This window comes from Schistocerca cancellata, chromosome 1 (assembly GCF_023864275.1).
Source record: "Schistocerca cancellata isolate TAMUIC-IGC-003103 chromosome 1, iqSchCanc2.1, whole genome shotgun sequence".
Lineage (NCBI taxonomy): Eukaryota > Metazoa > Arthropoda > Insecta > Orthoptera > Acrididae > Schistocerca > Schistocerca cancellata.
Window position 1 is genome coordinate 573,866,563 of NC_064626.1, and position 144,179 is coordinate 574,010,741.

Here is a 144,179-nt window from a genome sequence, read left to right on the forward strand (position 1 = left end):
AGACACAATATTTTGGCAGACCAGCACGAGCATTAACTCACCTGAAGATGGTGGCCAGCTGGTCTGCTGAAATATTGTGTCTGGACAACGACATGATCCGGCTGCAAACCTGTGAAAAATATCAGCAGTTACTACGCAGGAAAAGTCTACGAAATCACATTTGCATAGCTGCTTACAGCAATAGTGTGCAAACCATCAACCAGCATTGCTGGTTCCAAGATGCTCGTTCACAGTTGCCAGGCCATCACAAGCTTTTCTTTGTCTGTCACTTATGTTAGTGGACTTCCTATCTGCAGACCATATCACCACTAGAATGATTCTCCATTGACCTCTGCTACACTTATACTCTGTCCTTAATGCACCACCATCTCATTTATTAAAATGCATACAGATCAAATACTAATTTGTTAATATTGAAGCCAAATTAAATAAATGCTAAGTAGTGTAATTTGTCATACATGACGCCCCGCCACTACCAAATAGAAACCTCGCAAACTAACATTCGAGTCATTCCACCTTGTGCTACAATATGCTAGCATGTTTTCTCAGGTTAATGTTTTTCCCGACTCCCCCCCCCCCCCTCCCCCCAAATCATGTCTGTATCAGTGCCCATAACTGTAGTGTTTAATTGCACACTGATGCACATTCAAACATGTCTGCCACAGAAAACATATTGTGAAAAGGCTGCAATTCTCAGTGGCCTTATTTTATGTTCACATTACATTCAGATCTCATTTTCATTTGATAGTTACGGCATAATGAAAAAACCTGTTGAAAAGGTATGAAATGGAAGCCAAAGTATGAAGCACAACACCTACCATGCAAAACAAATTTTTACAACCTTCAAAAGTATCCTTGCAGTGTAACAGGTTTACTGAATATCTATCAACTTAGTGGCAGTAGTTGAGTCATGATGATCTGTCATTTCTTTTGGATCGTGGTACTACTTTTATTTACTTAGAGTTCTTACAGCATCCAGTTGTCATTTGCCACGTGTCTGCCCTTATGTTTGGCATTTTTACGTGCAATTACAGTACCAATGTTTCAATAACCACAGTACAGCTGAAATTTGAGGATCAGTAATTAATCGTGAGCACTCGTTCTACAGAAATGTGAGCACTTGAACACAATGTATTACTTTGCATTTACAACATTGTCAGTTTCCAATACAGATACTGGTTTAAGGTAACATTCTACAAACTTAATTTTGTGCAATCTCTACACAGTTACAGCAACCTACCTGACTACTCTTTTGAAGCCATCACCTCTCTCTAGAAGTTTTATCCCTATCCATCCCCCTCCTTACATGTCTAACCTTCAGCATCCTCATATAACACCACAAATCAAAAGCTCGGATTCTATTCTTGTAAGCATGTTCATCAGAAGTAGTTGCTCCAAGGTGGGGGAAGCTGACAACACCAGGAGAGCTTGTGATAACCCCATCCCCCTCCCTATCACATCCGAATGATGCCACTGGCAGAGGATGAAATGGCAGCCAGTCAGTACTGAATGTTGTCTCAGGGCCAGTCCACTTGGCTACTACTGTTTATCATTGCGTTTCACTTCCATGTAAGACTCAACTTCAAATTTATTCCTAATACCTAAATTTATATTCGACATTAACAAGTTTCTCTTTATCTGAAAGGCCTCTACCACTATTCCCAGTCTGCATTTTCTCTTTCTTTATGTTTGTTGTCATCAGCTGTACTGAGCCCATCACACTTTCCTGTTCACTTGTTAACGGTCTGCAGGAAATACCACTAGTAGTTATCCTCCTTGAGAGCCTGAATCCCAATAATTTTACCTTCATGGTCCTTTTGTGAGATATATGTGAGAGGAAGTTATATATTGGTTGAATCTTCAGTCAACATTATTATACTGGTGAAATCAAACAATGGAAAATCCTGGATGGAATGTAACAATATTATGGAAAGGAAAGTTGTCACTCTCCATATAGCGGAGATGCTGAGTTGCAGATAGGCCAACAAAAAGACTGTCACTAATACAGTTTTTTGTTGTGTCTATTTGCAACTCAGTATCTCCGTTATATGGTGAGTGGCAACTTTCCTTTTCATAATATTGTTATTATACTGGTGAGTGTTTTATGAATCTACAAATATGGATACATCTTTCTTCAACACATCTTCTAAGATAATCTTGTAGTCAAGTGCTGCCTCATGCTTTCATTCATCTCTGGAACAAAAACTGATCTTAGATAATACACGTATTTTTCAACCATAACTTAATACCAGAAATGTATTCGCAACAGCGAATATGATTAGACTCCAGCTGCACAATGTATTGGTGACGACAATTAGTACCACACCGAGACTCAAACCTGGACTTCGTGCTTTACGGAAGCGGTCATCTTAACAGCCTCAGCCAACTGAGCACGTCTCCAGGACAAACTCCTATATCACCGTGTTCTGTGTCTCGTACTCTTACAATTGCTATTCGTACAGGGAGAGAGGACAGTGCAGAGTACATTATAAAAACACAGGCACTGCAATATAGTATTTTATGCCATGACAATAAACGTGTCTTCCTGTGCAGGAATCACAGCAATTTTGCAAAGTAGATAACATAGACACAGGGGGACCTAGGGAAGTTTAGGTTGGCCATAAAGGTGTGCTCTTATGGTCGAGCCAGTGAAGATTATCGCTCGCGTAAAGTGAGAAACACATCACTGTCATCAATACATTGTGCAGCTGGAGTCTTATCATATTCACAATTGTGAATGCATTTCTTGTATTTCATGCAACAGCATCACATGTCTGAAGGATATTGCGGTCATTTTCGTATTTTGTGTCATTCATCATAATACTGTTTCCCTCCTACTTTTTACTTTTTGTCCTCTGTCCATTAGTGAAGTACTTTAAGTTACAAATTTACATCATAATACACTATTACAAATAATCTTTCAACTATTTCTAAACGTTATTTTATTACAGTAGCAAACAGTTTCATTTTTCCAGGTTCTTGTTACGGATTTTTCACAGTACTCTCACAAAAAAGTAAGCTTTGTTACTACACTATTTCAATGATACTAGTTCTGATTAAAAGGTCCACATACAAAAGTGTAAAAAATCAGCTGGTTCTGTGACAATGATTTCAAGATATAAGACTCATTTTTATAACCTATCGATACTCTCTAATGTACTGTTTGCATAGTTACTGGACATTCAGTTAATTTAGTCTCCTTCGACCTTGCCATAAAATGTCATCAGATTTTCTGTCATTTCCTCCTCTTTCAGTTATGGAAGAAGAGAATATGATCAGAGGTTACTAATGTTGCACTCTGTTTTTATAAAAGCATAAAACAACAGAGCCACCATATAGCCAAGTGCATTAATTCGGCGCTCCCGGGAGGCAAGCCTACCAAAGATCAAATCTGCCTCAAGGACAACAATGAGCGATGGTGAGCCAGCCAGATTGGAGGTGGTTTTTAGGATTTTCTCATATTCAACAAGTTGAATACCAATCTGATAACTACATCCCACCCATATACACCCTGCACAAACAGATCTACCACTTGCACATGATGTTTCCTTTGATGAAGTACACAAATTCAGTCCTGGGGGAACTGGTGGCATCACGAAGGGCATCTGTTCACAAACCATCACTGACACTTCTCAGAACCCATATAACTATGGCAACCCCATTAAAGCAAGAACTCAACATCCACTTCGCAATAAAGGCCTCTTCTAGACCACTCCTTGGATTATGATCTTGGACTACATACATTAATGTTGCTTCTGCATATTTTCTAATGTCATCAAGTTATATTACCTTCCATTCACTGACTACATGTCCCATCTACCTCCATTTCCTTTGTGATAACTGCATATTCCACTCCAGTTTGTTCCCCGATCCATTTGTTAGTTTCACTGCCCATCCTGCATCTAACCAATACCCATTGAGCAAACTTTAGTTCGTGAATAATTAGCATAAATCTATCATGTTTCTATTATTGTTTGCTCTAAAATCATCTTTTCTGTTCTTTCTTAAATAATTGCCCTTTTTGACTATGTGTAATCACTTTGAAGGATAGTGTCTGTTTCTTTATATAGTACATCTTCCTGTTCTTAAATAATAATAATAATAATTGTCATGTTTCTTTTTAACTCTGCATCTATATTTATTCTGTTCTTCCTAATCTATTTTCTTTTGTTATTCTGAAGTGGCTCAAGACTGCCACATCATGAACAACTGATAAAATATGGCCAAGTCTCATTGGTTCTTGCTAGGCCCATGCATCTCATAGTGTATAGACTTCTAAAAAATCAGACTGTGTCTACAACATAAATACAAGGGACTGGAAATATATTTACGTTTGGTCCTTGATGGGCTGGTACACTCTTCATTGTTTTTCTTAGCATGTTATGCAGTAGAAAAATTTTTGTTTGTAGCCCCCATGAAAGGGATGTCATATGCTATTTATTATTGAATATGCAAGTCCATAATATACAATTGAAAGGTTTTATTGAGTGACTGATTGGCTTTTTAAGCAATTTTTCTTGTGGTGGTGCCATTAAATTGTACTATACATCCTACTTTCAAGAAATTATTTGTTCAACTTCTTTGCCATCAATACTTATGGGTTCCATGTAGACAGGGTGGTTTCTGGAGCATATAAGCTACTTTGCTTGTGCTGACCAACAATTTATTCCTGTGCAGCCAAATCAGATACCTATCACCTGCATCATTAACACTGTACTACAGAAGCAGAGCTGGTTCAGATTCAAAGAGCAAATCTGTGTCACCTGCAAATAATGCAGGTACATTATTTGGAAAGTCATTGGCAAAAATTAGGAAAAAGGAAGGGCCCAGTATTGAGCCCTGTAAGACCCAACAGCTTATCAGAGCCTTGCCAGAATAATTTTTGTCAGATTCTGGACTTGTAACATCAATTGCTTACAGCTGGTAACATATGATTGAAACAAACAATTTGCTGTATCTCTAACTTCAGAATCAACAGTGAGTGATTAACGAGATTGGAAGCCATATCTAGATAAAAAAAAAAAAAAAAAAAAAAAAAAAAAAAAAAAAAAAAAAGAAGAAGAAGAAGAAGAAGAAGAAGAAGAAGAAGAAGAGAGAGAGAGGAGGAGGAGGAGGAGAAGAAGAAGAAGAAGAAGAAATTGACCGGTGGAACTTAAATTGTGACATTAACAGTTTTGTATGTACTAAATTCAAACAGGTGTTTAGTCAGTAATTACCTTTCATTGAGAAATTCTCTTACTCATTTGTGAAGAACTTTTTCAGTTCTTAACATATATCTGAAAGTATGGAAATGCAACATTGTTTACATCAAGAATGTTCCCCCTCTCGGTGTTCAGAAATATCACTGAGGCCTTAATTACTTCTGGGAAATACCCTCTTCTTATTGAACTAAAGGGGTGTGACCATATCATCAAAAATATTCTTCTATACCTTGAGCTTCACGAGTTAATTGATTATGTGGCTATGCAATTTTTAACTCTTATTTGGATATTGAAGTCATGAAAATTGACGTATAATGATGAGGATGATGATAATTGTTCTTAAAAATCTGTTACATATTGAATATTGAGCTGCCACGCAGAAGAATGCACCAGGTGGTTCATACCCTGATGAATGGAACAACAAAAAAATTGGCCAGACGGAATTGAGTATACAAATGATGTCGTGCTAGATCTGTTGAAACTGTCTTAAACTGCATTGTATATATTCTGGACTGATTTAATTCCTTTAGGTGTGTTACACAAGAATAGTAGATACTGAATTTTATGTTTATGTTAAACGAATTTCATTTAAGAACAGGTGTCAGAAGGCACATGTGTGTTTCCAAAGATATTAGTTTCAGCGATTCCCAGTTTTTCTTTGACCTCTTATGAGGATTAGAGGGACTGTGTGAACTTTTATTTCCACTGCAGTGCAGTACAGATTTATTTTTAATAAATGAATATTACATGAAGTGGAGAGAGAGAGAGAGAGAAAGATATATATATATATATATTTAGTCTGTGACTTTGGCATTATTACACATTCAGAATGGCTGAACTTTTATCATCATAGTGAGTAGTTAAAGTGCACAATTTGACTGAGAATTAGGCTACCAATAGAACTGTACTGATTCTGCTATAAAAATCAGATGTTCAAGCTAGGCCATTGTTATGGATGTTCACCACGACCACATTATCAGAACTGATGAAATTAAACCCAATCCTTCAAGCTTAAATAACCAGTGCTGCTACAGTGATTCCTGGCAGCAGATTATCAGCAACCTTTTCTTGGAACTTCACTCCCTGTTTTGCATTTTTTTTCCATTTTCATCAGATGGAGGTATTTAGGTGGGTCCCACTTGATTGTGATTGCTACGGAACAAAAGGGCTTTACTCGTATTACTCGAGTTTACATCTCCCCCCACCCCCAAAGAATGTCATGACTGCACAATCTATAATACCAAAATTTTTAACCATCTCCAGCATTCGTGTTCTTTACTTATTGATTAACAAAGATTTATTTCACAGTCTTAAAAATGTGATATGAAAAAATGTTACGTTTCTACCTGTGAATTTACTTAGAAAAAGGACGTACTGTGAATTTAAACAATGTTAGTCATTTAAAGACTTCACTTTGGTCCACTTGACTGTGTTCCCTAGTTTAGGCAGACAGCACTTTTCACAAAGCCACGTGCTTTCATACCTATTTCCAAGCTCAGGTTTGAAGTGCAGCCATGGTTGTCACCTAGCACAATCACTTTTCTATTAACAATGTGCCATTCTCAAATAATAACTATTCTAAAACAGTTTAACAATCTTGTGATGTAGCTTGTATATTATGCTGATAAGTTGGACAGGTATTCTCCGAGGATGGTTCATGCCTGTTTTGAAAATTAAAGCAATCTAAATGGATAATAAAAAATCTGCTTTATAATAACAGATTGCAATCTTCTCCCAGGACATTATGTCAATTTTTGAAAATATTGTTCTCTGCATTCTACAATGAAGACTCATTCTTTGATTCTTTTTCCCCATTTTTGCATTAAAATATCCATTGTCAACATACAGTGCTATCAGCTGTCGTCCTAATTTCTGCATCTCTTTGCGGAGCTCTTTTACCTCTTCATCAGCACACTGGTGCATGGATTTGAATTATTTCAGTGGGTTATCATCGATTTATTTTTGTTACAGGTAATAATATTGTTTTGTATTCTTGTAATCTACATGTGATATATACTGGATTATTAATGTATTTTGTATGTGGCTAACACTACATAAAACTGATTCATGGCAGTCTAGTGCTTTGCTGCAATCAGAATCAACCCCACATGAAACATTTAGTCTTGAACAATGGAATTTCACTAGCCGATGACAGACATTGTAACCTGCTATTTGTAACTTATTGCAACAATCTACATGAAAGGAGATTGACATTTGCATACAGGTAACCAAAAGGTGCAAAGTAAGTAAATGGTTAGATATTACCATGGATGTCAAACCTGAGCATGTGACTGTGGCAACAATGCAATAACACTTGTAGAGGCATTTTACAGATATGTTACATCAGGCCATAAAATATTTAGACTTATTAAAACAGTGTAATTAATTTATTTAATAAAACACATCTTTCTTTAAAAGATATTTGCTGTTAATTTGCAACAACTAATATTGATATGCGGGGCCAAAAGTGACCTTTCTCCCAGAATTTTTAAAATTGTGTTTCTTGTGATAGAGGAGTTTAATATGTTGCAACGTTACTCATGGATCTACAAAGTCTTTCACACCTGCAACAGAAGAAAAAACAGAATGAGTATTGGGAACCAGGTAGTTACTGCAATTTGATGCTGCCCATTTCCGTTTTACATGTGTTCTTACCTCCAGAGGCTTAAACAGGATTTGTCACAGATGTTAAAACTCGCACCTGTAAAACAGAATATATGTGAAATATTCAATATAATAGAATACATTTAACATGTTGAATCCACTTGCATGGGAGAGAAAACAAGTCAAATGGTATGAAAGGAAGGGAGTAAAGCAGGGATAAAGCTTATGCCTGATATAAACTTCTGCACTGAGCTCACGATAAATAAAACCAAAGAGAAACTTGGAAAAGTAATTAAAGTTCATGAATAAGTGTTTGCCAATGACACTAATTCTATAAAAGACAGTAAAGAAAACAAGTTGTAGATGATAGGTAGCCATATAACGGAGGGGGCTGAAAGAATAGTAGATATAAAATGCAGGATGGTTAAGCAATTCTCCAAAGGGCAAATTTATTGATGTTGAATGTAAGTTTAAGTGTTAGGAAGTCCTCTCTGAAAGTATTTGTAAGAAGTGTAGCATTCTACGGCAGTAAAACATGGACAATAAAATTATGGAGTAGAAGAAAATAAAAGTTTTAGAAATTTGGTACTATAGAAGAATGACAGGTAATATAGATAAATCTAACAACTAATGAAGAGGTACTTTATGAAACGATGGAGTTCCGAAATTTATAACACAACTGTGCTAAAGAAAGGACCCATTATGAGGCATCAAGATCATCAACAATGTAATTGAGGAAAGTTTGGCAGATAAAAATTAGGGAGACCAATATTTTATTACAGTAAACAGGCTTGACTGAAGTACACAGTTTCAAATGCCTGTAGATTGCAGTAGCTATGCAGAGATTAAGAGACTTGCAAAGGACAGACTAGTTTGAAGTACTGCCTGCCACTGAGAATGACACACAATGGGAACATGGCAACAAGTCTTGTGTGCATTGTGACTTGCTATAGAATAGAACAGCATGTGCTGTTTTAAAAATATTTTTCTGTATTCCAACTATGACTGACTTGGTGAGTTTGACAGAAGCAAATAAATTTAATCACCTAAACTCCTCAGTGTACTAGTACTTCTGGAATATTATTGGTCAAATTCTACATATATGTGTACATGCTATCAGTAACTTTTGAATAGTAAGTAATATTGCTACCGTGTATTACACATTTTATTTTATTAGGTTGAAACTGCACCAATGACAGAGTCTTTTTGTCAGTTTCTTGCTTATAATGGAGATGTGACACCTGCATGCATTTCTGACAATTTTCCACTTTGGCACCCGTGCTGTTTGTAAAAAATAAAATAAAATTGGTATTCATAAATAGCGAATACTGGAACAGAAGGGAGACAAACGTAGTAGCAAGGCAATACTTTCTGGACTGCCAGTAACCTAGACCATATCATCCCAACACATCATCAAAAGTAACTTTTGTCAAAATTACACATGTACTGATTACTAAATTGCCCTCCATTTTGCTCAGTTGTGGGTGTCCAGAATGAGTTCGAATATTTTGAGGCATCATAAAACTTCCAATTTTGAAGAAAGGCATTTATCTCCCAAGGCCTGCTGCAACATAGGATCTGACTCAATTGTTGATCTGCAGAGTTGTGAACAAAATTTGGTGACAGCAATTTCATGAAAATGCTACCTTCCAAACTTTTACAATGCACTATGAAAGGGGTCTAGTTTGTCACCAACCTTTTGCAAATGGGAGCTTAGAAACAATTGACCATGGGTGCATTTTGCAGCTGCAATCCTTCAACAATCCAATGTAAAGCAAGCACACTGTGGCCACCAGCAGTGCAGAGAGGTTTCATTAATTTCCATTCAGATCTTTTAAATGACTAGGTCATTCTGCAAATTAAAAGTCTCATGGTTCTATATTCAGAGGGATGATCAGTAATTTTGTCAAAAATTAATACCTTTTCACATTAATCTGTAAAGCATTTTCCTTTGCATCCTGTGCTGCAGTTCTCCTCTGCGAATCATAGTGTGAATGACCTTGAACACTGCTCTCTCTGGGTATTTCTGTAAATTGAGAACAAAAAAATGTGTAATGGAATTGGAACTGCTGAAGCGGAGACAGAAACACACCGTTTTAAATCATTTAGAAACAAATTTGTCTGATGCCTTTAACATACCTGCCTGAGAAAATCCTGAACAATTGTGTGTTCTGAAACTTGTGAACCAATTGCAAATCTCTTCTTCAGTTGCTTCTCAATTCGTCCCAACATCTCATAATCCTCTTCAGTGGTGAAACCTTCAGCACCTGCAAAAAACAACTCTCTTTCTGATGTTGGCATTCGGTCCACACAAATGTGAAATTGTATTCAGGTTATACAAACCTGCCAAACTTCCTGACATTGCTGCATCCAGTGTTGATACTTGAAAAAGCCTTAATGCTTCATCAACATGTGCTTCTGTTGCAAATGGCTGTAACTGCATTTTTGCTAGAGACTCAGAAATTCTTATAACTGCCTCAAGCTGCCTGCAACATTATATTATCAAAATTATTCTAATATCTGTGGGCTCAGTTCAAATCATTTTCAGACTGAGGATCATACAAGACAAACTGTACAGGGTCCCTTAAAATGTATGAGATAAATTTAACAAATTACATTTTTAAACCACATTTCAAGAACACACGTAGCTAAGCACAATATAAACTGTTTTGTAAATAATCACTTAGGAAAAGGCAGGCAGAGAGAGAGAGAGAGAGAGAAATACATAAATACACTTACATTCACATGTAAACCATTTGGCGAATTAATATTTACCAAGACACTGTCAACGTAGTGAACGATTTCCTGATGATCAAAAGTGAAGCAAGGTGTCTATATTAAATTACAGTACTGATTTATTTTACCTTACAGTAATAGGAATGGACAATCTCTTCTCCGTTTCAATCTCATGTTCACGAGTTCCACTTCGCATCAGTACGTAACGATTTCTTAATTTCTCACCAGCAGCTTCTGAAAGACGAGGTCCACAGTGCCTGCCAACAGAAAAGCAGGCAGATTTTACACAGAACTCTGCGGGTGTGGACAATATCTTTAGAAATTTGAGTTTTTCAGGACTTATGCCAAATGAAATTTTTCATTTGTCTTGATGTAACCAGCTAAAAGATAAACTATTTCGACCCAGGCACACACAACCGCCAACTCCAGCATCTCGGCCCTAGAGGCTCGAGATGATGGTTTGTTGTGTGTGTGTGTGTGTGTGTGTGTGTGTGTGTGTGTGTGTGTGTACTGATGAAGGCTGTGGCTACAAGCTATATATGAGGGCCTTTTAATCATGTCTGTCAGCAACTTTATGCATCTTTCTTACAGTAAGTAGCGATTATCTTTTCCTACATTGTTTATATTCCTACCTGGAGTTCCCATTGTTTGAAACTGTTTCGACCCAATTTTTCAATTTCATAGTTACACACAATTCTGTTTTTAAAACATAATGCAAATGGAGAATGGCAGTGCATTGAATATACACAACGAAGTAGCAATACAGTTTATTGTAGAACCAACGAACTAATCTCATGTGCTGCTTCATTCTGCAATATGTACATTTATAAATACAAAAGAGGGAGATTTTAAATTTTTTCTACTAAGACAATACTTAATAGCCAAAGTGCAACACCATTCAGATCCTCTGTGCCACGTTTGTCCATTGCTTTCTAAACGGTTTTGTTTTTACAAGTACACACAGAAAAGTTCAATGATTCTGTATCTGAGAAAAACGAATCTGTAACATAGTAAAGGGAAGACAAGCTGCCACTAGTGTAAAGGTCATCACAGATATGAGTCTCTGGTTTATATATTTCACAACTTGAAGGCCAGTTTTCTAGGCTCAGTTTTACAAACATTTCCTTAGACTGTATCATTAAAACACCATGAACATAGCCAGTTGTCTCCAATTTCTTATCACTTGCCAAAAGGATTGAAGCACTATCTTTGAGAACTGACATGCATTGGATACTCTGGTGTAAGCCATGATCTGCAACTCTCTGCACCCTGTAACCCCAACTGCAGCTTATATGTTGTCTTGAACATAATATGTATTCTTGAAACTTAGCACTGAGTGCACTTTGCAGCCGTTCTTCATCCATTTCCTTCATTTACCGAATGGATGCATATTTCACAATATGGTTGAACTTCCACTGGTGAAAACACTTTCCTATTCTGTACCTGCTTTCATCTGGTAGAAGGCACTGAAGCAAGAAATGTGTCACGCTTTACAATTTCAAATCTAGTTTCAGACAGCATTTTGTATTTCTACATAAAGTGTCTGTTTTCCAATAGCCATGGACCTTCCACTAACGTTCAATTTACAAACGAACAGACAGTCTGCTTATATTATTTGTATTTCAGTATTCCCTTAAAGTATAAAAACTGATTAATGCAACTGTTCTGAAATACGCTGAACAATTTCAACCAAACTTTTTACATATATGACTCAGTATCTGGGGGGGGGATTTGCATTAAATTTTGCTTGAAACGTTGACTGTGGCTTTTGGTAAATCTACGATGACTAAGACAAGAGTTTATAAATGGTTTAAATGTTTCAAAGAGAGTCAAGAAGGTGCTGAAGATGACGACCAACCTGGATGCCTTAGCACATCAATTACTGACGACTATGTGGAAGAAGTAAGGAAAATGGTTCTGGGAAATAACCAAATCATCATTCTCGGAGGGGTTGCTGATGATGTCAACATAACCTTCGGCTCACATCAAGCAATTTTTTCAGATGGTTTGGGCATGTAACGAGTAGCAGAAAAGCTTATTCTGAAATTGTCGAATTTCGACCAAAAACGATGTTGCACAGACATCGCTCATAAATTGGTGGAATGAAGTCAACACCAATCCAGAACTTCTGAAGAAGGTTATAACAGGTGATGAAACATGGGTACACCGGCATAATGTTGAAACCAAGGCCCAACTGTCCCAATGGCAACTGCCTAAAAAGTCAAGACTGAAAAAAATTTGACACTTTTAATCACATGTGAAGGTTGTTCTCAATGTTTTCTTCGATTACAATAGAATAGTGCATCATGAGTTCCCGCCTTACGGTCGTATGCTGAATAAGGAATACTACCTGCAAGTTATGTGCTACTTGCATGAAGCAATCTGAAGAAAAGACCAGAATTGGGGCAAAACCACTCATTGGAAATTGCATCACCAGGATAATGCTCCTCTCACACCTCAGTGCTTCTAGGTTAGGTTAACATCTTTCTATTCCCAAGGCTGGAGAGAGCCAGGTGTCATTTAGCCACTATTGATGAGATAGAAACAGAATCACTGAAGGAATTGTACACCATAAAAGAAGCGATTTCCCGAAGTGCTTCTGAGAATGGAAAGGGCACAGCTAAAAGTGTATTATATCTGAGGGTGATTGCCTTTTAGGGGACAAAGTCGGTGTTAATGAAGAAAGATTCTTTAAGAAAAACAAATATTCCCATATCTTTTTGATCACACCTCGTATAGTAAAGTTAGAGAAATCTTTGGAGAAGAGAAAAGCATTAGTGTGAATACCAAGACTCGTACTCTGTGCCAGTATTAAGCAAGTAAGTCGTAGCTGAGAGATGAGAGGAATAAACAGAAGGGCTACACAAGGGAAATGAACTTTTAAAACAGTTCAGTAGGAGCTGATTAAGTAAATGAAGCACGGATGGGATAAATGACACTGCAAGAAGAATAGGACAGAGAACTGACAGACCTAAATCAAAACATGACCCCTGGAGTAGATGACATTCCCTCGGAATTGAGTTTCTTGGGTGAGCCAAAAACTAAAAGTATTTCACTTTATGTGCAAGATACATGCCACAGGGGAGATATCCTCAGACTTCAAGAAGACAGTAAAAAAAGTATAATTGCTATTTGATTCTGATTTTCTTTAAAATGTATATTTAGTGTAGGCACAAATCATTTCAATTATTGTTCAAACCCGACTAAATTCCACTTTGTTGCTGCAATTGTAGTCTCAGATCAGCTGACTGCAAATATTTAAATAGTTTTGTTTAAAACCATGTGTACATAAGTCATGCCTAATTGAAAATTCTACTGTAATAAGTAATGAGAAAACATTTAGAGCTAACAGATTTGATAACTATGGCACCACCCTGAAAGACAAACTTCCATACATTATAGTAACATATTTTGATTTTACTTAAATTAGATTAACAGATAATTACTTCTGAAGTTCAAACATACCCAAATTTTCCATTTCAAATTTAGCCACTGTGCTTGTTATATTCCAACTTTAATCCCCATACTTTTACTGTTCTATGTGGGCCAAATGCACCCTACACTAAGAAATTGAACTATTAATTAAGAATTTGCTAATATCTGCACTATGGTTATAAATAAGTGTGTAGCATGTATGTTAAAGTATGCAGTAACCTATAATTATGCCCACAGTTCTCTGATAGTTTGGTATCAGATTTCAACCATGTAACACATGTTTGAGATAGTCCGTGTTGTAACACTGTATAGAAATAGAGTTCTATGTGTGAATCAACATGTTAACTTCGATCAAGTAGATGATTTTGTACAAACTTCTTTTAATGATTCTATTTGGGGCTATGAGATACTCTGAAAGAGTATTATAACTTTTACTACAGAGATACTTATTAATTTCTGTGCCTTTACCAAAAACTAGAGCAAGTGCACCATTTCTATACTACAATGCTGCAGTGTTAAAATAGGGCTGACTTCATGGTGAGAGTAGCATGTTAATGGAACATACACGTATAGTAAAGTTGTGGTACCTTCTTGCATGAAATGTTTGATGTTAAACTTGAACTGCTCTCTGTAATGTTCTTAGTGATAATAAATGTGGAAGAAATCCGCATTACTTGAAAACTTGTGTAGTGTATTTCATTAACCCAATCCATGGAATTCTATTTGCAGCTGTTCTACAAAGACTTCAATTCAAGGGGCTTAATGTACATTGGCGGTAAGCACTGTTGGAAGCTGACATGTGTGAACGTTACCAAACTACCAGTTTTACTGTCCATGGCTGCAAAATACCTTATTCTTCACAGCAGAATGGAAGCATAGGTAGAGGCCTACCTCAGGGAAAATCATCTGTGTTAGGGAGATACTGATCCTATAATTTATCTTAGGACATAGGTTGAAGAAACTTGTATCTATGTTTATAGCATTAATAGATTTAGGACTTCCGACAATACCAACTGACTAGACTCTTAAAAATTCTGAAGATAGCAGGGGCAAAATATAGGTGCAGATGTTTATTTGCAACTTATATACAAAACAAACTGCTGTTTTATTAGTATAAGAACATGTAAGAGACGCAGTAGTTGAGTTGACAAGTGATAGATAGGTTTGTATTCATTCCAAAATTTTATCAATCAGTACACTGAAAAAGCAGTAAAACTTTTTAAGTAATCTAATGACACTGCAATTCTCTCATAGACAGTAAAGCACTTGACAGCTGGGTCAGTTTAAATCTCAAGTGACACAGGCCTCAGTTTGGGGCACCAAGCTGATAAGCGCACCAGAGATATCGCAATGGTTAAGATTTTTATAGAAGACATATCACACTTATGGGGGGCACTTGGAGCACCAAATTCAGGAGTTATCAGGGGCACCCAAATGAACAATTGGTTTATATTGAGTATCACTATAAGTAGTGAAAACTGACACAGGTAAAAAGAGTACTAGGGAAAAGTGAAAAAGGAGCAGAGGGCCAAATAAAAAGTCATTTCTGTGAAAAAAACATTATTGGGCCAGCCCTGCTCGAAAGAGCAGATGAATGGATTGGACAGGGTCTTAATAATAAAAATATCAACAAAGTGAAACAAGAGTAATGGAATTAAATCTAACGAGATCAAGCGATGCTGTGTGAATTAGAGTAAGAAATGATGTACAAAAAGTGTAGATGAGCTATTCTATTTGGGCAGCAAAATAATTGACACTGACATAAATAGAAATGACACAAAATGCACATAAACAGGAATAAGATGTCCTAAATTTCTCAACAACATATTCGTGTCTGTAATGCCACTACAGAAAGCTAGTTATTTTCTAAGGATGACGTACATCACTCAATGACCACATTTATGCTGACATGAGGTTAACAACTGGCAACAGAGGGCAGCAAGCAGATTAGAGGATTTAGCAGCCGTAATTGTGGATAGGGAGGGAGGGAGTGGGAAACACTTAATTCAAGGCCACAATTTACATTTTTCTATGACACAATTTTATTAGTATAGTCTAAAGGTACGTGAAGTTTTTCCCCCAAATTTTAGGGTGGAGTACAACATGGTAATAATGGCAAATGCCAGATAGGTGACTCCATATTTTGCTGTTGAATAATCTGTACAGGTGCATGATCAGTTAGTGAATGGTGAAACTAAAGTATTTTTGCCCACAATGATTAGAAAAAAGTCTTTTTATTTAACTTATCTGTGAAGCCACTGCCATAATTTATGTCAGTAAGCAGATATTTCAGTTATCTTTGAAAAGGCGTTACTTTTGTAACTGGAAGAAATGTTACAGTACCACTGTTGTCAAAATTAAGTTTTGCCAACCAATAACATGGTTAAAAATAACATTCTGCACTACTTTGTGAATAGTGAACATCAATACTTACAGGCGACAGTAATTGATAAATTTCTTCATAAGTGCCAAAGGTATTTCTCCATCTGTGTTGTCCTCAGTCGTTTGACCTGCGTTCATGTGCACATTCATTATGTGCTTAGCAACAGTCTGCAAATAAAATGTGTTATAATCACTAATATTAGAGAAATATTCCTAAAAAATTGTTTTAGTCTGTAATAAAAATATATAGCTCTCTAACTACAGACCTGATCTCTTGCTTCATTGTGCTCATCTTTCACAATGAAGATCATATCAAATCTTGACAGAATAGTAGGCATGAAATCGATATTTTCTTCCCCTTTGGTTTCATCCCATCTCCCAAAAATGGAGTTCGCAGCTGCAAGTACCGAACACCTAGAATTTAATGTGGTGGTAATTCCAGCCTGAAACAATTCCATTAAACCTTTCAAATGAAATAAATTCTAATGTGTATGAAAATTACACATGTTCTCAGTTGTAATTACTCATCAGCACCTACCTTTGCAATAGAGATGGTTTGCTGTTCCATGGCCTCGTGAATTGCCACACGATCATCTTCTCTCATTTTGTCAAATTCGTCAATACAAACAACACCACCATCAGCGAGGACCATAGCACCTCCTTCCATGACAAAGTTTCTCTAGAAATTGTAAAGAAAATACAGATATACTGAATGGCAACAAGATCACTCCAACCTACAATTTAAGTTTTTCTACTCACCTATTCAATACGATTTATGTTTTAAGAACAGAAACAGGATAAATAGATTATAGACAAATTGTAGACAGCATTAGTTCATTGTTTAGTTGGGTTCAGAGACCACTGAATTGCATGAACATCCCGAGAGATTGAAAGGTATTTGATTTGGGGGGGGGGGGGGAGGAAGGGGGGTGACAGAGAACAAGCAGAAGTATCTACATGTACACTCTGCAATACACTTAATAGCCTGTGGTGAAGGGTGCTTCTTGCTCCACCGTTTCCACCCTTTCCTGTTCACAAATGATGCACAGAAGAAACAGTTGTCATTCAACCTCTAAATAAGCTATCATATGTTTGATTTTTACTGTTGTTGTAATGTTGTGAGATGTATGCATGAGAAAGTACACTAAAAACTCTGTATTGAAGAACCTGCTTATTAAGAAATTCCTGCCTGAAATGGATTTCCATCGGCCACGGTGAAATTGCCAGCGTTACTGGAATTTGGTTTTAAAGAACCTCACTTCAAGAAAAAGTCAGCTTTTAAGAAAGAAATGTTAAACAGTTTGTGGACTAATGTAGGTTATAGTTGTTGGTCAATAATTTCAAATACAGATTTTTGCATGTAGATCACGTATTATGACATCACAGAAAAGTCACTATTAGGTCCCATCAAACAAACTGACTGCATCGTGTTGTTTATCAAAGTGCTGAATTCTAGGGAAGGTGGAGCGGGGGTGGGTGGAGATTATAAAATTTGGTGCTATTTAGTTTGTATATGTACACTGAGAAATAAGTGGACATTTTTGAATCCTGAAATACATGGCCATCTGTATCAAGACAAAAATTGCTTCTGAAGGTGAGAAAGTTCTTTCACATAATCTATAACGAATAGTACAGGTATTTCATCAGCTTGCCTTCCCTCTGTTGCCCAATTACAGTTGATTTTCTACTGTGTAATCAATTATTTCAATAACTGCCATTTCAACACCTGTCTCAAGTGTCACATCCTATTTCTTTCTACCTGTACTCTGTGGTAGCTGGAACATGCCACTAAAAATCAAATGTGTTTGTGGTCTTAAAAGGGAATGGTCCAATAACGCATATCAAAACTTACGCTGAAATTTTTTACATAGGAAGAAGACAACAAACAAAATGCACTGTCAAAATTTTGACTGCTAAGAGGCACTTAAAGTATTTTAAAAAAGGCTGAAAACTGCCAAATTCATAGTGTGCCAGGCAGTGGTAGAAATGTACACCCTTACTGGCACTGTAGCAATTGCACATGCATAACTAGGCACACATACAGCCAAGGTCAGTGGTATATTTTTAAATAGGAAACATGACACAACCAGATTGTAATTTGTAAAGGATGTTTGAGGTACACATACAGCCAAGGTCAGTGGTACATTTTTAAATAGGAAACATGACACAACCAGATTGTAATTTGTAAAGGATGTTTCAGGTTATCGTTCATTGATAGTTTCTCTGACACTACAGTACGCAGTTACTATTATCTCGAATTAGCCATTCAAGTAACATCTATTTCAAATTATTGGTTGCTTTTTACAGTATTGGTAAGTACTGACATTACAGATAAAGTTGAATTAATATTGATTGTGCTTTCATAAGGAATGCCTGCTAATAGTACCTTTTTTCTTCTTCTAGTTTTACAGTAATGTGGAATCCAATTAACGTTCTCAATTAAGCAATGATGAAATATGAAGAATGTGGTTTACAGTCGAAATCACCTACTTCTCCTGCGGACGTACAAATGAGTCATTTCTCAGTTGATTTTCTCGACATTCATTCAAATGATATCGACATTTCGTGTGAAATTGTGGATACGTCAGAAGAAATAGGAAATAACTGTGATGATTCGAAGAATTGTGGTTTGGACGATATGAGTTCTGAAGAAGAATAACTATCAAGCTTTTTTTAAAAAAAAAAAAAAAAAAAATTACTGCCACAGCTTTCAGCAACAAAGAAAAGGCAGTAAAATATTTGTTAAACATTGGAGAGAAAACTTTTAAGTTACACAGTGTGCAAAGAAGTTTTAGTTTCATAAAATCGGAGCGTGAACTGAACTGTACAAATGGAAAATGAATTACACAAAGAAAGAAATGTGCGCCAAATGAAAAATCAAAACCATCTGATCGAAAAACTGTTCGGAAGATTTAGAACCGCTCGTGATGACATGAACACTGCTAATTTCCAGGCTTCGTTGACCTGGCTAAGCAGGTTCGAGAAATTGTACAGAATAGGACGTCACAAATTACCAAGTTTATGTCACGTAAACGTTTGAAGCAGCTGCCAGTGATAGATAATGCTATACAGAAATTCATAGTTGACATAAAGATGAAACTTGCTGTTATCTCCGCAACTACTCTTTATAACACTGATCAGTCCGGTTTCATGACAGAACTGTGTGCACACTGCACTTTATCATTTTGGGGTGATAAAAAGTCGAAGTCAGCTCCCCATCAGTGAATACAGTAACAAATCCATATATGAAAATGCCAGTGAAAAGTATGACTGGTTTACTGTTTCCAAAACTGTATATCTAAGAACCACAAGGCAAATTAGGACCAAAATTAACTTACAGAGTGTGTTCAAAAACCAACAGGGATGAGCATCAAAATCATATCAGTAATCAGTAGACCTGGATGCTAGGCGCTTTGTGAAACAAGGTTTTTTTCTCCTCAAGAATATAAATTTGCCCTCCCCCCCTTTTCCCTCATAGATCCGGTCCCCCTGCAACGCATGAATCTGGCAGCTTGGGCACGGCAGTAAAATTTTTCCCAGTTGCATCTAGCTGCTTGCTGTGACTGCTTACATAGCCAACAGCTACATTTCTGTAGTCAGAAATGGGAAAAAGTACTACTCATATGCCACTCAACTGCGCATGAGCCCGCTTGTAACTGCTAAAACAAATCTAATGTAAACAGTTGTGACGTCACGCTCATCAGAGGCAATTTGTTGTTATGAAGCCGGCACGCTCATCAGAGGCAATTTGTTGTTATGAAGCATCTTCTAAAGCCTTTGACACGTTTTGCTGTTGGCAAACGCTTGTACGAGCACCGTGTTTTGTTGTAGTATATAGCACATTTCCTTGCAATTTATGTTTTTTTTTTGTTTTTTTATTTTATTTTATTTTTTTCTCTCGTTCACGTTTTATTGTTGCAGTATTATTCTGCAGTAGAGGGGTACAGTAATATCCTTTGTTAGAGTATTGGTTCTTACCAGTCAAAATTACAAAAATTTAACTGAAAACTAAAACAACGAAAAATTCCTCGGAATTCTAAAAAATTCCCGGGTTTTTGCTGGATCTCCCGGTTGTCCTGGGTCGTGTACACCCTGCCAGCTTAAAGCCGACACTAATTTGCACTTGCTCTGTGCAGGCGCATGTAGCGTCAAACAAGTGACTGTCTCAGCCAGTAAAATAAGTGACTGTATCTCAGTCAGTAAAATAAGTGACTGTATCTCAGCCAGTAAAATAAAGAGACTGTATCTCAGCCAGTAAAATAAAGAGACTGTATCTCAGCCAGTAAAATAAAGAGACTGTATCTCAGCCAGTAAAATAAAGAGACTGTATCTCAGCCAGTAAAATAAAGAGACTGTATCTCAGCCAGTAAAATAAAGAGACTGTATCTCAGCCAGTAAAATAAAGAGACTGTATCTCAGCCAGTAAAATAAAGAGACTGTATCTCAGCCAGTAAAATAAAGAGACTGTATCTCAGCCAGTAAAATAAAGAGACTGTATCTCAGCCAGTAAAATAAAGAGACTGTATCTCAGCCAGTAAAATAAAGAGACTGTATCTCAGCCAGTAAAATAAAGAGACTGTATCTCAGCCAGTAAAATAAAGAGACTGTATCTCAGCCAGTAAAATAAAGAGACTGTATCTCAGCCAGTAAAATAAAGAGACTGTATCTCAGCCAGTAAAATAAAGAGACTGTATCTCAGCCAGTAAAATAAAGAGACTGTATCTCAGCCAGTAAAATAAAGAGACTGTATCTCAGCCAGTAAAATAAAGAGACTGTATCTCAGCCAGTAAAATAAAGAGACTGTATCTCAGCCAGTAAAATAAAGAGACTGTATCTCAGCCAGTAAAATAAAGAGACTGTATCTCAGCCAGTAAAATAAAGAGACTGTATCTCAGCCAGTAAAATAAAGAGACTGTATCTCAGCCAGTAAAATAAAGAGACTGTATCTCAGCCAGTAAAATAAAGAGACTGTATCTCAGCCAGTAAAATAAAGAGACTGTATCTCAGCCAGTAAAATAAAGAGACTGTATCTCAGCCAGTAAAATAAAGAGACTGTATCTCAGCCAGTAAAATAAAGAGACTGTATCTCAGCCAGTAAAATAAAGAGACTGTATCTCAGCCAGTAAAATAAAGAGACTGTATCTCAGCCAGTAAAATAAAGAGACTGTATCTCAGCCAGTAAAATAAAGAGACTGTATCTCAGCCAGTAAAATAAGAGACTGTATCTCAGCCAGTAAAATAAGAGACTGTATCTCAGCCAGTAAAATAAGAGACTGTATCTCAGCCAGTAAAATAAGAGACTGTATCTCAGGCAGTATTGCATCAATGAACATTACCCTTTATCAATGTTCACCGGAGAATGTGCAAATGTTCACATTAAATTTCATCAAAATCCATTATTGTCAAGCAGGAAATGTTCTGAAATTACGCAATTTGATATGGTATCTCCAGTGTTCAATGTTTAACTATCAGAACTGAAACAAAATATTTAACTGCACTTACTGAGGAAGGATCCCTGATTACAGATGCTGTGAGCCCAGCAGCAGAGGACCCTTTTCCTGATGTGTAAACAGCAATAGGAGAGACACGTTCCACAAACTTCAGCAACTGAGATTTAGCAGTACCAGGATCACCCAGCAATAGTATATTGATATCTCCACGCCGGGTCAAACCATCAGGCATCCGCTTTCTTGAACCTGTTGAGAAGAAAGGTAATTTTTTGATGAAACAATGTGAACAAGAATATGATACATCAGTTGAAACTATATTTTCAAAAAAACAAAGAGGAAGAGAAGTTACATAAATAGGCCAATTTGAGACACATGATTAATCCTTCACTGCTAACCACTAAACATTTACATCTGTATCTATCACGTGAAGCTTCTGTACACCCTTCACTAACTGGTTTGAAGCTTCTGCCTATAATTACTTCTTACTTTCCAAATTATTTTTGGAACTATCACATATGGGAAACAGGATCTGATGAAAAATTTCTTAGTAGTCACTGCCTATGACACGTTTCACACAAACAAAGAACCACAGTATAATCTGAAACGAATGTTTCCAACAATTTATACACTCCTGGAAATTGAAATAAGAACACCGTGAATTCATTGTCCCAGGAAGGGAAAACTTTGTTGACACATTCCTGGGGGCAGATACATCACACAATCACACTGACAGAACCACAGGCACATAGACACAGGCAACAGAGCATGCACAATGTCGGCACTAGTACAGTGTATATCCACCTTTCGCAGCAATGCAGGCTGCTATTCTCCCATGGAGACGATCGTAGAGATGCTGGATGTAGTCCTGTGGAACGGCTTGCCATGCCATTTCCACCTGGCGCCTCAGTTGGACCAGCGTTCGTGCTGGACGTGCAGACTGCGTGAGACGACGCTTCATCCAGTCCCAAACATGCTCAATGGGGGACAGATCCGGAGAACTTGCTGGCCAGGGTAGTCGACTTACACCTTATAGAGCACGTTGGGTGGCACGGGATACATGCGGACGTGCATTGTCCTGTTGGAACAGCAAGTTCCCTTGCCGGTCTAGGAATGGTAGAACGATGGGTTCGATGACGGTTTGGATGTACCGTGCACTATTCAGTGTCCCCTCGACGATCACCAGTGGTGTACGGCCAGTGTAGGAGATCGCTCCCCACACCATGATGCCGGGTGTTGGCCCTGTGTGCCTCGGTCGTATGCAGTCCTGATTGTGGCGCTCACCTGCACGGCGCCAAACACGCATACGACCATCATTGGCACCAAGGCAGAAGCGACTCTCATCGCTGAAGACGACACGTCTCCATTCGTCCCTCCATTCACGCCTGTCGCGACACCACTGGAGGCGGGCTGCACGATGTTGGGGCGTGAGCGGAAGACGGCCTAACGGTGTGCGGGACCGTAGCCCAGCTTCATGGAGACGGCTGCAAATGGCCCTCGCCGATACCCCAGGAGCAACAGTGTCCCTAATTTGCTGGGAAGTGGCGGTGCGGTCCCCTACGGCACTGCGTGGGATCCTACGGTCTTGGCGTGCATCCGTGCGTCGCTGCGGTCCGGTCCCAGGTCGACGGGCACGTGCACCTTCCGCCGACCACTGGCGACAACATCGATGTACTGTGGAGACCTCACGCCCCACGTGTTGAGCAATTCGGCGGTACCTCCACCCGGCCTCCCGCATGCCCACTATACGCCCTCGCTCAAAGTCCGTCAACTGCACATACGGTTCACGTCCACGCTGTCGCGGCATGCTACCAGTGTTAAAGACTGCGATGGAGCTCCGTATGCCACGGCAAACTGGCTGACACTGACGGCGGCGGTGCACAAATGCTGCGCAGCTAGCGCCATTCGACGGCCAACACCACGGTTCCTGGTGTGTCCGTTGTGCCGTGCGTGTGATCATTGCTTGTACAGCCCTCCCGCAGTGTCCGGAGCAAGTACGGTGGGTCTGACACACCGGTGTCAATGTGTTCTTTTTTCCATTTCCAGGAGTGTAATTATCTCCATCCATCAAAATATTATACACTAGAACTGTAACTTTCTTTAAAACCTTGCACAGAGTGCACAGATTTTGCTGTTATTTATGCTCATCAGCATACTTAAGTGCTGGCCAGCCAGACTGTACGCCACTGATCGAAAAACGTGTTAGTCAGAGAGAGCAATGTATGGAGAATACGGCGGGGGGGATAGGACTTCTCATTTCAACGTATTTTGAGGCGTTTTGCAACATGGAGTCGAGCACTGACCTGCTGCAAAATTACCTTCTACATCTACATCCATGCTCCGAAAGCCACCTGATGGTGTGTAGCGGAGGGTACCTTGAGTACCTCGATCTGTTCTCCCTTCTATTCCAGTCTCATATTGTTCGTGGAAAGAAGGATTATCGGTATGCCTCTGTGTGGGCTTTAATCTCTCTGATTTTATCCTCATGGTCTCTTCGCGAGACATACATACGGGGGAGCAATATACTGCTCAACTCCTCGGTGAAGGTATCTTCTCGAAACTTCAACAAAAGCCTGTACCAAGCTACTGAGCGTCTCTCCTACAGAGTCTTCCACTGGAGTTTATCTATCATTTCCCTAACGCTTTCGTGATTACTAAATGAACCTGTAGCGAAGCGCGCTGCTCTCCGTTGGATCTTCTCTATCTCTTCTATCAACCCCATCTGGCACGGATCCCACACTGCTGAGCAGTATTCAAGCAGTGGGCGAACAAGTGTACTGTAACCTACTTCCTTTGTTTTTGGATTGCATTTCCTTAGGACTCTTCCAATGAATCTCAGTCTGGCATCTGCTTTACCGACGATCAACTTTATATGATCATTCCATTTTAAATCACTCCTAATGCGTACTCCCAGATAATTTATGGAATTAACTGCTTCCAGTTGCTGACCTGCTATATTGTAGCTAAATAATATGGGATCTTTCTTTCTATGTATTCGCAGCACATTACACTTGTCTACATTGAGATTCAATTGCCATTCCCTGCACCATGCGTCAATTCGCTGCAGATCCTCCTGCATTTCAGTACAATTTTCCATTGTTACAACCTCTCGATATACCACAGCATCATCCGCAAAAAGCCTCAGTGAACTTCTGATGTCATCCACAAGGTCATTTATATATATTGTGAATAGCAACGGTACTACGACACTCACCTGAAATCACTCTTACTTCGAAAGACTTCTCTCCATTGAGAATGGCATGCTGCGTTCTGTTATCTAGGAACTCTTCAATCCAATCACACAATTGGTCTGATAGTCCATATGCTCTTACTTTGTTCATTAAACGGCTGTGGGAAACTGTATCAACGCCTTGCGGAAGTCAAGAAACATGGCATCTACCTGTGAACCCGTGTCTATGGCCCTCTGAGTCTCGTGGACGAATAGCGCGAGTTGGGTTTCACACGACCGTCTTTTTTGAAACCCATGCTGATTCGTACAGAGTAGATTTCTAGTCTCCAGAAAAATCATTATACTCTAACATAATACGTGTTCCAAAATTCTACAACTGATTGACGTTAGAGATATAGGTCTATAGTTCTGCACATCTGTTCGTCGTCCCTTCTTGAAAACGGGGATGACCTGTGCCCTTTTCCAATCCTTTGGAATGCTACGCTCTTCTAGAGACCTACGGTACACAGTTGCAAGAAGGGGGGGGGGGCCAAGTTCCTTCACGTACTCTGTGTAAAATCGAACTGGTATCCCATCAGGTCCAGCGACCTTTCCTCTTTTGAGCGATTTTAATTGTTTCTCTATACCTCTGTCGTCTATTTTGATATCTACCATTAGCGACAATCTAGAGAAGGAACTACAGTGCAGTCTTCCTCTGTGAAACAGCTTTGGAAAAAGACATTTAGTATTTCGGCCTTTAGTCTGTCATCCTCTTTTCAGTACCATTTTGGTCACAGAGTGTCTGGACATTTTGTTTTGATCCACCTACCGCTTTGACATACGACCAAAATTTCTTAGGATTTTCTGCCAAGTCAGTACATAGAACTTTACTTTCGAATTCATTTAACGCCTCTCGCATAGCTCTCTTCACACTACATTTCGCTTCGCGTAATTTTTGTTTGTCTGCAAGGCGTTTGCTATGTTTATGTTTGCTGTGTAAGTTCCCTTTGCTTCCGCAGCAGTTTTCTAACTCGGTTGTTGTACCACGGTGGCTCTTTCCCATCTCTTACAATCTTGCTTGGCACATACTCATCTAACGCATATTGTACGATGGTTTTGAACTTTGTCCACTGATCCTCAACACTATCTGTACTTAAAACAAAACTTTTGTGCTGAGCCGTCAGGTACTCTGAAATCTGCCTTTTGTCACTTTTGCTAAACAGAAAATTCTTCCTACCTTTTTTAATATTTCTATTCACAGCTGAATTCACCGATGCAGTAACCGCTTTATGATCGCCGATTCCCTGTTCTGCGTTAAGTGTTTCAAATAGTTCAGGTCTGTTTGTCACCGGAAGGTCTAATATGTTATCGCCACGAATCGGTTCTCTGTTTAACTGCTCAAGTTAGTTTTCAGATAAAGCACTAAAAAAAACTTCCACTGGATTCTTTGTCCCTGCCACCCATTATAAACATTTGAGTCTCCCAGTCTATGTCCGGGCAAATTAAAATCTCCACCCAGAACTATAACATGGTGGGGAAATCTGCTCGAAATATTTTCCAAATTATCCTTCAGGTGCTCAGCCACAACAGCTGCTGAGCCAGGAAGCCTATAGAGACATCCATTTACCATGTCTGGGCCTGCTTTAACCATGACCTTCACCCAAATTATTTCACATTTCGGATCTCCGTCAATTTCCTTCGATACTATTGCACTTCTTATCGCTATAAACACGCCTCCCTCTTCTCTGTCCAGCCTGTCTCTGCAGTATACATTCCAACCTGAGTTTAGAATTTCATTACTGTTTACATCTGGTTTCAGTCAACTTTCTGTCCCTAGTACTATGTGGACATTGTGACCGTTTATTAATGAGAGCAGTTCTGGGACCTTTCTACAGACGCTCCTACAGTTTACTATTAGCACATTAATATTGTTATTCCCTGTTGCATTTTGCCTACTCCTACCTTGCTGCGTCTCAGGAGGCTTCTCGTCGGGCCTAGGGAGGGAATTCTCTAACCTAAAAAACCCACATGTGCACTCCACACGTACTCTGCTACCCTTGTAGACTCCACACGTACTCTGCTACCCTTGTAGACTCCACACGTACTCTGCTACCCTTGTAGCCGCTTCCTGTGTGTAGTGCACGCCTGACCTATTCAACGGGACCATACATTTCTCCACCCGATAGCGGAGGTCGAGAAATTTGCACCCCAGATCTCCACAGAATCGTCAGAGCCTCTGGTTTAAGCCTTCTACTTGGCTCCAAACCAGAGGACCGCGATCGGTTCTGGGAACGATACTACAAATAGTTAGCTCAGATTCCACCCCGCGAGCGAGGCTTCCCGCCTTCACCAACTCCGCCAACAGCCTGTACGAACTGAGGATGACCTCTGAACCCACACGGCAGGAGTCATTGGTGCCGACATGAGCAACTATTTGCACATTTACGTGTGTATCACTGTATTGTGGCCGCTTATGTTTCAGTGCTGGGCTTGAACGCATCAATTGCTTTTGATAACGATGTCCTGTGAGTGTCTTCGTCTGTTTCAGTAGCTACAAAAACGTTCTGTCTTCCACCGCCATGCCGGTCTTTGACATCAAAATCACCATTCTTAAGGCGTTTAAAACATTCTCTGCACGTTCTTCCACTAATAGTTCCCTCACCAATGGTCTTACCCAGCATTTTAAGAGCCACAGCCACAGATTGCTTTATGTTAAAGCAGAAAATTAAAACTTCCCGCAAATGGTGAGAAATGGGTACGTAAGTTGACTTACTTAATCGAGAATAACCTTATGATGCAATCACAAATCGACTAATATTTTTATGGCATTATGTTTACAGATGCCTAAGCTTGTATTACACCTACGACCAACCACCCGATCCCCACTTGCCGCTACTGCCGTCTATTGCAAAATGACGGAAGCGAAGTTGTAAACCTAATATATAATTCACCAAAATGTAAAGATACTGAGGGCATAAAGAATGTATGACCAATCTGATATAAATGATGCACTTCTTTCCACAGTCTGGACATAATTTCTTGGAAATTTCATTCTCAAATTAAGATCCATTTTGAGACTAGGCAACTACTTTTGGTGAGGAAATGCTCTCTTTGCTTGTGCTAGTCTGCACCTTGTATTTTCCCTTTGTCATGTTATTTTGCTTCCATGTAGCAGAATTCCTTCACTTAGCCTACAAATGTGAAACCAGTTTTCATGGCAAGTTTGTTGCTAATCATATTTCTACTACTTCTCTATATTTTTGTGCTTCTTTGCTTCATTCTCAATATGTATTCTGCACTCAGTAGATTGTTCACTTCATTCAACAGGTCCTGCAGTCCATTCTTACTTTCACGATCACAATATCACCATCAAGTATTATTGTTGATACCCTTTCACTCTAAATTTTTATATCAAGACTGAACCTTTCTTTCATTTTCTTCACTGCTTCTTCAGTATAAGGAGAATGGCTGCATCCCTACCTTAAACCCTTTGTTGTTGTTGTTGTTGTTGTTGTTGTTGTTGTCTTCAGTCCTGAGACTGGTTTGATGCAGCTCTCCATGCTACTCTATACAGTAAAGTTGCATGCCCTTGGGAAAAATTACAGCTGTAGTTTCCCCTTGCTTTCAGCCGTTCGCAGTACCAACACAGCAAGGCCGTTTTGGTTAGTGTTACAAGGCCAGATCAGTCAATCATCCAGACTGTTGCTCCTGCAACTACTGAAAAGGCTGCTGCCCCTCTTCAGGAACCACACATTTGTCTGGCCTCTCAACAGATACCCTCCATTGTGGTTGCACCTACTGTACGGCTATCTGTATTGCTGAGGCACGCAAGCCTCCCCACCAACAGCAAGGTCGTGGTTCATGGGGGCGGGGGGGCGGGGGGGGGGGGGGGGGGGGGCGACACCCTTGTAATCCGAGTAAATTCTTTGTCTTCCATTTGTATTGTTGAATTTCAAATGTCTTGCCCATTTACAATGTTGAAAGCTTGTTGTGGGTTGACAAGGTGTCTTCACAAGTCGTGCACAATTGTCTTTGTTGGTGCTTTACTTTCCCTAAAGCCAAACTGATCATCACCACCATCATCATGTGTTCTGCCCTAGAGCAAGTCTTCACATGTAGCTCTCCAAGCACTTATCATTTGCGACCCTCTTTTTTTCTTATCATTGTTTTCTATCCTTACGCTATCCACCTTCCTCCTCCTCCTCCTCCTCCTCCTCCTCCTCCTCCATTCACCATTCCTTCCACAGCATCTATCAGTAAACAATCTCTTATCAAATGTTCAAGCCAATCCTATTTCCTCCCAATTACCTTTAAAATTTCTCTCTCTTCCTCCACTCTTCTTGACACCTCATTTATCACTTTGTCTTATCATTTTACCCCTTCCATCCTCCTCCAAATCACATCTCAAATGCTTACATTCTCCTTTCTTTCTTTTTCTTCAGTGTGCAAGCCTCAGATCCATATAATACCATGCTCCACGTAAAGCACTTTGCCAGTCTCTTCCTCAAGTCCCTGTTGTTGCACCCACATAGAAGCCACCTCTCCTCATATTAAATGCCTCCTTGGCAGTTTCTGTACATGTTTTCACCTCCTTATTGCATCTTATGCCTTCCATAATTATGCTTCCCAGATATTTGAAAGCAGTAATTGTTTTCTATATCTTTTTAGTTGTTCTTACGTTTATTGCACTTTTTTCACATTTTATTGAACAGAAAGAGCGGTCTTACCTCACTCCCCTCTCAACTGTGCTTTCCTCTATCATCTCATCCTCAATTTGCACTCTTATGTTCTGTTGTAGATATAAACTCTTAATGAGCCTTTTATCTCCATAGTCGACTGCATTCTTCCTTAGAAAGTCTATTAATTTACTCCACTGTTCTGTATCAAAGACTTACGTTCCCCAGAGCATAATGGAGCAGCCAACAGTACTGGAGCAGCCAACAGTACCAGTGTCAAGGAGCTGTTCTCCTGGAAGATGGCAGATTCACACCCTCCCATTGGCATGATGAAGAAGGTATCGTGATTCGTCAGATAATGCAACACACTGCCACTGCATCGAAATGTCCAAAGCCATTGATCACTTGCCCATTTCAGACCTAGTTGCCCAATGTCATGGTACTGACACTGGAACACGCATGCGTCATCAGTTGCGGAGGCCCATTGTCAGGAGTGTTGTACACTGTGTGTTCAGACGCACTTTTACTCTGCCCAACACTACAGTCTGATGTTAGATCCACCACACTTCACTGCCTGTTTTCTGTATGTCCAGCTTATGACGCCAGACATCTGCAATGAGGGGTGGCCACACTACCCCACGATGTCTGGACATGGTTTCGGTTTCGCCAAGTGTTGAAGAGGCTCTCCATAGCACTGCTCAAACACCCTACAAGTCGCCCAATTTCCGAAATAATTGTGCCAAGCCTCTAGGCCATCAAAATCTGTCCTCGGTCAAAATCTCATAAATCACACACCTTTTCCATTCTACACACAGACAGCACACTCACTGATACTAAATGCACTGTTCATGCATCTGACTAGCAGTTGTTCCTTGTCAGGTGACGTTGCTAGTACCTGATAGGGTTTATATCGATAGTAGGTTGAGAGTGATAATATTCTGGCTGATCAGTGTATAAACACTGGAAGAATGTTATATATCCATTCTGCTTTGTTTCACTGGTAGTCTATAAACATTTTGTCAGTCTACGACTTCAATAATTACTTCCTTCCTTCTGTCCTCCAAATCGACTCCTACTTCTCTTCTTCTATTGTGTTAGCAGCCAGGTCCTCCCTCTCAGAAAACATTGTCAATTCTCTTGCCACCTACCTGCTCCCCTTCTTTTTTGTTGGCTCTGCAGTCCTTGAAGAACCTTGGCCTCACGTATCACCTGCCTCCATCCTTCTCTGTCCATCACCTTCCTTCTCCAATTTCTTATTCTCATCGCCTTTAGATCTTCTTCCGCATCGACCAGCCACCTTTTCCTGGATCTACCTCATCACCTTCTCCTGTCAGGATTTCCATGAAAACTTTATTGACACTCCAAATTTCTGGCATTCTCTGTACATGTCCTGCCCATCTTATTCTTCCCTGCTTAATTTTAACAACAATATCCACCTGTCCAACAAGTGTTTGTAGTTCTATATTTGTCCTTACTCTCCAGCCATCTTCCTCTCTCACTTCTCAAAAAATCCTTCTCAGTATTTCTCTTTCCCATCTCAATAACCAGTTCTCCTCCTTTAATGTCAATACCCAGCCTTCTGATCCATATATTACTATATGGTCTTAATATGGTCCGTGTTTATTTTGATTTTTGTATTCCTACAAACATTATTGGAATTAAATACATTCTGCAAGGCAAAATAGCAACGATTTCCACTCGCTATCCTTTCTTGAATTTCTACTACTACTTTATTGTCCTCCGTTATAACAGAACCTAAATACTTAAACTTTTTCACTCTTTCATATTCTTTCCGATTCATTACTACTGAATTCTTTTGTCCATTTATATTGGGCTCCCCATCACCATATACTTTGTTTTGTTTATGTTTACTTTTAAACCTACTTCTCTTGCTGCTTCCTCTAACACATCGTACTTCTCCTTTAATGCCCTTACATTCCTTGCCATTAATGCTATGTCATGCTCATATGCTACCACTTGAACTTGTCGATTAAGTATTGTTCCTCTTGGGTTTATTGGCATTTGCCGCATCATCTTTTCAAAAAACTAAATTAAATAGCATTGTAAAGATCACATCTCCCTGTTGTAGCCCCCTCTGTACTTGGAATTCACCAGACAGTTCTTGCTCTATTCTTACTTTACACACTGTTGCTTTCATTGTCATTTCTCTTAAATTGACCAGTTTTAATAGGATTCTAAATTCTTTCATGATCTGTATACTTTTCTTTCTGTGTAGGCTGTCGTACACTTGCTTACAATCAATGTACAACTGACATAGTTGCTTGTCATACTCATAAAACTTCTCTACCACTTGTCTTAATAAAAATATCTGATCCATCGTGGACCTGTTCCTCCTAAATCCAGCCGGATAGTCCCCCATTTGACACTGTAATTCTGTCAGAGACAGCAAACGACTTGGAAGAGCAGTTGAACGGAATGGACAGTGTCTTGAAAGGAGGATATAAGATGAACAACAACAAAAGCAAAACGAGGATAATGGAATGTAGTCGAGTTAACTCGGGTGATGCTTAGGGAATTAGATTAGGGAATGAGGCACTTAAAAGTAGTGAAGGAGTTTTGCTATTTGGGGAGCAAAATAACTGATGATGGTCGAAGTAGAGAGGATATAAAATGTAGACTGGCAATGGCAAGGAAAGTGTTTCTGAAGAAGAGAAATTTGTTAACATCAAGTGTAGGTGTAAGTGTCAGGAAGTCGTTTCTGAAAGTATTTGTATGGAGTGTAGCCATGTATGGAAGTGAAACGTGGACGATAAATAGTTTAGACAAGAAGGGAATAGAAGCTTTCGAAATATGGTGCTACAGAAGAATGCTGAAGATTAGATGGGTAGATCACGCAACTAATGAGGAGGTATTGAATAGAATTGGGGAGAAGAGGAGTTTGTGGCACAACTTGACTAGAAGAAGGGATCGGTTGGTAGGACATGTTCTGAGGCATCAAGGGATCACCAATTTAATATCGGAGGGTAGCATGGAGGGTAAAAATCATAGAGGGAGACCAGGAGATGAATACACTAAGTAGACTCAGAAGGATGTAGGTTGCAGTAGGTACTGGGAGATGATGAAGCTTGCAGGGGATAGAGTAGCATGGAGAGCTGCATCAAACCAGCCTCAGGACTGAAGACCACAACAACAACAACAACAACAACAACAACAACAGTCCCCTAGTATCCCTTCAAGTCTGGAGGCTAAAATTTTACTAAATATCTTATATGTTACTTCCAAGAGAGAGATTCTATAATAATTGCTACATTCTGACTTGTCGCCTTTTTTATGTAACGGGCAGATAATTCCCATGTTCCAATCCTTAGGCATTACCTACTTTAACCATATTTCCTTTATCAATTCATGGACTGCCTCCTCCATTTTCTTTCCCCCATATTTTAATAATTTGGCCTCTATGACTCCTCCTCCTGCTGCTTTATTATTTTTCAGGCTCTTGATAGCATTCTTCACTTCCTCTAGCTCTAGCACTACTTCCTCTTCCCGATCCTCTACATCTAACTCTGATTCCAATTCCGAGTCCTGTTCCCTTTCATTCTCAATAACGGTTCCTTCTTCTTTATCCCCTTCTTTAGCATCAAGCAGTTCGGTAAAATACTTTTGCCACCTTTCTAGGGCTTTGCTTTTATCTACAATTAGATTTCCGTCCTTATCCTTATAGAAAACTGCTCGAGGTTGCAAACCTTTCTTCAAATATCTTTTTCTTTCATAGAACCTTCTGATCTCTTTATTGTCTCCCATTTCATCCACTTGCTCTATCCTTCTCCTTTCATGCTGCCTTTTCTTAACCCTATTAAGCTTATCCGCTCTTTTCCTGTTTTCTCTGTATTATTCTGCTGCTAACCTCGTGTTCCTTTGCAACATTCTCCGTCTCACTTCATTTCTCTCGTGTATTACCATTAAGCATTCCTCATCAAACCACTTAACCACCCTTTTGCGTTGTTCTCTCCCCAGTATCTTTTCTGCAGCTACGCTAATGGCATTTTTCAATGACTCCCATTTAGTTTCAACATTATCTTCATTCCCAGTGTTTCTCCCTGCTTCCAGTATCTCTTCTTGTTTCTACCTATATTCTACCTGTGTTTCTTTCGTTTGGGCCTTCATATATTATGTTTCATTCTTATCTTATTCCTTTGGTTTCTTACCAAATCTACCTTCTGCCTATATCTAATTCATACTAAGTAGTGGTCTGTGTCTCCATCTGCCCCTCTGCAGCTGCTAACTTCCATAATACAGGGCTATTACAAATGATTGAAGCGATTTCATAAATTCACTGTAGCTCCATTCATTGACATATGGTCGTGACACACTACAGATACGTAGAAAAACTCAAAGTATTGTTCGGCTGAAGCCGCACTTCAGGTTTCTGCAGTCAGAGCGCTCGAGAGCGCAGTGAGACAAAATGGCGACAGGAGCCGAGAAAGCGTATGTCTTGCTTGAAATGCACTCACATTAGTCAGTCATAACAGTGCAACGAAACTTCAGGACGAAGTTCAACAAAGATCCACCAACTGCTAACTCCATTCGGCGATGGTATGCACAGTTTAAAGCTTCTGGATGCCTCTGTAAGAGGAAATCAACGGGTCGGCCTGCAGTGAGTCAAGAAACGGTTGAACGCGTGCGGGCAAGTTTCACGCGTAGCCCGCGGAAGTTGACGAATAAAGCAAGCAGAGAACTAAACGTACCACAGCCGACGGTTTGGAAAATCTTACGGGAAAGGCTAAAGCAGAAGCCTTACTGTTTAGAATTGCTACAAGCCCTGACACCCAATGACAAAGTCAAACGCTTTGAATTTTCGGCGTGGTTGCAACAGCTCATGGAAGAGGATGCGTTCAGTGCGAAACTTGTTTTCAGTGATGAAGCAACATTTTTCTTAATGGTGAAGTGAACAGACACAATGTGCGAATCTGGGCGGTAGAGAATCCTCACGCATTCGTGCAGCAAATTCGCAATTCACCGAAAGTTAACGTGTTTTGTGCAATCTCACGGTTTAAAGTTTACGGCCCCTTTTTCTTCTGCGAAAAAAACGTTACAGGACACGTGTATCTGGACATGCTGGAAAATTGGCTCATGCCACAACTGGAGACTGACAGCGCCGACTTCATCTTTCAACAGGATGGTGCTCCACCGCACTTCCATCATGATGTTCGGCATTTCTTAAACAGGAGATTGGAAAACCGATGGATCGGTCGTGGTGGAGATCATGATCGGCAATTCATGTCATGGCCTCCACGCTCTCCCGACTTAACCCCATGCGATTTCTTTCTGTGGGGTTATGTGAAAGATTCAGTGTTTAAACCTCCTCTACCAAGAAACGTGCCAGAACTGCGAGCTCTCATCAGTGATGCTTTCGAACTCATTGATGGGGACATGGCTGCACCGAGTGTGGGAGGAACTTTATTATCGGCTTGATGTCTGCTGAATCACTAAAGGGGCACATATCGAACATTAGTGAATGCCTAAAAAAACTTTTTGATTTTTTGTATGTGTGTGCAAAGCATTGTGAAAATATCTCAAATAATAAAGTTATTGTAGAGCTGTGAAATCGCTTCAATCATTTGTAATAACCCTGTATTTGGTGCATGCCTTTTGTTTGAGTATGTGCTCTATTTGGTTTCTTGTGTTTCCATCTGGTGATACCCATGTACATTTCTTAATATCTTTCCTTGGGTGATAGGTGCTTTTTATCGTCATTTTCTTCCCACTGGCAAAGTCTATCAGTCTGAGCCCCATTACTGTCCTTGTGTTGGCCTTCCTTTCCTATTATGCTTCTACATACCCCTTCTTTCCTAATTTTTGCATTTAAGTCTCCAAGTATTATTTTCATATCGTGCCTTTGAATTTTACCTATTTCTTCTTCCAATTTGTGATAAAATATATCATTTGCATCTTCATCTGCCTCCTTCGTAAGAGCATAGGCATTCACTATTGTGACATTAAAAAATTTTGCCCTTATCCCGGAGAACACATTCTGCCACTTACTGCCATAAAACCAATTACATTAGCCTTCATAGACCTATGTAGAAGGAAACCAGTGCCATAAAGACCTGTATCTCCACCGCTATACATCATTAAATGTTTCACCGACACTATCATTTCTTGCCCTTTCCATCTAGTTTCTTGTGTTGCTGCTATTTTCACTTTATACTTATCTAGTTCATTCCCAATTTCTTGTAGCTTGCCAGGCCTCTTGAGTGTCCTCACATTCCTTCTCTTAAACCGTTTCTCTCTCACTGGGTCGTCAGCAGGCAATCCTTGCAATTCCGAGGCATGTGTATAGTATCCGCAACAGCACTTTTTTCCGGCGTGGGGTTGTTAGCCTCACGCCCAACCCCCGACTTGGAGGACCTGGATTTTTTTAGAGTTTACTCCCCTAGGATGGTTGGCTTCCCTACACCTAAAGAACCCCCCTTCCCTACGTTTTGGGACACACTTCGTCTGACTCCTCCATCGATACCAATCCGGCTTACCTGCTCCCCATTGTGTTCAATAGTAGAATCCCTTCTGCATTTACAATGATGACAACTTTGCTTTTCAATTCTTGGAAAGTTAATTTGATTTTTCAGGGTGCTGAATCCTGCCTTTCGATGATCATTTCCTTTTTTATTTTTTCATATTATACCTGCACAAATTTCCACTTCAGCTCCTTTGCATTTTCTAAGTGACTTACATTGCTGTGTTTCCTCCTTTCCTTGAACAGTTTCATATTTCCTTCTTTCACCATTCACCTGAAGTGTTTCTTCTGTCACAAGTAATTTCTTCACAATTACCTTTCTTATAAAGATAGGTCCACCCAGTATCTATGACTCGTGCTTTTAAAAACGTCTGTTCATTAACATAGTATGTAAAGCCTTCAAATGTGCACCACAATTGCTCAATAATTCACTATGCCACTTCCTTGTACCTTGGTTCTTTCTAAGGAGTTTTTTAAACTTCTATTATTGTTCAACACTAAATTACAATCAGCATCATCATATCTGCTCCTCATTATATCAACCAATCCAACAACATATTTCAGAATTTCTGTCTCACTATGATGTAATCCAGTTGGTATTTTCCTATGTGCCCTGGACTTTGTGAAGTATACCATCTCCTCCTCTGATTTTTTGAACCGTGTATTTGTTATTGACTGAAGTTTTTGTAGAACTCTAAGGTCTCTCCCCTCATTTCTACTGTCAGATCTGTATTCTCCTGTAACTGTGTCCTCTATTCCTTCAACCACTATACTGCTCCTCCCCCCCCCCCCCCCCCCCATTAATTATTGGTCATCTTCCTTTAAAATCTGAATTATCTACTCAGGTGCCTCATATAATAAGCATCTGTATACCTGAACTATAGTCTCTGGCACTGGTTTGCTGTTGATTATGATTAAAATAATCTTATCACTGAAATGTTCACAGTAAACTCACTCTTTGCTCTACTTTCCTATTCATAACCATTTTCTGCTGCTGTTGGTTATCACCATACATTTGCCTTAACAGAAATCTTTATCTTCTTGCCATTTTCCCTAACTGATTCCTACTACATCAAGATTGAGCCTTTGATTTACCTTTACAGATTTTCTAGCTTTCCTAATACATTCAGATTACTGATAATCCAGGTTCTGACTCTTACAGTGTTATCCTTTAATTCGTTTCTCCATATTTTGATCAAGGTCACCTCTCCACCAGCAGTTCCCATCCAGAGGTCACTATGGAGGTAATCTGGAATCTTTCATTAATGTAGAGATAATAATGACATTAATCAGGTGAGAACAAATCTACATGTTCTGAAAGATTAGGTGTGTCCAGTTAAAAAGTGGCCTGTCAACAGAAGGAATTGTGACTCAAGATACAATAGAGCCAAGAACATTTAATTTCACCAATAATGCCATGCAAGTCATTTAGGACAGTAAAATACTGTGAATTGGGATATACAAATACTTCATGTCATTCCTTTTGAGCAGAATGGAAATGTGACATTTCCTAAGCTTATAACAAAATCAGTCAGAAGACTGAACTGAACTGCGAGTCCAGAAAGAATAAACTTAAAAATTCAACAAAAAAGCGAACCTTTGTGTTTCTTTTTAAGGTAAAGACACTGATAAAATTTCAAGTTTAGCATGTGAATGATAGGCATTTACAAAGCTTAAAGAATTCTTATATATATTACACAAATAAAAATGCCAAAGGGAAAAACCATAAACGAGTAGTGATGATTGTCTGAGGTGGGCCAATATGCAGAAAAAAAATCAAAAGATAGTAAAACATGGTGGATATTTGCAGGGCATGATGTGTCACTTTGGTTATAGTTTCATAATGAACAACTGCCATGGCACATTACGCAAATCCAATTACAATGAAAATTGAGTTTTGGAGAAAAAGACCTAAGTTCATGAATAATTAGAAGGGGCTGATTATGATTACAGAAGACAAGAGGTGTGAGGCAACCCACCCCTCCCACACTGACACACATTTCCAATCTCTTACAAATGTTAACTTCTGGTTGGTTTAAAAGAGGTCATCAGTCCCTCGTTCCAATTAAAATAATTCCATAAGGGTGGAAGTAAAGTAATCGAGACATACAAAACCCAGCTGGAAGAAAAGAGAAAACCACAACAATGACAGAAGGGCAACAAACACTAAAAATGGACAAAATCAGACAACAAATCCACAGAGAGACACAAGAAACATGCAGAAGAGATCAAAACAAAAGAGCAAATTACCATGGCTGGCTGACCATGAGAATAAAAAGGAGAAGCCAGCCACTCTGCAACACATTAATACCTCCACCCTAAAAGCACTAGGGTGGAGGACACAGAGGGGCAAAGGACATGCACTAAAACTTACATCAAATGATAAAACCCACCCGCATGAATAAAATGTAAAACTAAAGCTGCTGTTGAGGCACTCTGTCGGCAAACATCGAAGGCAGGGTGCTGGGAAAGTTAAAAGTCTGCTGCAGAGCGGCTACAAGTGGGCAGTCCAGCAAGAGGTGGACGACCACCATTCGTGGGCCACAACGACACTGCGGTGGGTCCTCGCGATGGAGGAGGTAACCTTGCATTAGCCACATATGGCCAATGCAGAGCCAGCAGAGGACAACTAATTCCCTGCGAGAGAACCACATGGAAGACTTCCACACATTTGTAGTCTCCTTAATGACACGCAGTTTGTTGTGCGTACTGCTACGTCATTCCGTCTCCCAAATCCGAAAACCCTGCAGCGTAAGACAGTACGCAGGTCAGTTTCAGAGATGCCCCTCCAGAAGCAGTTTCTGCGTAGCCTGTCTGGCCAGCCTGTTGGCGAGTTCGTTGCCTGGTATTTCGATGTGTCCTGGGGTACACACAAACATCACTAAATTACAGGACAGTCATAGATGGACTCCTGAATGGACGCTACCTAAGGATGGCGAGGCTAGCACTGGTCGATAACTTGTAGGCTGCTCAAGGAGTCAGTACACGGGAGAAATGACTTGCCAGGGCATGAGCGGATGTTCTCAAGAGCAATGGATATGGCCGCCAGCTCTGCAGTGAAAACACTGCAGCCATCTGGCAAGGAGTGCTGTTCAATATTTCCTCCATGAACATAGGCAAAGCCTATGTGACCATCAGCCATTGACCTGTCAGTGTAAACCACTTCCTGGCACTTACATGCAAATCATGTAAGTGCTGCATATACTTTGCAATATTTCAGAAATACAATCCTGCAACTCCGTAACAAAATTTCGTGGAATTTTTGATGTAAGTACTATAACCACTCAACCTCACACATTTGTTTACTCTGTATTACATCATTTGAAGGTTAGTTACGTTCGCATAGGGCGCTTCTAACATTGCTTTCTACAGAAGGGCACCAACACACCAAGAATATTTTGCCGCAGTGGGAGAATAAAAATCGAAAACTGACGATTATGTAAAGTGCATCTTGTGAATAGCTGTCTGATGGTGAATTTGTCAATTTGAAACCTGTTATGGCACTATTTACTTGAATAAATAGCATTATTAATAGTGGCTGGTTGCTGTCTTCTTCTTTGTAAGATCAACCTACAGTAATTGTACACAGCCATGGTCTCACCATGTCAGTTTTAGTCAAAATAGCAACTAGAAGCTTCTTAATACAGGAAATTCAACTACTATGGAACTAAAAGCAAGCACAAATATGCAGTAAACATGAAAATAAATCTTGAAGTTTTACAACATTACATAGTTTTCACACTCACCTCCAAACAGTAAACAAGCTATTGCCTTCTTGATGTCCGCAAACCCAAAGATACTGGGAGCAACACTTCTGGCAATACGCTCATATATATTTGGACTCGCTGCTAAACGGCGGAAGGAGTCTTCTTCCTCTGCTGTCACTGGTTGTGGACTGCTAAAACCAGAACCAGCAGCATCAATCCTGATGCCTACAACACGCAAGTATGGTGTTCTAACACCAACAAGCGCACGTTCCCTTCCACGACTCTGTCAAAATAAACATGCCTACATTTGCACATCATTCATTATTCACTGTATCAGCAAAAATCAAAAATACTGTTGTCAATGAAGGATATTCAATAGATAGTTTTACTACTAATAAATATCTCTCTCTCTCTCTCTCTCTGTTGTGCGTGCACATGAGAGAGAGAGAATCTAAATTAAACTATAAACAAATGTCTGTTATGAGACAGTAACAAACTGATGTACCAACTTCATCAACACAAAGTTAACTTAATTAAGAGGAGAAAGGAAAGAACTTTACATGAACCAGGACAGTGAATATAGAATTAAGAACACACAGAGCAGATTTACATTACTTTACTCCTCATCCTACACATACTGCTCAACCATGTTTCATTAACTCCATCAATTATTAATAATGAGAAACAAGTATCAACTAAGTGGCTAGGACAACCTGAGAAATAAAAATCGATAATAATGGAAACTCCAGGTAGCAATATCAACAATGTAGGAAAAGGCAGATTGCTACTTATCGCAAAGAAGACGCACAAGTTGCAGACAGGCATAACTAAAAAACACGCAAGTAAAACTTTTGGCCACAGCCTTCATCAGTAAGAGAGACACTGAGGCTGTGACTGTTGGCAGTCTAGTCCCTCCACATTCCATCAGACAGCATTTGTGTCTCTCCTCACCCATACACCTTTATCCCTTTCCCTTCCCCACCCCCTCCAGATTGCTGCTTGCATCCCAAGTGATAGTTGCATTCTAGCTCGAGATGCTGGAGTTGGCAGTCATATGTGCATGAGGTGTGCTTACTTGTGTGTGTGTGTGTGTGTGTGTGTGTGTGTGTGTGTGTGTGTGTGTCTCCCTTTTATTGATAAAGGCTGTAGCCGAAAGCTTTACATAAGTCTCTTAATTGTGCCTGTCTGCAACTTGACGTGTCTTCTTTATAGTAAGTAGCAATCTGTCTTTCCCTACATTGTTAAAAATAGATAATATTGATTTTTGTCAGTCTTCCAGTCACTAAAGCACACATCGAACCTATTAAGACAATGGTGTGTTGTAGAACAAAAAGAAAGTGTCGTCATTAACTGCAAATTAAGAATTATAAAACTGATACAGTTCAGTACAAACAATGCAAGCTCAGAAGTCACCTTCAACATATAATTTCTTTCAGTACAACAATCCAAGAATATTTTCCCAAATACATGACCATTTGTCATAAGTAAAACCCTCACGCAATCGTCAGCAACATGCCACAGCGGAACAAAAATAAGTGATTTAAATGGCAGAGAAATGGCATGCACATAGGCCCGACAGCATCCTCTTGGGTGGCTGGACAGGTAAGTGTTACACAATGCTCAAGCAGAGCAGCCATATGAATTGGAAATGTGTAACAAAACGCCACACTACATTGCTGACAGGATGGAATATTGGCACAGAACTCTTTGAAGTTGCCAAAGTATTAAAACTGATCTTATACAACTACTTCATTTTTAATGAAAAAAACTTCAAGCAGAGTAAAGACCTAGCTATGGTCTGTAGCTTGATGCTAAAAACAAACATTCTTCTTGATTATTTTCAAAAAAGTTCCTTCCATAAAATAAAGTTCTGACTAGTATGAAGTAAAGCATCACACTTCACAGATGACTACTTTGATGCTCTGTATTCAGTATCCAACTTGATGGAGTTGAGTCATGGGCACTTACCACAGTATTGCACAAGAAATGTGAAGTATTTAAAAATGTGGCCACACTGAAGGATATTAAGGCTATCACAGGCAGCTAAAGTGATAAATGTGGCAGTGTTTCACTGTATGAACAAAGACTTAAAAATTCTCAAAACCATTACGAGAAGAAAACTCTACTTTGGGAATATAATACAAAACAAAAACCACTTATCATAACCAGTACTTGAAATATTATTGGGAACATGGTCCAGGACACAGAAGATTATCCTGACTGAAATACTCACGCTGGTGGTATGGACTGAGTGCAGAAATGCAGTCCAGAGAAGGCATGGAAAAAGAGCAGATCACGGTACTTATCGCCAGTGCTCTTGGAGGACCAAGTACTTCAAGAAAAATGTGGAAAATAAGCTTTTTATACAGCAATCAATTCTTGTCGACAAGACAGTTATTACTGGTGCTATGCAGATGACATGATTATTTTGTTCAATCGAATCAAAGAGGACACACATGCCCTTCATAGGAAATTCACTGAACAGCATAAAAACATGTAATTCACTACTAATATGAAAAAGTGTGTGAACTTTATCTGAAATGACAATATGATTCATTCATTTAATGTTTTCCAAAAACTGATCACATCTTATAGGATAATTTCAAATACCTTACATCATCTGGCTCATAAGAATACATCAACAAAAATAATCAATCACCGCAACACACTACATCCTGTTGCGGAGTATGCACTAAAACATTCCAGTTATGGCCTCAGTGCCTGTTTCATCACACATGCTATCTGGTTTCTTCTCCCTGACAGCAGCTTCTCAGAACTCCGCAGGTGGGAACCGGCGCTACAACACGTTCTTGGTTCTCGTCACCCACCTGCCCTTAATTTACATTAATGCCTTCAGTCTCAGCATCTCTCAGTAACTATTCCTTTCTTCACTCTGTTTTAGTTTTCTAACAATGGAAAATCCAGGATGGGATGTAACAAGTCATGTGATTTACAAGCTAAGCTGCAACCACTGTGCTGCATTTTATGTAGGCATCACAACCAACAAGCTGTCTGTCCAGATGAATGGCCACCAACAAACTGTGGCCAAGAAACAAGTGGTCCACCCTGTTGCTAAACACGCTGCCAAACATGATATCCCTCATCTCAATGACTGCTTCACAGCCTGTGGCATATGGATCCTTCCCACCATCACCCACTTTTCTGAATTGCGCAGGTGGGAACTTTCCCTGCAATACATCCTATGTTCCCATAACCCTCCTGGCCTCAATCTTCATTAGTCACTGTCCTCACCCATCCAGCCCCCTCCCTGTTCCCATTCCAGCACTTCACAGCCATCATTTAACCAACACACTCAGTCTTAATTTCTTTTTATTTTCCTCCTTTCCAGTACTTACCCCCCAACCCTCCCCACATTCTCTCCTGCCCTCCATCTAAACTGCAGCACTTCACTGTCTGCCACCCCGACCATACTATCCCTCGCCCTCCCCGCCGCAGCCTCCTCGTAACCACCACCCAGTTGCCACTCCCATCATGCACTGGTGCTGCTCACACTGTGGTTTCAGTTGTTTGAGACTGCAGACATTTGTGCAAGCTGTGTGTGTGTGTGTGTGTGTGTGTGTGTATTGCTGACAAAGGCCTTTATGGCTGAAAGCTATAATTGTGTGAATCTTTTTGTTGTGCCTATCGCGACTCAGCATATCCGCTATATGGTGAGTAGCAATATTGTTTTAATTTTCTACATCTTTCATTTTCTGACCTGTCTATTTTTCACCGTACCCTCCCACCTCTGTCACATACAATGCACTAACTTTTCACCATTATTAACTCGCGCACGATGTTTTAGCAGTAACATCTTCTTGCGTATTACCCTACCTTCGATCTTTAAGCTGTCAGGTTTGCAAATCTCGACCAATGCAGTCCTCAACAATCTATCTTTCCTTCTCATCCCATCCAGGAAGTCTCCCCTGACCAAGGATACCATGTGACTTTTCCGAAATCTACCCCTTTTCCTACACCTCACCAGTCCTTTTCCATCACCCCTCTTCCTTCCCCTCCCACCCTTCTGCATGAAAAAGGAGCCACTGGCTCCAAAAGCTTGCATACGCAATACCTATCATTTGTGTTTTCTCATGCCGCCGCTTTACACACAAGAATAGTTTTATCATGCCGTGGTCATTAGAATTATATGCTTACCATTCTCTCATAAGAACACTGAAATAGAACTGAATATGTTGAGACATATAGCCATAGAAAATTGATACAATCCTGAAATAGCTATTGAAATGCAGAGAGATAAGAGAAATAATGACTACAATATCTAGGAGAAAAATAGAATTACTAAATTTAAAGAAAAAACAAACTCTTACCATACAGGAAGCCAATATCTAACAAGATTAGTTATGTATTTCTTTAACACGTTCACTGCCATCGGCGCACCAGCGCGTCCGGCCGATACTAGTGCATATGCCGTCGACGCGCCTGCGCGGCGAGACACTCAGCTGTTTCTCAGCGCCACAGTTTAGTCGGGCACAGCCATTCGGTGTGGTTCATTGCGCAGGCACTCTAAGAACGTATTGTTTTCAATTTTTGCGGGTGCGGTTCGTGTGTTTTCCCTACAGTTTTTCTCTGTTGTGGGACTGAAAATGGAAGACAATCGTGACACGGCGGGCCCTTCAGAACCTAAGAAACGTAAAACACAGGACACAAGAAACGTACAAAAACTAACGGATGCGGAATTATTACGAATATTAGAAGAAAGCGATTCGGAAACGGAACTGGCCAGTGAGGAGGACGGCGTGGAATCCAGTGAAGAGTCTGACGGAGCCGAGTTTGTTTTAGATGAGACTGTAGAAATGGCTGTGAATCCTAGCGACAGGGAAATGGCAGAAGGAGTGGTAACAAGAGATAACGCAGCTGATACAACTGTTGCGTGGGAAAGAGAGCCAGTTGGAATGATAAATTGCCCATTTATAAAAAATGAGGGACTGCTTATTCAACCGACGGAAAACACTCCCTTAGATTATTTTCGTCTTTTGCTGACGGACGAATTTCTATTGACAGTTGTAGAAGAAACAAATCGAAACGCGATTGAATTATTCCTTTCTGCGGGAACCAAAGGACAATCACGAATAAACTGTTGGAAAGATGTGACTGTTGGCGAATTGTTAGTGTTCTTGGGAGTTTTCCTGCACATGGGAAATGTAAAGATGAGGAATTTGCAGGACTATTGGAAAAAGGACGCTTTATTCAACGTGAAAGGAATTGCCGATAGTATTTCACGAAATCGTTTTCTGCTAATACTACGTGCATTACACTTTTCTGAAAATCCAAAACAGGGCAAACCAACACCATCCGACAGGTTGTATAAAATACGTCCCGTTATCAATTTTTTCAATGAAAGGATGTGCCAAGTTTACTACCCTGGACGGGAACTGTCTCTGGACGAATCAATGATCCTTTGGCGTGGACGATTACTTTTCCGCCAATACATCAAAAACAAAAAGCACAAATATGGCATAAAGCTATATATTTTGACAACTCCCACTGGAATGGTCCTAAAATTCGCGGTATACACTGGCATGCTGGACGATTTAGGAGGAAGAGGCCATGCGCAAAAAATTGTTCTTCATTTACTAGATGAAAAGTTGAATGCTGGTCACCATGTGTACATGGACAATTACTATAACAGCTTCGCATTGGCAAAGCTGCTCCTGGATAAGAAGACCCACTGCACGGGAACTCTGAGGGCGAATAGGAAGGATACACCCAAGGAAATACAGGAAGCAAAACTACGAAAAGGTGAAGCCGTTGCCAGATTTGCGGAAGGAGTTATGATAGGTAAGTGGCGTGATAAGAGGGAGGTTTGCTACATTTCTAATGCATTTACAAATGAAATGGTTGAGGTTGAAACCAAAAGAAAGGAGAAGAAATCTAAGCCCTTGGCCATTGTAAACTACAATAAATTTATGGCGGGAGTTGATCGGCACGATCAGATGTTATCATATTACCTCTCGGAACGCAAAACCATACGCTGGTACAAGAAACTTTTTATCCACGTTGTGGAAATGATACTGACAAACGCACATGCCCTACACAATAAATATTGTGGCACAAAAATGCCCCTCCAAGAATTTAGACTCAGTATTATAAGAGCACTATTGCCACGAAAGCAGGTAGAACGGCCAGTCAGAAATCCCCAACATGTTGTGGTAAAACGAGAATCAAATGGAAAATCAAAAACACCGCGAAAAAAGTGCAGATCATGCGCCAGCCGTGGACAACGAACAGACACGATTTACGAGTGCCTAGATTGCCCAAATAAAGCGGGATATTGTTTGAATTGTTGTGTTATTCACCACCTCTAAAGGCAGATAGCACTTTCGTTGCTCATTTATTTTTCGACAGTTATGTGTCGGTACTATACGTAAACTTTGTATTTATTTTATTTGTTTGAGAGTGTAATGGATAAAGCTCTAGATTGTATTTTTCTTAGATTTGACATACATTTTATTTCAGAAGTTTCTTCGAGATCTTGTGTTTGTATTTGAATGTTTCTACTATATTTTTTGTCCAATAAATATGTCGTTTGTCAGTAGGATGTTTCGTTTCATTTATGAATATAAAATGAAATTGTAGTAACCTAAACTGTCACACTAACCAGGAACAATACACTAGACGCATTGGCGCGTCCACGGCCACCCGCTACAGAATATGGCCTGATATGCCACTGACGCCTTAGTGCGCCCCAAAACAACTTTGATTCACGAGAGTAAATTTGATTGTGTACTTATAAAATAAATACATGTTATATTACTTTTAGCAATATATTTTCAGATTCTATTAAGAAAAATATTGGTTACGTGGCAAAGCAAGGCCAATTACAGTGGCAGTGAACGTGTTAAACAGGAGTAAACTTTTTTTGGGACTGAAAATACAATATAATTGAATTCAATTCAATACAGGGCTTAAATCTGACCCCATACCCTACTATCACCTATCAGGCATATATAAAATACAGTGTAACAATTTAGGCAAATATTACATTGGACAAACTGATAGAAAACCATGTACGTGATACAAGGAACACTGTAACATCTACAAAGGCAATCAGCCAACAATTACTACACATTTAATAGATGAAAATCATGTATTGTATAAAACTGAAACTAGGTTATTTTACATAAGGCAGAAAAAGGTGGTCACGTGGAATCAATGTATAAGTATAATTTTTTTCATATTCTATTTTGAACTAACTAATCTAACTGAAAAACGAAAAATATATCAGAAATTTTTGGAATATCACATTACAAAGGTAACACAACTCATGAAGACCAGCTGACTGGAACTAAATCTACAGTATTTATAAATTAGAGGTGTTTCCTGCAACCTGTGATTTATGATTCTTTGCCATCATATTTTGTGTGTCCCTCAAATGGTTGTCTGTAACTGGCACTCCATGTATCTACCTCTGCAGGGCTAGACCTGAAAGAAGAGGTTTTTCCCCTCAAATTCCTCATTCGGGTCTGCCTTGCATTTGGAGACAAAGTTTTGGTCGTTGAGGTCTACGAGGAGGATATTAAATTTGCAGATACAGTTTTAGCAGTTTAAGTCATGTGCAGATTTAGTTTGAACAGTGTTGTGATGAGGGCAGATCACTACACACCATACAGAGGAGACAGACACAGCCCCCCCCCCCCCCCACACACACACATACAAAAATGACTACTATCTCCAGCCACCGTGGCTGGACTGTGGACTGCCACTATGTTTGATGGGAGCAGCCATCTGATGTGAATAAGGAGACATGGGCACGGAGGGGGGATATAGTACGGTAGAGGTGGGGGAAAGTGTAATGCTGCTTGCAGGTGCATGCAAGTACATGATAAGGACAGGTAGGATAGAGCTTCTAGGTGCAGTTTTTTTGGATGCGGGAGTGGGAAAGTAGAGAAGGGGAGAAAGACTTAGTGAATGCATTGGCAGAATACAAAGCTGTGTACTGCTGGAGTGGGAGCAGGGAAAGGTACAGGTAGGTGGAGGAAAGGGACTAGCAGAGGTTTGGAGGAGGAGGTGGATAGGTGGAGATGGTCACTTAGGATATACTGCAGGGACAGTTTCCACCTGTGCAACTCAGAAAACCTGATGTTGGTAGGAAGGATACCATGGTGCAGGCTGTAAAGCAGTCATTGAAATTAAGCACATTGAGTTGGGTAGCATGTTCTGCAACTGGGTGGTCCTGTAGTCTCTCAGCCACATGTCATGTGGACACAGCTTTTTAGTTGTCATGTAGAAAGCAACACAGTTGTTGCAGTTCAAATTTTCAGTGTAGGCTAAGACAAGGCTACTTGTGAAAGCAACCATGTAATCTATAAACTAAGCAGCAACCACTATGCCACTTTCTACGCGAACAAGGCAACTGACAAGCTGAATGACCACCGAAAAACTGGCAAAGAGATAGTTGGTCCACCCAGCTGCTGAACATCCTGCCCAACACAATGTGCTTCACTTCAATGACACCTCCACCAGGATTGTAACAAACTTCCCAAAGCGAAATTGCCTGACAATTCCCTGATCTCCAGACACAGTGATAGCACAGAATACACTGCCATTTGACTGGACATTACAGTATTTTTCTTCTGTACAATCTAGATTTTGGCTTTTTGCCATATCAGTACACTGTTCTTAGCCCAGTCCAAAGCAGTTAAACACAAGACTAGCACATGCCTTTAAGATGTAACTATCAGTATCTTACACCCTAAAGGCTCTAGTTGAAGCCACAAACGACGGCGATCGATTTTAAGCTTGTTCTGCGCGTCTATCTCACGCATTCTCCGACAGGCAATGAGCATTCAGAAATGTTCAGAGCACTCTGCTGTGAATGCCATAGCTAATGCAAGCATTAAACATGATCGTAGCAAGTTGTTTAGTGAATTTCTCTTCCATTTGTTGTGAGCTGTCATCACTGACTGTGGTGGTAAGTGATAAATTCTGCATAAGCAAGCGAGGAACACAATTTGCAGGATACACATTTTCTTCAAGCGGAAAGAACACACACGCACATACTGCAAATATCGCTTGGAATTGCCAACAACGCAATCCCCGTTTGTGCCTCGACATGTGCGAACCGCCATCATTCACAGATTGGGCTATAGTCTTGTATTCACAGGCTTTGGGGGGACTTCACCAGATATGACATATTAATTGTCTAAGACCACTGTACTTGATAATTGAGTATAAGCTGAAATCTAGATTGCATAGTACAAAAATACAGTAATATGCAGTCAAACAGAGGCGTGTTCTTTCAAGAAATATTGTATGACTGCTGCTCAACACCATCGTAAACTTTTTAGTTTAGCATTTTTCCCTGACAAATTTTGAGACCTGAGAATCAGCAAACAGGTAAGTGTTGAAAATAAATGCTATTTTTAGTTAAAGGATTTTTGTGTTTATTAAAGAGTTAACTTGAACTTTAAACTAACAGCGAGTTTTTGCTCCTTCTCCCAGACAGGATATGTGAACTTTCCAGGCGAGATAATGCATCAGATCGGACAAGACATTTAAGACAAATAAGGTGTCTAGCATACATAAAAGTTTTAACAATGGCACTGCTGGGGAACATAGAGTGACATTTTTCTGCCAAATAATACTGTGTTTTGTCAAAGGATAAAAACTCAAACATTTAAAATAAATAAATGAAAACCAGTCAAAACTGATTTGTTAGAGAAGCAATCTCTTCTTCAATTCCACTGTTCAGTGCCCCTCTCAGCAAGTATCAATGGCTTTTCTTATCTTCAGCTCATAAACTTGCTGGACAATAGACTACTTCTGTCTAGCTCTTAAAGGCCACGTCATCACCTTTTTTTCAGGGGTTTTTCCAATTCCCTGATATTTATCTGACTTTCACGAGACATTTGAAATTCCATGATTTCCAGTATTTGTTGCAACCCTGTTCAAAGACACTTTTTCTTCTGAGTTGCAAACATGGGAACTCTCCCTGCAGTATATACTACGTTCCTGTAACTTCCCCAAACCCAACCTTCGCTAATCCCTATACTACTCCTACCTATCCCCTACCTGCTTCTACTCCAGCACTTCACTGCTTTCTATACTGAGCAACACACCCACTGCTCTTTTTCCCCCTCTCCCCAAACGTTTCTACTGCACCTAGCAGCCCCACACTGTTACCATCACATTCCTGCACACTCCCTTGGACAGCTCTACACCTTCCCCAGAACCCCCTTCTACCCTTCCCCCTCCCAACCACGTGGCTCCTCCTTAGCCCCACCTTTCATACAAGACTGCTGCTCACGTTAGATGCAGTTGCAGTTCCGCAGTGGTCATATGTGTGTGAGCTGGTTGTACTCGAGTGACTTGTGTATTTGTTTTCTACTTTGGAAGGCAGCCTTTGGCTGAAAGCTTAAATGTACACGTCTTTTCATTGTGCCTGTCAGATTCCATGTCTCCTCTATAAGTAAGTAACAACCTATTCTTTTCATAATATTATTTCATCCTTGACTTTCCATTTGCAGATTTAATTTGGCAATTTTGGGAGGGTGGGTTGGGTAGTGGTGGCATCAACTTGAACGAATATGGAGAGAGTAGTGGTGACTGGTCAGCACATCATCAATCTCTTTACAATCAACAGTGTTCACCTTTTTTTTTTTTTTTTTTTTTTTTTTTTACAGAGTTTTTGAGTTTTATACCAATAAAACAGCTGTGAATTTTATCAAACAGAATATGATGAAAATAAAAGTTTTTCGAGGAACCTCACAAAAAAGGGGGGTCATCTTATATACGAGGGCAGTTCAATAAGTAATGCAACACATTTTTTTTCTCGGCCAATTTTGGTTGAAAAAAACCGGAAATTTCTTGTGGAATATTTTCAAACATTCCCGCTTCGTCTCGTATAGTTTCATTGACTTCCGACAGGTGGCAGCGCTGTACGGAGCTGTTAAAATGGCGTCTGTAACTGATGTGCGTTGCAAACAACGGGCAGTGATCGAGTTTCTTTTGGCGGAAAACCAGGGCATCTCAGATATTCATAGGCTCTTGCAGAATGTCTACGGTGATCTGGCAGTGGACAAAAGCACGGTGAGTCGTTGGGCAAAGCGTGTGTCATCATCGCCGCAAGGTCAAGCAAGACTTGTCTGATCTCCCGCGTGCGGGCCGGCCATGCACAGATGTGACTCCTGCAATGGCGGAGCGTGCGAACACACTCGTTCGAGATGATCGACGGATCACCATCAAACAACTCAGTGCTCAACTTGACATCTCTGTTGGTAGTGCTGTCACAATTGTTCACCAGTTGGGATATTCAAAGGTTTGTTCCCTCTGGGTCCCTCGTTGTCTAACCGAACACCATAAAGAGCAAAGGAGAACCATCTGTGCGGAATTGCTTGCTCGTCATGTGGCTGAGGGTGACAATTTCTTGTCAAAGATTGTTACAGGCGATGAAACATGGGTTCATCACTTCGAACCTGAAACAAAACGGCAATCAATGGAGTGGCGCCACACCCACTCCCCTACCAAGAAAAAGTTTAAAGCCATACCCTCAGCCGGTAAAGTCATGGTTACAGTCTTCTGGGACGCTGAAGAGGTTATTCTGTTCGATGTCCTTCCCCATGGTCAAACGATCAACTCTGAAGTGTATTGTGCTACTCTTCAGAAATTGAAGAAACGACTTCAGCGTGTTCGTAGGCACAAAAATCTGAACGAACTTCTTCTTCTTCATGACAACGCAAGACCTCACACAAATCTTCGCACCCGAGAGGAGCTCACAAAACTTCAGTGGACTGTTCTTCCTCATGCACCCTACAGTCCCGATCTCGCACCGTCGGAGTTCCATATGTTTGGCCCAATGAAGGACGCAATCCGTGGGAGGCACTACGCGGATGATGAAGAAGTTATTGATGCAGTACGACGTTGGCTCCGACATCGACCAGTGGAATGGTACCGTGCAGGCATACAGGCCCTCATTTCAAGGGGACATAAGGCCGTAGCATTGAATGTGTAGCTAAAAGATTGGGGAATAACCTGGTGTACTTCAATGCTGAATAAAACAACCCCTGTTTCAGAAAAAAAGTGTTGCATTACTTATTGAACTGCCCTCGTAGTTGGGTAAATATGGTACGTAACTCTTGCCGTTAGCAAAAATCTGTAAGTGTGACTTCTGTTTTTACTACAATTATCAAATATCCATTTCACCTGAAATTTCCCGTACCTGTGAAGTTTGTACAGCAGGTGATAAACAATGATCTTCAACTGAAAGTGGTCGCATAATAAAGAATGAATTTAACTTTGACGGGTGATACTGTATAGACACAGACACGGTTGCTTGTTTGTTTTATCTTGACCGGGTCAGTATCAGACTATAATTCACCACTGCAGTTACAAACTAAATTAACGAAGGCATAAAAAATTAGATGTATGGATGTACAGTTCAGAACTCTATACAGTGTGTTTCAAAAAGACTTTACAACTTTAAAAATTCATATAAATTTATTGAAAGAAGATATAGAGCTGGATTTAGTGTTATTTTGTAGGGAAACACATCTATTTTTTTTTTTTTTTTAGCTTAAACTAAAGATGTTGTATGTGGCTTCTTTTGGTTATCCTGCACACATCCTATCAGAAGTCAATTTCTTCCTAGACTCACTGTAGCATTGCAAGTTAAGCTTGCTCAGTGGCGGTGCAAATTCTTCCGGTAAGTTCAGGTAGTCAAGCCGGCACATGAGATGCAAACAAGATATCCTTGATGAATCCCCATTAAAAAAAAAATAGAGTGGTGTCAGGACTGGGGAACATGGAGGCCAATCAATTTGTGCATATATATATAAAGAAAGATGATGAGACTTACCAAACAAAAGCGCTGGCAGGTCGATAGACACACAAACAAACACAAACATACACACAAAATTCTAGCTTTCGCAACCAACGGTTGCCTCGTCAGGAAAGAGGGAAGGACAGGGAAAGACAAAAGGATATGGGTTTTAAGGGAGAGGGTAAGGAGTCATTCCAATCCCAGGAGCGGAAAGACTTACCTTAGGGGGAAAAAAGGACAGGTATACACACACACACACACATATCCATCCGCATATACACCATGGGTGTGTGTGTGTGTGTGTGTGTGTGTGTGTGTGTGTGTGTGTGTGTGTGTGTGTGTATATATATACCTGTCCTTTTTTCCCCCCCTAAGGTAAGTCTTTCCGCTCCTGGGATTGGAATGACTCCTTACCCTCTCCCTTAAAACCCATATCCTTTTGTCTTTCCCTGTCCTTACCTCTTTCCTGACGAGGCAACCGTTGGTTGCGAAAGCTAGAATTTTGTGTGTGTGTTTGTGTTTGTTTGTGTGTCTATCGACCTGCCAGCGCTTTTGTTTGGTAAGTCTCATCATCTTTCTTTTTACATATATTTTTCCCACGTGGAATGTTTCCCTTATCCTCATGTAATCAATTTAACACATCTGCTCAGAAGTTCTTGCGAGCAATTTTATCAGTGTCTTTTATTGCTTGTACGATCATCAATCCATATGGTTTCAAATTCAAACTTTCTCTCAACACACACTAAATAGTCTATGTGAGATCTACAGTTCATGAGATGCACTACGGGTCGATTTCGTAGGGCTGTTGACAAAGAGTTGTCTCTCTCACACAATGAGGACGTCGTACGTGCTAGGACGACCTAATGATTTCTCATGTCTTACCAAGTACGCTGTATCTACACAACATTTACGCCACTTATAAATTGTAGGCCTACTAGAAGGATCTTTAGCATACCTGGTAAGGACATTACGCTGAACTGTTGTCACCAACTTCAATTCTTCATACCAAAACACACCGCTAGCATGCTTGGGTCCAATGAAGGCAGCTATTTTTAACGCAACTGCCACTAGCAGTCCATACGGTGCAATTCGGCACTAGCGATCAATGCGAGACAAAACGTGATTTATTTTCCTACAAATTGACACCACAATCACCTCTGTAAGTACTATGAAATAATTTATATGAATTTTCAAAGTTGTAAAGCCCTTTTTCAATCACCACGTATTAAGTTATGTGATCTGTTGACTACACAGTAGTCTACATTCACTCAGATTTATTTCTCCTCTAACCAAAGCAAAAACCCACATGTCACGTCCGCAGCTCGTGGTCGTGTGGCAGCGTTCTCGCTTCCCATGCCTGGGTTCGATTCCCGACGGGGTCAGGGATTTTCTCTGCCTTGTGATGACTGGGTGTTGTGTGATGTCCTTAGGTTAGTTAGGTTTAAGTAGTTCTAAGTTCTAGGGGACTGATGACCATAGATGTTACGTCCCATAGTGCTCAGAGCCATTTGAACCACATGTCACACAAGAATGAACATATTGCTAGAAAAAAGCTGTTGCCAGTTTGCCAGCTAATTAATTACAATACTTATTGTCACTAATGAAGTGCGGTCAGATAACTACGCAGAGTATAGTTGAGCGGTCGTAAGACACTATCAGGATGGACAATGTTGTTAAACCTTCAGATGAGCTTGTTAACTTCAGTCATTTTCCACAAAGGATTTTCCATTTCCACACCAACAGCCATTAGCATATTTACCCCATTTATTTTTAAAATTGCTCCAAAAGGATACTAGAATACGAAGAAAACTACTTATTTCCCAGTTATCTTACTCAGCTAGCGTTACAGACTTACTACATACTTCACATTCATGAAACTACATTTACAAAAGCCAAACAATTTTCCTTCGTTGTGTAACATGGGATACTTTGGCATAACATGTACCACTCTTACTCTCTTAGGCCGATGACAGGTGCTTGTTTACGTAGTTGGTAAGGATAAAATGTCCCACTCTGGATGTTCTCTTTTACCTCTGTGCAGATAAAACATTACCTCTGTGCAGATAAAACATAAGTCACATAAGCTCTGGAAATCAACAAGGCATGACACCGAATAAGCCTCTCCACCCGATGTATCAGAGTGCTTGTTCTTTGGATGCCAAAGCTTGGTGGTGCCTTGGAGGTCGTGGAACAATGAGAGGTACTCAAGAATGTAAACCAGCAGAAACAATGAATCATCTTTTTCAGAACTGTCACTCATTTCGATCACTAACGTCATGGTAAGACAAGTGTGTCACCAGCTATGAGATCTGTTCATCCATTATTGTAACTGAAGCTGTGTATGAAAACCAGCGAGCACAAAATACAGAAGAATTACCGCTAAGCTGTTTACGTCATTTAGTAGAGCTCTCTTCCAACACAAGAGAGAGAAGACATCCAAGTAAACTGTCATGTGGCAAGTGCACAGCACAACCACACAGGTAATTAACTTCGAGAACGGTGACTAGAAATTACTTACTAAACTGATATACACATATGCTGGGTGACAGATCGTGCTTGAAGAATATGACAACATGAGATAACACCACGAAACACCTCACCAAGTACCATAAGTGCAAATGTTTGCTCCACTAACAATATTTCCTAACACAACAAGCAACCATAAAATTTAAATAAAATAAGTTACAAATAAATCACACAAATTTTCTTGGGTTTTTCAAATCGTGTCTCATGATGCAGATGGGCATTTACTTTGAAACATAAAACTACTCTCTGAATACTAAAATGAAATGCGTTTATGTTAGCAGTAAATTACAGTATGACCCCACTTTTACATTCCCGGAATTAACGTTTTCCCAATATTTACAACATTTTTCATGGCACCCATCAAATTTTCTGTGTTCACATTGTTAATTCACTCCTGATTTTGCGTTAACATATCGATAATTTTCCCGTGCTTTACACTTTATGAAACAATTTTTGTGAGAAAAAACAGATTTATTTAACAATAATACTGCTGGCATGGTTTTAGCCTTCAATAGTGTTTACAAATGTTATCCAATTAACTTTCTTGACACAATGGCAGTCCACTCAACAGATCTGAATGGTTAAAACTGGAACAACTAGGTTCATTCAAATAATGAACAATCACAAGTTTTGAAACTGTCCCTACTGCCATTGTACAACTTCATGATTGTCACGGCACCTTGAACGTATATTTCGCGTGGTTTGTTGTTTGCTCAAAAAAAATTTAACGTAAATATTTGCACTTAATAAGATAAATTCTCAAAACGCATTTTGCTAAGCTTTGAGTTTTTGTATTGCTAAAATGCTTCTGGTTTAAATAATGAAACACAGCACAAGTTACATACTTTGTTTAAATAATAAAACACAGCACCAGTTACATATTTTTTCACGCATAGAAAAACGCGTTTCGAGAATTTATCTTGTTGTCAAGTGCAAATATTTACATGAAGTATTTTTTTGTGAAATTTCCCTCACAAACTATGTGAATGATGGTTTGCATGTGTGCATGTACATGTTTGTTTCCTGCATAATGGAGGTGGTGACATACCTTATAACTCCAAAAACACTATCACAGAGTGAGGGAGACAGAACAGCACATATGCACACATCACACAAAATACATGAATATTTGCACTTGACGATGAGAATAAATTCTCAAAAGGCATTGTGCTAAGCATAAAAAAAAGTAACTGGTGCAGTGTTTCATTCTCAAATAATGAATAACAACTGCATGCTTCCCAAAAACACTGATGATAACAAATGAAATTAGATCAAACATTTCTACTTCCCACACAATTACAGTTTCAGTTCTGTTAGCAGCAAAGGATGGTGTACAAAATTCAGATACCCTATATTGCCTAATAAACAAGTCCCTAGTGGGTATTTTGATATCTATTATCTACATATACTACACATACACTACGAATATGGAAGGCGGGACCATAAATAACTTTTACCACATAAAAAGTTATTTCTCATATTTTACACCATTTCTGAAGTATCTTGAAAAGTGTAAAAGTGGTGTTTCACAGTACTTTTAAAATAATACCCAAAGATTATTTCTGTGTATGTTAGATATTATCACACTCAACTTCTTATCAGTAAGTTACACCTGAATTTTACATTCCAATTTCTTCCATAACTCAGCAAAGAAGCAAGGAATTTAGTACAGACAAAAAAAAACATCAACTTTACATAAAATAAGGGAAAGACAACCACTCACCTCTATACCAGACTGAAACGTGGTGCCCAAACACATGTAACAGACAATATTCACACTAACTTTCGAGGTCTCCTCTTCTATCAAAAGTAAACACACCTAGGCAGACACCAAAATGCAAACTCCTGCGGTCACAGGAGTGTGTGTTTGGGTGTCTGCGTCATTGAGTATATGAATGTGTGTGCTTTTGCTAGAAAAAGAATAAGAGCTAAAAAGCTAAAGTATCATTTACTTTTACACCTATCAATGTGCCACACATCAGTCTGCTGTAGGCAAGTGGCTGTTTTTCCCAAGAATTTACATTATTTTAAAACATCAACTTTCAAACTTAAACTTACACCATCTTTTGTATATGTACTTGCAACTGTGCACACACAAATGCAAATATTGCTGCTTTCTAATTTAGATAATTTCAATTTTTTTAATGTTAATGTATAGATTTTCAACGTGAAGAAAGCATGTGGAATTCAAAGCTGGATGTGTTCTTCCACAAATCAAATAATAAATGTGTGTCCTTTTTGTGACATGATAATTGATAGCCCATTGTGTGTATTTCCAAACAACAGTTCTGAAAGGCAAGCATTAATAAACTTATTAGTTAAACAATAACAAAAAGTTTTTCACGGCAGCCTCAAATCGCACTCAGTAGGTTTTATTGACCAACTTTGCTCTATAATATTGAAAAGCATCATCAGAAACTCTCAGATTTATAGTTTGAACTACAGAGGTTGGCTGATTACATTGCCAACAATGCAATCAGCCAACCACTGCACTTGAAACTGTAAATCCCAAAGATTCTGATGATGCTCTTGTAATATTAAAAAGCGAAACCAGTCAATAAAACCTACTGAGTAAGACTTGTGGCTGTCATGAAAAACTTATTTCAACTGTTGCTGTTTCCCGTGCATGCAATGCCTGCTCTCAATAAATAATAATGAACATCTCCTGTATTTTCAACAGCAGAGCTAAGAAAGACAGCAGATGCACTTTGTTATCTATGTTATACTGATACATTTAAAAAGCTTGTGGATGTTCCACTACCACAACAGTGATTTGTGCCCTATCAACAAAGCATTCGACAACATTATTTTGTTCAACAGCAATTTAATTTTCTTCTATAGTATCCTAATGATTATACTTAAAGTAATTTTACCTTGGGTTTTGAAACTTTTTTGATGGAGAAAATTCCCAGTACTACAACTCTATTGCCGGGCACAACTCGCTCACAGAGGTACCTGTATGTGAATTTAGGATAGATTCATTAGTTATAAATACTAACATTGTGTATATTCTATCATTTTAAATTCCCTACTCTGCAACATCAGGAAATTCACATTAAATTGTAAAAGCAAACACAACCTTCCTCTGCAAACAACTGTGAAGTGCATGGCAGGGGGTACTTGCCACTGTATCAAATGGAGTCATTAAATATGCATCCTGTTTTCTATTATTTCCTCCACCCTTCTGCCACTCAGCAAGGCTGTGTCACTAATGTGCAGAATATTATTTGGATAGCCATGTTTTGCTCTGTTCTCTTGTAATAAAATGAGAAGCAAAAACTGCAAAATAAAAATCTATTCACTCTGAGTTGCACATGAAGAAGGAGTGATGGAATGGTTGTTTTTGCAACATAAATTTGTAAATTCATGCTTTGTTTACATTCTCATGGTAAGTATGAACAAAAGGTAAATGGCTGAAAAAACACACCACAATAGAACCTACAATCTGAAGTACATGTTCACGTCTTGTGGTACTTGTCATTGTAAAACTTTTGAAAACTATAAGAGACATTGCATGCATAACTTTGTATATGAATGGTGTGTTTACGCATTGTATCAATCTGCTTCCTATCCCGCACCGAATAACAGACATTACCATGAAGTTCTTAAATCAAAATTCGAATAATTTCCAGGACTATTATGCTGGTCCTCACTTTGGCTTTCACTTCTACCACGATATCCACATGAAGTATATGTTAATGGCACTATGATTCCAAACTTATATGAAAATGAGTCATCACATTCACACTATGATTACTTCTAGTTAACTATTACGATGTTCAAAACAAGCTCAAAGTTGATGGCTAATCTGCTGTGTGTTTCATACTGAGGCAAGCAAAAGTTGATAGATTTAGGTTCCTAACTTAGTTAAACACGTGCCTGTCAAAAAATAAGAAACAATGTGTGGGATAAACAAAATTGACATTTTTTTCCAATTTTTCTTTACATACACGTGCAACTGTTTAGCTTATTCTTTTCCACAGCAAAAACTAATGTGCTACAGAATGCAAATATTCATCTCTGTAGTACACACTAACTCCAGAAATATAAACAAAGTTAATAAATGGAAGCAGGTATGTCTTAACTAATAATTCCTCCTCATGGTCAATCAGATGGCCCCTCGCTCAATTGTCATCAAGATGACAGAATAACAATGGCGATCATCATTTGACCAGGGCAATAATGATATTTGTTTATTGTGGTCAATGCTATCTTCATGAATTAACTCATCAGGATGAGAGAAAAGACTGCTATGCATTTGAACTAACATAGCTGCAATGCATACCTGTCACAGTAAAGTTCAAGGTGACGTGGCATCTCTCCTTGCGGAATATAATCAGGCAACTCTTGTAATTTCAGAACTTGAAAGTCTACACAGGTGCACTTGTCAGGGACAATGAAGAAAGGATCCAAAGGACACTTTGGACGACCTGCCTGCTCCCTGAAAAATAATTAGCAACGGATAAGACATATGGCTTAACCCCATAAATGTACAACTTCAGTAGTATTCAACATAAAAGCCTGTCAAGTATATTAACAAACCCACAATAGAACATAGCCATGAAACAATCCTAACAGTACATGTTTAGTCAACTATCACTCACATGAAACATCTGTGATAGCAACAGACAATTAGATATCACAACATAAAAAAACATAATTCAGGTAAATTCACACAGCACTACATGGCATTTATAGACTTTCTGCAGTGAATGAACAAAAAGTTAAAAACAACAGGAATTTAAAAAGTGTATGAATGAAAACAACGAGAAGAGCACTGAAAAGCTTAATATTAGGGTAAAAAATCATGTTGAACAAGCAAATGACATTCTAGAAAACCGCACATTAACAATTAACTTGGTCCCAATATCCCCAGTTCCACCAAGTAAAATTGCACCAAATTAATTGAAAAAGCTAATTTATCAAAAATTAGAAAGATACTCTCCAGAAGGGTTGAGATATATTCACAGAATATGGGCAATGACATATCAACATTCTTGGACCGAAACTGAATGGATGCAATGGAATTTTCTCGCCTCATCTTCCGGCCAATTACAACATATATCTTACATCAATGCACAATGCAAATAGGCAGTCTATGCCCACTGGTGTCGCTCAGATTTACTGGAACTATTCCACACAAAGAACTTTTGAAAGGAAAATTGTGGTATCTGTGCTTAAAAATACATGAAAAATGTCTACTTCACATATGTAAATTTCCATCCACATTGATCAGTAAGTTGGAATTGCATTCTATGCAGAGAATTCTAAAAATACTAGCCCATGGTACATAGGTAATTGGTTGGACAATAATGGCGAGAATGTAGAAAAACTGGCTAAACATACATGTGTATATCTACTGGCGATGTTCTGATATGCATCCAATGTCATCTTTTCTAGCAAATTTGCCTTTACATGTGACACAATGTCTCCAGTATCACACACAATACAAATGCTTCATGATTTGCAAAGGGCAACTAACAATAATAATGAATTATAGTGCCAGTAGTAAAATTATAAGACATCCGTAAGCTTTTACCCTACCTATGGTCAGAAGTTTCTAAGCAGTCACCATCAAGAGTTTTAGAAAGTTCAAATCTGGGGAGAAAATCACCAGGGACCTGACTGACCTGCCCCTCCTTCCCAAGACTATCAATCTTCCATCTTCCAAACCCCTGCCCTTTCCAACTACCATGAAGAACCAACACTTTTAATGTGTGTACATAACATCAAAATTTTCACCTCCTGAAATTAAGTACTGGCCAGTCGTTCTGGTTGTTTGCAATTTTATAGGTATATACAAACCAGCAAGTCAGCCAAACAACTACATATGTACAAACATATGAAACTTCAAGTCCTAAACATTATCACATAAATCAAAATGTCATTTGTGAAAATAAAATAGTTGCATAAACTCACGTATTGCACCGCCGAGGCAATGCATAACCCTCAAGACCTGGCTTAACAGCCAAATGAGTTGTAATACTCTTGCAGGAACGGCACTGTATAGCTATTTGTGTTGCTTTTGCACGAACACCAGACGCCGATACAACAATTCCTGGAATTTTCACCAGCCGTGACACTGTTTCAGACTACAGAAAACAGAAAACACAACATAAAAAGTTATTCACAGCATAAAATAAGATCAAAGTTTTCTTCTCAATCACAACAATCAAAAAGTGCTGGAAAAGGAAACTGTAGATTACAGCAAATAATAAGGTTGATGTGTGTACCGCGTATCGAGCATTTTTTATGGCAGAACCCATGGACTAGAATGTTTATTGTTGTTATTTTGGAAGTGATAGGTACATTCAAGAAAGATTATTGTAAGTATTAAATAACTCAATACTTTAGTTATTTACATATTTATTTGTTTGTAATGATAATGGGTACTATAAGTACTCATACACAGTTAGTGATAAATGTTCAGTGCGGTATTCAAACAACAACAGACATAAATATACAAAGAACAAAGTCCTACACTATAGTCCGTGAGACGTGATTGGTACTGACGGTTCACGCAGGCATACTGCAATGTTGCTGAATGTGGCTAACAGGACTTGCACCCAGTCAGTTACAACTTACATGCTTTCTCTAGCACAAGAAACAAAAGCACTGACAACATGCACGTCATATTTGTACACGTGAATTTAATCACAATTGCTACCTGTAATATATGATCTCAAAAAATTGAGAAGAACTACTTAGTAATTAATATACTGAAATATCAAAGTTATTTTTCACTTTATCCATGTTATATGGATGTTCTTTGAGGTCTGCGACTGTATTTATAATATTTTGTGGAATAATTTGAACATAACCTATCAGCTGATGTATAAGTAACTGTATAATGCACCTGATGATGACAGCATGCTGCCGGAATACATCGTACTAATAAAATAATAGTAAAAAGTGACTGCAGCAGTATAAATTATTCCACATAAAGTTATTTGTCAAACTATACAATTGAAATGAAAACCAATTTCGCAAATCATTGAATATTTACAGTTGTTTCTGTTGTTAAATATTAGCCATATTAATCAGATCTACAACACCTGACAGAATAATTTATCAGTATATTAACAGTTATAATCTGAAGATGGTGCTCACAATATGATAATAGATTGATGGCATGCTCCCTCCTAAAATTCTTGTGAGGTGTTGTTATGCTAATAGGAAAACACAATCCTCATTACTGTCAGAATATCATTCAAAATTGTCTTCTTCAGTACAACTCAAACTATCACTGCTCCCTCCCATATGTACGATTCAATTTTCTAAGCATTCTTCCACAATGCCTTCATTTTTGGCTGTCTCTCTGAGAATACTTGCAGTACTGTTTACAATTTTTGTCCAGGTCTCACTCACTTGACTGACTGCTGCTAAAAGATTTTCAACTCTAGACCATATTTTTTATTGTTTGCACTAATGCAATTTTTTATTTGCACCCATAACCTTTTAATGGCACTTAAGTGACAACAGTATGGAGGAAGCCCAACAATTTCATGCCTGTGCCTTTTAACAATTTCACCAATTACATACGTTGGAAATTATGGTTTCTTTTGTGCCACAATTTTGAGAAATTCTGCCTTCTTCAAACCTCTGAAACCCACCTTTCATCATTTTAGCCACTGAATACTATCGCCTTTTTTCATTGCCAAAGTTGGTGTCATCATGAACAATGGAATGATAAGAGAAACTCTCCATGATGAGCACTGATGGACTTGCCAGATTCATCATAAGCGGCATCTCAATCAGGTTCTGAAAACCACACTGTTCATCTCTCTGTCATAATCACCTGAATTTTTTTTAGAATGACACATTAATAGGCACTTCGGCACAAAATTGTCCACTATATCTGCATGTAAAACAATTATTTGGCTTTCTTTTCCAACAGGTACTGCCATGGTCCCCTCAGGTGTTTCATCACTCCAGCCTCTATGTAATGAATTCCCAACGGTTATCTATCCACAGTATATTTTTGAATCTCACATCATGATACTGCACAGAAATCTGCACCACACAACTAAATCTAGCCTTTCCATCAATATTTTACATCTGTTAAACACAGAATAGCTCAAGCTTATGTCTTTTGGCACTGTACATAATGAAAATTTGTTTCCTTTTGAAAGACAATCTTTCTGAAGTGACACGAGTAATTTAGACAGAGCAGGATGTTCCCTTCTCTTACAATAGTTATGTATATGACAACGAATAGTGTCATTCTCAAAATTGGCCAAAGCTGCCAGTTGCTTCTTTCTTGGACACTTCTTTCCTGGCGTGCTGAATCTTGTTGTACCACTCTCACTGCCATCTATAACGTAGTGTTCTTTCCCTATTTTTACAAAAGGACTTTTTTCTTATTTTCAATGCCACTGCAATCCTCTTAACAACTCGAGCAACAAGAAATAAGGGCTAACCTTTTTCCTTTTCTTTTTGAAAGTAGTCTCTTATTGAACACATGAATACGTGGGCCTAGCTGTGTAGCATGCTTTTCTTCCTCATTTCACGTCATATGTTGGACTGGCACTACTCGTTGCACTGGAAATCGTTTAAAATGAAACAGAAGCATATAAACACTTACAAAAATCAAACACACTACAAACTGAACTATTAACACAAAAGACAGCACCAGTTTCGTGTGAGACACTCACAGGTAATTTTCAGAATGCGCGTGTCAGGCTTGCAGAACATGTGGCTCCTGCTACCTGCTTGAGTACAGTCCGTCGTTGGCCTATTACCTGCGACAACAGAATGACGCTACTGAGCTGTAAGTACCAATAACTCGTCTCCCAGACTATAGCAACACGGGGGAAATCAAAATTTTTGGACTAGTACTTCTGAACCGTCAGCAAAAGCTTTTTAAAGAAGAGAGCAAGTAAAAGATACAAGGAAAGTTCACTGAAAAAGAACTTTAAATCCAATATTATCACTACTACCGGCATAGTTATCATTCAATCACTATCACTACTTTTTATGTCTATTTGTACTATTACTGTTACTGCTGCTGCTGCTATTGTCACCCTTTATGTACCAGCCTATTAAAGATTCGGTGAGCCCATCAAAAACTATGTTAACTAATTTGAACTGAAGTTGTGCAGAGCCAAGGATAGGATCAATTTTAAATGTTTCATGTCCTTCCTTTATGATTTGTTACACTTTCTTAGAATATTTCATATTTGTAAATCATGCACGTTCCTTGTCCATGTTAAGGCCCACCATCACAATGTGTTTCAAGAAATGCATACATATACCCACTGTTCAGCAACATTATCAAATGAATAAGACAATTTACATAAACCTTGTGCTTTGTGAACTTCAATTCATAAAATAATGGAAAGGTAACCACTCCCCTATAGCAGATCAATACACAGAAATATACAACAGAACATAGCACTGACACTAGCTATCTAACACCACCACCGTCACTACTACTACTACTACTACTACTACTACTACTAACACCACCACCACCACCACCACCACCACCACGACTACTACAGCGCGCGCGCGCACACACACACACGCACACACAGCCATTAAAAACACCCAAATGCACAGTATAACAAAAAGACATGTAGGGGTTGGGGGGGGGGAGGGAGGGAGGGAGAGGGAGAGGGAGAGGGAGAGAGAGAGAGAGAGAGAGAGAGAGAGAGAGGAGCTGAGGGGAAGATGGAATGAGGAGAATATGATGAGAGAAGGGAGAGACGTTGAAACATATGGGGAGGCAGAAGGGGGCAGTGGGGAGGGAGGTGGGAGAGAAGGGGGTCAAGAAGGGGCGGTGGGAGAGGGTCAGTGGGAGGGGGGAGGTGGAGATGGGGCCGTTGCGGTAGGGAAAGAGACGGGGGCGGCGGGAGGGGGGGAAAAAGAGACGGGGGCGGCGGGAGGGGGGGAAAAAGAGACGGGGGCGGCGGGAGGGGGGGGGGAAAGAGACGGGGGCGGCGGGAGGGGGGGGAAAAGAGACGGGGGCGGCGGGAGGGGGGGGAAAAGAGACGGGGGCGGCGGGAGGGGGGGGAAAAGAGACGGGGGCGGTGGGAGGGGAAAAGAGACGGGGGCGGTGGGAGGGGAAAAGAGACGGGGGCGGTGGGAGGGGAAAAGAGACGGGGGCGGTGGGAGGGGAAAAGAGACGGGGGCGGTGGGAGGGGAAAAGAGACGGGGGCGGTGGGAGGGGAAAAGAGACGGGGGCGGTGGGAGGGGAAAAGAGACGGGGGCGGTGGGAGGGGAAAAGAGACGGGGGCGGTGGGAGGGGAAAAGAGACGGGGGCGGTGGGAGGGGAAAAGAGACGGGGCGGTGGGAGGGGAAAAGAGACGGGGCGGTGGGAGGGGAAAAGAGACGGGGGCGGTGGGAGGGGAAAAGAGACGGGGGCGGTGGGAGGGGAAAAGAGACGGGGGCGGTGGGAGGGGAAAAGAGACGGGGGCGGTGGGAGGGGAAAAGAGTGGGGGGCGGTGGGAGGGGAAAAGAGTGGGGGGCGGTGGGAGGGGAAAAGAGTGGGGGGCGGTGGGAGGGGAAAAGAGAGGGGCGGTGGGAGGGGAAAAGAGAGGGGCGGTGGGAGGGGAAAAGAGAGGGGCGGTGGGAGGGGAAAAGAGAGGGGCGGTGGGAGGGGAAAAGAGAGGGGCGGTGGGAGGGGGAAAAGAGAGGGGCGGTGGGAGGGGGAAAAGAGTGGGGGCGGTGGGAGGGGGAAAAGAGTGGGGGCGGTGGGAGGGGGAAAAGAGTGGGGGCGGTGGGAGGGGGAAAAGAGTGGGGGCGGTGGGAGGGGGAAAAGAGTGGGGGCGGTGGGAGGGGGAAAAGAGTGGGGGCGGTGGGAGGGGGAAAAGAGTGGGGGCGGTGGGAGGGGGAAAAGAGTGGGGGCGGTGGGAGGGGGAAAAGAGTGGGGGCGGTGGGAGGGGGAAAAGAGTGGGGGCGGTGGGAGGGGGAAAAGAGTGGGGGCGGTGGGAGGGGGAAAAGAGTGGGGGCGGTGGGAGGGGGAAAAGAGTGGGGGCGGTGGGAGGGGGAAAAGAGTGGGGGCGGTGGGAGGGGGAAAAGAGTGGGGGCGGTGGGAGGGGGAAAAGAGTGGGGGCGGTGGGAGGGGGAAAAGAGTGGGGGCGGTGGGAGGGGGAAAAGAGTGGGGGCGGTGGGAGGGGGAAAAGAGTGGGGGCGGTGGGAGGGGGAAAAGAGTGGGGGCGGTGGGAGGGGGAAAAGAGTGGGGGCGGTGGGAGGGGGAAAAGAGTGGGGGCGGTGGGAGGGGGAAAAGAGTGGGGGCGGTGGGAGGGGAAAAGAGTGGGGGCAGTGGGAGGGGGAAAAGAGTGGGGGCGGTGGGAGGGGGAAAAGAGTGGGGGCGGTGGGAGGGGGAAAAGAGAGGGGCGGTGGGAGGGGGAAAAGAGAGGGGCGGTGCGAGGGGGAAAAGAGAGGGGGCGGTGAGAGGGGGAAAAGAGAGGGGGCGGTGAGAGGGGGAAAAGAGAGGGGCGGTGAGAGGGGGAAAAGAGAGGGGGCGGTGCGAGGGGGAAAAGAGAGGGGGCGGTGAGAGGGGGAAAAGAGAGGGGCGGTGGGAGGGGGAAAAGAGAGGGGGCGGTGAGAGGGGGAAAAGAGAGGGGCGGTGGGAGGGGGAAAAGAGAGGGGGCGGTGAGAGGGGGAAAAGAGAGGGGGCGGTGAGAGGGGGAAAAGAGAGGGGGTGGTGAGAGGGGGAAAAGAGAGGGGGCGGTGAGAGGGGGAAAAGAGAGGGGGCGGTGAGAGGGGGAAAAGAGAGGGGGCGGTGAGAGGGGGAAAAGAGAGGGGGCGGTGAGAGGGGGAAAAGAGAGGGGGCGGTGAGAGGGGGAAAAGAGAGGGGGCGGTGAGAGGGGGAAAAGAGAGGGGGCGGTGAGAGGGGGAAAAGAGAGGGGGCGGTGAGAGGGGGAAAAGAGAGGGGGCGGTGAGAGGGGGAAAAGAGAGGGGGCGGTGAGAGGGGGAAAAGAGAGGGGGCGGTGAGAGGGGGAAAAGAGAGGGGGCGGTGAGAGGGGGAAAAGAGAGGGGGCGGTGAGAGGGGGAAAAGAGAGGGGGCGGTGAGAGGGGGAAAAGAGTGGGGGCGGTGAGAGGGGGAAAAGAGTGGGGGCGGTGAGATGGGGAAAAGAGTGGGGGCGGTGAGATGGGGAAAAGAGTGGGGGTGGTGAGAGGGGGAAAAGAGTGGGGGTGGTGAGAGGGGGAAAAGAGTGGGGGTGGTGAGAGGGGGAAAAGAGTGGGGGTGGTGAGAGGGGGAAAAGAGTGGGGGTGGTGAGAGGGGGAAAAGAGTGGGGGTGGTGAGAGGGGGAAAAGAGTGGGGGTGGTGAGAGGGGGAAAAGAGTGGGGGTGGTGAGAGGGGGAAAAGAGTGGGGGTGGTGAGAGGGGGAAAAGAGTGGGGGTGGTGAGAGGGGGAAAAGAGTGGGGGTGGTGAGAGGGGGAAAAGAGTGGGGGTGGTGAGAGGGGGAAAAGAGTGGGGGTGGTGAGAGGGGGAAAAGAGTGGTGGTGGTGAGAGGGGGAAAAGAGTGGTGGTGGTGAGAGGGGGAAAAGAGTGGTGGTGGTGAGAGGGGGAAAAGAGTGGTGGTGGTGAGAGGGGGAAAAGAGTGGGGGTGGTGAGAGGGGGAAAAGAGTGGGGGTGGTGAGAGGGGGAAAAGAGTGGGGGTGGTGAGAGGGGGAAAAGAGTGGGGGTGGTGAGAGGGGGAAAAGAGTGGGGGTGGTGAGAGGGGGAAAAGAGTGGGGGTGGTGAGAGGGGGAAAAGAGTGGGGGTGGTGAGAGGGGGAAAAGAGTGGGGGTGGTGAGAGGGGGAAAAGAGTGGGGGTGGTGAGAGGGGGAAAAGAGTGGGGGTGGTGAGAGGGGGAAAAGAGTGGGGGTGGTGGGAGGGGGAGAAGGTCATCATGATGTGGACTGGGGAGAAGTGGTGTGGACAGAAGAGGGGAGATGGGAAAAGGCAAGGTGATTCAGTGGGGAAAGGTTAGCATAAGTTTAGGCAGGGGGATTGTGAGCGCACAGGATGTGTTGGAGAGACTATTTCCATCTGTGTAGTTCAGAAGTTCAATGAAAGGTGCTGGGAGGAAGTATCCAAATGGCTCACATAGTGAAGCACCTGTTGAACTCATTTGTGTTATGGTGTGTATCATGTTTGACAAATGGATGTCAAATTTGTTTTTTGCCACTGTTTGGTGGTGGCCCCTCATGCAGACGGTTGATTAGATGTCTTGCCCAATAGAATGGTGTACATGAATTGCAGTGTAGTTGATATGTAAAATGACTGCTTTCACACTTGGTCCTGCCTGTGACTGGACTGCAGTAGGTGGTGGCTATGGGTGTATGGGTTTTGCACCTGGGATGACAACAAGGATTCGACCTATTAGGTGCAGGTTTGGGAGTAGGATTGGAATACGGATGGCCAAAGGCAATGGAACTCTACTTTGGGAGATGAGGGTAGGATATCCCTCATCTTCTCAAGGCACAACAGGTAATCGAAGCCTTGGTGAACGATGTAGTTGAGATTTTAGTGCAGAAGCCTTTCACTGGACACCTCTAACTGACAAACCAGGGACTCCTAAGATACGACTTGGCAAGCAAATGGTAATGAGATGGGGAGCTATTAATATCAATGGGGGCTACTCTGGGAAGAAGGTAGAGCTGGCAGAGGCTGCAAGTAAGATGGGGCTGGACATTTTAGCTGTTAGTGACATTCGGGTAAGGGGTGAGAAAGAAGAGGAAGTGGGAGAATACAAGGTCTACCTGTCAGGAGTCAAAGCAGGAATAGCACAATGGGGTATAGGGCTTTACATCAGGAAAGAAATGGAACCCAGCGTAGTTGCAATAAGGTATGTAAACGAACGACTGATGTGGATAGATTTGACAGTGTCTAGCAAGAAAATTAGGATTGTGTCAGTATATTCGCATTGTGAAGGGACAGATCAAGATAAGATGGATAGTTTTTATGAGGCACTCAGTGATGTAGTTGTTAGAGTAAAGGACAAGGACAGGATTGGAAATCGAACAGAAGGGTATGAAAAGGTTATGGGTAAATTTGGAGAGGATATGGAGGCCAACAGGAACGGGAAACAACTCTTGGATTTCTGTGCCAGTATGGGCTTAGTAATCACACACTCCTTTTTTAAACATAAGAACATTCACCGGTATACTTGGGAAGGCAGGGGAACCAGATCTGTCATTGACTATATAATAACAGATCAGGAATTCAGGAAGGCTGTGAGGGACACACGTGTATTCAGGGGATTCTTTGATGACACTGATCATTATTTAATCTGCAGTGAAATTGGGATTGTGAGGCTGAAAGTGCAGGAGGTCAGGTCCATATGTAGGAGGATAAGAGTGGAGAAACTTCAGGATAAGGAAATCAGGCACAAGTACATAACAGCGATCTCAGAAAGGTACCAGTTAGTTGAATGTAGTCAATTACAGTCATTGGAATAGGAATGGACAAGGTACAGGGATGCAGTACTAGAAGTGGCTAAAGAATGTCTTGGAACAGTAGTGTCTAAAAGTAGGATGAAGCAAACAGCTTGGTGGAATGATACAGTCAAGGCAGCCTGTAAAAGGAAAAAGAAGGCGTATCAAAAATGGCTACATACCAGAACCCAGGTAGACAGAGAAAGTTATGTTGAAGAAAGTAACAAAGCCAAACAGATATTTGCAGCATCCAAGAAGAAATCTTGGGAAGACTTTGGAAACAGGTTGGAGACTATGGGTCAAGCTGCTGGAAAACCATTCTGGAGTGTAATTAGCAGTCTTCGAAAGGGAGGTAAGAAGGAAATGACAAGTATTTTGGACAGGTCAGGAAAACTGCTGGTGAATCCTGTGGATGCCTTGGGCAGATGGAGGGAATATTTTGAAGAGTTACTCAATGTAGGTGAAAATGCGATCAGTAATGTTTCAGATTTCGAGGTAGAATGGGATAGGAATGATGATGGAAATAGGATCACATTTGAGGAAGTGGAAAAAATGGTCAATAGATTGCAGTGCAATAAAGCGGCTGGGGTGGATGAAATTAAGTCGGAACTCATCAAATACAGTGGAATGTCAGGTCTTAAATGGCTACACAGGATAACTGAAATGGCCTGGGAGTCGGGACAGGTTCCATCAGACTGGACAAAAGCAGTAATCACACCAATCTTTAAACATGGAAACCGGAAAGATTGTAACAACTACAGAGGTATCTCTTTAATCAGCGTTGTGGGTAAAATCATCTCAGGTATTGTTGAAAGGAAAGTGCGAGTATTAGTTGAGGACCAATTTGATGAAAATCAGTGTGGGTTTAGGCCTCTTAGAGGTTGTCAGGACCAGATCTTTAGCTTACGGCAAATAATGGAGAAGTGTTATGAGTGGAACAGGGAATTGTATCTATGCTTTATAGATCTAGAAAAGGCATATGACCGGGTTCCTAGGAGGAAGTTATTGTCTGTTCTACAAGATTATGGAATAGGAGGCAAACTTTTGCAAGCAATTAAAGGTCTTTACATGGAGTTGACGGTAATTTGAGTTCATGGTTCAGAGTAGTTTCAGGGGTAAGACAAGGCTGCAACCTGTCTCCACTATTGTTCATATTATTTATGGATCATATGTTGAAAACAATAGACTGGCTGGGTGAGATTAAGATATGTGAACACAAAATAAGCAGTCTTGCATATGCGGATGACTTAGTTGTGATGGCAGATTGGATTGAAAGTTTGCAGAGTAATATTTCAGAGCCAGATCAGAAATGTAAGGACTATGGTATGAAGATTAGCATCTCCAAAACGAAAGTAATGTCAGTGGGAAAGAAATATACACGGATTGAGTGCCAAATAGGAGGAACAAAGTTAGAACAGGTGGACGGTTTCAAGTACTTAGGATGCATATTCTCACAGGATGGCAACACAGTGAAAGAACTGGAAGCGAGGTGTAGCAAAGCTAATGCAGTGAGCACTCAGCTACGATCTATTCTCTTCTGCAAGAAGGAAGTCAGTACCAAGACTAAGTTATCTGTGCACCGTTCAATCTTTCGACCAACTTTGTTGTATGGGAGCGAAAGCTGGGTGGATTCAGGTTACCTTATCAACAAGGTTGAGGTTATGGATATGAAAGTAGCTAGGATGATTGCAGGTACTAGTAGATGGGAACAATGGCAGGAGGGTGTCCACAATGAGGAAATCAAAGATAAACTGGGAATGAACTCTATAGATGTAGCAGTCAGGGTGAACAGGCTTAGATGGTGGGGTCATGTTACAAGCATGGGAGAAGCAAGGTTACCCAAGAGACTCATGGATTCAGCAGTAGAGGGTAGGAGGAGTCGGGGCAGACCAAGGAGAAGGTACCTGGATTCGGTTAAGAATGATTTTGAAGTAATAGGTTTAACATCAGAAGAGGCACCAATGTTAGCACTGAATAGGGGATCATGGAGGAACTGTATAAGGGGGGCTATGCTCCAGACTGAACACTGAAAGGCATAATCAGTCTTAAATGATGATGATGATGATGATGATGATGATGATGATGAGCTACAGATTCTCCAGCTTATAACAAAGTAAGTCTACTTTCCATTAAATTTCTTGTTGGCTTTTACCACTTGTTTAAAAGGAACAACTGCATCCAGTTAACACAAGACAGAGAAACTGATTCCGACCTGTACGCCATTTCATAAAGGAAGTGCATTACTTAGCAATATATAGAACACATGACAGTTCGACAGTGGATTGTTTGCCCATGCCACTGAGTCGATCAGAGTTAATTCAACTCAGCACAACATGGTTGAAAAACAAGCACTATGGAGCTCCACCAACCTTCGGTTCATGACGAGTTTACCTTTCTAAATAAATACCTAAGTCCATTTAACTCCGATAGTGAGACATGTCAAACTGAAAGTAATGCAGGATAGAATGTTCTTGTATTGGAGTCAGGATTGTTTGCTCAGTCAGTCAATTCACAGGTTTTCTAGAGTTTCGCTGTACCTACATAGCATTTTGGTTTAGAGTTTTCTTCTGACATGCTTCTGTTAAGAAGTGAATAGTATCTGTGTATAACAGTGTGGCAAGTGCGTATTAAGTCATTGAAAGTGTGTGTGTGTGATTTATGGAGCATTAGTGACAATGTGGGAAATGGATAGGTAAAAGTTAGATATAGTGGGAATTAGTGAAGTTCGGTGGCAGGAGGAACAAGACTTTTGGTCAGGTGAATACAGGGTTATAAATACAAAATCAAATAGGGGTAATGCAGGAGTAGGTTTAATAATGAATAAAAAAAATAGGAGTGCAGGTAACCTACTACAAACAGCATAGTGAACGCCTTATTGTGGCCAAGATAAGACACGAAGCCCGCGCCTACTACAGTAGTACAAGTTTATATGCCAACTAGCTCAGCAGATGAAGAAATTGAAGAAATGTATGATGAGATAAAAGAAATTATTCAGATAGTGAAGGAAGACGAAAATTTAATAGTCATGGGCGACTGGAATTCGATAGTAGGAAAAGGAAGAGAAGAAAATGTAGTAGGTGAATAAGAAATGAAAGAGGAAGCCGCCTCGTAGAATTCTGCACAGAGCGTAACTTAATCACAGCTAACACTTTGTTCAAGAATCATAAAAGAAGGTTGTATACATGGAAGAAGCCTGGAGATACTGAAAGGTTTCAGATAGATTACATAATGGTAAGACAGAGATTTAGGAACCAGGCTTTAAATTGTAAGACATTTCCAGGGGCAGATGTGGACTGAGACCACAATCTATTGGTTATGAACTGTAGATTAAAACTGAAGAAACTGCAAAAAGTTGGGAATTTCAGGAGATGGGACCTGGATAAACTGACTAAACCGTAAGTTGTACAGAGTTTAAGGGGAGCATAAGGGAACAATTGACAGGAATGGGGGAAAGAAATACAGTAGAAGAAGAATGGGTAACTTTGAGGGATGAGGTAGTGAAGGCAGCAGAGGATAAAGTAGGTAAAATGGCGAGGGCTACTAGAAATCCTTGGGTAACAGAAGAAATATTGAATTTAATTGATAAAAGGAGAAAATATAAAAATGCAGTAAATGAAGCAGGCAAAAAGGAATACAAACGTCTCAAAAATGAGATCGATAGGAAGTGCAAAATGGCTAAGCAGGGATGGCTAGAGGACAAATGTAAGGATGTAGAAGTAAGAGGGGTAAGATAGATACTGCCTACAGGAAAATTAAAGAGACCTTTGGAGAAAAGAGAACCACTTGTATGAATATCAAGAGCTCAGATGAAAACCCAGTTCTAAGCAAAGAAGGGAAAGCAGAAACGTGGAAGGAGTATATAGAGGGTCTATACAAGTGTGATGTACTTGAGGACAATATTTTGGAAATGGAGGAGAATGTAGATGAAGATGAAATGGGAGATATGATACTGCGTGAAGAGTTTGACAGAGCACTGAAAGACCTAAGTCGAAACAAAGCCCCGGGAGAAGACAACATTCCATTAGAACTACTGACAGCCTTGGGAGAGCCAGTCCTGACATACCTCTACCATCTGGTGAGCAAAATGTATAAGACAGGCGAAATACCCTCAGACTTCAAGAAGAATATAATTCCAATCCCACAGAACGCAGGTGTTGACAGATGTGAAATGTTGTGGATTGGCAAGAGAGCCAACCCGGTATGAGAGGAAGCCAAAAGGCACGCGTTTTAGCTCACACGGGCTGGCGTGAGGTCTGGAACAGGTAAAGGAAATTAGACGAGCAAAAAACGTACGTAGCTGCTGGAATACTTAACTTTAATCCATAAATGGTGAACATTGCTCTTGACGGTACATGTTTTACAGCATCAATAGTAACTGGTAATGGCGCCTTGCTAGGTCATAGCAAATGACATAGCTGAAGGCTATGCTAACTATCGTCTCGGCAAATGAGAGCGTATTTTGTCAGTGAACCATTGCTAGCAAAGTCGGTTGAACAACTGGGGCGAGTGCTAGGAAGTCTCTCTAGACCTGCCGTGTGGCGGCGCTCGGTCTGCAATCACTGATAGTGGCGACACGCGGGTCCGACGTATACTAACGGACCGCGGCCGATTTAAAGGCTACCACCTAGCAAGTGTGGTGTCTGGCGGTGACACCACATGAAAATTACTGAACTATCAGCTTAATAAGTCACGGCTGCAAAATATTAACGCGAATTCTTTACAAACAAATGGAAAAACTGGTAGAAGCCAACCTCGGGGAAGATCAGTTTGGATTCTGTAGAAATATTGGAACACTTGAGGCAATACTGACCTTACGACTTATCTTAGAAGCTAGATTAGAAAAACTTACACTTTGTAGACGTAGAGAAAGCTTTTGACAATGTTGACTGGAATACTCTCTTTCAAATTCTAAGGGTGGCAGGGGTAAACTGCAAGAGTTGAGGGGCATGAAAGGGAAGCAGTGGTTGGGAAGGGAGTGAGACAGGGTTGTAGAATCTCCCCGATGTTATTCAATCTGTATATTGAGCAAGCAGTAAAGGAAACAAAAGAAAAATTTGGATTAGGTATTAAAGTCCATGGAGAAGAAGGAAAAACTTTAAGGTTCGCCGATGACATTGTATTCTGTCAGAGACAGCAAAGGACCTGGAAGAGCAGTAGAATGGAATGGACAGTGTCTTGAAAGGAGGATATAAGATGAAATTCAACAAAAGCAAAACGAGGATAATGGAATGTAGCAGAGTTAACTCAGGTGATGCGGAGGGAATTAGATTACGAAATGAGACACTTAAAGTAGTAAAGGAGTTTTACTATTTGGGGAGCAAAATAACTCATGATGGTCGAAGTAGAGAGGATATAAAATGTAGACTGGCAATGGCAAGGAAAGCGTTTCTGAAGAAGAGAAACTTGTTAACATCGAGTATGGGTTTAAGGGTCAGGAAGTCGTTCCTTAAAGTATTTGTATGGAGTGTAGCCAGGTATGGAAGTGAAACATGGACGATAAATAGTTTGGACAAGAAGAGAATAGAAGCTTTCGAAATGTGGTGCTACAGAAGAATGCTGAAGATTAGATGGGTAGACCACATAACTAATGAGGAGGTACTGAATAGAATTGGGGAGAAGAGGAGCTTGTGGCACAACTTGACTAGAAGAAGGGGTCAGTTGGTAGGACATGTTCTGAGGCATCAAGGGATCATCAATTTAGTATTGGAGGGCAGCGTGGAGGGTAAAAATCATAGAGGGAGACCAAGAGATGAATACACCAAGCAGATTCAGAAGGATGTAGGCTGCAGTAGGTACTGGGAGATGAAGCAGCTTGCACAGGATAGAGTAGCATGGAGAGCTGCATCAAACCAGCCTCAGGACTGAAGACCACAACAACAACAGTGACAATGTTATGAAAAGCATAGATTGCTACTTACCATATAGTGTCAATGTTGCATCACAGACAGGCATACCGGAAAGGCCAAACAAATACGCTTTTGGCCAAACGGCCTTCTGAACACATGCACACATTCATGCAAACACAACTCGCACACACGGTAACTATCTCTAGTCTCAGCAGCCAGAGACACTGGTCATGTGTGTGAGTTGTGTTTGTGTGAATGAACGCATGTGTTGTCTACTTCAGAAGGAGGTCTTTTAACCGAAAGCTTAATTGTTTAGCAGTCTTTTTGATGTGCTTGTCTGTGACTCAACATATGCACTATATGGTTTGTAGCAATCTATCCTTTGCATAGTATCATAATATTGTCATTATTACATCCCAGATTTTCCATTGTTTGATATCGAGCATTGGTATCGCAGGGCCTGTAGTGATAACCAGAGGCAGTGTAGCATGAATACTCGATGTTTCATCTAACAATTCCTTGAGTGACAGTTATATTATTACAAAATTATTTTAAAACAGATTAAAGACTGGTAGGTACTGTGCATTTGTGTATGGATGCAGGGAGAATTAGCCACTGTCTGAAATCAGATGGAAGCTATGTTGGCCATGGGCTGACAGACTTCAGGCTGCTGCCCTTGGCTGTAGTGGTCTTAGGTGCCCAAGACAGATGCTTTCACATTTTTGGTGCCTTTAGCATTGTCTTGGATCCGTGATTTTGCAGGGCCTTCGGATACCAATTTGGTCACCTCACACTGACAGAAAATGGTGAACAAGGGCCAGGCGAAAAATCTCCAGGCTGAAGGCTGAACTGAGTACTGGCCGCACAGTTGTCACCTCAGACCTTAAATTCTTTTTAAGGTATTGCCCACTGCTGAAGGAACGTATGAGCAATCCCATAAGCTCTGGACAAGCACAGAGGGTGGATTTACTGGCCATTAGGAGTTCCAATGTTAGGCAGGTGACGGAACTCTTAAGGAAAATAGTGTGTAGTTTGTGTTACAAGGCCTGTATCCACTCTGCTTGCTGAGATGTGGAAGAGGCTCCACTGGTGGCAAATGAAGGCACTGGTTGCACCCAGCTGCATATAGTGGCCCATGTCATCATGAATGATGCCTGCCGCCTTGATTCAGAGATAATCCTTGGTTCCAACTGGCAGTGAACTACCTTGGTGAAGAGAGCTAGCCTCGTGTACAGAGATGTTGGCAACAGAGATAGTGTTTTACAGCATCATTCACAGAATCAATCACAATTCTCTGCTTTGAAGTCAAGTGGAAGGTATAAATGAAAGGTTTAGTTGATTCTGTAATGAGTGTGGGAGCGGATTTCTCAACCTTTGTTACTGAGTGGAATTGTTGGATCCTCCTTAATATGTCACATGCCGCTACACAGGAAGTGGCTACTAGGGTAACAGAGTACATATGATGTGCACATGTGTGGTTTTTAGGATAGGGAAATCTACTCAAAGGCCCAATAAGGTAAGTTCTGATTTCAGACCGGGAAGAATATCTGCCCCATTCATGAAAAAAGCAGCATTCAACATGGCAGATCACAGAAAGAAATGTTAATACATTATTAGTTAACTGCAGGCATATCCACTAAATGGTTCCACAACTAGTCTCACTTAACGGTAGTAACATCCAAACAGTACAAGAGACAGAAATCTGGCTGAAACAGGATGTTATTAGCACTGAAATTCTGAATTGCAATTGGAATACATATCACAAAGACAAGACTGAAAGCCACCCGTGGAAACATGTTTATAGCTATTAATAATATGATAATATTTAGTGAGTTTGGTACAGTACCCTAATGCACAATAGTATGGTTTCAGATAAGTATTAAAGATGGGGAAAACATGATGACTGGATGCTTTTGTGTAATTCAGGCCTTGGGAGTAATAGTAGCAGAACATTTGAGGTAAAACTTGGAGAAGGTTGCATATAGACTTCCAGGTCACATTATTGTACTAAGGGATACTTCACCTTGCTTGCTATCGAATGGGAGACAAAGTGATTACAGCGGATGGTAGGGACAGGGAATTATGTGAAATTATTCTAAACACCTTATCCAAAATGTATCATGAGCTGTTATCAGAGAACCAATTCACAAAAGGTCACACCTTACAACTTTTGGTTACAAACAGGCATGTGTGTTTTGAATCAATTAGTACGAAGCAGGGAACGTGTGTTCATACACCCATTACAGCATCACCGAACAAGGCTATAAATAGGAATGTAAAAAAGGTAAGACGATAGTTTTGCTTATTAAGTGCAGCAAGAATCAGTTTACCTGTGCTGTCAATATGAAACAGTCAACTCTGATGAAAAAGTTGAGTGTAAATCAGCAAGATTCAAGGGTATCATACAATGTGCCTTAAAAAGCTGTGCCAAGCAAATTGTGTGGAAAGGGAAAGACCATTGTGGTTCGAAAGCAGTGTTAGAAAGCTGCTCCAAGAGCAAAGATGCTTCAGTCCAGATTTAAAAGTAGCCAAAACCTCATGGACAAAGTGAACAAATAAAAAATTAGGATGAGGAGCACCATTCATAAAGTGTTCCATGAATTCAATAGTAAAATTATATCCACCAATCAGACAGAAAATCCTAAGAAGTTTTTGTCTTATTGTTAGTGGTGTAATGTTAGCCCTGTTTTAAGGTGACAACACCACATTTTTGGCTCATGTTAACGTCCGTTTTCAGACACTTGCCTCTGTTTTGTCATTGTCATCCAAGTTGAGTTTTATGAAATAAAGTATTTAAATAAAATCTGTACACAGACTTATTATCGAGCTTCATTTACTGTCCCTGATTACAAGTTGCATACTGTATTTTACGGACTGTAAGATGCGCTTTTTTCTTTGAAAAATTACCTCCAAAATTCAGGTGCATCTTAAATGTCTTATACTTGAAATCAATAAAAAAAAATCAAGTGTCCGATCTAAAATTCCTGACAGTCTTAAAAATGGACACATATTCAATGCTGCGGGGAGCCTATTTCTATCTGGCAGCACTGGATTCAACTGGCAGCAGTAGTGCACCAATGCTATGAACATTCAGGTGCATCTTAAATGTCTTATACTTGAAATCAATAAAAAAAAATCAAGTGTCCGATCTAAAATTCCTGACAGTCTTAAAAATGGACACATATTCAATGCTGCGGGGAGCCTATTTCTATCTGGCAGCACTGGATTCAACTGGCAGCAGTAGTGCACCAATGCTATGAACATTCAGGTGCATCTTAAATGTCTTATACTTGAAATCAATAAAAAAAAATCAAGTGTCCGATCTAAAATTCCTGACAGTCTTAAAAATGGACACATATTCAATGCTGCGGGGAGCCTATTTCTATCTGGCAGCACTGGATTCAACTGGCAGCAGTAGTGCACCAATGCTATGAACATTCAGGTGCATCTTAAATGTCTTATACTTGAAATCAATAAAAAAAAATCAAGTGTCCAATCTAAAATTCCTGACAGTCTTAAAAATGGACACATATTCAATGCTGCGGGGAGCCTATTTCTATCTGGCAGCACTGGATTCAACTGGCAGCAGTAGTGCACCAATGCTATGAACATTCAGGTGCATCTTAAATGTCTTATACTTGAAATCAATAAAAAAAAATCAAGTGTCCGATCTAAAATTCCTGACAGTCTTAAAAATGGACACATATTCAATGCTGCGGGGAGCCTATTTCTATCTGGCAGCACTGGATTCAACTGGCAGCAGTAGTGCACCAATGCTATGAACATTCAGGTGCATCTTAAATGTCTTATACTTGAAATCAATAAAAAAAAATCAAGTGTCCGATATAAAATTCCTGACAGTCTTAAAAATGGACACATATTCAATGCTGCGGGGAGCCTATTTCTATCTGGCAGCACTGGATTCAACTGGCAGCAGTAGTGCACCAATGCTATGAACACGAGTTGCAGTGATTCACAAGCTTACTAATACTATCTTCCTCCTACTCTGCCATCACAAACCCAGAACACTGTGAATCCCATGATGCGTCTTTGCAGTCTGTTGCCACTGAACTTTGAAGACTAAACGTGCAAATAGAGGACTGAATGTAAAATGGCCAAAACTAGAAGATTACAATTTTCAGGAATTTTATAGGGCAGTCTGGTTTTATATACTAAGAATTTCTTTTTAGTCTAGCTTTGCAATCTAATAATACAACTGGTAAAAATGTTTTAATTGGATTAAAATTAAGGTGCACATTGTAGTCCATAGCGTCTTACAGTCTGTAAAATACAGTACATCTGTTTTTCATATAGTGACAGAGTTCATTGATGGTATCGCGAGCAGCAGCAAATCTGACATTACTTCACAATTGCTTTTTCAGGAAGAGAGAAACAATCGATGCTTTTCGAGGAAGAGAGGAAACAATCAGTTCTGTCAGCTGGAGGTAGCTTTGGCCAGTGTAAGCAGGCTTTTACAAAATTACCTGTTACACTTGTGGGAAGAGGGCCATTTTGCAAAGATTGTAAAAATAAAGTGAAGGGAGAAATGAAATGCTGCAATTAATGTAAAAAAAGGAGTAATTTGAAGTCAGACTGAACATTATTGAAGTCCAAGAAGGCAAAAAGCTCGGGATGTAAATGCCTTTATGAATATGAGTCTATGAGTTGACCTAAAAGATTCTTGGATCATGAGTACAGGTGATCATGAGCATTTGTGCAATTAGAGAGAATTGTTTGAGAAACTGGATAGCATGCATTGCTCAATGAAAGCTTCTGTAGGTGATGATAACTTCTTGATGTGACTGAATGCGGCATGGTGGAACTGTGTGCATGGCAAGGTTTTATCTACACGTTAGTTACTTAGCAGAGTGCTTTTTGTGCCTGAACTCAAATTCAGTCTGTTTTTGACAGGAACTGTGTTGGACCTGTAAGAGGTTTCCACCCAGCATATGCATAAAATATAAGGAAGAGCAGATAGAAGAGGTTGACAGTCTTAATTTCCTGGGATTACAACTTGATAATAAATTCAGTTGGGAGGAGCACACCACAGAACTGCAGAAACGCCTTAACAAATCTGTATTTGCAATTCGAGTCTTAGCAGACATAGGTGACATAAAAATGAAAAAGCTTGCATACTTTGCCTACTTCAATTCCATAATGTCATATGGTATAATATTTTGTGGCAACTCCAAGTCAAACAAAAGTTTTCAGAGTCCAAAAGTGTGTAATACGTATTATTTGGTGGAGTAAATTCACGGACGTACTGTACAAACCTCTTCAAAGAACTGGGTACACTAACTACTGCCTCTCAGTATATTTACTCCTTAATGAAATTTGTGCTAAATAATATACCTCTTTTTCCAACAAACAGCTCAATTCATACATACAATACCAGGAACAAAAATGATCTGCACAAGGACTTAAAAGCACTTACTTTAGTTCAAAAAAGGGTCCACTGCTCAGGAACATTCATCTTCAATAATTTGCCAGCAAACACAAAAAAATTAGTTACAAATAAAGATCAGTTGAAAAGGAGCCTGAAAGACTTATTAGTGGCCAACTCCTCCTACTCAATTGACAATTTTTTTAGTAGAAACAAATGATGTATATATTCATACTATTAGTATTGTTATTTCAGCTTTAAAAAAATTGACATGTTCCACATCCACGAGGATCTCCTCAGCACGGATCTACGGAACACAAAACTAATCTAATCTAAGACATGCAGCATCTTGTGTTAAATGTTGAAACATGTCAGAATAAAAATATCTATTAAATCTGAGTACAGGAGGGTAATAAATAAATCAAAAATTGAGAAAGTCAGGAAATTGCTCAATGACATGAACTGGATAGATGTAAAATACTTCTGACTCAAATGGAAAATACAAAGCATACATTAATAAAGTTACTTCCTCTTTTGAAAATTGTTTTCACCTACATACAGGAGGGTAATAAATAAATCAAAAATTGAGAAAGTCAGGAAATTGCTCAATGACATGAACTGGATAGATGTAAAATACTTCTGACTCAAATGGAAAATACAAAGCATACATTAATAAAGTTACTTCCTCTTTTGAAAATTGTTTTCACCTACAGATACCTCAAATCACACAGAAGCCAAAAAGTAAACTGTGGATTACACAAGGAATAAAAATATCATGTGGGACAAAAAGGCAACTGTATCTACTATCTAGGAACAGCTCTGATGCTAGAATTGTAATGCGTTACAAAAAATACTGCAAAATATTGAAGCAAGTAATCCAGAAATCAAAGCAGTTTTATTATGAGAAAAAGATAATGGTATCCAGCAACAAAACAAAAACTGTATGGAACGTTGTGAAGACAGACAGGTGGGGCCAAAAAGGAAGAAGAACAGATAACTCTAAAAATAAATGAGACTTTGGTAACAAATGCATGTAGTGCTGCAAACCTCTTAAAACAGGTACTTCATTTCTGTTACTGACAGCTTGGGGTTATCAGGTTTGTAAACAGTGCAATGGCATATCTGAGACCAGTCTTTAAAGATAACTCCAGTAAAATGGAAATGACGTCTCCCAAAATAGCAGCATCCATCATAAAATCCTTAAAATCTAAGTATTCTAGTGGGTACGATAACATATGAACGAAGTTAATCAAAGAGTGCTCATGCAAATTGATTTCTATCTTAAGTTATTTGTGTAATCAATCTCGTATCAGCAGAACATTTCCACACTGGCTAAAATATGACCAATTTCATTTTTGACGGCTTTCTGTAGGTCTATATCACCAATATCAGAATTTTGTCGATTTTTGGAACATATTTTATGTTTGCATGAAGACATTTCTTGATACAGCAAATCCCTATATAGGAATGACGGATTCTGCAAACAACGATAGTGTTAAGCCCAGCTCACTACAATCATCTTCAAGACCCAGAAGGCAACAAACAAATACAGGTAACTAGGTCGATGTTGTGTTCCTTGACTTCCAGAAGCCGTTCGATACAGTTTCACACAACCGTTCGATACAGTTCCACACTATCACTTGATGAGCACAATATGATTATACAGAACATCACATTAGCTTCGTGACTGGATTGATGAGTTCCTAATAAACGGGACACAGCACGAGCTTCTTAACAGACATATTTTGAGAGACAAAAGGTAACGTCTTGTGTACCCCATAACATGCACCTTAATTTTTAAGCAACTTTATAAAGAAAAATTTTTACCGTTTTTATTATTAGATTGCAAGGCCAGAGTAAATAGAATTCTTAGTTTATAAAACTTAACTGACTTTTAAAATTCCTGAAAATCAATATCTAAACTTTCTTCTTCTTTTTCCTCTTTGTCATTATCTTTGTCCTTTTCATATACAAGATCGTCTTCACCGCCACCAAGAACTTTACTGAAGCCGCACTACTCTCACTCTATACCGCGACAGTTTTATCCACTGGTACACTTGTCTGATTGTCGTTTCAAAGCTCCCTTTGGTGTGAATTCATGCTGGGTTTCATCCATCATCAATTTGTTCCATTCCTCTCTCATAGACACTTTAAATGGTTTATTTATTGAGATGGCTAGAGGTTCCAATCTTAAGTGGTTTTTTATGTTGGTGGAGGGCAGAAATGCCATTCAGGTGCTCTGTGTCCATGTTCTGCATAAGCTATGACTTTCAATTTACACCCCCTTTCATACGAATACCCTCAATTACAAAACTAGCTACTAACAAAAATACTGTACTGTTACTGATAACACAAATCACTTTCAGTTCAAGTTCACTGGCACCATAGATTGCAAAGATGCTTCATAGGCTACACAGTGTTCTGGGTTTGTGAGGCTGGGCAGGAGGGAGACTTAACAAGGTTGTGAATCCCAGTAACTCACGTTGTCACATTGGTGCACTACTGCTGCTGCCAGTTGTATACAATGTCGCCAGATAGAAATAGGTTTCCCACGGCACTGAATATATGGCCATTTTCAAGACTGGCAGGAATTTTAAATCAAACACTGGACATTTTTATACTAATTTTAAGTATAAAATGCACCTGAATTTTTGAGGCAATTTTTCGAAGAAAAAAGTGTCTTAAAGTCCATAAAATACACTAAATCATCAACTGGATAATGTCTTAAGCTCCATGAGGTTTTCTGGAAATGATTATGTATTCACAGAAGTCTCAACACTATTAAGTTTCAGATAAATGCAGAACAACCTGCGGAGGATTGATGCTTTGTTTAGGGATTGGCAGCTGATCCTAAACATAAATAAGTGTAATATGTTGCACATAAATGGGCAGAAACACCCATTATTGCATATTATTTGATTGCAGAACAGTCAATGGAAGCAGTCACACTCATTAAATATCTGGAAGTGTGCATATAGTGTGATTGAAAATCAAACAACCACATAAAGGCCAGACAGTCTCATTGGAAGAATTGTAGTCGACCTACAAAGAAGGTAGCTCACAAAACCATTGTTCATATATGATGATAGATGTGGTTAGGCCAGAAGCCCCATGTGCGAGGAACCCAGCTGCCTAGTCGAAGTCTTTTCAGTTGACTCCACTTCGGTGGCTCGTGTATTGATGAGAATGAAACCCTTGTTCATGAAATCTTTCATATTGCTCAGCAGTATGAGATCCGTAATACATAGTATCGGCAGTGTGTTTCATTACAGGGTTAATATCCTAAGTGCAAAAGCATCATCAGAGATGTTCATCAAATTCAAGTAGCAGAGACTACAAGAGGCATTGTGCAGCATAGTGTAATTTACTGTTGAAAAATGTGCATATCCAGAAGATTCCACCAATATACTATTTCATTCTACGTATGTCTTGCATCACGACTATGAAGATAAAAAAGCTCATACAGAGGCTTACCAACAATTGTTCTCGTGGACCATTTACATGTGGCACAGGCAAATGGAGAAGTGACAGCAGTACACAGAATACCCTCTGCTACACACCAACAAGTAGCTTGCAGAGCATGTACACTGATGAGCCAGAACATTATAACCACCTGCTTAACAGCTTGTTTGTCTGTCTTTGGAACGAATTACATCACTGATTCTGCATATCAGGGATTCGACAGTCTGTTGATAGGTTTGTGGAGGTACGTGTCATTAGATGTCTATGCACAGGTCATGTAATTGGTGTAAATAACAGGCCACCGATTTGTGTACGTGGTGATGGTGTCCGATAGTGACCCAGATGAGTTCCATAGGATTTACATCAGGCAAATTTGGTCACCGAGACATCAAAATGAGTTCATTATAATGCTCCTCAAACCACTTTAGCATGATTCTGTGTCTGAGACATGGACAATTATACTGTTGAAAGATGACATCACTGTTGGGGAAGATATCAAGCATGAAGGTATGCAAGTCATTCCCAGCTGTCAGCATGTCTTCGATTACTACCACACCCATGCAAACACAAGAATGTCTCCCGTATCTTAATACTGCACCCACCAGCCTGCACCCGTGGTGAGCTGCATTTGCCTTAATGATGGCATTTGTGGAGACAGCCAATGACCAAGTGAGGCAAAATGTGATCCGCACGAAAAGCCAACAAGTTTTCATTGATCGACTGTCAAATGCCAATGGTTCTGTGCCTAGTGCAATCAAAACAATGTCATTGGCTCAACATGTGAGCATGTATGGGCGGCCTGATGCAGAGTTCCGTGTTAAACAATGAATGGTGTGCTCCAAAATACTTATGCGTGCACCACCGTTGGGCTCTTTCGGCAGAAACACCAGAGATTACCATCTAGCCTACTTTACAGAGCAGACAAGCCTCCAAACCCCACGTCTGAAGAGTCGTGAACATCCAACCATTGAGCACCTAGTGGTAGTTTCTATGTCCTCCTACTTCTTTCTGTAGATGCTCTCAATAGCAGCACACAAACATTCGACCAGCTTTGCCGTTTTTGAGATACTTGTTCACAAGCTCTGAGTAATAATAATCTGCCCTTAGTCAAACTCGGTTATCTCAATGGATTTTTCGATTTGCAGCCCTTACCTTTGCTAGGGTGATCCCCAGTCCACGTTTGCTCCACTTACACACTTTTGTTACTAGGTCGCATGCCCACAACGCCAGCATGCAGCAACCAACATCTTGTCGGGCATTGGTCATAATGTACTGTGTCAGCGTATGTAGCTGTAATAGCAAATAAGTTCTGGAATGAAAACTTCCTGGCAGATTAATCGCGGGCAAGTGCTCTACCAGGAAGTTTCATATCGGCACACACTCCGCTGCAGAGTGAAAATCTCATTCTGGAAATTCTGGAATCATTCATTCATTCCCTATAAATACGTCATGGACTTCAAGTTCCTTGTTATACCGCTACTGTTAACAACTCACAATTACCAACTTAGACATAAACTTTATTATTAACCAGAACAAAAAATGCACCTGCCATAGCAAAGGAGAATAAGTCCTGGGCAGAGTTAGAGATTTGAAAGAAGAGAATTACTTTTTGACTATCTGGCAGCTTCAAAGACATTTAATTAGAAACATTTTGACATATTCACACTTTTTGTTACTTGTTAGTATTAGTACCTATATGCAATGCATTGTGTCAAGAACAGTAACATGATGTTATCTCCCAAAGTACAAATCCATCCCCAGAACAACATTTTTAGCTATGAAACTTTCCTCATAGATTAAAACTGTATGCCGGACCAAGACTCGAACTCGGGACCTTTGCCTTTCGTGGATAAGTGCTCTACCATCTGAGCTAACCAAGCACGACTCACGTCCCGTCCTCACAGCTTCACTTTCGCCAGTACCTCATCTCCACCTTAGCTATTAATGCATGCTCTTCAGCCATTCAATATTATATATTGTTTACACAGCTGACAAATCAACTGGATTTTGGGCACAAGATCAGAGACTTTAGCTTATAAATTGCAAGATACAGGAGTGTCAACATCTTGCAAAGAGGTTACAGCAATGGGGACGTAGGCCGATCTCGTAGAAAAGATGAATATGTCAAAGATGTTTTGCACTTCCTTATGGATAATAAAGATGACTCCATACCTATGGGTGAAGTGTTCATCAAAACCTTGCTTAATCTGATAATGCATGAATAAAAACACATAATTGAAGGAAATAGTCATGAAATAACCTTTGACTCCCGTGTATTTTTATAGCATCCAGAATAGCACTAATACAGCCTTCAAATTACCTGTGACTACACGTCACATCTGTTACTAAAGACGTTTTGATTTAAATCTCTCTGAATGATGGTCATTATGTATTTAAAAGGACTGAACTACTGGGTCATCAATCCCTCCATTTCACAAGAGAAACACACAAAAAGATAGAAAGCTAAAAAAGTAGGGACTCTGCTGTTCCAACTATATAAGCAAGTCAAAGAGTTTAAAAAAAGGGTGTGACAGTAGTTGTAACATGAAAGGAAAAAACTGAGATAACCCATGCAGCATCGTGCACAAGAGGGTCTAAAGGCACAACAAGGTGGGGGGGAGTAAGGAATTCATATGAGGCTCAGTGTTCAGATGAAGATAGTCAGTTTTCAGAGCTGCAGTGGTCAACTAGTAGGTCATGGATGTTGGTGACCAACATGGGTAACACATGGATATGCCTTTCAAGCAGCTCAGGGAATTGCTACACCTTAGAAGTTCATTGTGACCAGGGATTTGACATACCACAGAGCCTGAGATATGGCAACCAACACAATGCAGACATTTGGCAGAGAGTGCTTCTAATGTCCCCTTGCATGTGCAAAAGCATAATCAACCCTGTCATTGACTTTTGACCCACCTGTGTACATGTATAGTGAATTAGAATAATCGTGGAGGATCGAACGATACAGGAGTCAGAAAAGTGTAGGATCAGTGTCATCCTTGTGGCCACAAAAGGGGTTGATACACATCACAGGACAGGGCACAGATCATGGGAGGTGTGAAGAGGGAGCCCCAGGAAAACAGACTAAAGGAGGCTGTAGGAGGTCCTTCAGAAAGTATTGAGTCTGATCCCTGTAATCTACCCAGTTTTGGGCAATGCACAAACAGTTGGTTATGGAACAGAATTGAGTGACATGGGTGAGTAGACATCTGACACATTGTGCCAGCATAATTAGCCAGAAACTGCTGTGGTCTAACCCGTTGCGGTGGGATCCCGGCTTCTGCCAGAAGAATGTCAACAGGGCTTGTACGGAAGGCCCTCTTTGCCACTCACGCGCCAGTGTGGTGAACAGGATCCAGCAAGGTCATTCTGGACAGTGGTGCCAACCCATAGGCAACACATCCATAGTCCAAGTGGGATAAAATCAGCTCTCAGATTTTACAATAATCTAAGAACTATGCAGTGTGCGACCCATGAGACATTAATAAAGAAAACTGTGTGCACTTAGCTGCTTCATGCAAGCTGCCTTGAGCTGGCAGACATGTGGTAGCTAAGTTAGCTCGTTGTCAAATAAAATATCTACAAACTGAAAAGTTTCAACGACTTCAAGTAACTGATCACCAAGATAAATTTCTGGGGGAAGGTTCACAGTCCACAATCGGAAAAAACGCACGACTCATGATTTTGCAGGAGAAAACAATCGTGATTCACGGCCTGGTCATGTACTCTCCAGACAGCCCCCCTGAAGTTGGCGCTAATCGGTGCAGTGACGCAGAGCCATGGTACAAAGATAATCCACACAAAGTGACGCAGAGACTGTGGAGCCCACTGTATTTCTGATGAAATTGATGGTGACAGCAAACAGTGTAAAGCTCAGAATCCATCCCTGAGGGGCTCCAATTTTCTGTATATGTTCGTTGCCGAGTCGAACCTATCCGGGCACAAAGAAGTCAGAGAGATATGACATTCTGGATAAAATTGCGTAAACTGCCCCAGAAACCCCACTCGTGGTGTAGACAGTATCTGATGTCACCAGGTGGTATTGTATGACTTCTGTATGCCAAAGAACACAGCAATCAGATGTTAGCAATGCATGAAAGTATTGCGCACAGGATACCAGACGAACCAGATGATATGTAGTGAACCAGAAAACCCGAAACCACTTTGGAGTCATGATATATGTCTTCAAGGCACCAACAAATATGGCGGTTGACCATACGTTCGAACAGCTTACACAGTCCATATGTCAGGGAGATTGGCCAGTAGATAATTAACGTATGTATTAGTTGTAGAATTTTGGAACACGTATTGTGTTAGAGTATAATGACTTTTCTGGAGACTAGAAATCTACTCTGTAGGAATCAGCATGGGTTTCGAAAAAGACGGTCATGTGAAACCCAGCTCGCGCTATTCGTCCACGAGACTCAGAGGGCCATAGACACGGGTTCACAGGTAGATGCCGTGTTTCTTGACTTCCGCAAGGCGTTCGATACAGTTCCCCACAGTCGTTTATTGAACAAAGTAAGAGCATATGGACTATCAGACCAATTGTGTGATTGGATTGAGGAGTTCCTAGATAACAGGACGCAGCATGTTATTCTCAATGGAGAGAAGTCTTCCGAAGTAAGAGTAATTTCAGGTGTGCCGCAGGGGAGTGTCATAGGACCGTTGCTATTCACAATATACATAAATGACCTGGTGGATGACATCGGAAGTTCACTGAGGCTTTTTGCAGATGATGCTGTGGTGTATCGAGAGGTTGTAACAATGGAAAATTGTACTGAAATGCAGGAGGATCTGCAGCGAATTGACGCATGGTGCAGGGAATGGCAACTGAATCTCAATGTAGACAAGTGTAATGTGCTGCGAATACACAGAAAGATAGATCCTTTATCATTTAGCTACAAAATAGCAGGTCAGCAACTGGAAGCAGTTAATACCATAAATTATCTGGGAGTATGCATTAGGAGTGATTTAAAATGGAATGATCATATAATGTTGATTGTCTGTAAAGCAGATGCCAGACTGAGATTCATTGGAAGAATCCTAAGGAAATGCAATCCGAAAACAAAGGAAGTAGGTTACAGTACACTTGTTCGCCCACTGCTTGAATACTGCTCAGCAGTGTGGGATCCGTACCAGATAGGGTTGATACAAGACAGAGAGAAGATCCAACGGAGAGCAGCGCGCTTCGTTACAGGATCATTTAGTAATCGCGAAAGCGTTACGGAGATGATAGATAAACTCCAGTGGAAGACTCTGCAGGAGAGACGCTCAGTAGCTCGGTACGGGCTTTTGTCAAAGTTTCGAGAACATACCTTCACCGAAGAGTCAAGCAGTATATTGCTCCCTCCTACGTATATCTCGCGAAGAGACCATGAGGATAAAATCAGAGAGATTAGAGCCCACACAGAGGCATACCGACAATCCTTCTTTCCACGAACAATACGAGACTGGAATAGAAGGGAGAACCGATAGAGGTACTGAAGGTACCCTCCGCCACACACCGTCAGGTGGCTTGCGGAGTATGGATGTAGATGTAGATATGTGGATCCTTTTCCAGTTTCAGGGCACGATTAATACCATCCCACCATTGAGCGGGAAATTCTCCTTCCCACCACATATCATTAAAAAGCCTGAGGATATATTTCATGCTGTCAGTACGAAGATTTTTCAGCATTTGGTTGTGGATTTTGTTGGAGCCAGGGGGCATATGTCGATACTCTGCGAAAGTGCTTGGTAACTTCCATTCACTAGAACGGATGTTATACAACAAAATTGTGTGCATGTAAGGAGTGATGTGAGATGTTTCTGGATCAGGCAATGAGGATGGTAATCACTGCAAATGGACACTTCGGTGAAGTGTGCTGTAAAACATTCGGCAAGTGTCATGGGATCACTGACAACTATGCCATGAACCATTATGGGTGGAGGATAGCCACAAATGCGACAGTTCAGTCCATACTTGGGATGATGGGGTGTAGGATCACAAAGACAATACATATTGCTTCCAAAACTCCTGCTTCCTTTTCTCCATTACAAAAGGCACTTTCGTCCAGAGTCTCTTGAAAGCTATTAGATTTATCTGTGCCACTGAAGTGCCCAAGCACTGAAGCTTTCCGAAGCAACCAATGTGGACCACATTCCAAATGTCCAAGTGGAGAGGGAGAGAATAACAGGAATAAGATACTTGGGCTGCAAACTGTGAAGTTCAGTATGTTCCATGGGACGCTCTGAAATGTGCTGCAGCACCAGTGTTGAGCAAGCAGATGTCCAGTTCTCTGAAAGGAGATGTTCTAGCACTCACTCAGCCTCTGCAAGACATAGTGTCGCCAGAGGTTTATGGGAATTGAAGTCCCCAGTAACTGGAAGGGGGGAGGTAGCTGTACCACTAGCAGCTCATGATAATGGAAAGATCCATCTGGGGTAGATAAACATTACAGATCATCATCTGAACCGAGAGGTAGACACTAACGGCCATGGTCGCTAGTTCAGCGGTACAAGATACCTGCTCAGTGAAAATATCAGAGCATACAAGGGTTCAAACACCACCGGATACTCTCTCAACATTAACACAACTGATACAGTACAGTTTGTAGTTTTTATGAGCAGGGAGATGTGTTGCGGTAAACTGAGTTTCTTGAAGTGCTATGCCAATTACAGCCAGTAAATGAATGAGTTCGGTCAGATGGCAGTAGTAGCCGTTACATTTCCACTGAAGGAGCACTGGATTCAGGTCTGAGAAAGTGACAAATAGAAAAGCTGGATGTGACTGCTTTGTGACCAGGTTACAGTGTGCCTGATTGTCTTATTGTCAAGGTGCACAGGTTCAACCTCTTCAGCAATGAAGCGAAACATCTGAAGCCTCAAGAAGTAGTTTATCTTTCTGTTCACCCTTCTTAGACTTCGATTTCTGTGAAGATTTCCCCATTTTATATTCCGGGAGTGAAGAGGACTGTCTTTTTCTTGGGCCTCTGGCTACACCGATGGTGTGAGAACCACAGGTGCTACAGGAGCAGGGGGTGTGAGAGCTGACATTCCCTCCCCCAACTGTGGTGCCCTGGAATACAACCAGGGCCAGGAGGTGTTGTGCAATATCTTGTTACCGCATGAGGTACAGACTGTGACAACAGTCTCATGATTTGAGACTGTATTAGTTGGATGAAGTCTTTCAAACTTTTTCTTTGCATCTCGATAAGACAGGTGGTCAAGTGTTTGATACTCTTGAATTTTCTTCTCCCTCTTAAACAATGAGTATTACAGTGAATGATGAGTGGGCAGTTCTGGACAGTTGACACAATGAGGGGCTGGTCACAAGGGCTACATTCAGAGAATGCCTGTCCCCATGCCCAACAGCTACCCAGACAGCACGAGGACATATGTCTGTACATCTGGCACCTAAAACATCTCATCAGAGGAGAAAAATAAGGGCTGACATTATACCTATAAACCATACCTCAACCTTCTCAGGCAAAATGTTGCCATCAAAGGCCAAGATAAAAGTTCCAGTGTCCAAGCCATTATCTTTTGGTCCCTTCTGGAAGAGGCGAACAAAATGTACCCAACTCTGCACCAAATTAATACGAAGCTCTACATCAGTTTGTAGTGTTAGACCCTGATGGAAGACAAAAATCTTGAATTCTACTGAGATTGTTAAGAAAAGAAATGGCGACAAGCCTATCTCCTATCTTTACAAAGGTCTAAAGTGCCCAGGATTGGTAGACATGCAACATGTTGATCAAAAAACATCCATTTCTCATCTTTTCTATTGCTGCAACCTCCCCAAACTGATCTACAATATATTCAACAAAAAACAGTGGCTTCATTGTAGTGAAAGATTCACTGTCAGTTTGAGTACGAACCAAAAACTCGACAAACTGTCCACTTCCATTACTCCTTACCAGGCACTTGTCTAAAAGTGCGGTCAAAGATGGAAATGATATAGGATTGTAAATCCCGGCATTAAAAGCACTATTCCTGATTGTTGAGAGAGACATGTTTGTTGGCTACCGTCACGTCTGATCCGTATAATTGTGGATCAACCACCCTGATATCACTCACTCCAACTGGAATCTCTCCCTGTGGGCGCCACCTCGTCAAGGCATTAAGACCACATCGCACACTACCCAATGCCCAAAGTCCCACATACACTGAAGTTGATAGACGCCTACTCCTCAATTGACATGGGGAGTTTACAACCCAGGCACCAGCTGTATGGTGATCCCTGCACTGTCAGGAGGCTGCCACCGAGAGGGTACACGATAACCCCACTGTGCTGGATTTTGTGTGCAAACGTAGATACACTCCATTGGTATAGTCAAAATACCAGGTAAAAATGTGACCAATTAAAGAAACTCCCATTGGTCTCCTCTTATGACAGGCAAGAAAGGACCACTGGTCTATTCCAGCCCCCGATACCGCATGAGGAAATGTCTTTGAAGCTGCCAGATAATTCGTAACGGTAGTTCCCTTCTTTTACAGTCCTAACTCTGCCCAGGACATACTCACCTTTTTTGTGCTATGACAGGGGCATCTTTCATTCTGGTTACCAACTGTTACTCTACCATAATTCTGACAAGATTGCCATAGCTTGGCAGCTAACGTAGATTTTTGTTTACTTGGGAATGACTGGTCCGGTATAGGTTTTATATTGTCTTTCGAACCATGATGCTTAAATCGTGGCAATGGATAAAACTTTCACAAAACTACACGATGAGCTTTAAGTATACGTATTTGTCTGCCTTCTTACAAAATTTGAATCACCCTATTTCGAAACATATAGTGGTGCATGTAAAAACAGTGTTTTTTGTATTTAAAATGTAAAAGATGGTAGATTTTTGAAAACAAGTTTTCAATTTTAAAATCCAAATAATACTAGATTTTTGAAAGCAAGTTTTCGATTTTATCAAAGTATGCAATTTTTATTTATTTCAATCACTTCTAACTGTTTCTGCATATTCAGTTCATGTAAGAATGAATTTTACGTGCTACATTTACCTAGAATTTGAGCTATTACATCTGAACAATAGATACAGATGCTTAGATAAAAAAATAAAAACGTTTCTGTTTATCCTACCTCAGTGCAAAGTTTACACCGATTCATATATGTTTTAATTATAGAAGTGGCATACTTCAGAAACCTTCCAGAAAAATGTTTTTCCACGTAAAATCCAAACAGCGCACACACAGATTTTGCCATTAGAGGAGCATTAATTTCAGACTAATTAACATCTTCTGCAAAGGAATTTGCACAATTGGCCTGGGCACCAGTTCTGGTCCGCTGCTCAAATCTTGCTTAATGTACTGTAACAAGGCTACAGCACTCCGGTGCTATGATAATTATTACTATCATTTTTTGTAGCAGTAGCAGTAGCAGTAGTAGCCACCAATATGTCTAAGTAATCTATGGAAAAAAAATTCATATTCAATAACCAACAGTCTACTAAGATCAGAAAATTTATTTCCTAGTACCTTCATGTCACGCATGCTAGCAGGATTTGCATCAGAGGACAGTAATATCTGAATATCTTGCACTGCTTCTTCTCCAAGGGGTCTTGGAGCCGTTACTTCATCTGCAATTTCTTTCGCCGCTTCCTCGAACTAAAAATCAAAATACATCTAGTACAGTTTTATGAAAGAAAGACTCTCAAAAATGAAAGGTAATCAACAGTGTACATACAATGGGAAGATGTTCTGTTGGCTGCTTGTACATTTTCTCCGCCAGGGTTTCATCGAAACTTGCTAGATCTTCCAAATTAACCTGGAGCCAGTACTGCCCCAAGTTGTATTGTCTTTTCAAGGTGTCTCTGTAGGAAACAAATTTTACTGTACAGCAGGATACAAACAATTATTTTTATTTTAGTAAAAACTTTTTAATTATTACTTGGTTTCTTCTCTTCAATCCGAATAAACCCAACAGTTTTTATGGGAGGCAGTGAAGAGAGAGGGGGGGAGAGAGGAGGGGAGGGGGAGAGAGGAGGGGAGGGGGAGAGAGGAGGGGAGGGGGAGAGAGGAGGGGAGGGGGAGAGAGGAGGGGAGGGGGAGAGAGGAGGGGAGGGGGAGAGAGGAGGGGAGGGGGAGAGAGGAGGGGAGGGGGAGAGAGGAGGGGAGGGGGAGAGAGGAGGGGAGGGGGAGAGAGGAGGGGAGGGGGAGAGAGGAGGGGAGGGGGAGAGAGGAGGGGAGGGGGAGAGAGGAGGGGAGGGGGAGAGAGGAGGGGAGGGGGAGAGAGGAGGGGAGGGGGAGAGAGGAGGGGAGGGGGAGAGAGGAGGGGAGGGGGAGAGAGGAGGGGAGGGGGAGAGAGGAGGGGAGGGGGAGAGAGGAGGGGAGGGGAGAGAGGAGGGGAGGGGAGAGAGGAGGGGAGGGGGAGAGAGGAGGGGAGGGGGAGAGAGGAGGGGAGGGGGAGAGAGGAGGGGAGGGGGAGAGAGGAGGGGAGGGGGAGAGAGGAGGGGAGGGGGAGAGAGGAGGGGGAGGGGTGTGCCATATTTAGCAAAACATACTTTGGTAGTTGGAGAGTCAGAAGTTATTCTTCTACATATTGATAGTCTTACAAGGGGTCTCTAACATAAAGTGACATCACCAATGGTAGCTGAACTCAAAAACAAGTTGTCCATAGCTGTTGCACAACAGCCTTCAATCCTTGTTGGAAATTTTACTGTGCCTAATAAACCAAACTTGAACAATTCTGCAATTTTGATTGTCCTTGATCACAACTAGACAAAAGTATCAACAATGATTTTCAGTCGAGTCTGCATGAATGTATTCAAACTATTTCAAACTGTTTTATGAAACTTCAGATATTTACTGCCAGTGGCAAGTGAACTGTCAGTGGGGTTAACTGTTATCTTCTGTGTTTCCTCTGGAACACTATTATTGTGAATCATTAAAACAGCTATTCAATATAATATTAACTACTTGAAAAGGCCGAGACTTAATTATTTGTGTACACAGCAAGTCTCCCTTTCCTCAAACTGGTTTTGCATTAGTCTCATATTAGCCTATGTTCATCAAGGCCACTGCAGACTACTACTGCAAAGTGTCCTTACAACAAATTATGACCAATGTTAATCTACTCACACTGAAGATAAATTACAAGCATTATGTCTACATTACTTTCTAATGATATAAATAAAATAGAAAGAAACATTCCACATGGGAAAAATATATTAAAAACAAAGATTCCATGACTTATCAAACGGAAAAGCGCTGGGAGATAGGCACAATAAAAAACACACAAAATTTCAAGCTTTCGCAACCAACGGTTGCTTCGTCAGGAAAGAGGGAAGGAGAGGGAAAGATGAAAGGATGTGGGTTTTAAGGGAGAGGGTAAGGAGTCATTCCAATCCCGGGAGCAGAAAGACTTACCTTAGGGAGAAAAAAGGACAGGTATACGAAGCAACCGTTGGTTGCGAAAGCTTGAAATTTTGTGTGTGTGTCTGTGCGTTTTTTATTGTGCCTATCTACCAGCGCTTTCCCATTTGGTAAGTCATGGAATCTTTGTTTTTAATATAACTTTCTAACGAGTATGTTTTAGTGCTTACGGGCACTCAACAGCAAGGTTATCAGAGGGTCCTCTTGCCAGAACAAAAAACCATGCATCATACGTCAGTGGCCTATGTGAAGGCAGGTGAGGAGGATCTCGTCCCTGTCAACGTGGTTGGAAGGAGGTATGCCATGACCAAGTTGTGGGCTTTACAACATGGAGCTTGTTGTCAGTTACTTCCAGCCACTCATCCTCCCACTGATGCAAGACAATGGAGCTCAACAGCAACATCATAGCACAGGGGGATGGCACCCTGAATGACCTGAGGACCCAGACACGCCTCCTTGGCAGCTAGATCCATCCTTTCATTTCCCACAATTCCCTGGTTCCCTGGTACTCAGCAGAAAGACATCTCCTTCCCCAGTCATTGCGCGCGCGCGCGCACACACACACACACACACACACACACACACACACACACACACACACACACACACACACACACACACACACTTATCCACAGAAAACTGGAAATCTGTCTGCGGCCCACTCCTCTAACCACTGCACTATTAGTTGCAACTGACGGAATAAGGATCACTGTACAGGACTCCTTACTGTAGACATGATACTGTTTATGACTATGACAAAGGGGGTAACACTTACAACACTGCCCTGAGGAACACCATTCTCCTGTCCAAATCAATCTGACAGCGAGGCACCAACGCGGGTCCTAAAAATCCAGTGAGACATGAATGACCCTTGCACACATAACGAATGCCATCCTAAAACACCAACACTTCACTGACTTTTGGAAGGCGGCCAAGGTCCTGATGTTCAGAAAGCCAGGGAAAGACAACTACCTCCCACAAATTTACTGACCCATCAGTCAGCTGTGGTCATTCAGCAAGTTTGTTGAGTAGGTAATATTAAAACGCATCACTAGGCACTACATCGCCAATGACACCCTAAGACCGGAGCAATTCGGCTTTAGGAATCACCACTAAACACTCCAACACGAACGAAGCCACAGGGGCCATGTTCCTGGACATTGAAAAAGTTTTCGCCATCTTTGGCACACCTGCCTCATACGCAAACTAAGCCATCCTTGCGCAAGATTGGAAACCGTCGAACGTTAATTGACGAATACAGACGGCACTCAGAACTGCCGAGTCAATGGCGTATTAAAGTAAACATCAAAAAGTGCGAAGCAGTTCTGTTTACACGCAGACCGAAACTACTGCGCAAACGTCAACACAGTAGACAGATAACACTACAAACACGCCCAATACATTTCCGAGAGAAAGTCAGATATCTCTGTGTCTAACCGGACTGGAAACTTACATCGAATAAGTTGCCAACAGAGCGCACGCAAGGCTCAAACTCTACCCAATGCTCAACAGGGAAAGCACAGGTTGTCAAGGTCCATATACATGACACTGATTAGACCTCTGATGACGTACGCAGCTCCTACACGCCTGTGCTGCCTGCATATCATACAGAACACAGTGCTACGAAATCATTAGCAACACTCCACGCTACATACACACACCATAGATCTTCACAATGAATACCACCTTGAAATCCTCAAGGAAGTATTAAAAAACACCTCACAACTATACAGGAACTCAAGACACTCAAACAATCCTTTCCTCCTTACTCTGGGAAACAACGATCACAACCTTAGGTGGAAGCGTAAGTGGCCAAAGACACTACTAGCTAGCAAGCTAACATACACCAATAAGCAACAAACATTGGCAAGCCCCTGCATATCAGCGATGTTGACTGGATATACCAGCTGCTATTAAAGCCGACCAACAGGCCACAGCAGGGAAACCGACAAGACCACTCACTGACGCACAAAAAAGTCACCAACATCACCCAACACTGTGCATCCAACATATGACCTATCGGACACAAAAAAAATGATGAATCTAACTGTTACAGGTATGGTGATGCTGACCGAGAGATCAACACCGGCACCCAGCGACAGCTACCGAGTAACATCGCCGCACAACGCCAAAGGTATCGACATGCATGATACCCACTACTAACAAAACCTACCCTTGCATGACCTGTCACAGGCAGCAAGACTTCCGCTACTGCTCTTACTACCCGACCTAACTATTGCAGAGTTTTTTTCCCTTGGCTCTTGCCTTGACACTATTTTCCTCTGCCCTTCAAACCACTACACTTCATTCGACTTTTGACCCAATCTACCTCCAGATGAGTGTGTATTAATGGTTAACCTTAACCAGACGTACGCAAACATCACAGTACCCACATCCTGCGACACCTCACTTTAGTGAGAACTAACCCTTATGCAGACTCTCCGGGGGGACACCACCTTGACTAAGCACTGTCCGTGCGGGTGGAGAGGCTTGCGTATCCGGGTGAAGCTGAGGGCAATGTCGTAGATGGAGGATCCACTGCCGGAAAGGCCTCAGTTGATGGATCCGATTAAGAGTATCCCATAACGTCCCATCTTCACTATCCACTCCTAGTCCTACACAACTCCCTGACCCAACCCAAGGTGTGACGCAATCCGTGCCAAGGGGGGTGTGGCACATGGGAAGATGTGTCAGAAACAGAGCCTCAGGGATACCGGGCGACCTCCTTGAGTAAGTAGCCTTACATCGTGTGGGGTATTCGTGGTGTGGACCTTGTAGATCCCCAAATGTTGTGGGACCAATATGGACATGACTAAAGAAAACAAAGAAACACAAACTGAAGAGCAAATTGAGACTTTCAATGGGGTCAGTACTGATGGAAGGCATTCCCACAACTGAATCAGGGTCTAGACCTGAGCCAGAAGTGGGAACTGTAATGGTGAAGCTAGACCAGATTAAGATCAAAGGCTTGTCTGGGGCCTAGAGGAGGAAACTACTCAGGGAACAGAGGAAAGAGGAAGGGACAGAATGGTTTCCTAAAGACAAGTGGAGGGAATTAAAGGGACTTGAACCTAAGACCCCAGGAAGAAACTGTCTCAGGTTGAAGGGGATATGCAGCAAGGACACCAACACTAGAGGTGAGTACCTTCTTGAATTTCTTTTAACAGACATCCTCTACTTCAAAGCCATGTAGCAAGCGGATAAGGGAGGAAAAAAGAGTCTCTCCTCCCTGGATAAGCGAGTCCAGAAAAAACCAAGGCAAGAAATAGGGAAACAGACCTACAGTACTGCAGTCTCGATTTTTACGATGGCAGTTATCCAGGAAGGCTGTCCACTGATGGCCATCACCTCGTAGCAGGAGGAACATGTGGCCCCCTTTGAAAAGATTGGGGAGGGGAGGGGCAGGGGTGGGGGGGGTCGCTGGCCCAGGACCCAACTTCAGGAGGGCCTATCTAGATCATGGTGCCCTCATTTTTGTCTGTGAGGGGATGCACACGGGGGAATCGTTCAAGGACAAAGTGCCCATAATATCCCAGTGGGGAGTTGTGAAGCTGCTGGTTAAGACAGCAGCAGAGCTTCTACAGAGCGCAAATATATCAATATGGGTACCAAAGATCCTTAAGGAAGTCTCTCCTACGACTCTGTTCGGGAAAATAGGGGCCCAGAACCCAAATGTCTCGACAGAAGATTGGAGAGTGATCAACCAGAAGGTTGCAGTGGAAGGACGAACCCTGGTAGTGGAGGTCGGAGAGAGTCCCTGAAGGTGATGCGGGAGCAGGAATTGAAATTGTTTTTAGGGTTCTTGCAGGTCACCATCTGGGTTCTTACAGACCTCAAAGACGGCAGCAAGAATGAGACTGGAGGTGCTGCAGATTAATCTGCAGCACAGTAAAGAGGCCTCTGCTGCCCTGAGTCGCTGCCTGGGCAGGCAGGAAGTGGACGTGGCCCTGATACAAGAACCTTATTTATATAGAGTGGGTGTATCAGGCCTCGGTGGCACTGGAGGTAAGCTGATTTATGCTAAAAATCTAAGAAACTCCAGACCATTCATCTATGTAAGAAATGGAATTTCTTTCATGCCAATGAAGGATTTCTGCTCTAGGGACTTAGTGACCATAAGATTTCTGCTCTAGGGACTTAGTGACCATTAAAATGTAGTAATGTGAGGAAGGTATCACGAGGGACATTGTTTTGACCTTAGCAGACCTTCCTTATGAAGAAAGCTCTCCTCCTCCCTTGGAGGTAAGGAGACTGCTAGGGACTTGCCATCGGCAAGGTGACCAACAGCTGGTGGGATGCGACGCCAATGCCCACAACCTAATGTGGGGCATCACCAACAGTAGAGGTGAGTATCTTCTTGAATTTCTTTTGTGGTGTTGGGGCCATCCTCATCGGACCAAATGTACATTAAATTCAAGGTTGAAATGGGAATCAGGCAGACCATGACCTTTAGGAATCCCAGGAAATAGACTGGGAGACATATAGGAGGGACCTTGATTTAGGCTTATCGGAAATTAAAACCTCGATAAGGAAGCCAGTCGAATTTTAGAAAGTGACCTCATATCAGGACAACTGCACAATCACCAAGAAGTGCACAAATAGGAGTGTACCTTGGTGGAACAACAACTTGGAAATGCAAAGAAAACAAGTTCAAAGACTGTTTAATATTGCGAGACATAAAGGACACTGGGCTAAATATCATGAGGCCCTTGCAATCAGACAAGCAAAGAAGGCATCCTGGAAGGCATTCTGTGAGGAAGTGGAGAGCACGGCTGCACAAGCTAGACTTCACATGAGTCTCACTAGAATACCAACCAATCCAGGAGGTATGTTGAGGGAGGAGGATGGGGAATATACAAAGACAGCACATGAGACACTGGAACTGCTCCTCAAAACTCACTTTCCTCAATATGCTGTGCCGGACAACACAGACCAGAATGTGATCAAAGAGAGACAACGGTTCTCAGGCACTCAAAGAGAGGACTGGGAATCGGCCAAGGAGTGTGTGAACTTTAATAAAATCCAATGGGTGGTGGGAACATTCCAACCGTTCAAGTCACCTGGCCCAGATGGAATTTTTCCAGCTCTCCTCCAACGGGCAGGAGAGAAGCTCATAATAGTCCTATGCAGGCTGTTCAGGGTTAGCCTAGCAGGAGGAATCATTCGCAATGCTTGGAGGGCAGTGAAGGTTGCTTTCATTCCAAAGTCATGGAGAAATGATCACACCATGGCTAAGGCTATGAGACCAATCAGTCTGTCCTCCTCCATTCTCAAAACATTGGAAAAACTGTTTAATGTATATGTTGGGGAGAGGAGGCTAAGTAGCACCCCTCTACATTCAAATGAACAAGCATATCAACCAGGTAAATCATGTGAGACAGCTCTCCACCAACTCGGGAAGGTGGGGAAAGCAATTCACTTCCAAGAAATAGACCTCTACATCTTCCTGGATATCGAGGGGGACTTCAGTAACACGACCTTCGATTCCATGGTAAGAGCAGCAGAGGTGCATGACCTGGGGACCACTATATGCAGGTGGACCAGGGCCATGCTTAGTGGAAGGAAGGTAGAGGCTACCATGATGAATGAAAATATGGTAATTAACACCACTAGAGGCTGCACACAACGAGGAGTTTTGTCCCCTCTATTGTGTATTGTGGAATCCAGTGGTGAACGAACTCATTGAGGAATTAAATTCCAGACAATGCTTCTGCCAAGGATACGCAGATGACCTTGCCATAGTTATACTTGGCAAATTTACTGACACAGTTAGAAATATGGCACAAGGGGGTTTGGACACTGTGCAAAATTGGTGCATTAAACAGGATCTGAGGGTTAATCCTAAGAAGACTGTTGTGGTGCTATTTACAAAGAGAGATATTCAACACTCACGTTGGAATCTAAAGCTCTTCGATGAAACTATCTGTGAAGGGGATAGTGAAATATCGAGGGGTAACCTTAAATGAGAAGTTAATGTGGACCCCTCACATTAAGAGTATCTGCTCCAAGGCAAAAGTACTCTAGTGAGTACTAGAAGGGCTTGTGGCAAAAACTGGGGCCTAAGCCCCAGGGGTATGCACTGGATGTACACCACAGTGGTCAGACCTAGGATTTCCTACTGGGCCGTAGTGTGGTGGAAGAAGGTATAACAACGGGTTGCAGCTAAGGAGCTTGCTAAGGTGCAGAGATTGGCCTGCTTAGCCATAACAGGCAGAATTAGCAGCACACCAACTGCTGGAATGGAAGCCATCCTGGACATGCCTCCACTACACCTTTGGGTTAAGGTGGAGGCAGCAGCTGGGGCACACAGACTTAAAACTGGCAAAAACTGGGTTTCATTCGGATATCCAGAATCTCACACTAAGATAGTGAGTGAGGTAAATACAGGAATGGCTGGGAAAATGCCTGCCGACTATATAGTAACTTCCAACTGCTTTGACAAGCCTTACAATATAATAACTGGAAGCAGGGAGCAATGGGAAAAAACAGTTCGACACCGTACGGGGGACATCATTTGGTCACTCATGGGTCGAAAATAGACCAAGGCATTGTGGCAGGGGTGTACGGGGTTCAGCCAAGACCAGAGGGCATAATCTCTCTAAGAAAACCGGCTTGCATATTCCAAGCTGAAATTATTGCAATCAGGGCATGTGTAGAGGAGAATATGTGTAGGTGCTACAAGGATCATAGCATCTACTACATCTATTCAGACAGCCAGGCAGCCCTGAAATCATTGGCAGCTCCTGCAACTAGATATAAGATTGTTAGAACCACGGAACTGGCTTCTGGCTTAGTAAACACATAGGATATTGGACCAAGGTCCATAAACAAAAACATGGTAAGGTAATGATACCCAAGACGCATCTTAAAAGTAGATCTGTAATCCTGGGATTGAACAGGAAAGTGATCAAACTCATGACTGGACTGATGACCGGCCATTGGAATTTCAAAAAACACCGACACACAATGGGTATAATGGAAGAGGACCCTAAATGCAGGATCTGTGATGAGGGTGAAGAAACTGCATCACACCTAATCTTCGAATGCATGGCACTGGAGAGTGAAGGATACAGAATCTTCGGGACAACTAGACCTGAAGAAATTTTGTCTAACAAAAAACTGGTAGAGGGATTCTTTGCACTATTTAAGGGCACTGGTTGGATTCACAGGGAGCGATACAGCACAATAAACTTAGTTTTGGTGCAGGCATTGGTAGGTTAGACCTAAGCTGTTACAGCTTCCCTGTTAAAATCAAATCAAACCCTTATGCAGAGATGGCAGTAGACCTTTTGCGTTGGCAATCATGCCGGTGTGGGCGTGGAGGGGCTCCACCTCTTTTTTAAAAAAAGGAGACCATATGAAGATGGGGAGGTGGCCATGAAAGCTCCATTAACGCAGATGTGTGAGAATGCAGTATCCCCAAGTGGTATCATATGCCTTACTGATATAAAAGAATATACCGATGCAGTGATGGTTGCATAGGAAAGCATGCTGAATAGCTGCCTGTAGCAGGGTCAGGTTGTCAACAGTGGACCAAACTCTCCGAAAGCCAGACAGAGCAGCTAAGGACTGGTTTGGTCAGTCAGACCACGTGATTAATCATTTGCTCCAGGGTCTTTCCTATGCAGCCCGTTAAGGCGATACTCCTGAAACTACTGGGAGACGAATGGTCCTGTCCTGGTTTCAGGAGAGTTATCAGAACCACCTCCCTCCACGAGTTCGGGAAGTTGCCTGTCTGCCATATAAGGTTAGAACATTTGAGGAGGATTTCTTTTGATGCTGCAGGACTGTTGAGGCTTAAAAAGGGATGGAGTTCAGAAAAGTTTCCCAGAACCCTGCATCAGGGGACACTTACCGGACGGGATGGCAGGGAAAGACTGAGTCAGCCCTGATACTGAGCCCTTTGCAGAACCATTCATGCAGTCTCTTTAAGTTAATGATTCCTAGAGCAGAATGGAAATATATTAACTTTGGGTCCTACCATGTGGCCACAAAGGAGCATTCCCCACGTAACTCAGTACCACCCATAACTGGAGCAACTGAATTACATTCTCTGCCATGGTTTCCACTACCTTTTGTTGCGCACTGAAATGACAAATGTTCTGCCCACTATCCTTCCCACACCTCCCACAGTGGCATTCTGCTGTCCAGCAAACCTACACAATATCCATCCTTATCAACCCCTGCTCCCAAATCCTTACCCCTTACCTAATGGTTCATACTCCTGTAATAGACCTAGATTCAAGACCTGTCCCATAAATCCTCCCACCACCACCACCTACTCCAGTCCGGTCATGAACATCACCTGTCCTACCAAAGGCAGGGCTACCTGCGAAACCAGTCATGTGATCTACAAGATAAGTTGCAACCAATGTGCTGTATTCTATGTGGGCATGACAACCAACAAGCTCTGTCCGCATGAATGGCCACCGACAAACTGTGTCCAAGAAACAAGTGGACCACCCTGTTGCTGAACACGACATCCTTCATTTCAATGACTGCTTCAGCTTTCCTGAATTGCTTAGATGGAAACTCTCACTGCAATACATCCTACATTCCTGTAACCCTCCTAGCCTCAACCGTTTTTAGTCACTATTCTTACCCGTCCAGACCCTTCCCTGCTCCCATTCCAGCACTACACAGCTGTCATTCCACAATCACACTCAGTCTTTTTATTTCTCCCCTTTTCCACTACTTCTGCCCCCCCCCCTCCCCCATGCCTTCCATCTAACCTCCAGCACTTTGCTGTCCACCAGCCCCAGCATACTATCCCTACCCCTCCCCATCTCCTCCTTACACCCACCCAGCTGCCACTCCCATCACACACTGGTGCTACTGCTTCCAGTGTAGTTTCAGTTGCCCGAGACTGCAGTCGTGTGTGTGCGTGTGTGTGTGTTTATCTTCTGTTGATTTAGTCCTTAATGGTCGAAAGCTTTATTTATTTGTGATAATCTTTTTGTTGTGCCTATCTGCGACTCAACATTTCCACTATATGGTAGGAAGCAACTTTCCTTTTCATAATGTGGTTCGGTTACATCTCGTGTATTATGCAGAAACACCTATCAGCAGTGACAGGACTAGACAGCAGCAGGATTGTGGCCTATCAAGAACATGTTTATCATTCTGTAACATTTCGATCATGTTGAATGGGATTCCATGAACATCATGTGAATACAAAATGGTCAGTTAAGGAGGACCACATTCGCTGCTGTGCAGCATCTTTACAACCCAATGCAACCAGCATCCGAGGAAAAATTATTTTGTTCCCTCAGTTATGCACTCTCATGCAGCCACATCATTTACCTTGAGTCAAACAATGACATTGTTCAAATACCCACACAGACAGCATGATCATGCATCGATTACTATATACTTAGTATAAGTAGTGTTGGGGCTTTCTTTTTTGTAGCGACTAGAAGAGGAGAGCCAATCCTCACGCACAAAAACAATAATACTGGGCGTAAGCTTGAAGTCACATCTTTTCCAACATGTACCAGCTCTGTGTACAGCGTCACAATAGACGTGTGAGGAGGCTCTGAGAGTGAACATTCCCAGTTTGCATTCGTCACTGTCATATAGAACAGCAACTTGTGTGGCAGTATGATGTGCCATCAGGTACTCAACACTATCATCTCTGGCTCAATAATCCGTAATTGGAAAGTGCCAATTACGTTTCTGAGATTTAAGGCTGGCACCCATGTTGTATCTTTAAAGTCTTTCAACAAGATAACATCTACATCTATGTTCTGCAAACCACCATGAGGTGCATAGCAGAGGGGTACGTCCCACTGTATCAGTTTATTACAGTTGCATTCACGTATGGAATGCAGGAAGAACGATTGATTGAATGTCTCATGCAATAATTATTCTAATCTTATCCTCAAGATCCCTATGTGAGTAATATATAGGGGGTTTTAGTATATGCATTGAGTAATCATTTAAAGCCAATTCTTGAAACTTTTAATAGACTTACTAGGGATAGTTTACATGTATCTTCACAAGTCTTCCAGTTCAGTTCGTTCAGTATCGCTGTGAAACTCCCCCATGGATTAAATAAACCTGTGACCATTCGTGCTGCCCTTCTCTGTATACCTTCAATATCCCGCTACTCCTATCTGGTACGCGTCCCATACAATTGAGCAATATTCTAGAACTGGTCGAACGACTGATTTGTAAGAAATCTCCTTAGTAAACTGATTGCACTTCCCAAATATTCTACCAACAAACCAAAGTCTACCACCTGCTTTACCCACAACTGAACCTAAGTGACCATTCCATTTCATTTAAGTGTTACACAAAAAGTATTCGTATGAGTTGGCAGATTCCAATAGTGACTGACGTTATAGTCATAGGACACTACATTTTTTTCATTTTGTGATGTGTACAATTTTACATTTCTAAACATTTAGAGGAAGCTGCCAATCTCTGCACCACATTGAAATCTTACCAAGACCTGACTGAATTATTATGCAGCTTCTTTCACACAGTACTTCGTTATAGATAACTGCATCATCTGCAAAAAGCCTGAGGTTACTAATAATATTGCCTGCAAGATCATTAATATAAAATATGAGCAGCAAGGGTTCCAACACACTTCTCTGAGGCACACCTGAAGTTACTGCTACATCTGATAATGACTTTCCACCCAAGATAACATTCTGTGTCCTTCCTAGCAAAAAGGCCTCAATCTAGACACAAATTTCACTTGATAGCCCACATAATCATACGTTTGACAATAAGTGTAGGCTTGGTATTGAGTCAAATGCTTTTTGGAAATCAAGAAATACAGCATCTACCAGATCCAAAGGTTTCAGTATATCGTGTGAGAAAAGTGCAACTTGGGTTTCACATGATTTATGTATTCAAAATCCATGCTGGCTGGCATTGAGGAGGTTGTTCTGTTCAAGATACCTCACATTATGTTTGATTTCAGAATATGGTCTAAGATTCTACAACAAATCAATATTTAGGATATTGAACATTAGTTTTGTGAATCACATCTACTACCCTTCTTGTAGACGGGTGTAACCTGAGCCTTTATCCACGAACTGTGCATGGTTTTTTGTTCAAGAGATCTATGATAGGTTATAGTTAGAAGAGGGGCAATGTCAGCCACAAATTCAGTATAGAATCTGACAGGGTTTCCACTGGGGCCTGGAGCTTAGTTCAGTTTTAATGATTTCAGCTATTTCTCAACACCACTGATACTATTACTTATTTCATTCATATTATCAGTGGTATGAGGATTAAAACTGGGCAATTCTCAGTTTTCCAATGGAAGGACTATTTCAAAGCAGAGTCAACCATTTCAGCTTTTGATTTGCTACCCTAAATTTCAGTTCCTGCCTCATTTTCTAAGGACTCTAATAGTCTTTCTATATGCCAGAATTTCTTTGGGTACTTTGAAAGATTACTTGACAGTGATCTGCTGCTAATAAGCCCAATTTGTCCAAGACGTCCTAACTTATCTCAATAGTGTGTTCAAGGTTTAACTGTGGATCAATTGGAAGCCTACTCCATTATTCTCCTGCTGTGCCTGGTATGGATGAATTACAGCATTTTACACAAGAATCAACAAACAACACAGTTTTGGGCAAGAATACTGCAATGTCACAGATATATCATTTCTGATGGATTTTATCAAATTTCCACTGACGATCTCATAAGAATAAAACATCTGCTGACATTCTATATGCCCTTGCTTTAATTTCCTGTGGCTACAGTAGTTCATTCCAATGTACTAATGAGGCCTCAATTAAAAAAAAACTACAGATTTGGGACCAAAGGCCAATTCCCTACTATACGAAGTTAACAAGTCCTAGACAAAGAGGGGGAGAGAGGGCAGTGATCTAAATTAGCATATTAGGAGAGACAGGTGAGCTGGTAATATTAATTTCATAGGTACAATCATGAAGCAGAACAGTATGAGATGTACAGTAAATCAAGTCTTAAATTAAAAAATATTGTGTTCGTACAGAAGAACGAAGCAAAATCTTACATGCCCAACAAATACTATTCATTGTGTGTGAGACAAGATAAGGATTTCAACAATGGCTTCACATATCTGACATTCCATTTCTCACCTAAGATTTTGTAATTACCATAGGGTTAAATTTATATACTGCTTTCCCCTTAACCCTCTTTAATTTTCATAGTAGCAAAACGTTAAAAATACATATGCACAAAAATCACGGCGCCTCGTGCACGAGACATGCACTTAAAAAGTGCAGCCTAGAGATTGGCAACCTCAATCACAAGCTCATTCACGCTGAACTTAGGAGAAGAAAACAAAGGGAAATGTGTAGCACGGCAGAACTCAAATTTTACCATATTCACAACATTCACAACTAATCAGTCAACTATTTATCGTATTCATAACACCTACGCATTTTCTGTTAGTTTATAGTACAACAGAAGTTCTTAATGAGACGTCTGTATTTTTATATACATGTTACGATCAAACCGCACAGTACCTGCCGTCTAATGGTTTTCGTTATACAGTCGTCTGTTAGCATAATTTCATAAACCAAATTCTCCTTAGACGCTTAAAATATCATAGTTTTTATGTGGTTTGGTAACTTCCTTTGTACATCTACGCCATTCACTCTACAATGAAGAACTATGGTTCTTGCATCAATGATAATAAAACCGCGAATTTCGAGGAACAAACTGCGAACACGTCTATATAACGAAGATCAAAACAAGATCTTTTATTGCACGCAAATGATCTAAATGATTCCTTCCACAACGTATACCATTCTGTCTTTGCTTTCAATGCCAATGGCAGTATATGAGTAAAACGTCAGCACAAAATTTATCTTATTTCATCAAACCGTATTTATAAAATTCATCATCAATTAAGAAAGCACACAAAACTGAAAACATTACCTGTATTTATAATTAAAATTTCCTTCATGGAACTGCTTCAAAAATTGTTTAAATTTCTTCTTAGTACTTTGCAGCGTGAGACGCGATTCACTAGCCTGATCATCACCGCCAAAATTATCCGAAAAAAATATACCGGGATCATCAAATCCTTCCATTTTCCAGTTCTCACACAACTCACACCGTTCTGATCACAACGCTCCCACTTCGGCAGCTTTGGCGGCAAAATTTTCCCGCCCAATCTACGCACAAAGGTACATATCTTTGGCAACCAGCATTTATTCCCGTACAAACGTAAAGATCTGTCTGCGCAAATGAATGCATAGAAAACGTCTGCGCAGAAAGATCGTTGCGTGCTACAGGAGATTTGTTGAGATATGACATGTGTTTAAACCTGGAAGTTGGGATTAGACGTTTGAGTGCGATTTCACAGATCTCTGGGTTCAAATCACATCAACCATTGTTCTTGGCTAAGCATTGCGCAGACAAGGTGGAGCGAATGGACAGGTGACTGCCGCACATCTGACTCTAAAACTAAGGCGTCTCTCGTGTGTGTGCGCACTGTGAATTTTAAAATGGCAGACACATGCCAGTGTTCTAGATAGTTCATTCCCGAATTTTCTTTATTAGAGTCATACATTTTTGTGGAAAATTAAAAGCAGCGAATACGGCGATATGGACAAGAAGGCAGCTGCTTACAATTCTTTAACAAAGAAAGTAAGAGCGCGTGACCCTACAGCGAACAAGGAAACAGTACATAATAAAAAAAAATATTCGTTACGGACTGTTTACGGAAAAAAGCAAAGCAGCGAAATCTATTCGATCTGGTGCCAGGGGATTCACTCAGTACTGTCCTATACCATAATCTAACATCAGTTGTGACAGGGTAGCAACAAAAAGTAGGCTTTATTTGTTCTAAACAACAGTAAACTCAAACTATTGCGTTACCAGTAAGCTAATAATAGAAGACTTTGGAACAAGATACATACTTGTTATTAAACTTCCACTTATTATTATACTTCGCTTACTTCCTAATATCATTTGCGGTTCATAACAAGAGCGATTTAGCGGTAACTGTAGGATTCACTACCACAAGTAAAAATTTCCAGATGTACAATGATCCCTGACTAGAGTTCTAGAATCGAATTTTCTATTCTAGTGCAAAAGTTGCTGGTAGACTTCAGGCAGGGAACCGAAAATCTCGACTTCTAAGAATATACTGTGTCTAAAACACATACAAAACTATAAAAATATGATCTATAACTTGCAGAACTGAATCAAAGTACTTTAATTGTCTTCATCGAATCATCCTTCAGAATACCGTAAATAGCTCGTATGTGTCAGGTATGATTTCAGTCAATGCTTGTTTTGAAATTTCAGTAGCAAATTCTAGGTCCTTGTAGCTCCTGTTGCCAGGAATCTTAACATCACCTCAATCATTCGTGTGAAGAAATTGCTCTTCTCACACAAGGTTCCTTTCGTATTATACTAGGAGTTATGGGCACCAAGAGATAATTATATGTTTCTAAATCCATCCTAAAATAATTAAGCCAGTCTACGAATTCACCCTGCAATTCCCGAAGTAAATTTATGTGCGAAAACTGCATTTGCTTAATCAACCACTATGTACATAATTATTAACTGTCTTTCTCTTTCTAACATTTTGTTTCCTATTTGTTTTTTTTTTCTTTTTTTAACACAAGTTGAGAATTATCTCCATTTTTAAATAAATGAAGTAAACTTGGATGTTACAGTATGAGAAGAGGTCGCTTGTCACTGAAATTTCTTTTCTACACCTACAGAAGGAGGGCGAGCACTAGATTCGAACATGCGTAATGTGAACATACCACATTTGCAGTGATCTGCATGCATAGTTATCTGCACACACAGATCTTTGAGCGACGACATGCCATACAAACTTCCAGCGAGAATGGGAAACTGCAAATCCATAGAAAATAGAAATCATTTGGGAGTAATAGGGTACTTAAAACAACAAACACAAATCACCATAATGGGTACAGAGACAGTTTGTAATTAATCATTGTGCAGGAATAGCTCACTGTTGGCTATGGTGCAGTAAATTAGCTCTTTATCCTCGTTCTGTGTTTGTGGGATATAAAAAAAAACTGTTTCAAAGACGAATAAATATCTATTTTGTCTTAAGAATAAATACTAATTTTTATGAAAGTCATTGTGTCACCAAGTTGTCACTGATAAAACATGTACCAGCAGGACATTTTTTTTTAAATTTATTTATACATTCCATACCATTGCGAGTTTCCAAAAATATGAACTACTAGATGTGAAAAACACCTAAATTAAACTATTAATGTGTAAACAAAAACACCTGTTTTGGAGTATACAAAGATTAATGTTGTGTACTGCTTTTGTTCTCGAATTTTATAAGTTACAATTGTGACTCAAAGGTAACACCAAATATACATGAAGAAGAATCTCAATTCTTCATAAGACTCACTGCAATGATTTTTCATTTGTTTGCACTTAATATTTAATGTACTTGATATTTTACCCACCGTATTATTTGTCTGAATTTTTGCAAGTAGAGTACAAATACTCGCTATCATGTCAAAATCCCTGTTTACTTGAACTGAGTGAGTTAGGCTTATCTTGGTGATTGTGGCACCTAATACGAAAAATAACGTTTACCTTTTCTGAAGACCAGTTCACACTGGTTGTCATGGCACAATCACGTCACATAACAGTACCATCATGCCAGGCTGCATTCACACTGTCCATCACGTCAAGTCACAATAACCTATAGTTCACAAGACTTGGTGCAAATGCGACATCATTTTGACCCAGAAGTATCAGTGTAAGATCCAAAGAAATGCCCTCCAGAGATGAGAGTATAACAAGTCACGTGTTTAAGTGCTGACGCAATCGTAACACAGTGCCAGAGCTTTAATCACTCTTAAAAACCACTGTAGCTCACATAATATTAGGCTCAGAAAGCTGGTTATGACCTGATTTTGACAGAAATGAGAGCTTTGAACAAGATTAAGCATAAACCAACAGGATAGGGAAATGTATACAGGGTGTTATAAAAAGGTACAGCCAATCTTTCAGGAAACATTCATCACACACAGTGAAAGAAAATATGTTATGTGGACATGTGTCCGCAAACGCTTACTTTCCATGTTAGAGCTCATTTTATTACTTCTATTCAAATCACATTAATCATGGAATGGAAACACACAGCAACAGAACGTACCAGCGTGACTTCAAACACTTTGTTACAGGAAATGTTCAAAATGTCCTCCATTAGCGAGGATACATGCATCCACCCTCCGTCGCATGGAATCCCTGATGCACTGATGCAGCTCTGGAGAATGGCGTATTGTATCAAAGCCGTCCACAATACGAGCACGAAGAGTCTCTACATTTGGTACCAGGGTTGCGTACACAAGAGCTTTTAAATGACCCCGTAAATGAAAGTCAAGAGGGTTGAGGTCAGGAGAGCGTGGAGGCCATGGAATTGGTCCACCTCTACCAATACATCGGTCACCAAATCTGCTGTTGAGAACCTTCGACTGAAATGTGCGGGAGCTCCATCGTGTGTGAACCACATGTTGTGTCGTACTAGTAAAGGCACATGTTCTAGCAGGACAGGTAGAGTATCCCACTTGAAATCATGATAATGTGCTCCATTGAGCGTAGGTGGAAGAACATGGGGCCCAATCAAGACATCACCAACAATGCCTGCCCAAACGTTCACAGAAAATCTGTGTTGATGACGTGATTGCACAATTGCGTGCGGATTCTCGTCAGCCCACACATGTTGATTGTGAAAATTTACAATTTGATCACGTTGGAATGAAGCCTTATCCGTAAAGAGATCATTTGCACTGAAATGAGGATTGACACATTGTTGGATGAACCATTCGCAGAAGTGTACACCTGGAGGCCAATCAGCTGCTGATAGTGCCTGCATACGCTGTACATGGTACAGAAACAACTGGTTCTCCCGTAGCACTCTCCATACAGTGACGTGGTCAACATTACCTTGTACAGTAGCAACTTCTCTGACGCTGACTTTAGGGTTATCGTCAACTGCACGAAGAATTGCCTAGTCCATTTTAGGTGTCCTCGTCGTTCTACGTCTTCCCCAGTCGCGAGTCATAGGCTGGAATGTTTTGTGCTTCCTAAGACGCCAATCAATTGCTTCGAACGTCTTCCTGTCGGGACACCTTCGTTCTGGCAATCTGTCTCGATACAAACGTACCGTGCCACGGCTATTGCCCGGTGCTAATCTATACATCAAATGGGCATCTGCCAATTCCGCTCAAATGGCCCTGAGCACTATGCGACTTAACTTCTGAGGACATCAGTCGCCTAGAACTTAGAACTAATTAAACCTAACTAACCTAAGGACATCACACACATCCATGCCCGAGGCAGGATTCGAACCTGCGACTGTAGCGGTAGCCCGGTTCCAGACTGTAGCGCCTAGAACCACACGGCCACTCCGGCCGGCTGCCAACTCCGCATTTGTAGACATTGCACTGACTGCAAAACCACGTTCGTGATGAACACTAACCTGTTGATGCTACGTACTGACGTGTTTGATGCTAGTACTGTAGAGCAATGAGTCACATGTCAACACAAACACCGAAGTCAACATTACCTTCCTTCAATTGGGCCAACTGGCGGTGAATCGATGAAGTACAGTACATACTGACGAAACTAAAATGAGCTGTAACATGGAAATTAAGCATTTCCGGACACATGTCCACATAACATCTTTTCTTTCTCTGTGTATGAGGAATGTTTCCTGAAAGTTTAGCCAACCTGAGTGGAGAAAATCTCCGACTCCTCTGGGAATCAAACCAGGTACTGCTGTATGGTAGTTAAATGTGCTCCCCAGTCAGCCAAGGGGGTGGAGTGTTTGGACATGACTAAGTACAAGGGGTGGGCGTAAAATTATAGTAGCATCCTTCTATCAGCCACCAGATGCACCTTCTGATGTAACTGAAAACTTTAAAGAAAACCTCCATTTAGCTGGTACAAAGTTCCCTAATGATACTGTAATCATTGGAGAAGACTTTAATGATCCAACAGTCAAGTGGGATAATTATAGTTCTGTTAGTGTGTTAGTGTGGGTGTGACAAGGCATCTTGTAAAACATTATGAAATGGCTTCTCTGCAAAATATCTAGAACAGATAGTTTAGAACCTCACCCACAATAGAAATAAATTAGATGTAATGGTAACGAACACACCTGACCAATTTGAGGAAGTCCACATTGCGACCATTTGTATTGCCCTTCTCTGTATATGTTCAATTGTTGAGCTAAGTTCTTCTTGATGTTTCTGCCCATTGGTAAATATTTCCAGTCTCCCCCCCCCCCTTGCAATATATGTTCTGACCGTCTGTTTATCTATATTTCTGAACACGTAAAAAATTTTGAAATCATTTTTACTTTAACTATATTAACTATACATTCTTTTCAACATGCTTTCGTTATTTTTACGAATGATACACAGTTTATAGAAATAAATACTCATTTATTTTCACTTTTATATCCCGGTTTAACATACTATGGCACAGAAACAAATATAAATATGCACATAATTATATAGCAATGTCAGGTAATGAAGAGCAGTTACTTTGTATATACTGCATACTAAAGCACAGTATGCACTGAAATTCATACCAAAGGCTTCCTCTCAAAAGTTCTGACGTGTAAGCTCTTCATGTGCATGCCAGGCATCTTCAAAAAATTCATGTACATATGGGCATTATTCGCCATGGCCATACACTGCAGTCTAGATGACTGAACTAGTACACATCAAGTTTCTGAATTTTGGCCCCCAGCAATGAATGCACTGTGTGGTATTCTGGTTGTATGTTTTCAGTGTTCTTGGATAGTCACCCACACATATTGTATGACAAACCAGTAACACTGTAGTTTTTGAACGTTGAACATAGCTTTTATTTGCATTGAAATCTGATGTAACTGATACCATACATAGTCTGAAAGCAGTATTTTCATGTCAATAAGTCGTGGATTTCCAAAAATTACTATTAAGTTTAGTTCATGATGTGAGAAGATGCCAACAACTATTCATTTATTGTCATTCTCATTCAACTTGTATGTTGCAGCGAATAGTATCACTTCCATAGCTGCATTAAACCGTGGTAGTGAGTTGAGAAATGGTTCATATGATAGTGGAAACTGGAAGACTGGAAGCTATTTATTTTTTCATGCTGGCTTAATTTCCAGTCCAGCATGGCAGGAGCTGTCCGTTCCCAGTAGTTGAGTGGTTAATACGACAGAATGTCTATCCTAAGGGCCCGGGTTCGACTCCACTCTGGGTCAGAGATTTTCTCTGCTCAGGGACTCCGTGTTTTGTTGTCCTAATCATCATCATTTCATCCCCATCGACGCACAAGTCGCTGAAGTAGCATCAAATCGAAAGACTTGCACCCGGCGAATGGTCTACCCGACGGGAGGCCCTAGTCACATGACACTTACATTTTTTATGCCAGGAGCTACATCAGAGAGCTTGTGTCCAGGCTGACTTCTTTCTACTTCTGTGGCTGCTTAAACATATTGATTTCCACCCCAATGTGTTGGGAGCTGCAAGCTGGCTTGATATCTCGTGTTGCTGCTGCTCCTCACATGTAGTAGGCACTGCATCCTCCCTCCCTCCCCCCTCTCTCTCACTCAGTCTCTCTCTCTCTCTCTCTCTCTCTCTCTCTCTCTCTCTCTCTCTCTCTCTCTCTGTCTCTCTCACTCTCTGGATGTGGAATATCTCTGATGACATTTCATCACGATGATGACTGGCCTTTCACTATGGGGTATATAGCACAAGTGGTCGGTTCGCTTGATGACAAGTAACCCTGTACTGAGGGTGAGTGGTGGGGGTAGACAACTACAGTGCCACCAGAATTGGAACAACTATTTGGGACTGCATTCATATCCCCATGTCAATCATCTTGGGGATACTGACACCATCATAGACATAATGTATTCTAAACTTAGAACCATGCAGGGTGATGTCACAGAGATAACGTTATCATGCTCAGTGGTTTACAGTGTTGGAATGTCAGATGTAAACAACATGTTAGAAATTCAAACACGAGACTTTATTCTTGATGTGTAGTAAGCCTGGATACTATATACAAGTAGTGCATAGAAATCTGCTGGAATTCTTAGATGTCCTATGTACAATGTAAAACACTCATATTTTATGTGAGGAATAACTGAAAGTACTGAAGTACCAAGGTGCGCATTCACAATGTAAACACTCAATTTTTTTGTGAGAAATCACATAAAATGTAGTGCCAGTCAGGGCATTAGATCACATTCTTATTATAGGAAGGAGGGTTGGAGTTTAACGTTTTGTTTACATCTATATCAAATTTCCATCTCATCAAGCCATGTCTACAATGAAAATCGGCGTCAGTTTAAAAGTTACAGTGCTGCCACCCACAAAAAAGGTGTGGAGTTATACCATAGCCTCTGGAAAAAAGTAATGTAAATTAACTTATCGATACTCATCAACAATGGTAGCGCTCTCTGCGCCCTTAGATGTGCAATAATTACGGTCTGTAAATAATTAATATAATTATCTGTAGCGTTATCATCAATTTTGTCAAATATATATGCAATTATATATGGTGAATGTGTTTTTTATTGGTAGCAAAAAGTACCTACTCTGACCCATGATTCATTTACATAATAATTAAATGTTGCCAGGGCAATTTTGTATAAGTTAATAGTTGTAGCGACACCATTAATAATAAAATGATAAAAATGATTTTAATAGTCATTTCTTGCAAGAAATATTAAAGATAATACTCTTAATAAGTACTGAATGGCGTCTTGTAATATTTTCCATTTCATTTTTTAGGCCAGAGGTACAGTTTTATGAATAATAATTTTTATTAGTGTACACACTGCCATTGCACATAGGCAGCTATACTGGAGCATCAAGCCTCACAGGAAAAATAATTAAGCAATTTATTTAACTGGTTTATCGTGTAACATAAAAGAAAGATTTTTTTCTAAATGCATCGTGTGTAAGACGGATGTCTTCACGCTGGAATACATAATATGATATTTCTGGCGATAGCGACCTGAGAAACAATTAGCCGTAGGTTTTAATTAACATAAAAGAGAATTTTTAACAAAACATTTTCATTTCCAATTATCAGAATAATTTATTTTATTCTCTTTTGAAAATAGGTTTTGTGATAAGTAGGGGCCAAACGTGGAGCTCAATGTTCCAGAAAATTTATGTAAATGTAAAGAATATATTTTTAAGATAAGAAAATAAATGCTGGTACATGTAATCTGTTTCATGTGTACGAGGATTATTAATTTCGATGTAATGAGAAAACTGGAGACCTGGAACCTAGCTACATACCAGATCTGAATAATAAGAATAAAGCCGACAGTAAAATCGAAGGTAAGGGCTTCTGAAAATATCTCTTGCTTTCGTGTGTCGTGTTGTATGCCAGTATTCATGGTTCGAACCGAGTTGTAGTGTTTGTCCAATAGTAATTCCAGTAAGCAAGGAAATTTATATTTGTTGTAGATTTTGTGTATTAGGAGTTGTAGATTGTATTATTATTACTTTTGTGGTGATTACCACGCGATGATAGTTGTCCCGTTGAGAATCCGTGACCACAGCAGTTGAGTCCCATAGTGCTCAGAGCCATTTGAACCATTTTTTTGAGAATCCGTGTGATTACGTAGCAAGGTTAGGTGGGAGATCGATATAGAAGCAGATTCACGAAAGAATAGTGATAACACATTAGAGGAAATTCCCATGGGCTCTACTTCGCATAGAAATATGCAATACAGTATTACTAATCAAGAAACCGAGACTGCACATCAGCGCGCAGAGATCGAGCATGGCTCTGATGACAGTGTGTCGCCAACTGTTGCAGGTGAAACTGCCGCGCCCGCGAGTAAACAAAAAGTTACGTGCGCCGCACAGGGTTACGACGCCGTAACTGCTATTTTGATGAAATTAGATCAGTTCCAAAAGCAACTGGAGGAGAGAGAAAGAATTACCAGATTTGGTAGCCAGTCTAACGACAGATGTACAAAATCTGCAGATAGAACAAAACAGCATTAAGGAAGATATCCAAAACATAACCGAAAGGGTAGAAAACACAGAAATAAGAAAGGAAGGAAATATACAGAATTGCTTAGCGGAACACACAAAAAAGGTCGTAGAAAAAGTAGAACAACGGATAGATGACAAAGAGAAACAAATAGACGAAAAAATACATACAGAAGTGACACGCACTATTCACGCAGTTCACTGAACTGCTCCAATTTATCAGACACAACAGGAAAGGGTAAACAACATGAGAATGGAGAGCAATTATATACCTACTTCTCATGTTTCACACGATAATCCGCCGTTCGCTGCCACCTATAATAATCCACTTTATGGGGTACAGGCAAGAACGTATAGTTCTAGCAGTGAATTATTGAATCATGCAGGGGCTTCGCCTACTGTATCTTCAGTAATGATGGAGGACAGTTTAATCAAACACCACCAGTTTCAAACCTTCGCCACCGATAAGAAAAACATTCACCCTCTAGTATTCATAAAAAGTTTTCGAAATATACTACCCAGAGCATTGATCGTGAAACAAAAGATACAGTTTATTGTTTCGCACATAGTAGGAGATGCTGCTCTATGGGCAACAGATGCAGCTGAAACTAGCTACTTCTGTGAACAGTTTGAAAAAGCATTTCTAAACTAATACTGGTCACCCTGTATTCAGGAAAGACTTAGAAAAGACGTATACAGTCCAGAGGCATATAATCCTGAACAAGGAAGCTTAAGGAAGTATTTCAAAAAAATATATTAACAAAACGCGATATTGGGACGAACCGATCTCAAATTGTGATGTGATCATACTATGAAAATCCAGACTTCCACCCAATATGAGAGAAAAACTAATCCATGTACCAGACAATGATTTGGATAACTTCTTGCCTGCCTTGGATTCAATAGATCTAATCCAGGCATATTTAAAGTTGCAAAGTAGCAATGGAAATGGTTATGAGTTTGAAGAAAAAACAACAATAGGCAAAATAGTTGGAATAATTGTGGCAATTGTTCTAATGGTCGAAACCTCAATGGTAAACCTATAAACGGAAATCACTCATTTAACAGCCATACGAATGATTACAAAGCTAATAACAATAGACTGGCTTGGGGAAACAGTTCACCTCAATATAGACGAAAACGACGATATAAGGAAAGATTTGGCCCAGGAGGTGGCAATCAACGGCAAATGCGAGACGCAGGGCCACAGGGAAAGAATAGGTTTGCAATGCCATGGTATCCAAGACAGGATAATCAGAATGACAACGAAAGATACTCAAACAATAGTAACAATAGGAACGAACATGGTCAAACAGGTACTTCCAACAACTTTGCTTGGCAGAACCAGAATCAAAGTGTGAGAATCGTTGATGTGACGAATGACAATCGTCCTACATCAACTGATTCGACAAACTAAAGACGGCCCCAAATAGCTCTCCTTTGCTGGTCATGGGACAGGGGGGAGAGCTCACAAAAGAGTAAGGAGAAACAGGATATAGTCAATATGTTAAGATATAACGATGGCGTTGGAATGAAGAAGGAACTTTTAGCAGAGAATAAGAGATGTAACCAAGTAGATTGCGAGTTGATACAGGCTGTGGTTCATACTAAAGTTCTTAGTACACCTGTCAATATCATAATAGATACAGGAGCCACTGTTAATGTGATGAGTTATGATTTCTATAAGAAATTGTGCCAATTGCATAAAGTGCCAGAGTTGCCAGTTCAGAATTGCAAAGTACCAGGTGCTGTTGGTGCCCAGGCACAGGTAGTTAAGAGCCAGGTACAGGTGGACGTATTTATGGGAAATGTAGGGTGACCAGACGTCCGGATTAATCCGGACATGTCCTCCTTTTTAACTCTTTGTCCGGGGTCCGGGCGGATTTTTACTGTGCCCCGCTTTTTCGCAAAGTTGAGCGTAATACAGTTAATTTACAATTCGTCCCGTTCTACTGCTCTTTTCTTAAATACTTTAACTATTGGTACAGCCTTCGCGATAAACACGCACGAAGGCGGTGTTAGTAGGTGGCACAGGAGTGTCTCCCGACACTACGCACTTGGCTGTTTTGACGAACGAGTTAAAATTTCATAGAGTGGCTGAGATACTAGTTACAGCTAGAGGTGGGCCAAACGGTTATTCTGGAGTAACCGTTATCACAGTTCCAGTTATTCTTTGATAACCGTTATCGTTAATCGTTATTAATAACTGCCAAGTTATTTTTCGCTAGCGAATACCGATAACTCCGACAGTTAAATAACGACATAGTTGGAATCCATCAGTTTAGTTATCAGTATAACTGCGAGTAGTGTGAAATAGCAGAAATGTCGTATGAATCGTGTCATAACCTTAGCTTATTAACTCCGGGTACATTTTAGTTGATGTTAGAACGATTATTAGTGTTTCATATTATATGTTTGTAGGTTATCGGTCGCTATTAGAAATATTATCTTCGCAGCTGCGACAGAAAGTACGCGGAACTTCGCCAAAGCACTGTTTAAGTAAAATGTTAACAGCGTGCGTTTTTAAGTATAAAGTAATATGTAAACTGAGTACTGTAGGTTAAATTCGAAGCTTAATTTCTTGTGCTGCTCACATAATAGAATAAAGTGTACAGCCTTATAATACAACAAAAAATATACGTAATGTGACAGATTCGTTTACTCCTGTGCTGTAAAAGCTAGTCCTATTGGGGAAAGTGTGAGTACGCTAATCCAAGTTTTATGTCAGATTTGCAAACTGCTCGATTTCTCCAGCGACAGCATGTTTATAACATATGAAGACATGCAGACCGAAAAGGTTGACAGTGTTACATTTCTGGGACTACAACTCGATAATAAATTCAGTTGGGAAGGGCATACCACATTTTTTTATTCTGTTATTTCATAAGGGAGCATATTCTGTGGTAACTTATCAAATGTAGCAAAAGTTTTTCGCATGTAAAAGCGTGTAATAAAAATCGTTTGTGGTATCAATTCAAGAACATCATGTAGGAACCTGTTCAAGGAACTTTGTATTCTAACCACTGCTTCCTAGTATATTTATTCCTTTATGAAATTTGTTACAAGTATTTCCAACCAATAGCTTAATACATAATATCACTACTAGAAATGGGAACAGCAATCTACATAAAGACCTAAAATTACTTACCTTGGTCCAAAAGGGGTCCAATATTCAGGAACATGCATTTTCAATAAACTGCCAGCAAGTCAGCAACCATTAAAAACTTGGTTTCAGATAAGGCACGGTTTACAGTGTGTTTGAAAGACTATTTGATACAGAAGTGTCTGATTCCACCCGTCATCAATATGCCGGAAATGGCTATTTTAAGTGTGTCTATGACGTCACTACATACACATGGCAACAAACACGAAGATACATATAAATAATACAATAACATTTCCCACCAAAAATACAATCAAACCAATGGGACAACTGTGGGAAGTTGGGGGTTTTAGGGTGAGGACAAGCTAGTAAAAAAAACACACCATGATCCCAAAACACAAAATGAAGAACAAAAAGAAAAAAAAATTACAGCATTCTGCTACACCAACAAAAATCTGCAGGAATCGGACACTCCCCTTGAACAATATAGGTCAACTATAGATGACCATACCAAAACACCAATACCCACAACTAAAAGTACGAAAATTGGAATCAGACATTTCCCTTGACCTATATAGGTCAACCTCAGATGACAATACTAAAACATCAACACACACAACTATGAAAATGGGAATCGGTAATTTCCGGTGACCTATATAGGTCCACCACAGCTACTGATGCCAAAAAACCAACACCTACAACTGCGAAAAATAAAACCACAATCCCAAAAGTCCACAAATCAATCATCCCTACATAAATTAAATCACATTCAATACATCATAAATACACAAAACATCACAGCTAGAAAAAAAAAATTTAATTACCACCAGCAAATTCCGGCACTGCAACCTAGATCGACAGCCCCCCCCCCCCCCCCCACACACACACACACAAACCAACTCATAAACACCGTGCCGTAATGACATTCACACACCACAACACCTTTACGTCGAAGCAGACGGGTGGAATCAGACGCTTCCATCGACCCCTCCTTCTACTCTGTAGATGAATATCGTAACAGAGACTGATACACCAGCTTAGGTAAAAATTCTGCTATATTTCAGTTTTGACAGCTCTTGGTTGCAACAGTCAAGATCGGGTATTCTATGTACGATAAATTTATTAAAAGTACGTAACTGTGTTTTATTCTGTCAGTGTACCAATTCTGTAAATATTAGCAGTTACTGTGATATATTCACATATTTTGACAATCTCCTGACAAATGATGAGGATAATAATTATTATATTCCACTGTATTATGTTATACTTTCTGACATGTTATTTGTCATTCGCGATGGCCAGCGGCTATTTCCGTAGCAGTACGAAAATATTTGTTCGCTCCAGTTACTATCCTCTCTGGAAATATCACCTGGAACTACGATCTTTAACTGGAGTCACCGTGTCAGGAACGTCTAGACACACAGTTATTCCGTTACCAGCTTCCAGGTTATCTGTGGTGGTAGCCCGATAACTACCAGAGAACTAGAACTACGAGCCAATAACGATAACTGCCAGAGGAGAATACCGGTCTCTGACAGTTATTTCCATGGTCGCTCGAATTCCTAAGTAACTTTCCTTCTACTACCCGTCCAAGCTAAATTAACACGTAAGGCGGTGGCTTAAGGGAACGACCATACTTGTTAATGCCTGTACTGCAGCTCCTATCAGCCACGGCTCGGACATTAACTTTATTTAATTGTTTATGCTAAAAGTAACGAAGGCCCACGAAATAGTACACAGTTCTTATCAACAGATGGCGCGCAGTCTCACAGTTATTCCCATGGTCTATAGAACGCCTTCCAAATGCGCAGTACGATCTTCGGTCAACAGATGGCGCGAAGCACTGTTGACACTAAACAGTTATTGAAATAACTGCCAGAATCAGAGGAACGGTTATCGCAGAAATCGTTACTTCACAATAACCGGTTATTTCTATCAGTTACGTTATTTTTTGCCACCTCTAGTTACAGCGCTCCTAGCGGCAACCAACGCTAACTCGGCCGCCATGTTCTCGTTAGTCAAAACATTAGGAAAGCGTTACTGTTGTTTGTGTTGGAAGTGTGTCAGCTGTTGTGATATTACTGCAATATTTAACTTTTCTAGTTGACTTTTTTGTTACAAAATATAAAGTCAACATGCCTGCAGTGTGTTCAGCGTTCAACTGCACAAATCGCAGCGATAAAACAACAAATATTTCATACATAAGTATTTCATACATAAGTATATTAGTACCGAAATACGACACACGTTTTTTAATGTTTATTAAAGAGTCATGTGCATTGGAACTGTAATTATGCTTAAGACAAATGCAGGAAAATAATTTATTTATCGTTGATTACAGATGTCCTTTAAAAGATAAGGAAATTACAAAAAGATGGGTTATAAATATGAAGCGAGAAAACTGGTTTCCTACTACAGCCAGTTACCTCTGTTCAGCTCATTTTGAAGAGAAATATAGGGTCTAGTGCAGCAGGGGATACAACCCGTCGGCTTTGAACAATGACGTCATTCCTTAGTTATAGATCGTAATGTCTTCACTTCGAGGCATAGATAATAAAGCAGTTCTGTGTTCTAATAAGCACTATCATTAAAATAATTGAATGTAAATCTAAAAGCGATTGCTTGATATTGGGTGCATCATTAAACATGTGACTTAATTAACTTAATTATTTGTTTTTTATTCGGCCGGTACTTAATATTTTTCGTAATGATATTGAGGTAATGTGGATTATTAATAACGAAACTAAAACATAACAGCTTTTGCTGTTATGTTTCAGTTTCGTTTCTTTACTGATTGCTTAATGAAGTAGGATCAGTTTATTCTATCTCGTGAGTTTTTTTTTTTAAAGCCAAAAAACTCTTATTACGTACTGATGGGAGCTAGAACACTTAAGAAGAATCACTTCTCGGCTTTTGACAAGATATTGCTTAATATTCATTAAACGTGTGCCTTAATTAACTTAATTATTTGTTTTTTATTTGGCCGGTACTTAATATTTTTCGTAATGATATTGAGGTAATGTGGATTATTAATAACGAAACTAAAACATAACAGCTTTTGCTGTTATGTTTCAGTTTCGTTTCTTTACTGATTGCTTAACGAAGTAGGATCAGTTTATTCTATCTCGTGAGATTTTTTTTTAAAAAAAGCCAAAAAACTCTTATTACGTACTGAAGGGAGCTAGAACACTAAGAAGAATCGCTTCTCGGCTTTTAACAAGATATTGCTTAATAAAGTAGGATCAGTTTATTCTATCTCGTGAGATTTTTTTTTTAAAAAGCCAAAAAACACTTATTAGATACTGAAGGGAGCTGCTTAATAAAGTAGGATCAGTTTATTCTATCTCGTGAGATTTTTTTTTAAAAAAGCCAAAAAACTCTTATTACGTACTGAAGGGAGCTAGAACACTAAGAAGAATCGCTTCTCGGCTTTTGACAAGATATTGCTTAATAAAGTAGGATCAGTTTATTCTATCTCGTGAGATTTTTTTTTAAAAAAGCCAAAAAACACTTATTAGGTACTGAAGGGAGTTGCTTAATAAAGTAGGATCAGTTTATTCTATCACGTGAGATTTTTTTTTAAAGTCAAAAAGCACTTATTACGTACTGAAGGGAGCTAGAACATTAAGAAGAATCGCTTCTCGACTTTTGACAAGATATTGCTTAATAAAGTAGGATCAGTTTATTCTATCTCGTGAGATTTTTTTTTTAAAGTCAAAAAACACTTACGCTTTTGACAAGATCAATGTTTATCTCTCTCGCATTCCTTTGTTTCTCAACATTCTCTCCTCAGCTCTTTCATCTCTGTAATACATGCTCTCTGGCGACTTGTGACGTCATTGTTCAAAGCCGACGGGTTGTATCCCCTGCTGCACTAGTCCCGAAATATATGTACCACACAAATGTCCAGAGGCGCCTTTTGTCAAAAGCAGTACCTACTATGTTTAACTTTCCACCACATTTACAAAAGCAAGATAAAGTATTACGACCACAACCCAGAAAGCGATCTTTCGACAATTTGCAAGATAGTGCTGTTATAGTGACATCATTAGCACAAAGTAAGTCAATAATTTAATTTTACTCCATGTTCTTATTACTTTGAATTACATACTTTCTATTATAATCTTATGGTGTAACTCTGTTATAAACTTATGATGTAACTGCATTCTTTCAGTGCCTGTGGGACCCACATCTGTTTCTGCTGACCACAATTACTGTCTACCAAGCCCTAAGAAGTTGAAAACACAATATAACAGAGTACAACCAGAGAATGTGCGACTAAAGAAGCGGGTAAAGCAAATGAAGCAACTTAGTGTACGACACAAAAGAAGAATAGTGCAGTTACAGACTTTAGCTGCTGGTTTGAGAAGAAGGCTATGTAGTTCAGTTTCTGATATATTAAACAGTGAACATGTAGTTGGTTTGTTGAAGGAGCTATTGGAACTTCAGTGCAGTGCTAAAGTATGCCATTATTCTCAGCAAATAAGGAAATTTGCCCTGACCCTACACTTTTATTCTGCCAAGGCATACAGGTACTTATGAAAATTTGTGAAATTACCCCACCCAAGAACGCTTCGCCGTTGGGCAATGCCAGTGGGTGGCCATCCAGGTTTTACTGAGGAGGGTTTCACTAAAATTGCCTCTGAAGTTGAGAATAGCACAACCCAAATTTTTGCAACATTGATGTTTGATGAGATGGCTATTAAGAAGGACCTTGTTTGGGATGGGGAAAAAATAAGAGGCTATGTTGAGTTTAGGGAGGGTGGCATAGAAAGTGATGATAGCAAGGCAGCGAAAGAGGCTCGTGTGTTCATGGTCACAGCGACAAACAGAACTTGGAAAATTCCTGTGGGTTATTGTTTAGTTCACTCCCTATCTTCTACTGTAAAGCTAAATTTGGTACAACAGTATCTCCGAAAACTTGAAGACACTGGTGTTACTATAGTAGCTGTGGTTTGCGATGGTACTGCCACAAATAGATCTTTAATGGCTAATTTAGGGATCAGATGCGATGAACAGGGAGCACAGTGTTGGTTTCCCCACCCTTCAAATAATGATATGAGGGTATTTTGCATGTTTGACACAGCTCACATGCTAAAGCTGGCACGTAATTTACTTGCAGAAAAGAATTTTTTGTTAAATGGTACCATTTCAGGCAGTGATAACATAATTACATGGGAATATTTTAAAAAGTTAGTGGACTTGCATGAAAGGGAAGGTTTGCATGCTGCAAACAAACTTAGGAGGCAGCACATTCTGTACCATACTCAAAAAACGAAAGTGGCTTTGGCAGCACAAACCCTTAGCAATTCTGTTGCAAATGCCATGTTGTTCTGCAAAGATTTAGGCATTAAAGAATTTTATGGGTGTGAGGCAACAGTTAAATATATCAAAATGTTAGACACTGCCTTTGATTTATTAAATTCTTGTCACACAATGGGCAAGGGCACTAAGGCACCAATTTTCAGAGGGAACAGAGACACAGTCTGTAAAAGGATCAATGAATACATTAAGTATTTCAAGTCTTTAAAGCTTTCTGATGGAAGTTCCGTTATTCTGTCTGACAGAAAAATGCCGTTGTATGGACTTACGCTGAATTTAATAAGCATAAGGCAAATTGCAGAATTTTATGTTTGGAAAGAAAATGCAGAGCTCAATTATATTTTGACCCATAGAACTAGTGAAGATAACTTGGAATTATTTTTCTCCAGCATTCGTAGTAGAGGAGGAAACAGAAATAACCCAAATGGTGTGCAGTTTAGATCAGCATACAGGCAATGCTTAATTGCACAGATAGAAGGTTCTCAAAATGGCAATTGCCAAGAATCAAATACTAGTATGCTACCTCCTGCTACCGTTCCATCACTTCCTTTTGCTAAGGTAAGCCCTGCAGCTGTAGACCATGATTATGTGCCAGATTATGCCTCACTGAGTATGTACTCAGAATATGTCATTGAGTACATAGCTGGAAGTATAGTGAGACAGGTGACAAACAAAATTAACTGTACTGACTGCTTAGAAGTTATTTTTGCTTGTATTGAGACTAAAAGAACTGGATTGATTGCAGTGAAAGATGAGAAAACCAGTTTAATCAATCCAGCTAATGATGTTGTTAAACTTTGTACTGTTGCTGAGAAGGTTTTCAGAAATAATGAGGACATAATCCTGAAATGTCAGAAAAACGTTTTGTTGAGGTTCCAGGCAGAAGTGTTACAATTGGTGAGAGGCTCCTTATTTATAAACAATGAACATCTTTTTACAGAAACTGAATTTGGTGAAGAAACCCATTTTGTTAAACTGATAAAACTGCTGCTCAAACATTATTTTGTATGTCGAATAAATCACTTATGCATATCAAAATCATCTGAGCAGAGAAGTAAAGTTGTGAGACAACTATACACAAAGCTTATTTTACTTAAAGGTCAGTGAAAAGACTGAAATATACGAATGTCAGTTAAAACATTGTAAAAATTAAATGTAAATAAATTATTTTACTTTTCTTGTAGATTATTATTATTATTGAATTACTATGCTTGTGTTAACTACTTGTAACACATATTTCAAATAATATTCTCGTTCACAGTGTACTGGTTTTTGAGGCTTTGACTGTTTACTTTGAAATAGCGACAAAAATATCGGATTTCTGCGCCCGTTACTGTTTCTAATAGTTAACCACAGCATGTTTAGAAGTTTCACCATAATATTCTGGTGGTACCTGCTCTAATTGCATTAATTTATGGGCAACAAGTAACGTTATAGTGGATGGACAGACTTATTTGAGTTGTCTTGTAGTGTTATCTACATCGAAAAGTTTAGCCATATTTCGACAAAAACATCCCTTTTTGCTATCAGTGTACACTGAAATCACTGCTGTCTATTGCTTCTTTTAGAAAAAATAAAGCTAGTATGGGCTATATCAAGTAAGTCAAACGCAGTTACAAGGGGGCGGGACACAGCAGACGAATACCTTGACTAAAGAAAACATGGCGGACAGAACTTCAATTTGCTTCAAACATGGTGGACCTATAGCCACTCTATGAAATTTTAACTCGTTGGTTTTGACGTTTGGCTGCCGGAAGTCACTTGACTGTCCCTTCAGTAAACACTTTGCTGCGAGGACGGTTTTCATGTAGTTGTAGTGATGGGCTAAACTGCGATTTTCCGATATCAGTGATTTCTGTGAATGCTACTTTTCAGTATCTGTTATTCTTAACTGTGATTTGTCGCAGTTAAGGAACCTAGGTCGTGAATCCCTCCGCCACTGCTATTTCTGCGACTTTTGCTACTTCCGCGATTTCTGCTACTTCTGCGATTTCCGTGACTTCTGCTACTTCTCTGACTTCTGCGATTTCTGTGACTCCTGCGATTTCTGCGACTTACCACCGTATGAAAAAGTTACATCTGTCCACACAGAAAATTGCATCTCAACAAACGTGTTATTGGTAAGTATGTTTTACGTTTGTTGTTCCGTTGGCATTAATTTTGTATTAAAGAAACAACTGTGAAAATATTAATAGTGTAATTAATATGTAAGTAGCCATACAGTACCGTAATAGATCATGTTTAGAAAATGAATTCTAACATATTGTGATGTTCACAGGTACCCGAACTACATTTCAGTCACTCAGTTAAGTGATAACTCAAAATATCATTGTCAACAGATCTGGAGAAATTGCCACTGCGTCTTTAGACCGTTTTCATCAGACGAGAGGTTAGTTTCTAAGTGTTTTGACGAACTTAATTACTTCAGTGTGATCGTTCTTGCAAATGTGAAATATACCCCATTGAGTGGCTTTCATTACAGCAAATATTAGCAATCTACTCTGTCAATTATATTGCTTGTAATTAGTGACAGCAAAAATTGTTTAATAATCCTTGTGATTTTGCAGACACAGTTCTGACTCTGATTATTGGTTGCTCTGCGTATCTATCCACATCAAGGCTGTTGAAGGAGACTCGTGAAGATTCAAGACAGCTCTTAGAGGATTTGCAGTTTAAAAGTGATATAATTGTGAAATAAGTGTGCAGATGAGTGATTAAACTGTGTTTTATTGAAGTTGTTGTGCGATTTTAAAGGAATAATAAACGTTAAATACAGTGAGTGAATTATGAAAATCTCATTTTCCATATGTTAAGCCGCCCTATACCCGTAATTTTCCGCCACTTATTTATTGGTAAACACTTGTTGGAGAGTGACATGCCGCCCCCCCCCCTTTCTCCACAAACTTAGTGTGACACTGACCTGTAACATATCCCAAAGTCTACAATATGCATTTTGAGGCTGTTGATACGAAAGTGGGAAGTACAGATCTTCCAGTTAAATCAGGAATAGCTCAAGTGCATTACTTGAAAGTAACACAGGAAAAGCTTACTTATGTAGGTGGTAGTAGTGTCGGCAAAAAGTTCTTGTGTGTGAAGTTGCCATGTAGAACACCAGATGTAAAACTTTTCTCCCGAGTCTTGAACTGTGTTGGGGCAAAAGTGAGGCATTCATATGATTCAATAATACTGTTTTCATTTCACTACTCTTATACAGATGTCTGAGTTCTGCTATGTTAACATTGCAAAGTCCTGTAGGCATGTGGAGTATTAACCAAAACTGTCATATTGGAAACAGAATCAAACACATTTGTTACGTTACTTGATATTTTCAGGAGAAAAAGGCAATGTTGCTTCTTATTAATATAATATATTCAGAGTCACAGCTGTGTTTGACCAACCATAACTGATGCTGAATGTGCATGTCGTCATATAATATGAAGGGCTTATTTCAATAGTGGTACAAGTCCATTACCTCCACTTTTCTGTCTATAATGCTTCTGAAATTAATGATCCAAACAAACATAAATAAAGGTTCATCTCTAGCAAGAAGCCATATGCTTGAATATTTCTGGTATCTCAACTGCAGATTTTATAGCGCTTATTTAACTTTACGACTCTGTATCTCAAAATGAACAAAAATGGACTTGTACCACTATTGAAATAAGCCCTTGATATGGACACACAGCACGTCTATGGGCCCGTCCACACGCAACGATCTGTCTGCACAAATGTCTGCGCACATCACATCTGCGCAGACAGATGGTTGCTTGTGGACAGAAGATTTGCACCAACCTGAGGTGTGTGCAAACCTGGAAGTTGGAGTTGGAGGTTTGAGCGAAACCTCTCAAATCTGTGGCTGCAAACCACATCTGCGCAGACAAGTTGGAGTGTGTGGACAGGAGATTGCCGCAAATCTGGCGCGAAACAGCTGTTTGCTCAGTCTAGTGTTTGTGCGCACAGGGCATTAAAATGGCTGATACTCGTCAGTGTTCTCGAGAGTTTGTAAGTGAATTCATTGAAATATGTAGAAACCACCCATGTTTGTGGAAGATTAAAAGCAAAGAATATAGTGACTGAGACAAAAAGACAGCAGCATACAATGCTCTAATTGAAAAACTGTGGGCAGTTGACGCCTCGGCAAACAGAGAAACAGTAAAAAAAAAAAAAAATTAAAAAAAGTTCGTTGCGGTCTGTTTACCGAAAAGAGTTATCCAAAGTTCAGAAATCTAGAAGATCTGGTGTAGGAGTAGATCAAGTATACCAGCCAACGTAATGGTATTTTGATCTGCTTGGCTTTCTTAGTGATCAAGAAACGCCAAGACCAAGCAGGAGTACAATTGAAGATGAAATTGGAGTGTCAATGTTACCGCCAGCCGTTCATGAGGAGAAATTGCCCTTCTCATACAAGTATTTTTTCTCATAATATGAAGGGTTACAAGCTTTAAGAGATAATTATAAGTTTCGACATCCATCTGCAAATAATTTCGCCAGTCGTTAGGTTCGCCCTGCAACTCTCTCAGTAAATGTACGTGAGAAAACTGCTTTCGCTTTAGCAGCCACTGTCTACACCATTTTGATCGCTTTCTCTGTTTCCTGTGGTTGGTCTGAATGTTTTTTGCAACACAAGTTGCGAACACAGACCACGATAGAACTTCCTCCATTTCTATATTTCAAAATAACTGAATTAAATGTTTGACGTTTACGGGAAGCGTAGTCGCTTGCCACTGATATTTCTTTTATACTCCGACAGATGGCGGGCGAGTAGTAGATTGGGGTTTGTGTCGTGTGAACACGCCACATTTGCAGCGATCTTTTGCATGTACAGACATCTGCGCCGATGTCTGCGCAGACAGATCGTTGCGTGTGGACCGGGCTTTAGATAGGTAGCGAATAGCGTAGTATGAACTTTGCTCGACAGATGGCACTGCTAACTGCGCTTTTTAGCTGCTACTTGCGACTCTTAGTTAGTTGCGACTTGTCACAGAAATCGCAGTTGGACTCGATAGCGTGTCGCAGAGATGAGCGTAGTACGAACTTTGGCCAACAGATGGCACTGTTAACTGCGCTTTTTAGTTGCTACTTGCGACTTCTAGCCGCGACTTGTCACTGAAATCGCAGAAAGCAGTACGGAATTCGGCCAACAGATAGCTCAAGGCGTTGAATGTGAAATGCCACTTGCGACTGCTAACTCTGACTGAAATCGCAGTTAGATTTTGTAAAGTTGTTATTGTGATATCTGTGACTTCTCAATCACTGTGATTTCTAACAGATACGCGATTTCCTGCCCACCACTATGTAGTTGCATCAGTATGGAGATCACTGAGTTGCACACGTGAATACTGAAGGAATTAGTTAAGCATGAAGTAATTTCCATCTTATGTTTTAGTCCTTCATGTTCAATAAACAGAATAGTGTAAAAGCTCCGCAGTAGGCCGATACCGAAATTTACGTAATTGATATATGTGCATACAGATACGCCGAAATATTCTGCCGATTAGTGTCAGGTTTTTTTTTTCCTTTCTTTCTGTGGATCTTAGTTGTTATAACGAAATGTGCGTAAAATATGGAAAATAAATGTGGTTAAAAGGTTAACATAAGGCTATACTGCTCATAAGTCTGCTACCTCGGTTTATTTCGCATTCACATGTAGGGGGACCAAACCGGGGAATATGAAGTATTTTTAATATTTTGGACGACGAAAAGCGGCTTTTAAGTAGCTATAGTATAGTTCCAGCCCTGTTGAAAACCTGCATAAGGAATGCTGTATGGTGAAAAAAGATCATGGCTAGACCTGAACAGAGTCATAATTTGTACAACTCAAGAAAACGTCATTAGCTTCCAAAAAAAACTTCCCTAAACATAACTTAACAGCTGAAAATCTTGAAAGTGTTTACCCTGAACTTAGATATAATGTAATGGATAATGCTACATGGCCCAAAAATATTATAGTGTATCGTTTTTTTTTATTCCAGAGTGTCGCCAATATTTCTGTGAAATAATCTTTTCTGTGACAAACAGAAAGAAGAATTAAGTGTAAACGGGTCACATAATGCTCAGAAAGTTATTCCCATAATGCCTGTGTCTTAGAACTAAACTTAATGTGTTATCACTTTTTATAGAAGTGAAGCCAATTTTACTATGTGTGTAAACATTGGTTATCAGCACAAGAAGCAGGGTAGTATAACTGAATTGAATGCCTAAATTCAATAAGTGCAGAACACCTGCTTCCTTTGGTGGTGTATCTAAATATACCAACAGAAAATCTAGTGTTAAAGAAATTGACTTACAAAGCTACTGTGTCGACCTAGATTTTGAGTTGGCTGCTATGGACTTATTAAATCTTATTATAATAATTGTAGTCTAGTATACCATTCTCCAGATGGCAACTTTGAAAATTTTCTCATCTAAATAGAATCTTGGCTGTGCTATTTTATGCACTTGAAATCAGAAATTGCACTGGGTGTTCATTTCAATGTACGCTTTTGCAAGGAGAGTTCTAAGGAGGAAAATTTATGAATCTATTAACAATTTATGGACTATTTGTAGCATGTCATTTACGAACCAGAGGTGATGCCTGCGTTGACACTGTTATCCCAAATCTAAATACATGGGACTATGAGATGACTTTAGTTGACCCAATGACGTCTGCCAACAGAGATCTAGTCATGGGACTTCATACAAAGAGAACTAATAATCAAGCAGCTGTTTCCTAGCATTCTAATTATGTATTCACAAAAAGGATCATTAACAAGGAAACATTGAACTCTTTTCAAACAGCACTATCTGCAGTAGACTCACAGGTCGGATTACAAGAAATGGCTGTGTTTAATGCATTTAAAGAGTTATTTCAGACCATCAAAACCAAATTTGATTATAGCTATCCACAGAAGACCAAAAAATGTCGCAACACAGGCAAACTCTGTGTGTGGTAAAGTATTTTGTCATAACAGACATGACATTTAAGCACTTTTGAGAATTTCAGCCAGTTTTCTTTTACATAGAAACTAAGACTTGCTGTAGCATGACACTAAATCCTTGATTTTTGTGCTCAAACACAGTAGTAAAATCATGAGAAATTCCATTACTCTCTTTGTTGTCTTTTGTTAACTCAAATCCTTTACCAAACACTGATACAGACCAATTATAATGTTTCATAGTGCAATTCAGTTTTATTTACACAATTAGATATCACTGAATTATAGGATACACTTTGAATGAGCCAAGACGGTGGGACAGCATTATTTTAGTATACCATGATTAACAAAACTCAAAAAATGCACAAGTAAATTTAAATTTTTATTCACCTTCAACTACATGGAAATCTCTCTCTCTCTCTCTCTCTCTCTCTCTTTCTCACTCACTCACACACACACACACACACAAATTGCTATAATGTACAAGACCACCTTTATGTGCATTAACAATATTGGGAAAAGGATAGTTTGCTATTCACTGTAAAGGTGACATGTTGAGTTGCAAGGCACAATGTAAAGACTGTTACACATTTAGCTTTTGGCCAAAGCCTTCTTCAGAAAACAAAACACAAAAAGATTTATACACACAAACACACTCCCTGCACACATCTCCGCTATCTGCAGTGGGAGATATTGGTCATGTGTGCTTGCTAGTGTTAATCTGTTTGTGTTTTGTTTTCTGGAGAAGGCTTTGGCCAAAAACTACATGTGTAACATTCTTTACATTGTGCCTGTCTGCAACTCAACATGTCACCTTTACAGTGAGTGGCAAACTATTTTTTTCCTAATATTGTTGATATTCCAACTTGGAGTTTACTTAATCACTTAATCACCCCTCACAAAACCCTTCTCTGCTTTGTGGAAAAAAATCTAGCCTGAGATTCAATCTTGGCATTCACATTTACTGTGTTTTCTTGTGAGAAAGAAAAATCTTTATTAAGATTGCCAATGATCTTCTTCAGATCCTTCAATACTTTGCCCTTAGTCTCCTGTCCACACTGTGTTCCTTTGCTGAGTGCAACTGTAGTTTCACAGTGAGACATCACATCCTGTTCAAATGTGTCAGCAGATTTTTCTGAATTGCCAGAAAGCAGTGCTGACACATATTCATTGTCTGCACTAGAGGGCAAGGAATACTGTTCACTCTCCTGGACAGCAGCAGACACAGATTTGGCACATGCATGTATCTGCTTACATATGTTAAAATTTAAAATGTTGTCTAAACAGCTGCATTTATACGAATGCACACATGCGTTGCAGGTGTTACACTTAAGTGAACATTTTCTTTTGCATATCAGTTCTGAATCTTTTACAACAACATACACTTCACAACCAGTGGAAGAAAGCACTTACCACAACCCTTCACCCCTGCATAAAATCATCCCATTTGTTATAGCTGAGCTATTGTTGTGGCTTGCTTTCACTCTTGATGCCCTAGAGCACTGTTTACCTTTTGAGAGCTTCACTAAGCCCTCATATACTTTGTCTCTCACTAACCATAACAAAGCATTTAATGACTTATCCAGCCTTCTGCACTTTTTCCCTTCTAGATAACTGTATTTAATAACTTTATGTAGGGACTCCAAGTAATTATTTGTATTAATGCCCAATCGGTGCCTAAAACAATAGCCCACTTTTCCACTCGCTGGCAGTACATCTTAAGAAAGTACCTGCCAAATTCTGCAGTATCTGGATCATTCAATAAGTCTTCCACCACTTTCTCCAGACTACAACTAAAAACATCTATATCCAGTTCAGTCTGAAGTCGCTTAGTGAACTAAACACTGCTGATTTTTTCTCACTACCCCCAGAAATTCTCCTTAAATTCTGAGACCAGTTCCGCTGTATATGCCAAGAACACAGCAACTGGTTTGGCACAGCTCCCATAACTGCTGACCATGCATTATAAAATGCTGGTGCATCATCAGACATAAACACATTGGTCTTTACAGTGCCCACCCTTTGTCTCACACATTTGAAATAAAAAAGACAGTAAGCACATGTCTCCCCTATTTGAAAAACAAAATGCAACTGGCATTCCAGCACCATATCTATCAACAATGACAATAGTAAAAAGTTGAAAATCGTATGCAGTCATGCCATGAGTGCCATCCACACATATTTTATCTTCTCCATACTTTAGAAGTTGTTCGGCCTGAAAGTCGATCGTTATAATAAGAATGAAGTCTTCATCTTGATAATCAGGATCCACTTGTTTTTGCTGCTTGAAATACAATACTGGATTGTCACTTTGTCTCTTCATTTCTTCAACCCACAATTTCACACTCACTGCATCATTTTCATGCTTCTTCGTTGCATAACCAACATCAAAATCCCTTTTTATATTATGCAAATCTTTTTTCCCAAGGAGATGGATTCTCGCCACACTTGCAGCGATTGGTGCACTTCGGACATTTTGTAAAACTCGTCCAACAGGAACACCCTGTGACAGCCATCCTGAGAAAAGAAAAAAAAGGAAATAAAAATGAAGCACATTGATAGACCCTACGTCTGTTCACACAAATAAATTTGATAATTTCATGTTTCATGTACATAAGTGTAACATAATCCATTTTACCTGCCAACTCTGCCCTCTCATTCCTATGCAGAAATGTTCTTCCAACATCTTGGGTGTGTCCCATATGTTTTGGAAAAAATTTTAAGCAGCATTTGTCGTCTGTTATTGTCACTTGCATGTTGGATGGACAAGTACTGCCTATTTTATTCGTGCCCATACTTTTGACACACCTGGCACCTGTTCCTTTAGAATTGAAATTGAAAGAGCGATGGCAGTGGTAATATCGAACACGTTTTTCTAGTCGCTCCTGCTCCGAACAATTCATTACATAACGAACATGATTTACTTTTTCGTAAGAAATTTTCCACTCTTCAAAGTCTGAAAAAAATGTTAAGGCAGTATTTTTAAGTCATGTAGGCTACTTAGGACCAACAAAATTTACTAAAACGTGACTAACACAATAAATATAAAAAACAAACCTGTAAGACAACCAAATTCTACCTCCTGGCACTCAAAACTAACGTCATGGTTCTCTTGAATACGTGTTCTCAGTGTGTCATAGGTGAGAAACGAGAGAGAGCACTGTGGGCAAATAATGCGGCATTTCTACATCTACATCTACATGATTACACTGCAATTCACATTTAAGTGCTTGACAGAGGGTTCATCAAACCACAATCATACTATCTCCCTACCATTCCACTCCCGAACAGCGCGTGGGAAAAACGAACACCTAAACTTTTCTGTTCGAGCTCTGATTTCTCTTATTTTATTTTGATGATCATTCCTACCTATGTAGGTTGGGCTCAACAAAATTTTTCGCATTCGGAAGAGAAAGTTGGTGACTGAAATTTCGTAAATAGATCTCGCCGCAATGAAAAACGTCTTTGCTTTAACGACTTCCATCCCAACTCGCGTATCATATCTGCCACACTCTCCCCCGTATTACGCGTTAATACAAAACGAGCTGCCCTTTTTTGCACCCTTTCGATATCCTCGGTCAATCCCACCTGGTAAGGATCCCACACCGTGCAGCAATAGTCTAACAGAGGATGAACGAGTGTAGTGTAAGCCGTCTCTTTAGTGGACTTGTTGCATCTTCTAAGTGTCCTGCCAATGAAACGCAACCTTTGGCTCGCCTTCCCCACAATATTATCTATGTGGTCTTTCCAACTGAAGTTGTTCGTAATTTTTACACCCAGGTACCAATTGACAGCCTTGAGAATTGTACTATTTATCGAGTAATCGAATTCCAACGGATATCTTTTGGAACTCATGTGGATCACCTCACACTTATCGTTATTTAGCGTCAACTGCCACCTGCCACACCATACAGCAATCTTTTCTAAATCGCTTTGCAACTGATACTGGTCTTCGGATGACCTTACTAATGGTAAATTACGGCATCATCTGCGAACAACCTAAGAGAACTGCTCAGATTGTCACCCAGGTCATTTATATAGATCAGGAACAGCAGAGGTCCCAGGGCGCTTCCCTGGGGAACACCTGATATCACTTCAGTTTTACTCGATGACTTGCCGTCTATTACTACCTACTGCGACCTTCCTGACAGGAAATCACGAATCCAGTCGTACAACTGAGACGATACCCCATAGGCCCACAGCTTGATTAGAAGTTGCTTGTGAGGAACGGTGTCAAAAGCTTTCCGGAAATCTAGAAATATGGAATCAACTTCAGATCCCCTGTCGATAGCGGCCATTACTTCGTGCGAATAAAGAGCTAGCTGCGTTGCACAAGAACGATGTTTCCTCAAACCATGCTGATTACGTATCAATAGATCGTTCCCCTCGAGGTGATTCATTATGTTTGAATACAGTATATACTCCAAAACCCTACTGCAAACCGACGTCAATGATATAGGTCTGTAGTTCGATGGATTACTACCCTTCCTAAACACTGGTACGACCTGCGCAACTTTCCAATCTGTAGGTACAGATCTATCGGTGAGCGAGCGGTTGTATATGATTGCTAAGTAGGGAGCTATTGTATCAGCATAATCTGAAAGGAATCTAATCGGTATACAATCTGGACCTGAAGACTTGCCCGTATCAAGCGATTTGAGTTGCTTCGCAACCCCTAAGGTATCTACTTCTAATAAACTCATGCTAGCAGCTGTTTGTGTTTCAAATTCCGGAATATTCCATTTGTCTTCCTTGGTGAAGGAATTTCGGAAAACTGCGTTCAATAGCTCCGCTTTAGCGGCGCAATCGTCAGTAACAGTACCATCGGCACTGCGCAGCGAAGGTATTGACTGCGTCTTGCCGCTTGTGTACTTTACATAGGACCAGAATTTCTTCGGATTTTCTACCAAATTTCCGACTGTTTTCCTCCGACTTCATGCCATGCACAGTTATTTGATGACGTTTTAATGAACTGCATCTCATAAATGTAATTCCGCACTGGGGACACAATTCACTGCCTTTTCCTTTTTTAGACACATGGATATCAAGTTCATGAACTTTCCTCATATGGGCGTAGAGGTTCTTTCGCATTTTAAACTCTGAACTGCATTCCTCACACTTATAGAGCATTTCTTGGGAATCACTCATGTTTACTAAAACAAACTAAACAATAACAAGAAACAATAACAAAACGGAACAGCAGCAACAAAATAACAAGAAGCAGCAACAAACAACGAAAGCAGTTAAATGGAGCACAAGGCAAACATCAACATGAATGGCGTCTTCGAACAGGATGCCTCGTCACGTGAAACCAACTTCCAGTCAGTAAACGTCAAAACAGCCAAGTGCGTACTGTCGAGAGACACTCCCGTAGGAGGACAGTCAGTAAACGTCAAAACAGCCAAGTGCGTACTGTCGGGAGACACTCCCGCAGGGGGCACCAGGTTCGTCGATGTTAACTAGACTCTAGCGACAGCGAAACACGGGAAGTGACGTAGTTCACAGAAGTTACCACATCCATAAGTCTTCAAATACTTATGTCTGGGGACTGCAAATTGTGGAGCCGATTGGGTGAACTCGGTTAACTTCGGTTCGGCAGACTTCGGGTCTGCAGACGACGAGCTCCCGCTACAACATGGCTACCACAGCCGACCAGCTGTTTCTAAAGAATGCCACCCTGCATTTATCCATTAACTATGAGGATCACAAACAAATTCTGCGAATGTACGAGAATGTGCACCGAAACGTTTGACTACTTCATCAATGAAGTGAAGACAAGCTCGGACTAACATCATTATATTTAGCACTCTTCTATATTTGTCGGCTATTGAAAGTTTGTGGTCAGATAATAAATGCATGTCTTCACTTCATTGACGAAGTAGTCAAACCTTTCGGTGCACATTCTCATACATTCGCAGAATTTGTTTGTGATCCTCGTAGTTAATGGATAAATGCAGGGTGGCATTCTTTAGAAACAGCTGGTCGGCTGTGGTAGCCATGTTGTAGCGGGAGCTCGTCGTCTGCAGACCCGAAGTCTGCCGAACCGAAGTTAACCGAGTTCACCCGATCGGCTCCACAATTTGCAGTCCCCAGACATAAGTCTTCAAATGGATGTGGTAACTTCTGTGAACTACGTCACTTCCCGTGTTTCGCTGTCGCTAGAGTCTAGTGTCGATGTTATCGTTGATCGACCTGTAAGCGTATGCAAATATCGATTATTTAAAATTTTCGTTTCGTATCTTCGCTTTGTATTGGCTTGGCTTCCTGTAGTGCACGTGTGATTTGTGAGCGTAATTAAGTAAGCCTAAACTCCTGCAAAAAATTGGTTCCTCCGAGAAGTATCAATAGCTGTTAAGGAATGTATGTATGTTATGTTTATATACAATAAACTCATTTATTAAAATTGTACGTATGTTTGATGGGGAATACTGCAGATGAGGATACCCTACATCAGCTTTGGACAAGTCACCTGAAAGTAGCCAATCAGGAGTGACGTTTAGGCATCCATCTCTGTTAAATCTTAAAACTACCCGTAAATATAAAAACAATTGATGCCACACTGCCACCACTATCGATGTTATTAATTTAAAATAAAAAATATTGCTCTGGGAATCACCCACCAGTAACAATTAACTACTAGTTTTCTCCGGTAGTACCCGGTAGTCATGTGACTTTTCCAAATTTGACGGGTGGATCCTCATCTGCAATTGACCCGTTTGATGTGTCCTCTATTTTCCTTCCTTTGTCCTCTTTTTGAAGCTGTTTGTCCTCCTTTTTATACAATTGCATCTGGTCACTCTAGGGAAATGGAGCATTTAATTTCGTGTTCCTAGTAGTAAAGGGATTGAGAGTCGTCTGTATTCTGGATTGGGAATTTTTGAGAGAAAGGAATGCCTATGTGGACCTCTCTCAAGGTATTTGCAGTCTAGAGAATGGAGAAGTAAGAGTGCAACTGGAACTGCTACGCACAAAAACTGTACATTGCAAATATTGTCACAATGTCAAAATAAAGTGTAACCTGCCAAAAATACTGCATATGCAGCAGTGTTTCGGGGGGCGAGATTATAACTGTTACAGTGGAGAGAATGTTGGTACTACAGATGCCTGTCAATCAACAAAAAGATGAAGTAGAGGAATCCACATATCCGACACCAGAGCAACAATTACAGTTATCTCAGCTATTAACAGAACAAATAAAAATATTCTCTGAGAGACCAGGGGTCATCAGAGGTTATACATACAACATTGATGTGATACCACATAAAACATTTTGTAATGCTACTTACTCTGTTCTATGGTCGAAAAAGGAGGCAGTAAAATTAGAAATACATAAGATGCTAAAATGGGGATTAATTGAGCCATCAATGTCATCTTACATTAGCCCATTACTAGCAGTTACAAAGGATAGTGGAAAAATATGTCTGGTGTTAGATGCTTGTGACATCAATAAAATTATTGTGCCAGTGAGGACTAGGCCAGATAAGTTGGAGGAACAATTGCAAAAGTTCTTTGGAGTTATGTATCTTTCCTCCATTGATTTGCGGTTTTCAATACCTTACGGATTTAGTTATTTTCTGATTAATTCTGAGAACAAGAAACCAATATGTTTATACCCATATAAGAAGTTGAAAATTTTTTTATGAATAATGTGTATATATATCTAATAGATGTAATCTTAAGTTTAATAATGTTTCATTTCATTAATGAATTTTTACTTTATTTGTAGTCAAAATGAAAGTTTTTTTCTAGTATGTAGTTAAAGTCTTATGCACTGAATACCATAATAGAATTTCTTGGAAATATATAAGGACTAATGCAATAGCACATCTAGAATTTTTTAAAAGACTAAAGAGTTTATTAAGTGGCCATGAGCATAGTTCACCTAACGGTACAAGGCATGAATCAACTAAAACGATCAAAGGATAAGGAAAAGAATAAAAGGATCCTAGATAGTTTTACCTACCTAATTTATGAAGATATCACATCACTAAGATCTGTTCACGATTTCAGGGAACTGAACAGTCAAGCATAGTGATTTTAAAGAATAATGCGGGAGCAGAGACATATTCAAAGTCCTCTATTCAGATAATATGTCTATCTATTTGTATATTTCCTAGTATGTGACAACCTGAGTTATTGTAAAAACCAGACCAGTGTCGTAAAGTCCAAAAAAATGGTCTAATTGACCCAGAAAAAGTAACAGGGAGGTACTGATGCTACCAATACCTAATGTACATTGTAATAAGTTATAATGTGCATCCAAATAAATTGTGTGTTTATTTCTTCATGTAAACAAAATGTAGATGGGAACAATGGCAGGAGGGTGTCCACAATGAGGAAATCAAAGAAAAACTGGGAATGAACTCTATAGATGTAGCAGTCAGGGCGAACAGACTTAGATGGTGGGGTCATATTACACGCATGGGAGAAGCAAGATTATCCAAGAGACTCATGGATTCAGCAGTAGAGGGTAGGAGGAGTCGGGGCAGACTGAGGAGAAGGTACCTGGATTCAGTTAAGAATGATTTTGAAGTAATAGGTTTAACATCAGAAGAGGCACCTATGTTAGCACTGAATAGGGGATCATGGAGGAACTGTATAAGGGGGGCTATGCTCCAGACTGAACGCTGAAAGGCATAATCAGTCTTAAATGATGATGATGATGATGATGAACAAAATGTTAAAGTTTTCATGAAGTGTCAATATACCACAAATGACTGTAAAGAAGAGTGACTGTGTGTGCATAGACCCGAATGAACATTGTCACAATAAACTGTATTCAGTGTGACCAAAAATAATGTCATCCATGGGAACTATAGTGACGAACAGTGTTCATGAAACAATATGAACAGTACACCGCCAGAGAGTTGGCTTTATTATAGGGTATAAAGTTTAAATATAGGGAACAGCTTACAGGCCATGGTGTACTAAAAAGTAGGTTTCCGACAAGGACATTATTTAACACAGACGAGACACAGCTGATTTAAACGGACATTATCAAATCAATGAATGGACTGGAGAAAGTCAACAATGCGAACCCGCCTGCACAAGCGCACTGAACATCTGATCTGTGCAAATGTGTCTGGAAAAACCTTTTTGTGACATGAGAAACAGTGTGGTGTGTGACCGAAATAGTGAGATTGTATAAACAGCCTACTCTGGGGCACAATAACTGTGTGAATCTAAGGTTAACGTGTGACAAACGGGCGCATTTGAACAGTGTCATACAGCAATACAAAACTGAAATGTAAACTTCAACAAAAGTGTGACGAACTGTGCATTTAAACAGTGTCATACAGTGAACTTCATATGTATAAATAAATAAACGATTAATTCATATGCACCCCGACATAAACAGTTGCTGGGTGACACAATAAAACAGGACGAATAATTATGTGTTTTCCTCGTCCACAGCAATAAACATCTATTGATCTGTAATGAACTGATGCTGCTGCTGTTCTTGAAATTCATGAAATTTTACGGTGGAGATGAACACCTCCAAGGAGGGTAGAAGACAATGCACGTCCGGTATGCGGTTGGGTGTAGCTCATCGCTGTTGTGTGTCAGCTGATCACTCGCCTCGGTGATGTCATGCGGTGTTGGGGGCGCAATTTGGCGCCCACGTCCTCACCATGTCATCGCAGAAGGAACGCCCTCACCACCTCACCAGCTCACCACAGATGGAGATTAACGATGAATATTCTGATTTTGTAAACCCAGTAATGAATATTCAGATTTTTTGTAAAACCACTAATGGACATTCTGATTTTGTAAACCCATTAATGAACGTTCTTATTTTTTAAAATCATTAATGAACATTTGGATTTTTTGTAAAAACATTAATGAACAGAAATGGACCATGTATATAATCATGTCTTTAAATGTTTGATAAGAGCACAGTCTTATAGTTCTGCCCTGGTTTTCCCTCAGTTTCCCAGTGGGGAAATGGGGGAGCATAAAACACACCATTCCGAAGAAAGATAGTAAAAAGACTGCACTCAACTTCAAAGAACAATCTTTTACGTAAAAGAATTTCAACTGTAAGAAAGTACCGGTATTACCATAACTATTGAAATCTCATAAACCTATCGTCACCTGTTAGGTTGCAGGCATACTTCAAAATTATTACTATAATAATAAATTTGTCGTCATCTGTTGGACATAGACGAATTCAATCACTCAATACTAATAAAAAAATAAATCATTAAAATCTGTCATCACCTGTTTGGATGTAGACCTTTATAAACATAATATGCTATCGTGAGCCAGCTGTAGTGGCCGTGCAGTTCTAGGTGCTGCCGTCTGGAAGCCGAGCGGCTGCTACCGTCGCAGGTTCGAATCCTGCCTCGGTCATGGATGTGTGTGATGTCCTTAGGTTAGTTAGGTTTAATTAGTTCTAAGTTCTAGGCGACTGATGACCTCAGAAGTTAAGTCGCATAGTGCTCAGAACCGTTTGAACCATTTTGCTGTCATGGAATGCCATTTACAAGACTGTATGTAACTATGCAAATAGCATTCCAAGGGGATTTTATAGCATAGCCTCCAGAAAAATGTAATGTAAATTAACTTATTGATATTCATCAACAATGGAAGCGCTCCCTGCGCCCTTAGATGTGCAATAATTACTCTCTCTGTATCGTAGAATATAAGAAAAGGACATTTTGTTTCTTGGTCTTCTTCTTTGTCTGCCTGGTCTTGTTGGTTCTGATGTCCTATCTGATGGTCGCATAGAGATCACGGACTGTAAATAATTAATATTACCATTTGTAGCGTTATTATCAATTTTGTCAAATATATATGCAATTATTTATGGTAGATTGTGGTTTTTGTTGGTAGCAAAAAGTACCTCCTCTGACCCATGATTCATTTACATAATAATTAAATGTTGCCCTGGCCATTTTGTATAAGTTAATTGTTGTAGCGACGACATTAATGATAAAATGATAAAAACGCTTTTAATAGTCATTACTTGCAAGAAATATTAAAGATAATACTCGCAATAAATACAGAACAGCGTCTTGTAATATTTTCCATTTCATTTTGTAGGTCAGAGGTAATTTTATGAATCATAATTTTTAGTAGTGTATATGCTGCCATTGCACATAGGCACCTATACTGGAGCATCAAGCCTCACAGAAAAAAATAATTAAGCAGTTTATTTAACTGGTTTATCGTGTAAAATACAAGAAAGATTTTTTAAAATCCATCATAAGATGGATGTCTTCACAGTGAAATACGTATGATATTTCTGGCGATAGCGCCCTGAGAAACAATTAGCCGTGACTTTTAACCA

The 144,179-nt window shown here is 40.5% G+C and overlaps 1 protein-coding gene across 2 annotated transcripts; it reads right to left on the minus strand.

The window, feature by feature from the left end:
- Window positions 1-7,566: 7,566 nt before the first annotated feature.
- On the minus strand, window positions 7,567-108,687 carry LOC126181739 (DNA replication licensing factor mcm5). 2 transcript variants are annotated; one of them, XM_049924794.1, is made up of 17 exons: window positions 108,453-108,687; window positions 93,877-94,003; window positions 93,669-93,797; window positions 61,056-61,228; window positions 59,422-59,577; window positions 58,010-58,091; window positions 39,872-40,115; window positions 21,861-22,054; window positions 16,897-17,037; window positions 16,625-16,801; window positions 16,411-16,526; window positions 10,670-10,798; window positions 10,149-10,291; window positions 9,945-10,072; window positions 9,726-9,831; window positions 7,857-7,902; window positions 7,567-7,765 (listed from the first exon to the last, which is right to left on the minus strand). In XM_049924794.1, exons 1-15 carry the CDS (start codon window positions 108,605-108,607, stop codon window positions 9,730-9,732), a joined length of 2,196 nt encoding a protein of 731 aa, XP_049780751.1. In that variant the 5' UTR covers window positions 108,608-108,687; the 3' UTR covers window positions 7,567-7,765; window positions 7,857-7,902; window positions 9,726-9,729. The 2 variants fall into 2 exon arrangements, with proteins under 2 accessions (XP_049780751.1, XP_049780752.1); XM_049924795.1 differs by lacking the exon at window positions 108,453-108,687 and adding an exon at window positions 108,038-108,181.
- Between the last annotated feature and the right edge of the window lie 35,492 nt (window positions 108,688-144,179).

Bases quoted from the DNA above. Each gene is read 5' to 3' on its own strand.
- LOC126181739 (XM_049924794.1), bottom strand. From the start codon at position 108,607: ATGGAAGGATTTGATGATCCCGGTATATTTTTTTCGGATAATTTTGGC. The intron at 61,229-93,668 runs GTACTAGGAAAT...TGTTTTCTGTAG, and splicing joins CTAGCATGCGTGACATGAAG to TCTGAAACAGTGTCACGGCT. The intron at 9,832-9,944 runs GTATGTTAAAGG...CTCAATTTACAG, and splicing joins TTCAGGATTTTCTCAGGCAG to AAATACCCAGAGAGAGCAGT.